Source organism: Dama dama, chromosome 21 (genome assembly GCF_033118175.1).
Source record: "Dama dama isolate Ldn47 chromosome 21, ASM3311817v1, whole genome shotgun sequence".
NCBI lineage: Eukaryota > Metazoa > Chordata > Mammalia > Artiodactyla > Cervidae > Dama > Dama dama.
In genome coordinates, this window is record NC_083701.1 from 61,980,692 (window position 1) to 62,124,870 (window position 144,179).

Genomic DNA, 144,179 nt, shown 5'->3' on the forward strand with positions numbered 1-144,179 from the left:
AAGTCATGCCCACATCCTAGCTGCAAGGGAGGCTGGAAGGTTCTGATTTTTAGTGGGAGGTGGATACTCATGCATGAGGTAGAGAATTCCCCAAACATTAAAAGGGAGTTCAGCAGCCAAAACAAATGACAAATGCTCACCACACCTTCCATATCTAATATAGGAAGAGAAAGTATGAATATGAAAGAATATTCATTATCATTTTCCAAAAAGGAAAACTGAAGGATGGGAATTGTGCAGGTTACCAATGCAATAAGATTCTGCTCAGTGAGAATTAGGAAAGTTTTAGGGGGAAGAGGAACCTTAAAGACTTTGGAGGCATGGGATAAATGGAGAAGAGGTAGGGAGGTTTTCCAGGCTGGGAAACCACCCAGAGGTCAAAATTAGCCACATGGGTGTAGGGGCAGGGAGGAGAAATTCCAACCTCCCGACCAAGCTAGCCTTCCCCAGGCTCAAGTTCTGACATGGGAAGACCCGTCTTATCCATCAGCAGTTGCAAATTCTTCAGCATCACCCAGAAGTCCTGTTTCTCATATATCATTTATCAATAACATCATGATATGGCTCAGTAGTAAAGAATCCACCCACCAATGCAGGAGATGTGGGTTTAATCCCGGGGTCAGGAAGATTCTCCTGGAGAGGAAAATAGCAAACCAGTATGCTTGCCTGAAGAATCCCATGGACAGAGGAGCCTGGCGGGCTGCAGTCCATGGGGTCACAAAGAGTTGGACACGACTGAGCATGCACACAGTCCACCTCAGGTTAATTATCACAAGAATGGCATCACCACTACGCTGACAATCATTGACTTTTAAGTGGAATGCTTAGTTGGTTACATTTAATGTAATTAATGTATTGATGTGATTATTTGTTATTTGCTTTTAGTTTGTTCCATCTAGTTTTTATTCTTCAGTTCCTTTGACCTCCTTTCTTTGGAGTTAATTTTTTACAATTATGTTTTTATCTATTGGCTTTTTAGCTATCCTTATTTGCATTCATTTGTTTTAAGTTGTCACTTTAGGGATTTTAATAAATATTCTTAACTTTCCATAATTTACTTAGAGTCAATATTGTACCACTTCAAAAAATATAAGAATTTTATAATTATATAGTTTCATTCATAGCCTTCATTTATAAGCTATTGTTGTCATATATATTATATCTACATATGTTGTATGTACTTTATGATATGTGCTCTACATTTTGTTCTGAACACTCATACTTTTAAGAGATATTAAGAGAAAAATAGACTCTTACACATACCCACATATTTAGCATTTCTAGTTTACTTCATTACTGATGACTTGCGTTTGATCTGATCTCATTTCCCTTCAGCATGAAACAACTTTCTTTAACATTTCTTGAAGTTCAGATCTGTTCATGATTAATTATTTTTTTTTTCATTTATATGAAAGTGTCCGTTTCACCTTCGTTTCTTGAAGTGTATTTTCTCTGAATATAGAATTCTTGGTTGAAGTGTGTCTTTGCTTTTTCCTTCTGGAACTTGATGAACATGGTTTGGGGCAAAGTTAATTATCACCGTTTTATAGATCTGAAGACTGAAGATGCCAAGACTGTAAACATAAGTCAGAAATTATGGCTCCAGGCCTCCTGTTCTCTGCTAATTCACTCAAATGTCATCTTCCTCTTGCCACCCATTACCCTACTTCTTCAATGAAATGAGCTCTTGCCTAAAAAGAGTTTATCATTTACATTTACTGGCCTGGGAGTTTCCCCTCACCCCAGACCTCTTGTTAAATAAGGACATCCTGTCATGAAGCTTTTTTGTCTTTTATTCCTGCTTGAAGGGCTATAACATTCCCATTGCCTGAGAGGAAAGACCCGTTCTCTCAAATGTTTTTCTTCTTGGCCACACACCCTAGTCTTGAGCTCACATTGTGAACCAACCACTTCTTCTAAGTGGTTAAGCTTATTATTAACAATGTTCTTCAGACTTTGTCTAAACCTTGGCTGGTGCAGCTGGAGGCAGCAAGGAGTGACTGCTGGTGTTGTCCACTCCTCAGGCCTCTGCATTAGGAGGCTTCTAGCAGCTGCTCTTCTCAGATTTTCCCCCTCCAGCGCCCCACATACCACAAATAGACTTTTAATAAAGCCACTGTGGTGGGTTCTCCTTAAAAAACAAACAAACAAACAAAACAAAAAAACTTCTGCCTCTTGCTGAAACTGTGAGAGAAGCTTGATTTTGAAAAGAGCTTAGTTTCATCTAGGTTATAAAGTTGCCCGAAGGCTGCATTGGGATGAACTTCTTAAACGTTTGAATTCAAATGCTTTTAGAAAGGACAGGCATCACCCATCTCTATTTTGTTTTGACTGGCTCCTTCAGCTGTCTAGATCTGTAACCCTTGTGTGTGCCCAGTCACTCAGTTGTGTGATCCCACGGACTGTAGCCTGCCAGGCTCCTCTGTCCATGGACTCCTCCAGGCAAGAATAGTGAAGTGAGTTGCCATTTCCTTCTCCATGGGAATCTTCCCAACCCAGGGATCAAACCTGAGCCTTCTGCATTGGCAGGCAGATTCTTTACCACTGCACCACCTAAGAAACCTTGTATCAAGTTCTATCTGGGAGCAACTAGCAGAGTACAAGGCATCTGGCATTTTGGCTCAACCACTGGCCCCTGAGTAAAGGGTCCAAAGCCCAGAGAGCATCAACAGTAGTAGGTTCACATCTGAATGTGACCATCAAAGGCGTGGAGACACACTTCCTAGGGTCCCAGTACCAGCCCACCCATTCTAGGTCCAACGGGAGCTGCTGGAAGCACAGACTCAGCGTCTAGGGGCCACCTAGAGTCCATGGCTGTGGCCCCCTCCTCCATCTTCAAAGTATATCACTCCAATCTCTGCCTCTGTGGTCAACCTGCCTTCTCCTCTGCTCAAGTCAAATCTCCCCTCTGTCTCCCTCTTGAAGGATACTTGTGATTACATTAAGGGCCACCCAGATGACCCAGCATAGCTCTCAAGATCCTTAATTTCATCACATCTGCAAAATCCCTTTTGCCATCTAAGGTAACATTCACAGGTTCTGGTGATTAGGATGCAGACATATCTTGGAGGACCCACTAACCTGGCAAATCCTCCTTGGCCCTCTGGGTTCAGACTTCCTCTTTTTCTTCTAAGAGACTTCCCCAATGCCTAAGTTGCATTCAGGGGTCAGGCTCCCTAGTGTAGCGCGTCGCACACCAGATTGTAATTGTCCTTTAGTCATTCTTCTGTCTCTCCTGCTTGAGGGCTAGGCTCTCACCCACCTTCTTCCCCTTGGCATCCCTATGCTCTAGCTCACAATGTGTGCTCAATATACATTTATAGGAGTGAAAGTGCCCCCTCTGACTGACAGCTAGAGGATGAGCAGTCCTGATGGAAGTGGGCACAGAGGTCCCTGGTCAAGGTGATAAAGGGGCCTGCAGAAAGCAGGGCCAGAGTGGGGTGTGCTGGCTGGACAGGCCACCTTATGCTCTGGAGGTGCCTCCCTTGTGTTTGGAGCTGAGAGCTCTGCATTAGGGGTACAACAGTCCACCAGCAGTACAGCCCTGGGCTCCTCAAGCCATGTGCACTCTTCACTGCAACTTTCCTGCTGCTCTGACCCCGGGAACAGGGCCCTTGGGAACAAATGCTTGGAGCGAACTTCACTGCTCCTCTGTGGTGGTCTGTGACTGGCTCTTTTAGTCACTGATTAGCTTTTCAGGGAAATATAATCATTAGGCAAATTCCATCCACCTATCAGGGAAGATATAAGCATAAGTAAACATTAACCTGGATACAAAGGTTTACAACCTACAGCTGCCCTTGGGCACATGGGCAGTGCCAGTTTTCCCTGGGTCCAGGTGACTGCTTGGTTGAAGGGTAACTGATGGTATCATGCTTTTAGTTTACTCCAACAGATACATGTTCCAAGGGAACATGACCCTTGGAATGCGAACTTACACATCACCAAGCTTTACCTATCGGCAACAAATACACATACCCCTCAAAGCTATGTTATGGCACAACTGCACATATGGCTAATTTAACTTTTGTTATTTATGTCAAAACTTATAAGCTAATAAAAATGTCTTTCAGATCAGGGATGCAAAGGAAAAGAAGTCTTGGTGAGTTAAGACTTTGTTACAGCAAGCATCCTGCACTTAACTCTTTTTTTTTTTTTAACAAAGTGGACCACTTTTTAAATCTTTATTGAATCTGTTACAGTGTTGCTTACATTTTGTTTTTTGGCTGCTGGAGGCATGTGGGATCTTAGCACCCTGACAGGGACTGAACCCACACCCCCTGTATTGGGAAGCAAAGTCTTCACCACTGGACCACCAGGGAAGTCCCCTGCACTTTACTCTTGTGGGCAGCAAGCTGGGGCTGTTGATTGGTGTGTGTTTTCTTCTGCTGTGTGGTTGAGGTCATGTGGGTGTGACTTTCTGCTTTGGATGGTTAAGGGTGGAAACAAGGTTGGGGAGTCTGGTCAACCCTCAAGAAGCATACAGCTTTTGGAGACCACAAATATCAGAATAGTGTAAGACCACCCCCTTCCATGGAGCCCACCAGGAAACCATCCTCAGCCCCTTAGGTGTCTGGGTGCTGGTGCCTAGAAATTCTGGAACACACAGTCAGAACATTGGTCCTCTTGTAAGCCTAAAATCCTCATTCCAGGATGACCCCTCCGCTGACTCTAGACAGTTCAGAGAATGTTCTTCCTTCTTCTGTCCCCAAGAAGCTGCTTTCCACCCTCAACTTTCCTCCACCCCTTCCCTCTGCTCCATCTTTAAATGACTCTATCATTCTGTTACGTCCTCCATTTGAAGTCCTGTGTTTGTTGGCATCCCAGGCAAGAGAGAAAGACAACCATGAGAGAGGGATCTTAGAATGAATCAGAGCTGTGTACTTGTCTCTGACACGTCACACAACCAGCATCAGTGATAAAATTGGGACTTCTTTTCTCTGTCACCAAACCTGAATTGACAGGCAGTTTAAGCTCATGATGAAGGGCATGGATTTTGGAATCAGAGATACCTGGGTTAGGACTTCAGTGGTTAAAAATTCACCAGCCAAGGCAGGGGAAACAGGTTCAATCCCTGGTCTGGGATGGTCCCACATGCCGCAGGGCAACAAAGCCCATGCGCTACAACTAGCGAGCCCACACTCCAGAGCCCACGAACTGCAGTTACAGAAGCCTGCACGCCTAGAGCCTGTACTCTGCAAGAGGAGCCACGGCAATGAGAAGCCTGTGCACCGCAACTAGAGAGTAGCTCCCACTTGTCACTTGCTGCATCTAGAGAAAGCCCACATGCAGCAACGAAGACCCAGCACAGTCAGAAATAAACGACAAAAATGTTAAAAGATATACCTGGGTTAGTGGTGGTTCTGCTATTTATAAGCTGTATGCTGTTATTTGCCTTACTACGCCTTAGTTTCCCAATCTGTAAAATGGAATAACAGTGATACCTACCTCACAGGGTCCTGATAAGAACTAAATGAGATTGTGCATGCGAAGGGCTTAACAATTCCTTGCATATGCAGCAAGTGATCAATGAACATTCAGTTCAGTTCAGTTGCTCAGTCGTGTCTGACTCTTTGTGACCCCGTGAATCGCAGCACGCCAGGCCTCCCTGTCCATCACCAACTCCTGGAGTTTACTCAAACTCATGTCCATTGAGTTGGTGATGCCATCCAACCATCTCATCCTCTGTCATCCCCATCTCCTGCCCTCAATCTTTCCCAGCATCAGGGTCTTTTCAAATGAGTCAGCCCTTCGCATCAGGTGGCCAATGTATTGGAGTTTCAGCTTCAACATCAGTCCTTCCAATAAACGCCCAGGACTGATCTCCTTTATTAGTTATTGTTATTATTGGCAGTTATAAGACTGTGGGTAACATAAGAGCCTCATATAGAAACCACGGTTTAGACAATGCAGGTAAATCAACTTCTGAGGCACCTTTATCCTAAATTCAGGGCAAATGGAGGTATGTATGATGAAATACCATGTATGGTGGGTGGAAAACCTCTCCAAGAGCACACTCAAGGTCAGGTCATGTAGGGTGGAATTCTGAATGTCTGCTCCCACAGACATTCTGTGGGATCTCTGCTGCCTGGATCTCTAAGCAAATGAGAAGAATCATATCTAGACTTCCCCACTGTTTTTGTTGAGAATCTGACCCAAAGAAATGTGTTTCAACAGAAACTGCCACAAGCAAGGGTTTGCGTCAGAGGAAGAAGGCTGAGCCACCCTCTAGGGAGGAGCCAGGCCATCCAGCCTTGTGTGACAGGTCAGAAAAAAGGAAGAAAATGATTCAGGGTTAGCTTTAACTCACAGCCTGATGAGGTCAAAAGCTGCTTCCCACAGGTATCAGGCCAGAATCTTGAACGAAAGAATTTCTCGGGGCTGAAGTAACCACAAACAGATCCAACTGGTTTTCGTGGCGGGTAATGTTTATTTAACATTACATCCAGATGTCTACGCCGTGAGACACAGACATTGGCACCAGAAAGTGTTTATCCAATTTTTTGTTGAACTCCAGACTGAGTTAGATACTGGGACAAATCAAACTGAAACCAAATTGCAGGCCCCACCCTTATGAGGAAGGGCTGGAACTGGTCCCAGGGTTCAGAAAAAAGCGGACAAGAAACCAAAAGACGGGAATCATATGAGCAAGAAGGACTTGCCCGGCATTCTCAGCTGTTTTCCTATTCCAGGAAAAAAACGCTAAGTCGTGGACATGGCAAAGTAATCAGGGGCTGTGTTAGGATCTGGTTTCCTAGGTGAGCCTGGGACAGTGAGAAAGCCCCCTCTCTGGAACCATGTGGCTCCTTCCCATCACCAGGCAGCTAATGAGACACTCTGCTTAGCAACCTCCCCGCGAGGTTGGGAAGTGAACGCTCCATGCCACCCCTCCCCCGCCCCCAAAACTGGCTTAACTGTGCTGAGTTCCTTTTTCTTGGTCTTTCTACTGAATTTATGCATCAACATCCTCTATTGGGGCGATGACTTCCTGTTCTGGCAAAGAAGTGGAAATGGTTTTAATGGTTGTTTTTTGTTTGTTTTTACCCTGATGTTGGCTACAAACTTGGGTTTGTATTTTTAGGTTTGACTTCAGGTAGCAGGAGAGAAAACAATGAGATCGGGCCAAGGGCTCCAGTAGAGAATCAGCTCAGGCCAACATTCACGTGACTTCTGGGGGATATTCCCAGTGCACTGTCCTAAGAAGGGAAATTTCCATAAGTGTCCTTCCTGTGGAAAAAAAAAAAAAGAAGAGGTATAGATACAGGATTTCAGATAAGAGCCTCCATCAGCTAACAATCTCCACAGAGTCCCACTTACATCTGGGGCTCAGAACAACGATAAAACGTTTCTCCACAAACACTGTGTTCGAAGCATCTGAAAAATCATTTACTTGTAGCTTACTATTAAAGAGCTCTACGACTGAGAGGCTGTTATCATTAAAATAGTCTATACATTTCATTCTTCCTTCAATGGAAACACGGTGAACAGATTGGGAAAGAGAAGACTCCACCTCACTCTATATCACTCCACTTCCCACCAACATGTAAACTATTCAGGCAAACTTTCTTTGGCAAACAGAGGTAAGTCTGAAAGAGCTGCAATAACTGGTGACAAAGTTTTCCCCCTGGCAAATTAAAGCAAATAATTTTGTTGTCAAATCTTTATCCCTGAAGTCACATGGCAATCTGGAGCAACTTGCCATCAGAGAAATTGCAAAAGTGGGTCCAAAGTGCTTGGAGTGAGGTTAGGAAACAGAATATTTGACTGAAAAAATAGGACAGAAAACTGAGTCTTTGTTTTCTGTGGAATGAGCACAGAGAGAATTTTCTAGATACTTGGTTTTTAAAGATTGCATTTGTGTGAATGGGGCATACCAGGGTATAAGACTAGAGTCATACGCTAGAAACAGGGAATCCTGCTGGGCTGTGTATGTTCTCAGGGTGCCTCCCGTGGGTCTCAAATAAATACTGTGAGACCCAGAGTGGAGACTGGATATTTGGGGTGACAATCATCTTGGAGTGTTTGTTCTCATACACAGACATTAGAGGGGGGCTGGAAACCTGTTGTCTACCAGATGCAGAGCCCTCAGTGGTTTGGGCTGCAGGCTCTGGTGTCAGCTGGACTGGGTTACAATCTGGGTACTGCCATCCACTAGCCAATATTTTTTGATGTTTCATTTTCTTTGTCTATCAGATAGAGATTATTATATGACTAATATCCACCAAGGGCCTTGAAGGATAAATGAGGTGACCCATGCATACACTTTAGCATGGCCTCAGCCACATACTAAAAGTGAATTTGACATGAGACTCTCCACAGCCTCCTGAAGGCCATGTACAAGGGGATGATGTCCTGGGAGGCCCATGTTTAATTCACATGGGCATTAAAGACCAGTTTCAAGCAGGCTTGAGAACAAAGATGTCAATTTGTGGAGTTGCCCCTTCATTTTTTTTAAGACAAGATGCTTTGTAGATAGTAGAGATTTGGGGGATCTGCCTAAAATAAAAATGTTTTCAGTTCAGTTCAGTTCAGTCACTCAGTCGTGTCTGACTCTTTGCGACCCCATGAATCGCAGCACACCAGGCCTCCCTGTCCATCACCAACTCCAGGAGTTTACTCAAACTCATGTCCATCGAGTTGGTGATGCCATCCAGCCATCTCATCCTCTGTCGTCCCCTTCTTCTCCTGCCCCCAATCCCTCCCAGCATCAGGGTCTTTTCCAATAAGTCAATTCTTTCGCATGAGGTGGCCAAAGTACTGGAGTTTGAGCTTTAGCATCAGTCCTTCCAATGAACACCCAGGGCTGATCTCCTTTAGGATGGACTGGTTGGATCTCCTTGCAGTCCAAGGGACTCTCAAGAGTCTTCTCTAACACCACAGTTCAAAAGCATCAATTTTTTGGCTCTCAGCTTTCTTCACAGTCCAACTCTCACATCCATACATGACCACTGGAAAACCCATAACCTTCACTAGATGGACCTTTGTTGGCAAAGTAATGTCTCTGCTTTTTAATATGTGGTCTAGGTTGGTCATAACTTTCCTTCCAAGGAGTAAGTGTCTTTTAATTTCATAGCTGCAATCACCATCTGCAGTGATTTTGGAGCCCAAAAAAATAAAGTCTGCCACTGTTTCCACTGTTTCCCCATCTATTTGCCATGAAGTGATGGGACCAGATGCCATGATCTTAGTTTTCTGAATGTTGAGCTTTAAGCCAACTTTTTCACTCTCCTCTTTCACTTTCATCAAGAGGCTTTTTAGTCCCTCTTCACTTTCTGCCATAAGGGTGGTGTCATCTGCATATCTGAGGTTATTGATATTTCTCCCAGCAATCTTGATTCCAGCTTGTGCTTCATTCAGCCCAGCATTTCTCATGATGTACTATGCATATAAGTTAAATAAGCAGGGTGACAATATACAGTCTTGATGTACTCCTTTTCCTATTTGGAACCAGTCTGCTGTTCCATGTTCAGTTCTAAGTGTTGCTTCCTGACCTGCATACAGGTTTCTCAAGAGGCAGGTCAGGTGGTCTGTTATGCCCATCTCTTTCAGAATTTTACACAGTTTATTGTGATCCACACAGTCAAAGGCTTTGGCCTAGTCAAGAAAGCAGAAATAGATGTTTTTCTGGAACTCTCTTGCTTTTTCAATGATCCAGTGGATGTTGGCAATTTGATCTCTGGTTCCTCTGCCTTTTCTAAAACCAGCTTGAACATCTGGAAGTTCACGGTTCACGTATTGCTGAAGCCTGGCTTGGAGAATTTTGAGCAATACTTTACTAGCTTGTGAGATGAGTGCAATTGTGTGGTAGTTTGAGCATTCTTTGGCATTGCCTTTCTTTGGGATTGGAATGAAAACTGACCTTTTCCAGTCCTGTGGCCACTGCTGAGTTTTTGCTGGCATATTGAGTGCACCACTTTCACAGCATCATCTTTCAGGATTTGAAATAGCTCAACTGGAATTCCATCACTTCCACTAGCTTTAAGTGTCAACAAATTTTTCTTAGGGGTGATACCAAAAATGTCATGAAGGGGTGATCCATTCTTCATCACTATATATTGGGTCTCCCCCACATGGCTATAGGCTTCTAGAATAGATGGGTAGAAATGTTTCTTATGTGTGAAACTCTCAAGACATGACAAATTTTCAAAGTCATATTATTTATTCTCACTACAGTATGTTTTAGACCATTGTCTGGCAGAAAGTTTGCAGTGTAAATAAATTCATTCACGTATTCATAATTTATTCAACCACAATGTGCTAAGCACCCCTTTGTGCATCAGGAACCACATTAATCCATCAGGGACCACTTCCCTGTCCTCATAGAGTTGACATTGTGTAAATACTTCTAATCAGAGGCAAGCAGAAATTACCTAAATTAATTGGATTGTTTCCTGGGCTAGTGGTGAATTAACAAAGCAAGAGGAACTCAAACGCTCTGTGAATGGAATGATGTCCAGGCATTGGGAAGGTGAATGTAAACTCCAAGGTGGCTTCCTTGAGGGAACCATCCTGGAGGAACATGTAGCCTCTCTCTCCAGGAGTCGCTTCAGTCATGGACCAACTCTTTGCGACCCCACGGACTGTAGCCCACCAGGCTCCTCTGTCCATGGGGATTCTCCAGGCAAGAATACAAGAGTGGGTTGCCATGTCCTTCTCCAGGGGATCTTCCCGACCCAGGGATTGAAGCCGGGTGTCTCCTGCATCTCCTGCATTGCAGGTAGGTTCATTTACTGCTGAGCCACGAGGACTTGAGTCTCTCTCTCCATCAATAGGCTAAGTTTTGAAAAGACTGAGGACAACTCACGTGGCCATGTGGGGTTTAGAGACCACTTCGTCCCCAGGGCATTTCCCAGAGAGTGGCTGTTTACTTGGCAATGTGTGAGGACAGGTCCAAAAGGAAAGTATGGGAGGCACAGATCTTATGGGCAGGAAAGAAATTTGCAGAGGGAAAGGTCTGAGGAGGGGACTCCCGTAGGCCTGGCTGAGACTCCTGTTACTTCTGCGGCTGGAGATCTCGGGGCCAGAGCATCTGCGAGGAGGAGGAGTAGACAGTAGTTGGCGGCCGAGTCCTTCGGGGTGCTCCACTCTAAGCCACAGAGGCTGGTTCCGGTCATCAAGCAGAAGGTGTTTACAAAAAGGAAATCAGCTAGCTCACGGAATTGGTGGGAGCCTGAAGAATCAATCTCATGGAACAGCCTCCAAATCTATACTACAGAAGTGCCCTGATAAAGAGTTGTGGCTGCTCTATCAAGAAGCAACCAACACTAGCAGGCAACTAATATCATTTCTATCCCCTTCTGAGAAAAAAAAAATCCCTTGACTATCCCCTTGCCAATGATATGATTTCCACCCAGAGCCTTTTTCCTTAAAGTCCTCATTTCCAAGGCAAATGTACTGTTTGGTGGAACTCAGTTCATATGCCTACACCCTAATTGCAGAGGAGTTTGGGAACTGATTTTCTTGGTTTCTTCCTAATGAAAGTAGGACTCATAAAGCTGGAATTTCCCCAAAGAGCCAAGGTGGGTTAAAAAGTTGCTGGACAGCCAGGAGACATTGCAATCGTCACTTGCAATAGACCCTTTCGCCAACCCAAGGCCAACACATGTCACCCACCAATGTTAAGCTCAATATCAACAAAGAAATTCTCTTCCTGACACAGTTCAGGGTGCCCAGATGGAAGCTCAAACAGCTCCTCTGCCTGAAATGGGTATAACCCAAACTCAAGCAGTAGTGGGGCCTCAAAAGTGAAGAACAAAAAGTAACAGGAGCCATCTCATCTTTTATTGGAGAAAACTGGCAAGCAGTGTTTATGGTGTGAAACCTTCAGGGGGCGTTTTGTGTGTGTGATTAAGGAACTATCAAGCACTCGCTGGGGACCTCTCCTTTCCACAGTCTCATGTCAGAGAGGAGTATCCAAGAATCCTCTCTCCTCTAGGCCTCCTATTTAGACCATTGTCTGGCAGAAAGTTTGCAGTGTAAATAAATTCATTCATGTATTCATCATTTATTCAACCATGATGTGCTAAGCACCCCTTTGTGCATCACGAACTGCATTAATCCATCAGAGAACACTTCCCTGTCCTCTTACAGTTGACATTGTGTCAATTGTCCAGAACATCACACATGTTATGACTCCAAGCTGGGAGCGCTGATGTTTCTGCGCCGGGCAGCTGTGAGCTGGAGTCAAGTTCCCTTTCGGGGCTCACAGTCTCCCAGTTTCTCTCTGCATCCACTTCCCCCTAAGTGACTCTCTGGAAAATGACCACAGTCAAGTGTGAGGGTCATTCATCCTTGTCTGTTTACCCTGGAGTCCTGGCCGCCCCGATGGTGCCTCGGGGTGGGGGTGTCCTGTGACCAGTTAGAGGAGGTTGCCCCACAGTTTCTCAGGAACCGGCAGCGGAACCGGAACTAGTATCCAGTTCTTCGCTCTCCCTTGATGGTGCCGCTTGTTCCAGGATATTTGCATTTAATAGAGGACAGAGACTGAAGCCAGAGGACCGGGTTTCCTCTTGTGGAACATCAGTCACCTTTGAGCCCCTGTGCTAAATATCACCGAGTAACAGCGCAGTGCTTCTCAGGAAACCAGCCGGAAGGGAAAGGTGGGAGGTGTGGGCAGTCCCGCGGCGTCCGCGCCTGGATGAACGCCCGATGCCCTCGGCTCCCAAGCCGCGAGGAGCATGGGGCTGGAGGAGGAAGGCAGTCCATCTGGAACTTCACTTCCCCGCGTCTCTCACCCCCTCGCGCTGAGGGAAACCCTGGTCTCCGTCCCCGCCAGCCAAGTTCAGATTCTGTAACCCTCTCAGCTGAGCAAAGCGCGTGCTGGAGGAGAATCCATGTGGTTTTTCAAGTTCCCTTCTGTCTAAAATCAGGGAGTTGCACATTATGGTCTGGGGAGCCCTCTGGGCCGGGCTGGCAACCCTGTGAGAAGGTGGCAGAGGCGGGGTCCCCGCGGAGGAGAAAGGTTCAGTCAGGGTTTAGACGTCCAGGTGCTGTGAGCTCATCTTCTAATCCGAACCTAGAACGGGAGCCATCAAGGCCCCGGTGCCAATAGCCCAGCTGTTCCGACGACAGCAAGAGTTCGTTCGTCACAACAGGAGGGGAGGTTCTCTGATTCTTGGGCTTGGGGACGTCTGTCTTCCTGCTCTCTGCCCTGCTCTCTGCTTGTTCAGTATTTTGAGCTAAAAGCAAGGCATGGGCCTGCTAATCAGCAGACTTTCTCACCGCATTTCCACACCTGTTGCCTCAGTCGGACTCCCCAGTCCCATTACTCAGCTGAAAAAAGTGCTGCAAATTTAATTTGAACTTGAGTTTTCCAAGAAGTGTCTTAATCTGAGTCTAAGACTAATGGCAGTCTATTAAGCATGTTATACATTATGCAGAAATGTATGGTGTTAGTCACTAAGTCGTGTCCGACTCTTTGCGACCCCATGGACTACAGTCCTCCAGACTCTTCTATCTGTGAGATTTCTCCCACCAAGAATACTGGAGTGAGTTGCCGTTTCCTTCCCCAGGGGAATCGTCCCAATCCAGGGATCAAACCCTGGGTCTGCCCACATGGTGGGCAGATTCTTTACCGTCTGAGCCAAATAACAGTATGTAAGCTGTGGCCCGCCTGGTAGTTTCAGAATAAAACCATGATGCATGAAAGCCTGTCAGCCCCGAGGAAGCCATTCTACTTGATTCGAGTCCTGTGCCTGTATTCCTTGACTGCCATAAAGAAGGTGGATGTCTGGACAACTCTGCTCACAGTGCTTCTCGCTCCCATCAGCGCATGATCCAGTTTCTTTTCCCTCTGAAATCTTGGGGGAAACTCTCTCCAATACTAGTCTGGGCACTTCTTTTTCCCCTACTCCTTTTGCTTTCTGCCCTACGGAAGCTTCTGGGAGCCTGTCTGGCAACACATTACCCTGGGAACCATGAGGGAGGGCAGGGCTCATTCAGTAGGGCAGTAGTTCTCACACTGGGATCAAAGCTAACGAAGCAGATAAAAGTTCATTCCCTGCTCATAGCGGCCACTTCCACCTACCCTCTCATTCTGCAAAATACTTTTTTCTAGATTTGTGGTAGCACCTCAGGTAAAGAACAGAAGGTGGGGTGACATCTGTGGGACAGAGAGAGAGGAAATACCAAGACCTAGGAAAGACAGTTGCTGTGAACTGGCGATGGACATTATCAGTGTGAAAGCAGGAGGAGAGGGGGGAGTCACGGTGATGCTGACTGGCCAAGGTCAGTCTGCGTATCAGTGACGCCGGGGCAGGCTCAGTAAATAACGACAACAGTGCTCGTCTCTACTGTGCGGCGTGTCTCAGGTACTTTACACAAGACGTTCCATTTATTCCTCCCAACGACTCTTCAAGGTAATAGCCCTCTGTTGTCAGGGCAAAACTTAAAGCTCAGAGAGATTAAACCATTAGGAAGTGGTGGAGTTGGGATTTGAACCTGGGTAGAATGACTCAGAGACCATGATTTAACTTCCACTCAGGCTTTACTGACAAAGGAAGGTTCCATCTGGGAGTGTGGAAAGAGGCTCAAACAAGGGCCCTGGCATGTGGGCAGGACTGATGTTTTCGGCATGAAGAAAGATAGGAGCTGGGGGAAATCCCACTCGTCACAAGACACGCTGTTTTAGGAAATGCTGCATCGGCATGATCTCAGCCCAGTCAACGGCTGCAACAAACAACCCAGGAGAGGAACGCCTGAACACAGAAGTTTACTTCCTGCTCACGCCAGCTCTCATCGGACAGGCCCAGTCAGGCAGCTCTCCTGGGCTTCTCCACACAGTGAGCTGGGGACCCGGGCCCCTGCCCCTTAGTGATGGAGGTGACAAGAGAGTGAGGGGACACACCAGCTACTTTACCAGAAAGCGCCTCATCCCTAGGGCTCATGTTCCACTGGCCAGAATCAACCACCTGGGTGGGTTAGGGGCTCAGAAACATAGTCCCTGGCTGGTCAGTTGCTTCTTAACAGAACTCTGCACTCTAGGAGGAAACCACAGCTCTTCAGGGGTCAACCAGCCATTCCATTCACAGGCACACTTGACAGAGTGGAGAGTGATATGATGGCCTAGTGAACGACACTGGTAAATGACGCTGGAATTTCGGCATTGTACGGGCTGCGCTGGAAGTGGGATGCTCCAGGGACTTTGATGGGGGCTTCTCTCAAGCAGCGGACTCTGGAGGCCAAACCCATTCTGGCAAGCATCTGAGGCTGTTGAATCCTGGCCAAGGCTCCCAGATTGGGGTGTGCCCTGGCATGTGGTCCAGTGTCCCTGAACTTGACCCCAGAAGGCAGCCTTACCAAATAATTGGTTTCTGAGAGCAAGACCACCCTTCTTGTGGATGTCAGTTACTTAGCCACTGTCAGTTGTGTCTGGTCACATAACTTACTGAGGGTTTTTGTTTTTTTTTTAAAGTTCCTATTGATGGGCCACTCTGGGAGTTCAGGCAAAAAAATATTGAATTCCAGGATCTAAATCTGCAGACTAAAGACATTCACAGAAAGAATTTGAATAAATGTGGCTGTCAGAAGGGAAAGGGGCCAGAAAAAAAAGGGGGAGCTAGATTCTAAGGAAAGAAAAACAACAACAAAACCCAAAACAAACAAGCAAAAAAACCCACCAGGTTGTTCTTAGAGTCATATTTCAATTCCAAATTTTTATGTCTTTTCCCCCCCAAATCATCATTAATTATGGATTGTGTGTCCCTTGGAAGTTTGTTAATATTATTAGTTTTGGGAAGACATTTCCTGCTTCTTTTCCATATGCGACTATTTATTTAAGCAGCTGGTTCTCATTTCTGAGTGTAATTTCAGTGGTCTTGCTACAAGACAATGGGCTGAAATGTCTCAAACGAAGCTTGAATAAATAAATTACTTTGATGTTTGTTTTTTAGGAGTGGTTGAATGCAGTATTGAATCCATTGGTACGAACCTGGCCCCTCTTTAGGAAAATGTCCCTAGATGGAAATAATAGTGGATTTGAAAATTTTGAGTTGCATATTTTCTGAAAGGCCAGCACTCTCTCTGTACATCTGACACTTAGTACTTGGAAAATGATCTGTAACTACTCTTCAAAATGCCCCTCAGAGGAAAACTGCAAAATTTCCCTTAGTTTCCAGATGAGGAAACAGGCTCTGGAAACACAGGCCTCTCTCCCAAGGTCATAGGGAGAGCGCCGACCTTGGAGATCCGAGTCCCAATTTCTCAGCCAATTTGTCACTCCGTTGATCCATTGCACCTTCGTGAAGCTGCTTTTTTTCCCCACCAAATAGCCAAAAAGAACATAGGGTGAATTCACAGAGACCTAGCTATGAGAACTTGTAGAGCCACTGTAGGAATTTCCACTTGAAATGAGTGCCTGAGTCAGTGTCATACACAGAAGCAGTCACATCAAAAAGGCTCTGTGAGAATTTGCTATATGACTAGGGAACTCTGTAATAACTTGGAGGGGTGGGAGGGAGATTCAAGAGAGAGGGGACACATGTACACCTATGGTTAATTCATGCTGATATATGGCAGAAATCAAGGTAATATTGTAAACCAATCTTCAATTAATTATATATATATACATATATATATATATATATTTTTAAGGCTCCATGAGGCAGTTTTTTCCTCTACTTGCGATCTCTTTATCTACCAGGCTCCCTCACCTGCCTCACTCTCCTCTGACCCACCTCCCCCTCCTCTAGGACATCTCCCTACAGTTCTTTCTCTCGGGTTGGCACTCCAGCATCCTTCTTCTCCAAGGCGACCCACTTCATCTCATGCACAAGCGCAGCTGGACAGGGCTCAGGCGGAGAGTGGGCGTGGGGGCCCCAGCGCTTCTAGACTCAAGAGGCCCAGGTGTGGGCGGAAGAAGGCTGGAACAGGCTGGGCTCCTCCAGCAGGTCAGTGGGGGTACGGCAGAGTCTAGCACGGCAGGAGGTCGTGACCTTGGCTACAAGGAAGGCGGAACTCTGAACCAGAGTTGGTGTCAGAGGCAGCCATAGAGCAGACCTCTCTGTGGAGTCAGGGAAAAGGGCACCCTGGACATGCAGTCAGAAATCCTGTCCTCAAATCCCGTCTCTGACAGTTGTCAGCTGTGTGACCCTGGACAAATAGCTTAACTTTTCTGAACCTCGATTTCCTCCTCGATAAAATGAAGGCTGCAACAAGATTAGCAAAGACTTACCTAGCTCTTAATATATCCCAGAGGTTGTTCTGAGCACTTTGTGTATATGAGTTCATTTAGTCTGACACCAGCACTCCAGACTGTGTACTATCATTATGCACAGTTGTACTGCACTAATGTACTCATTAGTACCACTGTATCATTGTGCAGTTATGGAAATGGAAACATAGAGCAATCGGCAACTTACCCAAGACATTGTGGCTTACGTGGCTGAACTGGAATTTGAACCCAAGTAGACTGACTCCATTATTTCCTAGAGTAGCTATGGGTTAATGTTTGTAAAGCTCCTGGTTCCATGGCTAGCACAAGGTATATAATTAGTAAAGATGTAGAAATAGGGACTTCCCTGGCAGTCCAGTGGTTATGACTCTGCACGTCCACTGCAGGGGCTGCAGTTTCCATCCTTCGTCAGGGAACTAAGATTCTGCAAGCTGAGAGGTGCTGCTAAAGAAGAAAAAAAAAAAAAAAGGATATAGAAATGAAAAAGGCTTAATGGGAGAGTGGGGGTAGTGGGGACGGGCAAGGATGAAAGTCAGGATAAGACCCTCAGAGAGAAGAGGTTGAATGGCTATGTGAAAAGCCAGGCTGGACAGAAAGACAAGCAAGCTGTGCTGACAGTCCACGTGGGGGCCTGCATTTGAACTAGGCCCAAGGTCTCAGCTTAGCTGTCACTTCTTCCAGGAAGCCTTCCTTGATCTTGCATGACTGAATTAGGGGCCCCTCTTCTCTAGTGTGGAGAAGGCAATGGCACCCCACTCCAGTACTCTTGCCTGGACAATCCCATGGACGGAGAAGCCTGGTGGGCTGCAGTCCATGGGGTCACTAAGAATCGGACACGACTAAGCAACTTCACTTTCACTTTTCACTTTCATGCATTGGAGAAGGAAATGGCAACCCACTCTAGTGTTCCTGCCTGGAGAATCCCAGGGACGGGGGAGCCTTGGTGGGCTGCCGTCTATGGGGTCGCACAGAGTCGGACACGACTGAAGCGACTTAGCAGCAGCAGCAGCTTCTCTAGTGTACCCTCTAGCATGGGAGCAAGGCTCCCCAACAGCGCTTGCCCCCTGCACTGTAATCACTCAAATTTGCTTCTTCTCCCCACTGTGGGCTCAGCAGTGACTTTGGCCTGCTCTCCTCTGTGGCCCCCAGGGGCCCAGCTCCCCACCTGACACATAGCAGGTCTCAAGAGCTCTGCTTGGGTAAATGAATGAATGAACAAATAGACACAAAGGGTCCCAGGGTGAGCAGACTGACAAAAACCTTCCTGCCTCTTGTCGAAGCATTTAGATTGTCAGAGCCCCGGGTCCCTCTGAGCAGCCCGCCCCAACTTCATTCCTGTCCCACCTGTGGCAGGGCTGTTAGCTGTTAGCAGCAGGCCCACATCAGGGCCTGAAGGAGGACCCTCTCACCCTTTATAGATCTCCAAGGCTTTCCGAAGGGAGTTGGTACAGTGTCTGGAGCAAGGGTACCACAGAAACGCTTCCCCAGCAGAGTGTGTAAGTAGCAGATTTTCTTACCGAGGCCTTATTCTCGACGAGGCAGGCGCTGGGGTCACTTGCCCCGGCTTCCAGCCTGGCCACCCCGGATCCTTCTTCCTCACAGACACAAGCTCTTCCTGCTCCATTCAGGCCTGGGGGTGGGGGGCTGTCTCAGGGGAGTATCCATGGGAACCTCTAGGGGAATTCCAAGTGCTACGGGGAGCGCCTGCCCTCTGAACTTGGCCTCTCTCACGGTTGCTCAAGAACCCTGGCAGGGATTGGGACACTCAGCACAGAATGCCTCGGTTTTTCTCTCCCCAGCACGGTCGCTCCAGCCAATCCCCAGGACTCAGAAATGCCTTATTGTGTGAGCTGGAAACCGGCAGGCCAGGCTGGAATCGGGTTTTGGCACCAACTGTAAAATCAATGTCTAATCACCTAACAGGCCCGAGGTCAGCTTGTACAGCTTTCTTCTGAAGTTTCCATCAGGCCAGGTTATTTCTACAAAGCCAGGCAGACAAAGCCATCGTCACCAGGGCACTGGAGACAGAGTCCCGGCTCGGCCCTTCCCAGCTGGGGAAAAGCTGGGTGTGGGACATGTCACTCTAACCTGTACTCTCTGCATCTCCTTTTCGGGATGCAAGGTTGAGCAGGAAACACAGGTCAAAGCACTTACAGTGCTGAGAGATCCAGGCGGCTCTCACTGGCACAGATAAGGGCTTCCTGCTAATCAGTTCTCTGGAAAACGCAGGCCAGGGAACGTTCCGGACAGCCCTCGGATAGCCCGCAATAACACAAGTTCTCTGTAAATGACACTGGTGTTGTGAGATAACGAGAAACAATATAGCCAGAGCTGACAAAGGCTGACAGCACAGGCTGGCTCCTGAGAGTGTAACCACCTCCATGTTTTCCCTTGGCTGAGATCGGCCAGCCTATGTGGACCGGCTGAGGGGACTGCGGCCTCGAGGGGTGAGCTAATGGGTCAGGACAGCGCCAAGACTCAGAGGCCAGCCCCAGGTCTTCTGGAGAGACTCGTGCAAGGCTGAAAGTGAAAGTGAAAGTCACTCAGTCGTGTCCGACTCTTTTGCGACCCCATGGGATTCTCTAATCGCTCAGTTGGTAAAGAATCCGCCAGCAATGCAGGAGACCCCGGTTCGATTTCTGGGTTGGGAAGATCTGCTGGAGAAGGGATAGGCTACCCACTCCAGTATTCTTGGGCTTCCCTTGTGGCTCAGCTGGTAAAGAATCCACCTGCAACGCAGGAGACCCGGGTTCAATCCCTGGGTTGGGAACATCCCCTGGAGAAGGGAAAGGCTACCCGCTCCCGTATTCTGGCCTGGAGAATTCCACGGACTGTATAGTCCATGGGGTCACAAAGAGTCGGACAAGGCTATGACCCGAGTAAACGGAGATGGCGGTACCTGCTCTACCTCTCAGGGCTGTCACGAGGTTTAAGCTAAGTGACAGAGCGTGTGACTGTGCTGGCTGTTAAATGCTGTTTCTCACTGCTAGCCCCCTAGGTCTCTGGGCTGCTGGGGCTGTGACTCTGCACACCCCCTTTCTCCCTTGCCAGTGGGCTCCCTGTTCATCCTGCCCTGCCGGTGAGCGGCAGTCCTGAAGCAAAGCAAGCAGGACACCTGGGATGTGGAAGTGGAAGACGGTACCGATACTGATCTGAGCTGTGGTTTCTGTACCCGCACACCCCACACCCAGTGCTCACAGAGGTTCAGACTACATGCTGTTTCTTACCGCCCCGGTTTACAAACACGTGCCTGGCTTCACTGATGGAGCACCACCCTTGTGAACATCCCTGGGTAGCTGTTTCTTTGTTTTGTTTGTTTTCTGTTTTATCTTTTTGGTGTGAATTCCCCGGGGGTAGTTATTTTAATGATTTCAGTTTCTTTTGTTTTCTCCAGTGACAATAGACCAGCTTGCTTTTAATCAACAAGGGAGCATTCAGAGCCTGAGCTGGGCTGCAGAAATTCCTGAAGGTGGTGGGACCGGGGAAGTCCTCGCTTCCTGTCTCTGGGGGAGGTGGGCCTGGGCTGAATGAAAAAGAGGACAAGATGACTCAAGTGGCCTGGATTCCGTGGCTGTCAGGGTCATCCACGCGCCCATAGGCATCCCACACCAGGCTGCCAGAGGAAAGAAAGCTGGCCAAAGACAGGAGCAGTCAGCAAGGACGGGCAAGGAAGAAGAAATCCAATCCTTGGAAAAGGAGCCCAAATTGCTAAGAAGGAAAAAGAATCACCTGGAATCCAGAGCCTGCCAAGAACAATCAAGGCAATCATGTGGGCATCATTGTCGCCAATTCCAAGGAAACCATGACTCAATCTGGTTTAAGGAAAATAAAATCTATAGTGTTTAATGGTTTTGTTCCCATAATAACACTAAAGGAACCAAGAACATCTTAGCTCTGCTTGGGGAAAAACATAAGCCACTCAAACGGAGGGATGTTTAAATACAAAGCTCTCTCTGATTCACCTCTGCCTCCCTTACCCCAGACCTACTGCTCTAACTGATATTGACATAAGAAATGCCAAATCATTAAGCTGTTGATATTATGTTCTGGGGCGTCTTGGTTACAACTCCCCCGTGATCTTTGTGTCTATATTTCATCTGAAGCCTAACCTGTGCTCTCAAATCCCACAGACATAAGCTTAGGGCCAGAGAACAGCACATACAGTTGATTTTTTTTTTTCCATGCAAGAAAATGATAGAACAAGCATAGTAGCTTTCAGAAAGATTCCTTATCTCACACTGTTTAACATGTGATTTAGAAATGCACTCTTTTTGTCAGTAGTATTGTGTTAGTTTGCTGGAGTTGCTGTAACAAAGCACCATAGCCAAGGTGGTTGAAATACCTAGATCAAGGTCTCAGAAGGTTGTTTTCTGCTGAGGCCGCTCCCCTTGCCTTGCAGGTGGCTGCCTTCTCCCTGTGTCTTCATGGGGCCTTTCCTCTGTGTGTCTACAATCTAATTTCCTCTCCTCATATTGGACTTGGGCCCACTCATATGACCTCCTCAAGTACCTCTTTAAAGACTCTTGTCTCCAAACAGTACATTCTCAGGTGCTGGGGGGTTAGGACTCCAGCATATGGATTTGGGGATAGGAGACACAAGTCTGTCCATACCATGTACCAGTGATGATAATTGCATTAATAGTTAACGTTGCTTGAACGGTTACTGTTTGGAGTTGTGCTGAACAGTCAACTTGAGTTTAATCCTGAAAACAGTTTCATATTATGGATGCCATCATTCTTCTCAGTTTACAGATGGGTGATGAAGGCTTTAGGAGTGACTTGTCCAAGGTTACATTCCTAAGAAGTATAGAATTGAAGTACAAACCATAATATAAAGGGAACCCAGGTCTGTCCAATGCCAAAGAGGCCCAAGCTTCAGAGGATCCTGAAATTATTTCCCTCTCAGGCAAATGAATAAAAACAACTTACTAACCCTTCGTTGTTATACATTGAAGAAATATCTTTTTTTTTTTTTTCTGGCTATGCAACATGTAGAACTTCCCTGACCAGGGATCAAACCCGTGCCCCCGTGTTGTAAGCACAGAGTCTTAACCCCTGGACCACTGGAAAGTCCCTAATGTGAAATATCTTTGAAAGAGAAATAATACCTCAGGCATTTCAAATTTTAAAGAAAGAATATAATGTATGCCATTATTGGATGAGAAAAAGTTTCTCAAATGAGAAGTTTTAAAAATTAAGCTAAAGAAGAAGAAAAGCAATGAATAATTAAACTTTATTTGTTGATGTTCTTGGCACTGGATTAGAAAATAAATGTTGATTATCCATTTTGGAGAAAACCCAGCTCTGAAGAACATACTTTGAACTACGAAAGTTGAATCTTACACAAAGACAGGAACAAGAGCTAAACTGAGTAGGTTAAAAAAAAAAATCTATGTTTATTTTTCTCCACTTTAATTATAAAATCATCTAGTTTTATTGATAGACTAGGACTTATCTAAAGATAAGTTTAATCTGGTTTTAAGTTTTATCTGGTTTAATTCTTTCACTCTCCTTACCTGTCTCAAGATTCCTATTTATGGTAATTTATTCAAACCCGTTTATCAATGATCCAGTGGGTCACTTTTAACATGTACCTATTTTACCTATTTCTTTGCTCTCTGCCCCTGTTATCTGATGCATTCTAGCTAGATATTGGCCAATTAATCTTAACAGGTAATAAAATGAATAACTATGATCTGAAATGATTCTTGAGCTGAATATTCTGAACATTCCAGATAAACCTAAATTGGGATGCAAAATGTTAGAGATACTCAGCAAATGTGGCTGGTATTTGAATTAACTAGTTAATGTCAGCCATAGTTCTATAATTAGCAGCAATGAATATGCAATTGTCATGGCAAAAAATGTTTACATCCAACATCTTCTGTATATGATTTTTCAAAGTTACTGTAAAAAACAAGATGGAAAGATTTAGTTTATGCCCTTAAAGAGTCAAGGCAATATTTTAAGATCAATGATATACCTTGTATATATTCTGATTAAAGATCCAAACTGGCATAAATTGGTATTACCTGCTAACCTTGAATTTATCCACAAGGAGAGAAATAGAGAAAAAAAAAACAAACAAACACAATTCTTAACTGAAACCATCAGTCTGATCTGAACATAAATCCACTTACTGCTCAGTTCCTAAATACATAATGCACAGTAGCTAATAAAAACATTTGATAGAAGGATTAAGTGACCAGAGTCAGTAGTGGCTACACCAAGACTTTAATTGCAACAAATGCTAATCAACAAACCCTCGGAGGAGAAGTAGTCCCTTTATAATAGAATCAATATTGCTTTTTAAAATCATAAATAGTGCAACATAGGGTCAATGTCAATATTAATTTTACCACAAAGATACACACACGCACACACAGGTTCACAATTTTATACAGCAAAAATATCATTCTGTTCCCAGTTTCTATTGGTAGGGAAAGTGGTATGTAGCAGTCGACTCTGTTTGCAGGAGTACCTAGCAAATGTATTGCACACCCCATCTTCACCCTCCAGCATGGGGATCCCCCTCCTCAAGCACATTCTAATCTCCAGAGCCTTTCACTCTTCCTTTAACTTCTCCCACTACACACAACAATTCCCAAACACTCATATTTTTCTCCACAATATTTGAGGTTACTATCTTGTCCTTGCTACACTATAAGCTCTTTGAAAGCAGGTGGAAACTGTTCTATTAACTTTCTATTTGCCTAGGACTAGTAGTCATTCCATAAATGTTTACTTAATAAATGAATAAATTAGTATCTTATCATATCCAGTCCCGCCAATCTGTTGTTGGAAGTATATGCCTTTATGTCAATATATGATTTCACATTTCTGGTGACAAAGTATATTTCAAAAATGCATCATCTTGTTGCTAGAATGATCACTGTATACATTCAGCTACTTTGCTGAATATTAAACTGTCCTATCAGAATAAGATGTAATTAAACTAAGATTAGATTTTTTTTCAATAATCCAGAGTGACTAACTCTCTGCAGTATCTAAAGAAATGGACTCAACAAACAAACATTCTTTTTAATTTTTCCAAGAAGAGAACTTTGGAGGATACTGAATAATTACTCCTGCATCTTGCTATGTGACTCAGATTTTAGAACAGAGTGAGAATAAGACTGTGATCTGGAAATCCCCCTAAATGGGTACTTGTGGTCCAGCCCATTGTGAAATTCTGTGGCATAGCATAGACCTATTGCTAGGCAACCTTGACTCTGGGACCACGATTCTCTGCCTCAGCAAAGCTGTGCTCCAGTTCAAGTAAACAACCCTGCAGCTTTAAGCAGGCAAAGAACTGTCAACACTATATTTTCACTCAACTCTGAAAACCTAGCATTTCCAAGCTTGGAGGGTACACAGTACTCTCTTGCTAAGAGGAATCTGCTACTTAAAATAAGAGGAGACATACTTAAAAGCTAGGAGGTCATAGACCATATGACTCTGAGAGCTAAACGTTCAGAAAACAGGGTCACCATTTTGTGCTTGAGTAGTTGTTTTGTTTTGTTTTTCTGTTAAACCCAAGTGAGAAATATTGAATGCAGGTGTTCATATTTGCATATGTACCTCCCATGTTGCAATTCTGTTTGCCAATGGCAATGGCTCTGTTGGGTTTTTTTTGTTAAGCAAGAGAACTATTTGCATTGACCAGGTCTGACTGGGATGCTCTGCTCAAATTGTCTGCTTTTAATGTAGAGTCTTACCTAGCACCTGGAATTCTAACCTTATGGCAGAACCTTCTGAGGGAAAGACAGTGAAGGGGGCAAAGTCAGACTCCTTTTATGCCCTCCTCTCTGTGTCACTATCTTGGGGGGGGGTGTAGATTTCGGATGTAACAATCCTTCAGATAGGGAGTTGTTATACCATTGGAGTTCCTTTGAACTGTTTTTGAGTAATTCTCCAAAAAATCAGGAAGCTCCCAGCCTTCTTATTCTTTTACACATGCACGTACACACACACACACACACACACACACACACACACACACACACATGCACACACCATATATATTTTCTACCTTTGATTCTGCATAACATTTTTTTGTAAAACAAGTCAGTACTCTGTGGCTCAGATAGTGTTAGGGTTCAGGGGAGTATTTTGAAGTAGGCACAGTGCTATGTGGTGATTTTAAAACATATTCACATATTCTTTGGCATGCCTCCCTTCAAAAAGTAAAACCTAATGCCTCTTCTCTTGTTCATGGGCCTGATTTAGTGACTTGCCTCACAGGAATAGAATGTGATAGAAATGAGGCTATGTGACTCCAGTTTAGGTCATAAAAACAATAGCTTCTGCCTGGAACACTCTTAAGACTGCTTTCTTTGGTGGAAGCTGGTTACTATGTTCTAAAGACACTTAAGTGGCTCTGTGGAAGGGGCCAGGAAGGGAGGAGCTGAGCCTCATGCTAATAGCCAGCATCAGCTTGCTAACTATGCAAGTGAGTTTTCTTGGAAATGAATCCTCCAGACTGCCAAACCTTCAGGTGATTACAATCCCAGCTGACATCTTCACTGCAACTTCGTCTAAGATTTTGAACCTGCAATGCCCAATCAAATTACTTTCATATTCCTGACCCATAGAAATTGTGTGAGTTGGTAATTGTTTGTTGATTCACGCCACTCAGTTTGGAGGTAATCTGTTACACAGCAAACAGATACACTGACACTCCTTTTCCCTATGCCCAGGACAAATAATACCAATTGATCATGCAACCCTTGCCCCCTTGAGCTTTGTAAGCCTTCAGGGGTTACATTTCACCAGGCAGCCACCAGCAGAAAAGATCAAATGTATTTGCCAACATGTGCTAGGGGACCAGCTAGAACTGGTTACCATTCAAGTCAACATTTTAGAAAGTACCCTTTTACTATTCATTGTAAATGAAGACTGACTTTAGCAGCCCTTCCATTGTGACTAGACACAGTTGCACGGTATTTACAACTGTGAACGGGTAAAAAGTATGACCTGTGGAGACATTTACCAAATTTAATTTGTTTCTGCTCTGTTTCCCATGGCCTTTTAAACTTACTCTACAAAAAGCTGATGTCATGCAGCAGTTCAAGGATTTGGTCAAAGTGGGTTTTGTGAATATAACCCAGGTCCCTGGGCCACCAGAGGGTAGAAGTAAAAATAAAATCACTCTCAAAAACGGAGCTGGGGAGGGATATCAGCAAATTGGTGGAGTGGGTAAGCTGCAAGCTCTTGTTCCCCCACAGAAACACCATAAACAAACAAAAAAAAAAGCTGAAACTGTCAGAACCAACTTTGTCAGAACTCCAGAAAACAGTCAGAGGCTTACAGCAACCAAATAACTGCTGAATCAAGAAAAAAGCAAATCAAAAAAAAAAAAAAAAAAAAAATGGAAAGTTTTGTGGCCTTTCCATTTGCTCTTACCCTACTCCCTCCCCAGGGAAGGCAGTTTTGGAGAGATAGCAGCTGTGTTCCCAGTGTAGGTTCCAGAAGCAGCAGAGCAGAACTTGTTCACACATTACCATACATGCCTGTTCTAACCTGTCTGGGGTTACCTGAAGGGGCTTGTCTCAGTTTTGCCTAACTCAGACCTCAGGCCAGAGAAGCAGTGGGCATTGCTTGAAAACGTTGTTAGGTGAACTAACAACCTGTGGATGTCTGGGGCTAAAGATTATGGCCCAGATATACAATAGATTACCTAAGTTCCAGGAGGAAAAGCTGGGGAAAATTCTTTAGGAAATTGGGACGTTCCCAAAGCATTTGAGTATACAGGCAAATTTAGAAAGCTATGCACAATCTCAAGGTAAGATCCATGCTCAGAAAAGACCTGAGAAGATCCTCAGTTCTCACCTTGGGCCAGTCCCTAGGCTCAGTATAAGCCTGACTAAGCTGGCAGGAGCAAGCAGAAAGTCAATCTGTGAAGACTGAGAGAGGTGCTTGCTTTTTGTGTTCTGCTTTATCACTTTTGGTGTTTTATTTTTGGTTTGCATTAACTTCTGGCATTTAAGGAAACTTTGTCAAACATTAGCTGAACACAGGGCTTCCCCAGCGGCTCAGTGGTGAAGAATCTGACTGCAATGTAGGAGAGGCAGAAAGATGCTGGTTAAATTCCTCAGTTGGGAAGATCCCCTGGAGGAGGAAATGACAACCCACTCCTGTATTCTTGCCTGGAGAATCCTACGGACAGAGGAGCCTGGCAGGCTACAGTCCATGGGGTCACAAAAAGTCAGACACGACTGAGCATGCGCACACACACGCAGATGAACATAAGCAAGTAAGAATAGTCACCACACATGTCAAGGAATATCCTTTGCAAAAAAATAGTTTGAAAAGTCAACAAACAGGCAATCATAGCCTTCAAAAACCAACAACAAAACCCAGCAAAGTTTGGGGAAGGTAAATATCCTGATTTTCAGAGTTATGACAACATAATATTCAAATACACAGTTTTCAACAATAAAAAAACCACAAAGCATGCCCCCCCCCAAAAAAAAATGCCCGGAAGACTTGGCAAACTTAAAGGACCAGATAAACGTGCAGAAACAATCCCTGAGGAAGCCCAGACATCAGACTTATGAGACAAAAACAACTGTCTTAAATATGCTCAAAGAACTAAAGGAAAATGTGCACATCTTCTTTTAATTAAGCATGCAAAAGGAAATCAGGAGAACAATGTATGAAAAAAATGAGACCGTTGTAAAAAGGAACCAAATACACATTCTGAAGCTGAAAAGTATAATGCCTATAATGAAAAATTCACAAGGTTTCAGTAATAGATTTGAAGATTCAGAAGGAAGGATCAGCAAACTTGAAGATAGGGTCATTAAAGGTACCCAGACTGAGGAGAAGAAAAAAGAAAAGGAAGAAAAATGAACAGAGCCTAAGGGACCTCTGGGACTATTAAGTGGCCCAACATATGCTTTATGGGAGTCTCAGAAAGAGGAGAGAGAGAGAGAGAAAGAGAGAAAGGAGTATAGAGAATATTTGTAGAGTAATAACCACAAACTTTCCAAATTTGATTAGAAATATGAATCCATGTACCTAAGAGGAAAAGGTAGCATGCTGAAAGCAACAGGAGAGAAGAGACTCACCATAGTCCAGGGATCCTTTATAAGATTAATTATTGATTTCTCATCAGAAACCATGGAGGCCAGAAGTTAATGGGATGATATATTTAAAGTGCTGGAAAAAAAACAACAACAAACCTGTCATTTGAGAATTCTATATACTGCAAAATTGCTCTTCAAAAATGAAATAAAAATTAAGATATCCTCAAATAAAAAGTAGAGTTATCAGTGTGATAAAATCCACAGTTAACAACAATATAGTCACTAATGAAAGATTGAAAGGACTGAAGGAGTTTCTCCCTAAGATCAAAAATAAGACAGGTTGGGCTACATTCACCACTGCTATTCAACATTGTACTGGCAGTTCTAGCCAGAGATACTAGGCAAAAAAAGAAAAAAAAAGTTATCAAAATTGGAAAGGAAGAGGTTAACTATCAGATTTGCAGATGACATTATTCTATGTAGAAAATCTCAAAGAATCCATAAGAAAGAAATTTACTAAAAGCTAAAGAAATTCTGCAAAGTTGCAGGGTACAAATCAAGACAAGGGTACAAATCAAGTGTCAGATCCTTACCTTACACCATAGACAAAAATTAACTCAAAGTGGAATAATGATCTATGCTTAGGAGCTAAAACTGTGAACTATTAGAAGACATTAGGGAAAATCTTCATGATTTAATGCCACTGAATTGTACACTGAAAAGTGGTTCAAATGGCAAATTTTATGTTATACATACAGCTGACCCTTGAACAACACAGGGGTGAAAGTTGCCACACCCCTGCACTGTTGAAAATCTTCAAATCTTTGTGTAATTTTATAGTTGGCCCTTTGAATCCACCATTCCACACCTGCAAATTCAACCAACCATGGATCATATAGTACTGTAATATGTATTAACTGAGAAAGCATTCTATTATGTAAGTGGACCCATGCAGTTCAAAGGGTCAACAGTATATGTTTTACTATGATTTTTTTTTTAAATGAACTGTAAAAGCATCTTGTTGAGATAAGGGAGTTCCCAGGTGACGTTAGTAGTAAAGAACCCACCTGCCAATGCAGGAGACTGTAAGAGACTTGGGTTCGATCCCTGGGTTGGGAAGATCCCCTGGAGGAGGGCATGGCAACCCACTCCAATATCCTTGCCTAGAGAATCCCATGGACAGAGGAGCCTGGCGGGCCACAGTCTATAGGGTCACATAGAGTCAGACACACCTGAAGAGACTTAGCGCACACACAGCTGAGATAGAGGAAGAGGATCTTTTGCTCTCCCTGAGTACATTCCCCTAAAGCATTGCCTTGGCAGCATTTGTTAAAGGGTAGCTGTTGAAAGGGCTTCTCTGGAGGCTCAGACGGTAAAGAATTTGCCTGCAATGCAGGAGACCTGGGTTCAATCCCTGGGTTGGGAAGATCTCCTGGAGGAGGGCATGGCAAAAAAAAAAAAAACTCCAGTATTCCTGTCTGGAGAATCCCAGGGACAGAGGAGCCTGGCAGGCTGCAGTCCATGGGGTCGAAAAGAGTTGGACGTGACTGAGCAACCAAGCGCAGCATAGCACAGCACAGCTGTTGAAAGCAATTGTTAAGGCCACAAGGAAGACACAGTAGAGGAAAGTAAGACAGATCTGTTTATCTACCAACCATCAGGGCCAGACCTCAGCCCCTCAAGACCACCCCCTCCCCAAGCACATGGCCGAGCTCCCAGGCTATATGCCTCAGGTGACCACTCAGTAACACTCTGAGGTCTTCAATAAATGTTTCCTAAATAGATCTAACATCCCTAGAAAACTGTCCCCGGTACAATGTGCCTAGTAATCCCCTCAGGTACGCATGGTTTCTGATTCTCTCCTACCCTCTCTCCCTCCAGTAAAGCCTGCCTTGTGGGTTACTGCAGCAAGACACCATCTCAGTTCTGGGTGCCCTGTTCTCCAGAGACACCCCGGGGGGCGGGGAAGGGGAAGTCCCCTTCTGTTCCCCTGTGGTACAGCAGGTTAAAAGCTTACAAACCAGGCTGCCTAACGCTCTCAAAGTCTAGCAGATTGTAGGAAATGGTTTTTTTTTTTTAGTTTTGTCACTCCCTCCCCTAGATCTCAGGCAAGAGTCCACAGGGATGAGGCAGGGGGGCCCTGGGTAAGAGGGAGTGGCCAGTCTATGTGACAGACACAGGGCTCTGCTTAGAAACCTCTCTGGGGACTTCTCTAGTGGTCCAGTGGTTAAGAATCTGCCTGCAAATGCAGGAGACACAGTTTTGATCCCTGGTCTGGGAAGATTCCACGTGTCACAGGGCAACTAAGCCCATACACTGAAACTGATGAGGCCCTACTCTAGAGCCTGTGCTCCACAACAAGAGAAGTCTGCACACCCCAACTAGTGAGTAGCCCCCACTTGTTGCAACTAGAGAAAGCCCACATTCAGCCATCAAGATCCAGCACAGCCAAAAATAAATAAATAAATAAAAATAAAACCAAAACTTTAAAAAGTTAAGCAAGAGAGAAAAAGAAACCTATTTTGACCTACTGCCCTTGCTCTAACTTGGGAACGTCAGTTCTCTTCCTTTAGAACAAATTTTCTCGCAGGAGTAACCTCATGCAAATAGAGCCCAAGTGGGCTGCCCTTCTGCATCCCCAGACTTGCTTGGACAGGCCTGCATCCTAGGGGGCGTCCACTTATTATTAACAGCTAGGTTCATGTTGACCTTCTCTGTGCCAGGCACAGTAGTAAAAACTTTAGACACGTAATCTCCTTACTTTTTTTTTTAAATTAAAAAGATGTCTGATTATGTTTTTAATATCTACATGTTTTGGAAAATGTGCAATGGACCAAAAATTATATATAAGATCATTAAAACTTGCCCTCAATTTTGTTGCTTATTATTTCATTTAATCCTCACAAAAATGCAATGAGGAAGATCTAATGTTTCTATTTTCCAGGCAAGGAAACCTAGGGCTCAAGGAGAGGTGAGAGTCCTGGCCGGAGGTCACACCTAGAAAATGGATTTGCACTGGGAGAGCCAGAGCTCCTCCTCACGGACTGCACTGCCTTCTCAACCTGGGTCTCCAGCTCCTAAGTCAGTACAGAGACTCCCTCATACTCAGAGGTTCCTCTCACAATATTCTCTACCTGGTCCATGCTGAAAAAAAGGAAAGGAACCCCGATCATTGCTAACCACAGAAGAAACTACTAACTGTCGACCTTGGGCAAGATGATTTCCTAAACTTTTTTCAGTTGCAAAATGATTACCCCCATAGTGTTAGCTAACACCTCCACAGTGTTCAGTTAGTTGCTCAGTTGTGTCCGACTCTTTGTGACCCCATGGACTGCAGCACGCCAGCCTTCCCCGTTCGTGCAACTCCCGGAGCTTGCTCAAATTCATGTCCATCGAGTTGGTAATGCCATCCAACCATCTCATCCTCTGTCGTCCCTTTCTCCTCCCACCTTCAATCTTTCCCAGAATCAGGGTCTTTTCCAATGAGTTATTTCTTTGCATCAGGTGGTCAAAGTATTGGAACTTCAGCCTCAGCGTCAGTCCTTCCAATGACTATTCAGGGTTGATTTCCTTTAGGATTGACTGGCTTGATCTCCTTGCAGTCCAGGGGACTCTCAAGAGTCTTATCCAACACCACAGTTCAAAAATATCAATTCTTCTGTGCTCAACTTTCTTTATGGTCCACCTCTCACATCCATATGACTCCTGGAAAAACTGTGGTAGTGGTGGTGGTTTGGTCACTAAGTCATGTCCAACTCTTGGGACTCCATGGACTGTAGCCCGCCAGGTTCCTCTGTCCATGGGATTCTCCAGGCAAGAATACTGGAGTAGGTTGCCATTTCCTTCTCCAGGGGATCTTCCCGACCCAGCAATTGAACCTGGGTCTCCTGCACTGCAGACAGATTCTTTACCAACTGAGCTATGGGGGAAGCCCTTTGACTAAATGGACCTTTGTCAGCAAAGGTTCATGTTATGTGATTACTATTTCTTTTCTAAGGTGAGAACATTTGCTATCTGCTCTTTTAGCAACTTTCAGGTATATGATATGGTTATTAACAAAGACTTCCTAATCTTAGCTGCAAGGGCTGGAATAGTCCAAGGACCATTAGAGATAACAGGCCTAAATGAAAGCTTGGTATTAATACTTTTCTTAGAAATTTTGATTGCACAAATAAATGAATGTCCCTTGCAGGACAAATGTTCCATGACAGTTCTACCTTTTGATGTTTGAACCGGAATTCTACCTGGATCACTGATACGAGGGTCAGGCTGAAACGGAAAACATCCTATCCACACAGTCAGACATCCTGAAAATTATAAGGGAACATCCCCGTCCCCGGTCATAGTCAAGGTAGGAGAAGTAGTTCCAAGAAGGGAAGTTATTTTGCTTCTCCTAAATTCTACAGTGTGCTATGTGTGTGTGAGCCTTCTGCTACCTGTCTCACCAGTTTCAGAGGTTTTTTTTTCAACTCTACTGCACTCAAGAGGTTTGGGATTTCTCTCTGAATCATAGGCATAAAGATCTGCCAGGAAGTCCCTGAGTTATCTTAGTGATAAATTCCTTCCCTAACTAATTTTAAATCTTCTCCAGGGGCTGGTTAGGGATTGTGTGACCAGCCCACAGAATGGAGTGCCAAGTTTCTTCTGCAGCTGAGACATCCTGGCTTCGGCCATATCTGGTCAAGGAATTCATATTAATAAATTCTCTAAAGTGGATCTTTCTTCCATGATGCTCAAAGTCACCTGAAAGCCTTCGAGAAGATGTTTTTCCACTTGAAAGTCACCCCTCAAAGTTGGCTTGGCTTTCCTTATGATGTCACCATAAGAGAAAAAACCCAGCTTCAGGTTGGGTCCACACCCGGCCCACTACTTCCGTAACAATGTGGCCGGCCTCTGACTCATCCTCAACTTGTGAATGATTCATGCACATGAGCCAGCTTGGTGCGTCCCTGCCACCGCCACCCCTGGAGCTCTCCCCAACAATTCCCTACCACATCCAGAGCTACCAGCACCCTGCCCCTCATCCTACTTTCTCCTCTCCACGCTTCTCAGGGTGTAGAGGAGCTAAATCTTGGAGATGACCTCCCCAGTCCTTCTCAGCAAGAGTCACTGATGCCAAAAGGCAGCAGGGGAAAGTTTCCAGAACAAGGGTTTTGCAATCAGGCAGGTCATGGGTGAAGTTTAAGTTCCTTCAGTTGTTGGTTGCATGGCCTTAGATTAGGTGTATCCATTGAGGTCTCTAGTCTTTGTTTTTCTCATCTGTAAAATGGGAAAATAACTGTACTAATTTCTTAGGAGGGGGTTGTAAAAATTGAATAACGTGAAGCATGGAAAGCATGCAGCACATAAAAAGTGCTTCATTAGAGATAGGCATTATTAGCATTATTAATACCCAGAGACTCAGCGCCACATGGAGGCACTGGCGGCCCAGCCCACTGTGAACAGCCCCAGGCTTGCACCCAGTGATCTGCTCCTACTGTCTCACACCTCATCCCACTTGCTCACTCTCTCCAGCAAGTTCCCGGAATCAGCCATCCTCCTGCCTGACTTGATGACATGGCACTGGTGCTTCCTTCTGTCTAAAACACTCTTCCTCTTCTTATCCTTTTCATTCCTTTTGCCTGGCTGACTTCTCACCACTTCTAGGAGAAGCCTTGCTGAGCTCCCCACAACCCCTCCCCACCCCAATCTGATTAGGTTCCCTCTTGACACTGTTAGATGCTGTATCTCTTCGGAACCCTGTCTATAATTATAATGATATCATTATGAATGGAACCATTGCTGTGTGTATACCCTGCCCCCCACATATAAGTTCCATAAGGGTAGGAGGGTGGGAATCATATTCATCATGGCATGCTCATCACCTAGGAAATGGCTTGACACATAGTGTGAATGAATGAGAGGAAGAATAGAAAGAAAGAGCGAGAGAGAAAGGAATAAGGTAGGGAGGGAGGGTAGGAGAGAGGGAAGGTAATTGTCTCCTGGCCACTCATGAACCATCTGAATCATACCATTCTAGGTCCTGGCCACACTGGCTCAGCCCACAAGGGATTCTATATCAACCTGCCTAGACAGCTTGAAGCCCTGTTTCTGGATCTTAGCCAGCATTGTGGAGCCTAACAAACAAACAACTGCTTCTAGACCCTTTTTTAGAGTATTAGATGCTGCTTTCAGACCCACCAGGCAGTGCCTAAGGTCGTGCAGGGCATCAATTTAACTCCTTGAAACATGCCTCAGCCACCTGCCTGACTTTGCATATTTCCCCATACCTGATCCTCACGTGGTCCTCCATCCCCTGGTCACCTAGCCATGGTGGCTGCCTGGACCTTGGCTAAGTTCCCACATACTAAAGATGTTAGATGCACCCCCAGCCCCATCCAGAGTGAAGCCCACGGTCGTCTCTCTTCCACTGCTGTGTGGCTGAAACCCCAGCAGGCCTCATGTTCTGGTTCTGAATTCTGGAGGAGCTGGGGCTTGGGTTAGCACTTCTAGGGCATTCAAGTAGCCTAACTCTCAGTGTAACATCCAGGTAGAATTTCTCACCAACTTCCCATGGAATATGGTAGAAATCTGACATATCTATGAATTTCTAAAACAACTCATTTGAAAAATATTAATTTTTCATGAAGCTTCTTACTTGCTCGGGGTTTCCCTACCACAATCATGTGAAAATAATCCATGTTACAACCCAACCCCAGCTCAGCATACACATGTTTCAGTCTTATTCCACCTAGGCTAATCTCCATGTCTAGCTCTGGGAAAATGCATGCTCAGAGCCAATCAACCAACCTAAACACCAGTCCGGCAACCTCAGTCCTTGGCATGGAATGGAGGATTGACTGCCTGCCCACCAGAACATAGGTCTCCTTACAGGTGGGAACAGGAGAAAGTCCAGGAGAGATACAGTTCAGGTTCAACTTAAAAGTGGGCTTCCTAGGTAACTCAGTTGGTAAAGAGTCTGCCTGCAACGTGGAAGACCCCAGTTGAATTCCTGCACAGGGAAGTTCCCCTGGGGAAGGGATAGGCTGCCCACTCCAGTATTTTTGGGCTTCCCTGATGGCACAGACGGTAAAGAATCCTCCCACAATATGGGAGACCTGGGTTCGAACCCTGAGTTGGAAGATCCCCTGGAAGAGGGTGTGGCAACTCATTCCAGTATTCTAGCCTGGAGAATCCTCATGGACAGAGGAGCCTGGCGAACTACAGTCCATGGGGGACTCAAAGAGAGACTAAGCATACACACTGCTTCAAATTAATGAGACTGGTTGAGGTATGTGCCTGGGGAATTGCAGGGGTCCCCAAACTTGCAGGGATCTAATGCCTGATGATCTGAGGTGGAGTTGATGTAATAATAATAATAGAAATAAAATGTGTGCATTTATTATAAGTGTAATGTGCTTGAATCATTCTGAAACTACCCTCCTTCCCTCAGCCCCTGGCCATGGAAAAATTGTCTTCCACATAACCAGTCCCTGGTGCCTAAAAAGGTGGTGGCCGTTGGGGAAATGGACCACTTTGCCAAATGGCCCTCCTTTCTGTCCCCCACCATGGGCCACCATCCCCCTCCCCCAGTCTTTGTTCACACTGATGCTCCTGAAGAGGATGACTTCTCCCTTCTCCACCTGGTTACACTCCACCTATCTTCTAGGTCCATCCTTGAAGCTTGCTGAGGCTTCTCCAGACTGTGCCCACCTGCCTTTCTGAACTCTTAGCACCCTTAGCACACATCCCTGTCTCAACTTGCTCGACAAATTGCTCCAGAGCCGTCTCACATACGTTTCTCCCGATCATATTTTAAACTCCTCGAGGGCAGGGCCATGTCTGGAGCTGCTCCACAGGGTGAGCTGCTGTTGATTCTCATAAGCCCTCGCTCCTTTCATGGACTTGGAGCTGAGGTCCTGGTCATCTCTGCCCCCCTCATTACCACACATTTTCTAGCTCTCTGACCTCACAGGAAATGGAGAGGGTGAAATGGGACCACCCAGAACACCGTGGTATCACGTATGTCAACCAGAGGTGTGGCTGTTTATATCCCCCAAAGGTTTCTGCTGTGAGTGGGAAACCACATGCTTTTCAGGAAGGAAGGACAGCCTATCAGTTCAATGAGCTCAGCTGCTGGGTTGTGTAGGGTGACAGGTACAGGGGCCATCAGAGAGGCTGAGAGAGGCCAGACGACTGTGTATAAGAGACACGGAGGGAGCTACCCACGTGAAGGAGTCTTCTACCGGAGGAGAGGCTGGAAAGAGGAGGGGGCTGGAGCAAGAGCCGGTGTGGCTACAAGTTTGAGGAGACAGACTGGGAGGACCTGCAGTTGGGGATCATAAAAAGAGAAGAAGCCAATGCAAGGGATAAAGCTGTGGGGGAAAGAAAGACTTGTCAAAGGACAATTTTAAAGATGGTCACGCTGTGTGGAATAGCATAGACACCCCCCCTCCCTTTTTACTTCAGTAAAAAATTGACCTCCCTCCTTGATGTTTTTAGAACCACACATGTGGCATTTGGGGCCCACTTTTTTCAATAAGACCGCAGAGGTTCTCCTGGTAGGAGTGGGTCAATGCAAAGATTTCCAGTGAAGCCCAGCATGGAGACAAATGGGAAACATGTTATTTTTTCTTTTCTTTTCTCTCTCTCTCTCTTTTTTTTTTTCTTCTTGAGAGTGTCAGAGTCATCCTTCACTGCTACAAAAACTAAAGGGAAATACAGTTTGTGAGAATAAAGAACAAAAAGTTACCCTGAGTCCCACCAGGTTAACACTATTTTTCCTTTTTTTTTTTTCCAAATCCTAATTGAGCCATCAAGAAATGCATTCTTAACCCAGGACCCAGGAATAACTCTGAGACAGAGGAGGGTCCCCAACTCCGGCAACCTTTGTTGTCCCTGTGGACAGCTGGTTGCTGATGGTGGCTGAATCAGCAGGAAGACCCCTTACGCCCAGCAGTTCTGAAGACCACTTGCCTGTCCCTTCTTGGGGAAGATGGAGGGCTGAGCAGGAAGCACTCCAGCCATCGGGGAGAGAACATTTGGCCCCAGCAGCCGCACCCCATGGGTGCAGAACACACTCACACGCATCATTTAATTCCAGAAACTGAACCAAGCCAAGAGCAACAGCTTGTGACTTGTGAGTGTCAAACACGCCAGAAAGTGGTCAGCGTGTCAGTGACAGATGGGAGGGGAGGTATTCCCTAGCAATGTAGCTGGGGAGGCTGAGGGCCTCCATTTTGAAACCTGTGGCTTTCCTCGGCCGAGGAGAGCTGGGCCACACCGGGCGGCCCTCGGGGAAGTCTGCGTCTTAGGCCTCTGAGCCTGCAGGTCAGGCATGGTTACTTTAAAAATAAACCCGGGTGACTGTTACCCTGGCTCAGCTCACGCATTTGAGGCCTTGGGCTCGAGACGTTTGGCCGCAGCTATGATTTGCATTCACCAAAAATAGTCATTTCAGCATCTGAGAGTGAGCTCAGCAAGGAAGAGCCAGGTCCCATTGCTGACTCCTCCCTGGCTGCTGTTTCTCTCTGTGGAACCAAACAGAGCATCTCAGTCCTCACTCTTCCCTCCCACTTCAGTCACACTTGCTCAGGCTTAGCTGTCTTCGCTTGACAAAAGTTTATTTTGAACTCTTTCATGCACCAGACGCTGTGAGACACTGAGGATTCAAAGGTGAACAAAATGGATGTGGCTCCTGTCCTCAAGGGCCCTAGAGTCTTATTGGGTGTGTACTGGTTTCCTGTGGTTGCTGTAACAAAGACCACGAACGTGCTGGCTTAAAACAATAGAAATTCATTGTCTCACATTTCTGGAGGCCGGAATTCCAAAGTCAAGGTGCTGGCAAGGCCAAGCTACTTCCAAGGTCTCTACTGAAGAATTCTGCCCCTCTTCTTCCGAGCTTCTAGGGTTTGCTGGCAACCCTTGGCGTTTTTGGTGTGTAGATGTCTACTTCCAAACTCTGCCTCTGTCTTCTCATGGCCTTCTCCCCATGGAGCTGCGTGTCTGTGTCTAAATGTCTTTCCTCATATAAGGACACCAGTCACACTGGACTTAGCACCCACCCTACACCAATATGACCTCATCTTGACTAATTACATCTGCAAAGACACTCTTTCCCAGTAAGGGTCACATTCTCAGGTTCCAGGTGGATATGAATTTGGGGGCGGGGAGGCAGACACTGTTGAATTTGATATAGGATATTGAATGGTAAACCAATAAACACACAAATGAAAAGATATGGGGGAGGATTATATGGCAAGTATTAAGGTGTTTTTTTGTATATTTCTATCTCCATCCTCCCTCTCACTGGTATACCTAGTCATTACATGGCAAAGCAGGAAGATCCTTGGATGCATGAAGCTTGCAGTCTGTTTTCCTCTCCCAGACGAGAACCCAGATAAGCCAGGGTCTGGAGAGAGGAGAGTGAGAAGACAGCATGGCAATAAGAAGCGGGGCAGTGGGGGAAAGGGATGGGGAGGGAGGTCTTCAGATGGAGAGGACAGCTGCCTTCTGTGGGAAGGACCAGGGGAGGGGGTGGCTGGGCTGTCCTTGGGGGCCAGTCCCCACATACAGACACACACACATAGACACACACAGACACACACACACAGCTCCCCACCTCGTCAAGCATCCCAGGCACTTGAGGGTCCCTTTCAACCAAGGGGATGAGACTTGGACACCTCTGTGGAGACGGAGCAATAGGAGGAGTTGAAGAGAACCCGCTGGAATTGCTGTCTGAGCTGAGGCCATTGGGACCACCGTCTGTGTAATTGCAGGCGGTGACGGGAACAGAACAGAATCACAGAGTGGGCTGCTTTCTGCTGAGGCCCAGAGAGCTGCTCTCTGAGACAGTGGCTGTCAGAATGGGACACAGACCGGGAGGAAGTTCACAGCACAGAGGCAGGGGTGGGGGCTTGTCTGGCAGAAGCAGAAACGAGCAAGGGAGAGAGACACTGAACGGAGTGAAGGGGGGGCCTGGGCTGGGGTCTCAGCCTGTTACTGTGGAAGTGGAAGCGTTAGTTGCTCCTTGTGTCCTACTCTGACTCTCTGTGACCCCATGACTGTAGCCCACCAGTCTCTTCTGTCCATGGAATTTATATTATATATATATATTAGGCCTGGGGGCTTCCCAGGTGGCACCAGTGGTAAAGAACCCACCTGTCAATGCAGGTAGACGTAAGAGACACAGGTTTGATCCCTATTCGGGTCGGGAAGATCCCTGGAGGAGGGCCTGGCAACCCACTCCAGTATTCTTGCCTGGAGAATCCCAAGGACAGAGGAGCCTGGTGGGCTACAGTCCACAGGGTTGCATTGAGTCAGACACAGCTGAAGCAACTTAGCAAGCACAACACACATACGAGGCCTGGCATAAAGGGAATGGTTGGCACTGGTACTGTTTGTTCCCAATTAGCCCTGGAGTGCCTGTCTGACTGACACAGCGAACAATCAGTTCCACTCTGGTGATTCAGGAATCTTGACATGAAGAGGAAAGCTATAGACTTTAGGAGTCACACGAGTGGTACTGACCACGCCTGGGTTGACAGCCTTCCCTCTGAGCCCCCAGTTATAAACTCATGGCCACTAGCACCACCCATTCCCTGGCCCATTTGTTCCCCTGTTCTTTGCCTGTCTCAGGCTGCCTCAGCCTCCTGATGAGGAGCCAGGGCCTAAAGCTCTGGTCCAAAAATGTTTTACTGTCAATTTGATATTTCTGTCTCCGTGAATGCCTCCTATTCTGCATTTAAAATGTGAAGACACTTATTCAGGCATCATCAATGTCTAGGCCTTCTTCTCAAGACCGAGTCCTTGAGACCAGCAGCAGCAGCATCACCAGAAATTTGTTAGAAATACAATTTCTCATCCCATCCCAGACCTAGTGAATGAGAGACTGTGAGCATGGGGTCCACCATCTGTTTTAACAAGGTGTCCAGGTGGTCCTGAGGAGCCGTAAGGCTTGAGAACCACTGCAGCGCTCTGCTAGGGCGTTGTTGCTGCTGCTGTTTAGTTGCCAAGTCTTGTCTGACTCTTTTTGCCACCCCATGGATTAGAGTCTCTCAGACTCCTCTCTGTCCGTGGGATTTCCCTGTCAATAATATTGGAGTGGGCTGCCGTTTCTTTCTCCAGGGAATCTTCCTGCCCCAGCAATTGAACCCACATCTCCTGCATTGGCAGGCAGATTCTTTACCACTGAACCACCAGGGAAGCCTGTGCTGGGCTTTGTACCAGAGGTCAGTGCAGGCTACCCCGACCAGGTAGATCACATGGCTCATTGGGAAGTCAGTTTACTAACCTAACTATTCTTCCTCCCCTCTGCGTGGTCGGTCACACAGGATATAAGGCTTATTAACTAATTAAACAAAAATATTGAATGCCTATTCTATGCCACAGAATGAGCCAAAAAGTGGAGTACAGTGGGGAACAAGTCACTTGGGGCCTGATAATCATGAAGCTAACAGAGAAGACTTTAAACTGATTATTACCAGTAAGTGATAACTTATAAGACTAGCAGAGTTTTGTCTTTTTTTTTTCTTTTCCAGAATCAGGGCTTCTCAAACTTTAATTTTCATGCAAGTTACCTGGGATCTCGTTAAAATGAAGATTCTGCTTTGATAGGTCTGCCGTGGAGCCTGAGAGTCTGCATTCCTTTATTTTTTATTTTTATTTTATTAGAGTTGATTAACAATACTGTGTTAGTTTCAGATGTACAGCGAAGTGACTCAGTTACACATGTACCTCTATCTATTTTTTTCTCAAACCCTTTTCCCATTTAGGTTATTGCAGAGTATTGAGCAGACTTCCCTGTGTTATACAGAAGGTCCTTGTTGGTCATCTATTTTAAATATAGCAGTGTGTACATGTCAGTCCCAAATTCCCAATCTGTCCATTCCCCCCACTCTTCCCCCCTGGTAACTATAAGTTTGTTCTCTAAATCTATGAGTCTGTTTCTGTTTTGTAGATAAGTTTGTTTGCTTCACTTTTGTTTTAATTCCACAATAAGTGATAGCATATGACATTTGTCCTTCTCTGTCTGACTTACTTCACTTAGTATGATAATCTCCAGGTCCATTCATGTTGCTAAAAATGGCATTATTTCATTCTTTCTAATGGCTGAGTAATATTCCACATCTTCTTTATCCATTCACCTGTTGATGGACATTTAGGTTGCTTCCATGTCTTGGCTATTAGAAGCAACATTGCAATGAACATTGGGGTGCATGTATTCTCTCAAACCATGTTTTTTTCCTTGATATATGCCCAGGAGTAAGACTGCTGGATCATATGGTAGCTCTGTTTTTAGTTTTTAAAGGAACCTCCATACTGTTCTCCATAGTGGCTGCACCAATTTACATTCCTGCCAACAGTGTAGGAGGGTTCCCTTTTTTCCACACCCTCTTCAGCATCTATTGTTTGTAGACCTTTTTTTTCTTTCTTTCCTTTGTTCGTAGACCTTTTGATAATGGCCCTTTTAACTGGTGTGAGGTGATATCTCATAGTTTTGATTTCCAGGGGATCTTCTCCACTAGAGATCGAACCCAGGTCTTCTGCATTGCAGGTAGACTCTCTGCCTACTGAGCCACCAGGCTCATTTTTACCTACAATAATGAGCAATGACGAGCATCTTTTCATATGCCTCTTGGCCATCTATATGTCTTCTTTAGAGAAATGTCTATTTGGGTCATCTGCTTATTTCTTGATTGGGTTGTTTACTTTTTCTTATATTGAACTGCATGAGCTGTTTGTAAATTCTGGAGATTAATCTCTTGTGGTCTGAAACATTCACAACAAGCTCTCGGATGAGTCTGAGGCTGCCTTCCTGAGGCCACACTTTGAGTAGCAAACCTCTTAAGGCAATTTCATATGTCACCACATTCTGGGGCTTCCCTGGTGGCTCAGCGGTAAAGAATCTGCCTTCAATGCAAAAGAAGCAGGTTCGACCCCTGGTTTGGGAATATCCCCTGGAGAAGGAAATGACCACCCACTCCACTATTCTTGCCTGGGAAATCCCATGGACAGAGGAGCCTGGAGGGCTTCAGTCCATGGGGTTGCAAAGAGTTGGACATGACTGAGCAACTAAACAGCAACCACCACCACAATCTAGCCCAGACCTTTTCTGATAGGAAAAAGTGGCAGGAATTATCGTCTTCATTTTCAAGTGAGAAAACCAAGGTCTTAAGACTTTCTTATATCAAGGACTTGAACCCCAGAACCCAGGAGCTCCTTGCACCTCTGCTGAGTTATCTCGAGTTGCTGGCAACCCAGACAAAGGAGGCAGGCCACTCTGTCATTAGCCTCCAGCTCTTGTTTTATCACAGAACTACAGAGTTCCCCCTGTTCCAGATCTGATGTGGGGGAGACAGTTGCTGGATTCTGCCTCCTGTCTGGGACTTTGATAAGAAAACAGATGTCAATTTGCGATACCGCCATTCAAAAGGAGCTCTTGGGTCAGCGCTGAATGATAAGGCAGGCACGGTCCCCGGTCCTGAAAGGGGAAGAATAGCACCGGTGCTTCGTAGGCCCTCTCACTCCCTCTGCTTTGAAAAAGAAAAGCCTCTCAATCTCTTTCCTACAGAGAAGGGAAAAATGGGGCGCAGGCTTTTCTTGGCTTGTTTCCAGTAGGGGCAGCTGGAATCTATTGGACGCATTCAAACAGGCCTCTTTCCCAAGATAGACTGGATAAGTGCTGCGTTTCCTTCGAGAACTCTATTTCCCCTCTCGGGCCTCCCCACTCCAGGCTGAGGGGGGATCCCCCCCAGATCTACCCTTTACCCCTAGCAACCAGGATCTGCTTCTTGCCTACACTAAACTCTCTCAAGGTCTGGAGAGGTGTGTGATTCCCAGATCTTAGGGACTCTTCCTTTCGGAGATTCCATCCAACACCATGTCGAACATAGAAGAAAACATCCACATCTCACATGTGCCATAGCTGGCCAGTTTGAACAAATTATTTAATATTTTGGCTGTAAAAAATATGATATGACTTTTGTAATTCTGCTTTTGCAATGCTTTCGCCTACAAGGAATACATCCAAATTATGACTGGCTGTGATTCTTCAACCATCATTATGCAAACTAGAAAACCTCTCAAAGTAAGAAAAGCAGGCCTTATTGTTTTTAAGCATCTTGAATTTTTTATGAATTCCAAATTTAACTATTCATGAAGCTTAGTGTGATATTTTTGCAGGCATTTAATCGAACCTCCATTAATTTCAATTTTGTAGTTTTCTTTTCTCCCTTTGGCGTTCCTTACAAGTTTTTAAAAGGGCCTTGAACACTTCTGTGGGCTCTTGAGAACACTTAATGGCTAAAGTAGCATCGAATGAGGGTGAGTGAGGCTGGTGAGACGTTCAGTGGATCCCCTTGAAGGAACCACTTATCAGCGCAGCAAACTTTTTTTTTTTTCCCCCAATTATTTTTATTAGTTGGAGGCTAATTATTTTACAATATTGTAGTGGTTTTTGCCATACATTGACATGAATCAGCCATGGATTTACATGTGTTCCCCATCCTGAACCCCCCCTCCCACCTCCCTCCCCATCCCATCCCTCTGCATCTTCCCAGTGCACCAGCCCCGAGCACTTGTCTCATGCATCCAACCTGGACTGGCGATCTGTTTCACACTTGATAATATACATGTTTCGATGCTGTTCTCTCAGATCATCCCACCCTCGCCTTCTCCCATAGAGTCCAAAAGTCTGTTCTATACATCTGTGTCTCTTTTTCTGTCTTGCATATAGGGTTATTGTTACCATCTTTCTAAATTCCATGTATATATGTTAGTATACTGTATTGGTGTTTATCTTTCTGGCTTACTTCACTCTGTATAATGGGGTCCAGTTTCATCCATCTCATTAGAACTGATTCAAATGTATTCTTTTTAATGGCTGAGTAATATTCCATGGTGTATATGTACCACAGCTTTCTTATCCATTCGTCTGCTGATGGGCATCTAGGTTGCTTCCATGTCCTGGCTATTATAAACAGTGCTGCGATGAACATTGGGGTGCATGTGTCTCTTTCAGATCTGGTTTCCTTGGTGTGTATGCCCAGGAGTGGGATTGCTGGGTCATATGGCAGTTCTATTTCCAGTTTTTTAAGGAATCTCCACACTGTTCTCCATAGTGGCTGTACTAGTTTGCATTCCCACCAACAGTGTAAGAAGGTTCCCTTTTCACAGCCACTTCACTTAGTTCCTGCATGTCCTTACCTCCAAGGATCCAGTTTCATGTAAAAATCTGGTTGCCATGGTGCTGGAGAATCTCAAACTGTATGGGAAGGACTAGGGGAAGTCATCTAGTCCAGTGGCTTTGTTCACATCAACTAAATTTTAATTACAGAAAGTGTGCTGAGCGGTGGGTAAGGGAAATATGGCTCAGTCTGGACTGAAAGGGGTCCCTGAGATGGGGTGGGATAGGGTGGTACTGGGGTGGGCACCTGGGAGTCAGGCAGCAGCTGTGTGAAGGTCCCATATGTTGAGTGTTAACATACACTGTGCTGTGGGCCAAGACATCAGATGGCTTTTCACTCCTGGCTCATCTTCTTTATCATGTGTGCATGCTCAGTCGTTCAGTCGTGTCTACCTCTTTGCGATCCCCCTGGACTATAGCCTAAGTCCAACCTAGGCTATGACCTAAGTTATAAGCTATGACCAACCTAGACAGCATATTAAAAAGCAGAGACATTACTTTGCTGACAAAGGTCCATTTAGTCAAAGCTATGGTTTTTCCAGTAGTCATGAATGGATGTGAGAGTTGGACTATAAAGAAAGCTGAGTGCCGAAGAATTGATGCTTTTGAACTGTGGTGTTAGAGAAGACTCTTTAGAGTCCCTTGGACTGCAAGGAAATCAAACCAGTCAATCCTAAAGGAAATCAGTCCTGAATATTCATTGGAATGATTAATGCTGAAGCTGAAACTCCAATACTTTGGCCACCTGATGTGAAGAACTGACTCATTGGAAAAGACCCTGATGCTGGGAAAGATTGAAGGCAGGAGGAGAAGGGGATGACAGAGGATGAGATGGTTGGATGGTATCACTCACTCAATGGACATGAGTTTGAGCAAGTTCCAGGAGTTGGTGATGGACAGGGAAGCCTGGCATGCTGCAGTCCATGGGGTTGCAGACACAACTGAGTGACTGAACTGAACTGAACCAAAAGGCTCCTCTGTCCATGGGATTCTCCAGGAAAGAATACTGGAGTGGGTTGCCATGTGCTCCTCCAGGGGATCTTCCCAACCTAGGGATCAAACCTGAGTCTCCCGTGCAAGGCCTGCATTAGCAGGCAGATTCTTTACCACTGAGCCACCTAGGAAGCCCTCTTTATCAGGTGACCCTGGACAAATAATTTCTCTTTTCTGCCTTGGTTTCATCTCTATAACAGGATAACAATTCTAATGCCTGCCTCTGAGCACTATTGTCAGGATTAAATGAGATATTACATGTAGAGCACTTGGCACAGTGCTTGGCAGATACCAGTGCTCAAATATTATTGTGCCCATATATGTGTGTGTTTATATTTATTGGATTCTATCAAAATAATATATATTTCATGATTATTTGTATTATATTTATATTATTTTTATTGTAGACAGGGTCCCTGTCAGTGTCTCTGCCCTTATGGAGCATGATATGACTCAGATCTTAAAATACGATTTTTTAATCAGATGGCTCCAGTGCATGTTAAGACCCTCAGACACCCACCACTCTCATCTGCTCACAGGTAAATCCAATCGCAATCACTGGCTGGACAAGGGTTTTCTAAGAGAACAGTTAAAGGATGAAAACAAAAGTCTGCGTTTGTCAGCCCCTCCACAAACCCCAAGCCAAGTGGTCTTGCTGTAGCCAAGGTAATGAGGCAGCAATGAAAACAAGCATTAACAGTCAGTGGTTCTCAGTACCGGGTGTCCGAGGCCTCCCTGAGGCCTCCAGTGGATCCTGGGATTGGAGTGGAAGGGAGGAGGTTTTTGAGGGTGGTCTTATGGGCCAGGCTTGGAAGAACCTAGCACTGCTTCCCTCCCACCCCATCCCTTCAGCCAGGCTCCAGCAAACACCACCTCTGGGTATGAGGGGGACTGAAAAACGTGTCAAGCCTGTAACCAAGAGGAAAACCAACCAGTCGCTGCCACCATGGATAATCTTAATGCAACAGTTAAGTTCAAAAACTGCTCTTCTGGAGCAAAAGGCAAAGAGAATTTTGAAGTTTCAAAAAGTGCAGAAAGAGAAAGAAGCACATGAGACCATATCTGATGGTGGAAGAAGAGCTCGTGGGTTATAGCACTATCACAGATGCCCATTCCACATCCCAGATAAAGTGTCACAGGTTCCAACACGCCCTTCAAAGTCCTACAGCGATGGTCCCGGCCTCCCCGCCCCCACCCAGCACACTCTGGCTTATGGTGTGCCGGCCTGTCTCCTCCATCAAACTATAGGCAAGGGTTTCAAAGTATCACCCCTGAATCCCGAGTGCCTGGTACGGTGCTTGGCACAGGGTAAACATGGCACTGGTGAACGTAGCTACATAGGAGATAGTTGGAGGAGAAGAAAATGAGAGACGGAGGAGCCAAATCCCTCTGGTTAAGGGCACAGATTCTGCCCCTCAGTAGGTGGGCACCCTTGAACAGGTTTCTTAACCCCTTGGTGCCTTATTTGTAAAATAGGGCTCATAATGGCAACTGCCTTGAAGACCTGTTGTGGGTATGAAGTGAGTACATATATCCAAATGTGCTTATAAGAGTGTCTGACTCATAGTTAAGTCCCGGGTAAATATTGTTGCTATTTTTGTTAGTAAGACAATAAGAAACCCCACAACTGAAGGGATGTGAGGGCAGAAATGAGCAATCACAACAAGGAACTTGTTTGCACACAGAACAGGGGGTGAGGAGGAGTCTGATGGAGACAGAAAAGTTTCCCCACGTACCATGGCTAGGAAACTTCAAAGCCAGTAAACATCAGAGGGTGACATTTAACTTTTTACAGAGTAAATGGAACATCGCCGTTCTAGCCCCAAGCTGGCTGGGGCAGGAAATGGGTCAGCCAGAGCTGAACGGTTGACACAGGTGACTCGAGGAGTCCCACGGTGTCAAATGGAGGCTGATGTTTTGAAAGGGGTATGAGGGGGTTGTGTGTGTGGGAGAGAAAGAGTGATACACCTGGGGTATCTGAGATCTACTAGATAATATCTGACACGGCAGGCAGCAGAGAAGTTTTATTGCATTACAATTTCCATAATTCAGAAGTTGTATTACAGAAGCTGCATGATAAGATTTCAAAGATTTGGAGGAGACTTGAAGATACAGTAGGGAAAAAACCCTGCATGGTAAGACTAGGAGGGAGATAATGCCATGACTTTCAGCTTAGTCATTCAAGGTTTAGGTTTATTTCTCACGAAAATGGAACACAGACCACTTCTGACAACACCAAGATGCGGTGTTTGATTTGTGGATTACCTGGACCCTGCTGACTCTTTCCATTCATTAACTCGCTCTCAGAAAATGATCAAGAGATGGAAAACATTATAAGATGCCAGCTAATCAAATCTGATAAAAATGAAGGGAATATTTTGAGCCCACCTTCAGAAGAGCCTGGGTGATTGGGTCATAGCCCAGGAGGACTCCAAGATCCCTCCTGTTGTTAAGACCCTACAATTCAAATCTGGGAGATGGAGCTGTGTTTCCTTTCAGGAGGAAAGTGGGAGCTGTGTTCCCCTGTGAGGAAAGTGGGAGCTGTGTTCCCTCTGTGAGGAAAGTGGGAGCTGTATTCCTCCCATGAGGAAAGTGGGAGCTGTGCTCTCTCCATGAAGAAAAGAGGGAGCTGTGTTCCCCCTGTGAGGAAAGTGGGAGCTGTGCTCTCTCCGTGAGGAAAGTGGGAGCTGTGTTCTCTCCATGAAGAAAAGAGGGAGCTGTGTCCCCCTCATGAGGAAAGTGGGAGCTGTGTTTCCCCCATGAGGAAAGAGGGAGCTGTGTCCCCCTCGTGAGGAAAGAGGGAGCTGTGTCCCCCTCATGAGGAAAGTGGGAGCCATGTTCCCCCTGTGAGGAAAGGGGGAGCTGTGTTCTCTCCGTGAGGAAAGTGGGAGCTGTGTTCCCCCATAAGGAAAGTGGGAGCTGTGTTTCCCCCATGAGGAAAGAGGGAGCTGTGTTTCCCCCATGAGGAAAGAGGGAGCTGTGTCCCCCTCGTGAGGAAAGAGGGAGCTGTGTCCCCCTCATGAGGAAAGTGGGAGCCATGTTCCCCCTGTGAGGAAAGGGGGAGCTGTGTTCTCTCCGTGAGGAAAGTGGGAGCTGTGTTCCCCCATAAGGAAAGTGGGAGCTGTGTTTCCCCCATGAGGAAAGAGGGAGCTGTGTTTCCCCCATGAGGAAAGAGGGAGCTGTGTCCCCCTCGTGAGGAAAGAGGGAGCTGTGTCCCCCTCATGAGGAAAGTGGGAGCCATGTTCCCCCTGTGAGGAAAGGGGGAGCTGTGTTCCCCCATGAGGAAGAGTGGGAGCTGTGTTCCCCCATGAGGAAGAGTGGGTACCAAGTACTTAGCTGGCTTCCTTGGAGGCAAGTCTGACCCTTTGTGAGGTGTGTGTGACCAGAGATGGAAGAATAGTCCACAATTCAAGAATGTTCCACCAGTTCTCTCCTACCTCCTGGCCAGTGCCTACAATTCTATAGTCAGATAATCAGTTCTTGTCTGAAAGCTTTAACTACCATTACAGTGCAAATTCCTGGGGATGACTTTTGGCCTCTTGTGATTGAGATTTACCTTAGAAATCGAGGGCTCTGGGGAGAGGAGCTGAGAATATGGGTGGGGGGTAAGTTGGAGACAGGAAAATAGGCACCTTGGAGAGGAGCGAAAGGGAAACCAGAATCGCCACAGTCCGTCCTCACATCTCTACTCTATTTAAATTCCTCCTCTCTACTGCCTGAAAATGAAATCCACACTTCCCAAAGTGGCCTTCAATCCCCTGCGAACTCCACCTCATTCTTTGCCACCTCCGGTTCACCTCTCTGAAGCTGCATTGGTCTATTTGCAGTTCCTTGAACACAGCAAGCTCTTCCCCATTCCCTTTCCGAGTGTTGTGCCCTTTGCCTGGAAAATTCTTCTGATTCCCTGAGACACGACTCGCTCCTCCCAGGTTTACCCTTTTTCTGCAAGGAGGGGGCATTTCCCCCACCAGAAGGGATCTTGCTGTCTTGGTAACCTGAGTACGCCGGCACCTGGCATCTGTGCAGTCACCACTCAAGTGGTTGTTGAATGAATAAACTTGTTTCACGGTTTTGTTGGGCAAGTCCCATAGCTTGGTTCCCGGTAGGATCGGGCTTGGTGAGTGGGTTGAGTTTCTATAAAAGTCTCCCTCCCAGGTTGCAATTTTGGTGAAACTGTCTTTGTGGGCACGAATGAATGTGTTCACCACTCTTGATTCACATCTCCAATACCCAGCTGAGGACAGGGGGGCTGTGCCCACAGAAGACAGCCTCATCCTACACTCACCTTTCATTTCCTCCAGCCACAGGAACACCGGGTGCCACCTCGTTGGAAACCCTAAAAAACGGGGCTCCTAAGGATAGTCAGGATCTCTGTGTTAAAGATGATCAAATATCCTTGAGTAATGCCTCTGTTGTTATGTTGAGAGTTCTATAGTTAGATTCCGAGCATTAAGAGTGAAATGAGATTAAGAAAGCTACCGAACTCACATGGAAAGTGATTTTCCTCGCCTGGCACCCGGAAGCACTTTCTGTGATGTGAACCCTGAAGGCATAAAACGGGGCTGCCATCCCAGGGTAGAGAAGCCAGTAACACTTAAGTGAGATGTGTGGTACCAGGTAGGACTGAGTCTCATTAAGAGAATCTACAATATGAAGGGTACTGTTCACCTTTTTTTTGCTACTCTGGGTACCAGAATTTTCATAGTTTAAAAAAATTTCATATATATATTTGTATATGCTGCTGCTAAGTCGCTTCAGTCGTGTCCGACTCTGTGCGACCCCACCAGGCTCTGCCATCCCTGGGATTCTCCAGGCAAGAACACTGGAGTGGGTTGCCATTTCCTTCTCCAATGCATGAAAGTGAAAAGAGAAAGTGAAGTCGCTCAGTCGCGTCTGACTCCTAGCAACCCCATGGACTGCAGCCCACCAGGCTCCTCCGTCCATGGGATTTTCCAGGCACAAGTACTGGAGTGGGGTGCCATTGCCTTCTCCATATTTGTATATAGCCACCATTAAATCCTATTCTTGTATTTATACGTATGTGGGTTTCCCTGGTGGCTCAGTGGTAAAGAATCTGCCTGCAACATAGGAGACCTGGATTCGATCCCTGGGTTGGGAAGATCCCCTGGAGAAGGAAATAGCTACCCACTCCAGTACTCTTGCCTGGGAAACCCCATGGGCAGAGGAGCCTGGGGGCTATAATCCATGGGGTCACAAAAGAATTGGACATGACTTAGTGAATAAACAACATATATGTACATATTTGTGTATGTATCTTATTTGTGTGTGAGTATATATGTATACATAAAATATATAAAAGGATTTACCAGTGGTTATTTCTGACAGGTGGGGAGTACAAGTACTTTTTAAAAAAAATCTGGCTGGATTTTCTGAAACTTCCTAAATGAACACAATTTACTTCTGGAAGAAGGAAAAAAGCAATAAAAATAATTTTCCAAAAAGAATATGCTCTCATTAAAGAGAAAAAATGAAAAATATAGTAGCATTACAAAGGAGGAAAAATTACTGAAATCTACTATTATTCATAATTTCAGGTTTGTTAAAATTATCTTTTTAAATAAGTAAGATATTTTGTCTTATTTAGCATAGTTATAAACACACTGTATGCAAAATGTTTTTGCCTTGCATTTTTAAATTTCATTATAATCACTTTTCCTGTTATTACTTAGTCTCAGTAATGTTATTTTAACTTGATAATAATGTTCTGACTATTGAGATATTACACTTTGTTTCTCATTAGGGGAGACCTACATTGTTTCCAAGACTTCATGGTTACAAGCTGCCCTTAGCATGCCATGCCATGGGATTTAGATTTCACTAAATCTATGCAATGGGAGGTCAATGACAGATTTTTTTTTCTTGTGTATATATGCTTTTTAAAAATTGAGGTATAGTTAATTTACAAAGTTATGTTAGTTTCAAGTATACAGCAAACTAATTCAGTTATAAATATACACACATATATATATATTCTTATTTGGAATATATTCTTTTCCATCATAGGTTATTACAGAATATTGAGTTTATTAATAGTTCCCTGTGCTATACAATAGGTCTTTGTTGTTTACCTATTTTATATGTAGTAGTGTGGGTATGTTAATCCAAAACCCCTAGTTTATCTCTCTTCCCCCAATCCCCACACTAGTTTTTAAGCAGATGAGTGACAATCCTGTCTCCATTTCAGAAAGATGCTCTGGCTGACTCACCTACAGGATAAGGCTAATGACAGGCAGAAGCCAGGACTGATGAAACCACCCTCACCTCCCATTTCACAGAAACCTAAGCCGACAGTTCCATTCTTTCCTGCACTTTACACAGGGTTGTAAAAATTTTGAGCACTATGGAAATTTTTAGGAATTCAACATTCCCATTTTACAGATGATCAAGAAACGCTCAGAGTTTGTGACTTCTCTAAGGTTGCATAAAGATCTAGTGGAAAGCTGTGACTAGAATGCAAGACTTCTAATTTTAGTCTCATGTCCTTCTCTACAGCAGACTATAGCAAATAAGATACGTTAAATGCCCTTTGGATATCTGGAACGGGGTGAAGTTGAAGAGGGGTTTATAATTACATAGAGAAAACAGGGCTCCTTGATGACAGTGGTGGCAATGTCAGTGATGGTGGTGACAATTCTTTACAAGGAACAAAATGCTTCCGCAACTGTGAGCTCATTGGCTCTTCAAAATAACTCAAATAATGGTGTCTGATTTACTTCCAAGCTGGGCATTGTGTGAGATATTTTATTATTATAAATATATAAGACATTATTTCATTCAGTTGACACCATAGCCCTGAGATTGGTATTGTTCATCCCATTTTATGAATGGGAAAACTGTGGCTAGGAGAAATGAATGAGAAAGCTGGAATTAGAACTCAGTTCTTCTAACTGTGAGTTTTATCAGGAATTTTTTTCCAGGATTAACCATTCAGACAATACTTTCCTCTGGCAGGTAATTTGATCAAACTATTGAAGGGCATGGCTGAAAATGAGGGAGGCAGGCCAGGCCAAGCCAGGCCTAACTGACCAGGCCAAATGCACGCCTATTGAGTATGGGCTGGCTACCGCTTCCAAAGATGACACCCTGTCCTCAGAATATGCAAGACAGAATATACAAAACAAAGAGCTTTATCCAAATCTGAGTTTTACACAGCACCTTATCCAAATCTGACTGACCATAGCTACAGATCACCAAATAGGCATTGAACTATTTTGTTATCAATAAGAATGCCACCTCCAAACTCAAAGGGCATACTGTATGGTGGGAACATGAGCTGCAAGGGGACAGAACTGTTTTTCAACAATGAAATCCTCTAAAAATTGATCACTTCTTACAGTCTCCTATAACAGCCTAAACCTAAACACTTGCTGCTACAGGCAACAGTTAGAGTCTGGGGTCAATGAAACTGCCCAATACAGGTACATTCTGGAAATGTGATAGCAAAATTCATTATTGGGTTATTTTAATGTGAAATTATTTGAAACAAGCTATATCTGGTTCAGGTACATAAAAGCAGCCCCAATGTTACCATTTATGATTGATTTCTGGGGAAAATGCAAGGCATCAAGAGAAGCAGTGTCACACTTGTCTTTATTTCCTGATACAAACAAAACACAAGTTTAATAGTCTGCCTCTACTGTGCTGGAGATGTTTACCCTTCTACAACTTAGGGAGATGGAAGGGGAAGTGTGATGACTGCCCAAAGCCCTGAAAGTGAGGAAATGTAGCTCCTTCTTTAAAAAAAAAAAAAAAAAAAAAATCTCATCTTTATTCGATGAAGGAGAAAACCAAGGATCACCTGGAGCACTTTTCTATAAAGGATTTCAATTCTGTCTTTATTACATATGAGTTTCTCCACGTCACAGCTTTTGCTAGCCATGTGGTAATGGGTTTTCTCTTCCCCAGCCCACTGCCAGATAGCAGCCAGAGCTCTCTACTCAAATGTCATCTTCCTAGTTCTCTATCTAAAATCACACGAAATCTCTAAAGTCAAAATCATTATCTAAAATCCCCTCAGTGCCCCCTATTCACCCTTCCTGCTTTTTAGCCTCTTTAACATTATTATTATTTAACACACTTTGTATTTTAATAGTCTATTTTGTGATTATTGTCTCCCCCATTAAAATGTAAACTCCATAAGAGAAGGGATTTTTGTCTTTTTTGTTTGTTTTCTTTTGTTTCCTCAAACAAGACAGTGTCTAGCACATAGTTGGCCCTCAATATATATCTGCTGAACAGATGAACGAAGGAATGAATCCATTTCTTCGACAAAGTTATTGACAAACTCCTAAGAGCTGTGATGATGAAACGATGAACAAAAATGTCTCTTATTCAGCCTCTGCCGTCTGCTAGAGCACTGGCTAAGTGCTTTTCATGTCTAAGGTAGAAAACCCAAAATGTTGTCTTGAAAAATGGCTGTAAGTTGTACCCCTTGCTGTACGGTGTGGGGGCAGAACCCCTCCTAGGGAGGGTTGAGGAAAGGAGTGGCACTTTGACGAAGGGGAAGGGAAAATGGGTTGAGGATACTCTTCATCCATGAGGCAAAATCACGATTATGATTTCTCTGGAGACTGTTTTTGGTCATTTTTGTGAAGAGATTTCCAGTTTTCCCTGACAAATGTTTGAGCTGAGCTGAATGCAGGGAACAGGGGGAATTCTAGACTTAAGAATGGAAGTAGATTGAGAAGAAACTCAGCTCTGAGGGAAGAGACCCCAGAATCAGGGCAGCCAGCTGCTTACCCGAGGCAAGAGACCGCCAGCGAGGGGGTCCTTCCAATGGGGCACGACAGATAAGGTTACAGTCATGCTTGAGATCTAAGTTCAAGTCACCCCAGCAATATCATCAGTCCTTCAGCAAATCTGTCGCACAAGACTATGTAATGAGTACATACTATATAGCCATTCTGGGTGTTAAGTGTTTATAGTATTGGTAAATAGCCTTCTCCTGAGCCTTCTCTCCCAGTTCCCACCACCATTGCCCTGAGCACTCTGGCTCCCAGCCCCAGGACTCTTTCACCTCCAGACACTAACGGACTCTGCTCAACGCAGCTGGGCTCCCTCAGGACTGACTGGCTATTCCCTGGGCCAGGGAAGCTGTTCAGTGTTTAGACTCTCATCCCTGCCTCCACACACACCAGCTCAGTTTTAGAGGTGAGTTAGGGAATAAAAGAGGGGACTGTGCTCACTCTTAGGTTGAAGCAGAGCAGAGAGTAGCAGCATGGAAAAGAGTGAGGGGACAGCCGCTGACAGAAAAGCAAAAGGCGCCATGGGGTAGGAAGGTGGGGGGTCGGGGGGGGGGGTAAGAGACACATAGCACCAGGGCATGCAACCTCCTTCAGAAATACCCAGAGGCCCCAGTTTCCTGTGGAACAAAGATTCTGGCTATTAAATTTGGGTATAAAAAAAAGGGTGCTCACGAAGATCTGGAAATGTGGGGATACTGAGATTATGTGTCAGACAAAACATAATAGTTTCAACTTCATGTCAAAGAATAGTTTGTGCCAGCAAAGAACAGGCTGAAGGAAAACAGCATAATCCATCCTGTATTTAATCAGGGGGTACGCATGGCCCTGGCAGGCTCCACCATGCCAGTTTCAAATGTGACACATTCCCTAGTCATGAGTTTCCTGAGGAGGAACACAGACACCTGCTGTTTGTTAGACTCTCTGCTCAGCTCCAGCAATCATCTTTTCTCTTAAGATCAGGAAAATTAATGGGAAAGTATGAGCAGAAATGCAGCTCAAAAAGCCCAGGTCTTTTTGATGTCTTCCCTGATGTCTCAGTGCTTAAGCTCTGGCCTGCAAATGCAGGGATGGGCTCGATCCCTGGTCCAGGAAGACCCCACATGCCCTGGGGGCAACTAAGCCCATGGACCACAACTGCTAAAGCCCACATGCCCTAGAGCCTGTGCCCCGCAACAAGAGAAGCCACCACAATGAGAGGCCTGGGCCCCACAATGAGGAGCAGCTCTCGCTCGCTGCAACTAGAGAAAGCTTGCATGCAGTAGTGAAGGCTTAGCGCAGCCAAAAATTAATTAATTAATTAATAAAAAAAATAAGAAGCCCAAGCAAATGTTTCAGGGTCATAGGGAGAAGATATTTTTCTCCTGTCTTCAGCACATCACAATTTACAAGCTTTTGGCCCTGGAGCTCTCTCTCCTCCCTTGTCCTCAACACTCGATCTTTCCTTTACTGCCCATACAAACATCTTCACCCTATTGCTGAGTCTTGCATCCCACTTGCTGACAACACAGTTGGCCCCATGCTGGGCACCGGGGACAGACTCTGCCCGGGGCTTGCAGAAGGCGCTCATATGGTCCCTATCTCATTGTAGAAAAGCCAGCTTTGCCCCAGGAAGCCAGAAAGTAAAAAATGGCAATTCACCCAGATAGCTAGCCCTCAAGAGAAAAAGCAATCAAAAAGCCTGTGAGGAAAGAGGGGGTGGTCCTTTTGTCCCCCTTGCCCTACATGATGAGAAACACTTTGAAGAAAACATCTTTGAGACCCAAGAGGTATGTCTACCATGTCTTACAGTATTCACTCTGAACATTCCAGAGAAAAATATCTTCTTTGATGCTTCTTGGACCTTCTTACGTACAACTCTCCTCTCACTCCACTCTGGCCACAGTGACCTCCCCATGGTTCCCGGGATCTGCCCAGAGCATTCCTACCCCAGGGCTCTGCACCTCCTGCGCGCTCTGTCTGGAACACTCTAGCTGGCTATGTGACACCCTCTCTCACTTTCCTCAGGTCCCCACTCAGATATCACCTTCTCAGGGACCCTCCAGGATGACTATATCACAAATACCATATGCCTCTAGTCACCCTCTTTACCCTTATCCAGCCTTGGTTTTCTTCTAGCACTTTCCCCACCAGACATATCTGACATTTGTTTAATTTCTGTCTCTCCCCATTAGCATGTGAGCTCTAGATATAAGGCATCTGTCTGTTTTGTTTGTGGCCGAGATTTCGGTACCCAGAAAAGAACTTGTCACAAAACAGACCCCCAGTAAGTACAGTTGAATGAACGACTGAATGTCCCCCCCCCCAACTCTTTTACCACCAAACAGTGTTTTATTACTAACTTTCCTCCAAGAAATATTAGAAATTCTTATTATATCACTGAAACCCTGTCTGAACATCTAAAGAGTAGAAACTAACTGATATGCCCTCACATGTTCTAATTCCAGCCATGGGAGCCTTAGGAGACCTTGTTTAGCTTTATCTGAGGTCAAAGCAAAATCTGCTTCAGTTTTTCTAGCCCCCAGCACCCAGAGGACAGGAGTGTCTGGGCTGGGAATTTCTACTTCACCCATTCAGTTATAGCACCTCTTCCCACTAAAGGGAAACACTGTGTGTATATACCCATCGATATCCCATTCAGACTGCACAAGTACTGGACTAAAGACTATCTCATTTGATCTTTCCATATCAAACACATATTTTTCAGGCACCTACTAGATGCCAGCAACATAGCCATAAACATCGCTGTGAAGCTTACATTGTATAAATTGGATGGTGATTGCTTGTTTTCTTGAGTTAAAAGTGACCTAGAAATCTAGAATCTTCAAAGACTTGAACCCATGCTAAAACATTTCATTCTCAAGGTTCTGGAAATGCATAGTGCTGGTGGTTACACAGCATAGTGAATGTACTGCATGCTACTGATTGTACACTTGAAAAGGGTTACATGTATTTTACCACAAAAAAATCCTTTTTTCATTCTCTTTCCAAGGATATGTCTTCAACATGTGTTTTGTGGTTCACGAACCTGTATTCCTTTTACCTAAATTTCTTTGATGGGGTAGAAAAGGAGTAACACAAAGGGTATTGGGCAGCTCACAGAATTCTCAGAAGGACTAAAGATGTTTCTAAGAGGAATCAGTCACAGCCATGCTGCAGAACTGTGCTGTCTGCATGGCCACCAGGCCCTGGTGCTCTGGTTTACAATGTTCTTACTTAGGCTGGAAACTTATTTTACTACAATTGCCACTGCCTTCAGCACCAGGAGCACTTGTGCATTAAAAACTTGATCTTTCAGCCACTGCCACTGCCAAAAATCCCCTTTACTATCTTTACCAGAAAATCAGTTCTAGGTGGCGCTGGCATTCCTACATTGCCTACTTTCAAAGAGAAGTTTCAGGCCAGTTTAGTGTCTGATTGGTGAAGATCAGGTCACATGCCTGTGCTTTAGCTGCAAGGGAGTCTGGGGAAATGGACTACTCTAGGAGTCAGGGCTCATGAGGCAGGACCTTCTCCAAACACTGGATGAGTTTTCAGTAAGTGCTGTGCATGCAGTCAGGAAACATGACGAGTGTTCCCTATGGATAGACTCCTATTTTGCACTTCTTGTTTCCTCTTAGCCACATTTTCCCCTCTCCAAAGCTTCACTTGTACTTTGCTTCTTCAGACCCCTGTAGGGAGACACTAGAATAGCCTGGAGCCTCACCCAAATGTTCTGTGTTCAGTCCACAAAGGGTCTTGGGCTGACTGTAGGCTAGAAGAGAATTAGAATATAGAGAGGCCTCTCTGCAGGCCAGACTCCCAAGGTGATTAGACTCCAGTCCAAGTTCAAAAATTTGGGACCAACTGTAGAATACAGTAGATACACAGAGGTAGAATGAACTAGATGACAATTCATACCCTGGAAAAATATTATCAACCTAACAGTTTATCATTAAGTAACTCTTAAATTATTCATTCATCAACTCAACAGTTCACATACACTTATTAAGCAACATCTTTGCTCAGTGGTCCAGGCCCTGGTATAGGTGCTGGGGATTCAGCAATTAACAACAGAGACAGAATTTACTACCCTTATGTACATTCTAGTGTGGGAAGACTGGCAATAGGGGAATAAAAATATAATGCATTAGATAGTGGTAAGTGCCAGGAAGGAAGACTAAGTAGGAAAGAGGGTATATTAGTCTGCTGGGTCCTACTGGGTGGCTTAGAAAAGAAAAATTTTTTTACTCACAGTCTGGAGACCAGATCTCCAAGATTAAGGTGTTGGCACATTAATTTCCTCTGAGGCTTCTCTCCTTGGCTTGTAGATGTCCCTCTTCCCCAGTGACTTTGTGTGGTCTCCCCTCTGAGTGCCTGTGTCCCAACCTCCACCTCTTTTTTAAAGATTGTTTTTAAGTGGACCATTTCTAAAATGTTTATTGAATTTGTTACAGCATTGCTTCTATTTTATGTTTTTTGGTTTTCTTGGCCATGAGGCCTGTAGGATCTTAGCTCCCCAACCAGGAATTGAATCTGCACCCCCTGAATTCAAAGGGAAAGTCTTAACCACTGCACCACCAGGGAAGTCCCTCCATTTCTTTTTTTTTTTTCATTTATTTTTATTAGTTGGAGGCTAATTACTTTACAATATTGTAGTGGTTTTTGTCATACGTTGGCATGAATCAGCCATGGATTTACATGTATTCCCCATCCCGATGCCCCCTCCCACCTCCCTCTCCACTCAATTCCTCTGGGTCTTCCCAGTGCACCAGGCCTGAGCACTTGTCTCACGCATCCAGCCTGGGCTGGTGATCTGTTTCACCCTAGATAATATACGTGTTTCAATGCTGTTCTCTCGAAACATCCCACCCTCGCCTTCTCCCACAGAGTCCAAAATAATAGCAAACGAAGCAACAGACAAAGGATTAATCTCAAAAATATACAAGCAACTCCAGCAGCTCAATTCCTCCATTTCTGATAAGGACATTAGTTATACTGGAGTAGGTTCCCACCCCAATAACCTTGTGTGTTCATGTGTGCTAAATTGCTTCAATAGTGTCCAACTCTGCGTGACCCTATGGATGGTAGCCTGCCAGGCTCCTTTGTCCATGGGAATTCTCCAAGCCAAAATACTGGAGGTGGTTGCCATGCTCTTCTCCAGGGAATCTTCCTAACCCAGGTATCGAACCCGAGTATTTTGCATCTCCTGCATTGGCAGGCAGCTTCTTGACCACTAGCACCACCTGAGAAGTGTCATATAATCTCATTTTACCTTAATTATCTCTTTAAAGGCTCTGCCTACAAATACAGCCACACTCCAAGGCACTGAGACTTAGGACTTCAACATATGAATTTGTAAGGGACACAGTTCAGCCTGTTACAGAGGGAGAATATTGGATGTTGCAATTCTATTTAATTTGTTTTAATAATGTTTATTTTAGAGTCTTTCTTCAAATCCTTATTATGAACATTTCTAAGCATAGTCAAAAGTAGAAAACACACTCACACAACACAATCATGTGTTAATCATCAGCCTCAGTAGTAATACCATTGTTGAATTTACTAAAATTAACATTAATTCCTCAATAGCACCTAATACCAGGCCATATTTAACTTTTTTCAACTACTGAAATTATTTTTTATAGTTGTTTGCTCAAAGAAGGATCCAAACAGTCCATTCACTGAGTGTGGTGATGACATCTCTTAAGTGTTCTTCAAATCTCTCTTAATTTAGAAGTCATTCCTGTGTATTTCTTTACAAGTGACTAATGTTGAAGAAACCAAATCAGCTTCTCTGGTATGTTTTACATCCTAGCTTTTACTGATATCTTTTTCATGATGCTGTTTAACATGTCTGTCTCCTCACTTTATTCTCTATAGCCTAGCAGTTAGAATTGGGGCTTCCCAGGGGCTCAGTGGTAAAGAATCCACCTGTCAACGCAGGAGATGTGGGTTCGATTCCTGGGTCAGGAAGATCACCTGGAGCAGGAAATGGCAACCCAGTCCAGTATTCTTGCCCGGGAAACCCCATGGACAGTGGAACCTGGCAGGCTACACAGTCCAAGAGGTCACAGATTTGGACATGACTTAGTGACTGAACAACAACAACAGAAGTTAGAATTAATGGCTGGACTTGACCCAAGTTCAACTTTATTGATGATCCTATTTACTTCATTTTATGGAAGAACTGATGCTGAAGCTCAAGCTCCAATACTTTGGCCATCTGATTCTAAGAGCTGACTCACTAGAAAAGACCCTGACGCTGAGAAAGATTGAAGGCAAAAGGAGAAAGGGGCAACAGAGGATGAGATAGTTAGATACCATCACCAACTCAATAGGCATGAATTTGAGCAAACTCCAGGAGATGGTGAAGGGCAGAGGAGCCTGGCATGCTGTAGTCCATGGGATCACAAAGAGCTGGACATGACTTTGCGACTGAACAGTAGCTCCTATCTGGAGGTTGCATTTTTAATAATGCCAAGATTGTTCAGTGACTTTGGTTGGTAATAGCCTGCATGCCCTATTGCAAAGCTCCTCATTAACTTCTACTTTAACCTCAATTAATGATCATCACTTGTTTCAGTTTTTCATTAGGGTCTGCAAAATGGTCATTTTCTGTGTCATTTCCTTCAATAATTCAATTCTTTTGTAATATCAACATAGAAGAACCTTCCTTCATCTATCTAAGCTGTTGGTTACTCTGGAATTTGGTTCATACTGAAAAGACAAGACAAACTCTGGGGCTATTCTGGAACATTCCATGAAATCAATATTTTCACTGATTTATATTTTGAATGCACTAAAGGAGCTTAATTTTGAAAAGATATCTACATCAAATCTTTGAAAAAATAAGCAGATAATTCATTAGTATTCCCCAAATGTCAACTTTGAAAAGTTGGGTGTACAGAATAGGTTTCCCATAAGTGAAGCAGAGTTTTCAAGCAAGAAGAAATACTGGAGAAATACTGACCAATATATCAATGGAATGACCAATAGACCAATGTCTAATATAGACATGAGACAAATGATAGCCAACACGTCCAAAAAAGTGACAACACAGTAGCACTAATTATATGGTAGGCACTGTGCTAAGTGCTCTGCACACATGAACAGGTTTAAGTCTCATCACAACCTTCTAAGCTAGATACTCTTAGTATCCTCCATTCCACAGATGAGGAAACTAAGGTAAAGAAGGTAAAGTTAGTTACCCAAGGTCACACAGCTAGTAACCAGAGGAGCCAGGAGTTAAACCCATGCAGTGCATATGCTGGTAACCACACTATACCACACAGCATAGTTGGCCAAAGCTGATGGTTATGGGTATGTGTAACTCCCAGAAAGTTAAACACAACTAACATTCTCTACTGTTCAGAGAGCAACTTCAAATCCATTCTAGTCTAATTATTTTTTAAAACACAAAAATCAGTAGAAAATATTTACTTTAATCAGTGAAGAACTCACTGTAATATGTTACAATGGTCATGAGAGACTGATGGAGACTGGTTTAAAGAAACTCAGGGAAGATCCCTACTCAGATCCCTGGAGTAGGAATGGCAACCCACTCCAGTGTTATTGCCTGGAAAATCCTATGAACAGAGGAACGTGGCAGGCTATTTAGTTCATGGGTTCACAACAGCCAGTCACGTCTAAGTACACATGCCCGTACGCACACAGGGAAATGGCTATTTCGGATGGTTCGTTGTTTTCAGTCACCCAGTCATGTCCGACTCTTCGTGACCCCATGGACTGCAGCATGCTAGGCGTCCCTGTCCCTCACCATCTCCTGAAGCTTGCCCAAGTTCAAGTCCATTGCATCGGTGATGCTTTCCAGTCATCTCATCCTCTGAAGCCCCTTCTCCTTCTGCCCTCGATCTTTCCCAGCATCAAGAACTTTTCCAATGAGTCAGCTGTTTGCACCAGATGACCAAAATACTGGAGTTTCAGCTTCAGCATAAGTCCTTCCAATGATGGTTGCTTATTACTAATAATAGCAATTATTCATATAAGGCTGGATGCTGATCTAAGCTCTTTAAACATGCCAACTCCCCTATCTATAAGGGCCTCCCCACTCCCCAATGAACCCCAGGCTAGATACCCATATACCTACACCCTTGAGAATGCCCCAGGAGATTCTGAGGGTCTGTCAGGAAAGCGGTGTTTATCCAGTTTCTTGAAGGACCTGTCAGCCAGCCCTGCCTGGTAGACATCAGTTCTGGAGTGAACAGTCTCAAGGACCCCTTGCCGAGTGAGGGGGCCTCCAAGAAGGAGAGAATGTCACCCCCCACCCCATGCAGCATGTCAACCCCCTCCCCGCCCAGGAGGGCACTCTTTGATTGATATTAGGAGGCTTCCAAACAGCCACGTGCACCCAGCTCCCTGCTCTGTGGCATTAATCAAAGAACACAAAATCCTGGTGACAAAGCTGACAGGCTTGCCTTATTCTGACTTGACACGTTCACGTCTTTGTCAACCTGTCTTTGTTTAGCAATCATCGGGGCTCCAACGTTCCTCTTAATACCGGTAAACATTCATCAGTGACTCAAACCAGGTATTGGTTGCTACCCAAACGGCCCCTTACGCAGGTTCTCTTGTGACCCCTGAGTCATCATCTCCACCTGAGGGGGGCCCCCCTTCTCCTGGCTTCTTGCCAGAGCTGCTCTTAGCCTGCGCTAATTGGCACACTCCACCCACATCTCCTCCGCTCTCCCGCCCACTCAGGCAGGCTGGGATTGAGAGGAAGACTTCAAGAGCTGTGAAAAATGAGCAAGGCTCGGGAAACAGGAGAAACTGCTAACTAGGAGCCCTTCACACCACTTTTAGGGCAGCCCCTATTATGAGAGCCATAAAGAAATAACAATTTATGCATTTAGAAGCAATCGGCCCTTTCATCTGGAGCGGCTGTTGAATGCAAAGCACACTCCATGGCGGAGGAGGCCGGGGCCCCAGCTCCCCGTGCACGCCTTGCTGCCGCCAAGAAAGAGCTGCCTTGCTGAGCCGCTGCTCATAAAGCAGCTGGAGGCGGAGTGATGGAGCAGAAAATCGCCTGGTGAAGGCGAGATTTCATTTTCCGCTTTTGTGTCTCACGTATGTTCTCTTCCAGGGGGCCTGCTCCGGTGCCCGGTTGCAGAAGGCAGGAAGGAATGCTGGCCGGAACCAGCCTCGGTGACAGCCTGACTGTGCGATAGACAAAGAGGAACAACCAAAGACGTTGATGGCGGCACTCGGTCACTGGGATCGTTGCCAGGGATGAGACTGGAGATTTGCTGTCCTCAGAAAAAGAAACCACCTTTATCAACATAGGGGCCACAGGAGGCCACTTCCATCCCCTCGGTGTGGTTGCTTCTGAACCAGTTAGGTTCTGACTGGTCCAGCGTGATTCAAGACCATGTTAGTGTAGTGTACGAATCGCCCATGAGCTTATTAGAAAGGTAGACAGTTGGGTCCCACCCAGAGCTACTGGGGAGCCTCGGTGCTAGAGTTCGTAGGGTCTCAAAGGGTCAGGCACAACCTAGCGACTGAAGAACAACAAACAGCTACTGACTCTTCTGTTTTTCCACAAGACCCCTTGCTGATGCTCCTACACACCCTGGCTGGGGGGACAACATGAGCTCTTTGTTGTGAGGGGCGAGAGGTGGGAGAGGATGCGAGAGAGCTGAGCTGTGATGCTCAGACACTTTCCTTTGCGGGTTGGCAAAGAGAAAGTGGCCTGTGAGTAACAAGGCAGCCCTTCCTGCCCGCGGGAAATTCGCTGAAGCCTGACTTTCAGCAGTGAGTCACTGTTACTCTCCTTCTAAGTTTTACCGGGTTCCTCTCCTCTCCAGCAAGGCGAAATACCAGAACGAATGACCCAAGTCCTTTATTCATGCAAAACTCTTTTGCCTGTTGGAAACCATGTTCCTAAAACTTTCATAAAGGCCCCAGATGCACCCAGGTGAGGAGGGTCCTGCCAGTTCAAGACCCTCACCACCAGCCACCCTCTTTCCAGGCACAGGCCTCATTCTGAGCCATCTGAGATTTAGTGGGCAGGTAGACCCGAACCACGGAGGAGGCCGCTGACAAACTTCCATAGATGGGCCCCCTTCCCCTTTCATTTTCCTCATGTAGCCCCCCCCCCCCCCCCCACCCAAAGGCCAGGAGCAAAGAATTATATTACAAAATTTACTTTAAAGGAAAACCTCCCAAGTACTTCTTTAATCTTGCAACTATTTCAGGAATGTCTGTGCTGTCAAGCTGTGAGGAATGTCTGCTTCAGCACCCATCCACATCCTTTTAAAAATCCACCTCTGATGTGGTGAATGTGAAAACTAGCATCTCTGAAGCAGAAGCGGGGCTTTCCTTCTTGTAATGAAAACCAGAGGAGCACACACGTTCTTCTCTCCTTACACAGAACAGGCTGCTGGCCTCGGTCCCTACCAGCCCTGCCCTGCCCTCCCTATTCTGCTTGCCTCAAACAGGCAGTCCGGATGGCAATGTTGATTCATTTGAGCAGAAGTGTACCAGAGTTGCATTTGTTTTTTAAAAAAAAAAAACATTGCTGACGAGAAAGGTATATGAACTTTATCTTTAAGCCAGCTGACCATACAGTACGTTTGATTATTTTCAAATATGGATTAGGTATGTGGGGCTTCCCCCGTGGTTCATGGTGAAGAATCTGCCTATAACGCAGGAGATGTGGGTTCGATCCCTAGGGTGGGAAGATCCCCTGGAGGAGGGTATGGCAACCCACTCCAGTACTGTTGCCTGGAGAATCCCCATGGACAGAGGAGCCTGGTGGGCTACAGTCCATGGGGTTGCAAAGAGTTGGACATGACTGAGGCAACATAGCATGCATGCAATAGGTATGTGACAGTAACTGGACACTAGTGTCCTAGCATGTGACACGGAGGACCCCACACTGTGCTATGTTCCCTCCGAAAGCCCAGCACAGTCCCTGCCACACTGTCAGCACTCAGGTAACGTTTGTGGCTGCAGAGGCAAAGGAGTGGGAGAAACAGAGCAGACACCGGGCATGTGATCCAGGGCTTGACCTGCCTCTCTCTGCGGGGCAACGTCATGCATCCAAAAGGCTGAATATCAAATATAAATCGAGGATGAAAATGGAACAGTAAAGATTTGGGGGAGAGTGAGCCATAATAACCATCAGTCCTCCTTGTCTGTAGAACTCCTCTGGAGTTGGGGGCCTGCCTTAGGCTGGGTTCCCTAGAATAGAGCATGAAACAGGGATTCTTGTGCACATGACTTACAGAGAGTGCTCCCTGGACAAGGGGAAGGAGGGGGGCAGGAAGGGGTAGGGGCGCAAGAGCTAGCAAGGATGTGGCCTCCCTGGAGAGAGCTCAGGGAGATCAGGTTATACCACCTTGAGGCAAGGGGCCATCAATACACACTGAGTCATGGACAGGGTGTGGAAGCGGGGGGTGGGGGGTGAGGAGGAGAGGGTGCACCAGCCCTAAAGGGGATCTGGGTGGGGCACCAACGGCATCCACTAATTCCCTTCAAGGTGAAGTCAGGCCCACCTGTCAGACCTCTGTAATAAATATACAAGTTGATCCTTGTGGCTACATGTATATATTTCAGTTCAGCTCAGTAGCTCAGTTGTGTCCGACTCTTTGCGACCCCATGGACTGCAGCTTGCCAGGCCTCCCTGTCCATCACCAACTCCTGGAGTTTACTCAAACCCATGTCCATTGAGTCGGTGATGCCATCCAACCATCTCATCCTCTGTTGTCCTCTTCTCCTCCCGCCTTCAATCTTTCCCAGCATCAGGGTCTTTTACAATGAGTCGGTTCTTCGCATCAGGTGGCCAAAGTATTGGAGTTTCAGCTTCAGCATCAGTCCTTCCAATGAATATTCAGGACTGATTTCCTTTAGGATGGACTGGTGGGATCTCCTTGCAGTCCAAGGGACTCTCAAGAGTCTTCTCCAACACCACAGTTCAAAAGTATCAATTCTTTGGAGCTCTGCCTTCTTTATGGTCCAACTCTCACATCCATACATGACTACTGGAAAAACCATAGCTTTGATGTACTAATAGTTTCTTTATTGTCTCTGCTCCCACACACTACAGTGTAAGCTCTATAAGGACAGGCATGTTTCTCTCTTTTGAATGACATCTCCCAAGAATGGGTTTCCCATGTGGCATTAGTACTAAAGAACCCACCTGCCAATGCAGGAGACTTAAGAGATGTGAGTTTGATCCTAGGATCAGGTAGGTCCCCTGGAGAAGGGCATGGTAACCCACTCCAGTATTTTTGCCCAGAGAATCCCATGGACAGAGGAGCCTGGCAGGCTACAACCTATACGGTCACAAAGAGTTGGACATGACTGAAGTGACTTCACACACACATCCCAAGAATAGGGCTTGACCTGTAGGAGGTACAGGGTGAATACATGGTAATGAAGGAATACTCTGAAGAGTGTACTCTGCTATTGCTCAGGGATTTTGCAGTGATTCTTTGAGTACAAAGCAATCAAATTCTGGCCTGCCTGAATAATCAAGAAACTATAACATATTAAGAGGGGATTTCAGTATATCTAAGAACCAACCACACAAGGTTCTGGTTAACAATGGGATTCTTGGTTCCTATCCCCAGAAATACAGACTCAGTGGTTCTGGAAGGGACCCAAGAATATGTACTTTAAAAATATATAACCATTGATTTTGTTGTAGGTGAGCTGAGGCACGTACTTTGAGAAACACTGATGGAGCCTGAAACAGTGGCTCAGATAGTTATAAATAGCTTCCCAGACCACCCAGCTGACGAGCCACAGAGCTAGGGTTAGACCTGGCTGTTCTCACTCTGAGTGCCACATGTTTTCCACTCACAGGCTCTCTTAATATATGTTTATAAGCTTTGCACGTACCTTGGTTACCATGGGAACACAAAAGCCTGATGAAATCCTACAACTATAGCTGGTTTTGAGGCTTCGGTTGACAGCTATCTTTAGAAAAACTCAGCTCCACAATTTATTGTGGCCTGCGTCGCCCTGAGTTCCTGTAGAGTCTTCTAAAATTGTAAATGTACTTTCGTGATGCGCTGATGCCATAATCCTTTGACAGGAGGGAGTATAGTGAGAGCCAGGATCCAGGGCCCTGCCTCAGACTGGTTTGGGGGTGGACTAAAAAGGCACAGGGAGGTCGTGTGGAGAAACTGGAGTGAAGCTATATGATTTAATGTGTGGCGAAGGGCTTCGAGGTGGCCATTAACTGATTCAGTGAATGAACGAATGAGGGCTGGTTTAAAGATATTTCGATGAAGAATATTTCATTTACCATAAACCCTCTGGTTGAGAGCATTGATCAGCCTTAGAAGGACTGTGTTTGGGGTAAAGGTTAGATCCTAAAGGGACAACAGTGGTTGATAAGCCACCTCCCAAGACCAAATCCCTAAAGCAAAAACTGTATTACCAGGTGTGGCACTTACCATGTGCCAGGGTTTAAGGTTTAAACATTATCTCACTTGATCCTCATAATAATGCTTCATGTGGATACTGTTATCCTCATTTTACAGATGAGAAAACAAATAGACTGCCTAAACTCACACATTTACAAAATATCTGAGATGAGACTTGACCCGGGCAATCGGGGCCGAGATCTACCCTTTTAACCAACCACTTCTGTCCAATGGATCTGAAATAGAATAACAGGCAGAACTCCTGTCTTCAGGAGCATTGCCCTAAGGGTTGATGAACCGTTGTTAAGACACTGAACTGCTTGCACGGTCGGAAGGCAGGAGGGGGATGGTTGAGGAGGGAGGGCTAGGCTGGGGATAGGAGAAGGAAGCCCTGAAAATAAACCTGGGAGAACAGAAATACCCAAGGGTGGATTTCAAGTCGCTGATTCTGCAAAGGTAGGACCTGAATTCTCCTCCTCTCCTCTTTGACATAAACCGAAAGTTTACCGTGCTCATTAGTGCATTATTGGCCTATGGATTCTTTTCTGGGGGAGAAGCTCAGAGAAGAGAAAGAGAAGTGCTCTGACCTTTCACAGAGGAGGGAAGGCACGGGGTAGAGGACAGCAGTTTCCCTTGACCGCGGTGGGGCAAGTGGTGCTCCCACCCTGTCCAGGATACACCCAAGCAAGGGACCCACGGAGAGGAGAGCAGTCGCGGGGAGGGGCCCTCCGTGGGGGGAGGGAGGCTGCACAAGGGATCCTGTTGCCTTGGCAATAGAGGCTGCGGAGAGAAAAGAGAGTGAGAGAATGGATGGGGGAGGCCTGAAACAGAGCTGGCGAGGAGAGCTGGGTGGGGGGGACAAACCTCAAATCCGAGAAGAACATTATTTTCATGTATTACTAGTTTGCCCCCAGGTAGAGAGGCCCTGTGAAGGAATTTTGTCAGAATTTATCCTAAATGGAGTCAGGCTAGAGATTTTCAAGGCAAAGAGGCAGGGCGAAGTGGGTCCAAGTCACGTGATTGCGGAGCTGCACCCCAGCCCCCCACTCTCCTTTCTTCCTCCTTCCCCTCCCCCTCCTCTTCCCCCCCCCCCGTCCCCTCCCTCCTCCCCCCCCTCACCGCCCCCATTCTCTAGTTTGGCCAATTTTTGCCTCCCTCGTCTATGATGCTCAGCTAAGCTGTGATGAACGCAAATGAGAGAAAGGTATGAAAAATGGTCACTAGGCTTAAACTCGGAAGGTATTTATACCTGGAACAAAGTGACTTTTGTTAGCCCTGAAGAATTTCTAAAGTGGGATGTGGGTGAATGGGATTGGGAGGAGCAGTGGTAGTGAACAGGGATGGGAATGATGTGTAAGACTGCTTTATCTTCCCCTGGACTCTCTGTGCATCCCCTCAACCACCGCCCCCCCCCACCCCACCCAACATACCTCCTCCTCACATAGGCCCCAAAAATACAGTGGGGACAATACTTGGGAAAAGGGTGCCTGAGCCAGGTGTGAAGGGGTGGAGGCAGCAGGTGAAGGAGGTGCTTCCAGAATAAGGCATTGTGCTTGTTAAAGCCAAGGGAGGAGGAGGCCACTGCTGCAGATACAGAAAGCTGTATCTGCATCCAGGGTAACCCTACCAACTCCTGGGGATGGGAGCCCTTGCCCAGTACATCAGTGTAGCTGATGTTAATATCTGCTAATGTGCCAGAAGCAGCTTATCCCTTGGAAGACTGGCTGGAGGTAGCCTAGACTCTCTCACCTCCCCATAGCCTCTTCGAGCCTAGAGATGTTCAAATTCCAATGTTACTGTGGCCTCTTGGGTACCTGCAGGCTAAGGAGGGCCCAGGATATTTGCTGATATTCAGCAAATCTCTGAAATGTTTTTGCCTTATTATTTTAAATTCAAACCATGTTCGCTGATTTTTTTAGTCTGTGCCTCCCTGATACCTGAGTGGAAACACAGCTTGGCGGAGTCGCCTCACTGCCCCTCTAGCGTTTGGGGGTCTGACCCCTCTGCTCCTGGAGCCTCCACGGCCCTCACGCTCACCATGGGTCAGTGCCTTCCCCCCTCTGCCCTTTAACGGCAAGCAGGCAACTACAGATCTATACAACGGTTATACTTTTGGCATACATAATACAGTTTTGTTTTCTTTTTTGATTCTGTTTTTTTCAACTTCTCAGTTTATTTTTGAAGAGTGAGATTGATTTTTTTTTTTTTCCATGCAGCATGACAGTGAGGCTCTGGGAAGGTTTTGGGTCTGGGACGTCATCCATAACCAACACGAAGGTGTTTATCAAACTTGATGGTGAGTTTTGGCCGTGGAAGGGTGAGACCTAGGAGAGGAGAAGAGCCCTTCTGATTCCAAGAGAAGCCAAAAGTATTCAGGAATAGGGGCTGGGCTGGAGAGTCTCTGGAGGACAAGAATAGTCAGAAAGGAGAGGGCCCCTGGCTCCCAGCAACTCCCATAGAGGGGACACAGGGTGTGAAGGGAGGGGAACATGAGGAGGGCACAGCAGCGCTCGCAAAACACGTTGCTAACTGACCTTCCCAGCCCTCTCATGCCTCTGTGTCTCATGACCTCTGGCGTCTGTAGGTGCCTGGGTTCTGCTTCCTTGCCTGATTTCTCCCCTTCTATAGTGTGGCTGCCTTACGTATAAGTGAGGAGCCAGCGTCAGCGGTTCCAGGGGAAACGGCTAGGACAGGGCAGAGCTGACAAGCAGCAAGTACACACCTGTCTGGAGTCCCAGTTGTTAGACAGCTTGGTCATCAGCTCCTGTCAGAGCGGCGACCCTTGAATGACCCTCAGTGGGGAGATGCTGGCACTGGGAGAGGCCAGCTGAGGGACTCGCTCACTCAGTCACCCCCAAACTGTCTGCAGGACCACCCTCAGCATCCACATTGTTTCTTTTATTTTTTTTTAATTAATTTTATTTCCTCTTTTATTTTTGGCTGCACTGGGTCTTTGTTGCTGCTCAGGCTTTCTGTAGTTGCAGTGGGTGGGTTTCTCATTGTCATGGCTTCTCTGGCTGCAGTGGGTGGGTTTCTCATTGTCGTGGCTTCTCTAGTTGCAGTGGGTGGGTTTCTCATTGTCATGGCTTCTCTAGCTGCAGTGGGTGGGTTTCTCATTGTCGTGGCTTCTCTAGCCGCAGAGCACGTGCTCTAGGGTGCACGGGCTCAGTCCTTGTAGCACCTGGGCTTAATTGGCCCCACAGCATGTGGAAGCTTCCCAGACCAGGGATCGAAGTTGTGTCCCCTGCATTTGCCAGGTACATTCTTAACCACTGGACCACCAGGGAAGTCCCCAAATTATTTCAATTGTTATCTTATTTTTCTCCTTCTTCCCTCCTCTCCCCCTTCCTTGCCTAAACTGTTGAATACAAAGTAAGCCACATGTGTTTTTGATGTGTCTCAACTGCGTTTCCCCTTGACCTTTATTCCTGTGTGTCTGGTTCTGGGCTTTCCTGATGGTTGCTAATCCTTGACTCAGCTCAGACGTCTGTCTTCTTGCCTCTCCACCCACATCAGCCCTGTTAACACCAACATGTGACACCTGTTTTGGAAAAGTGTTGGTAGCAGCATCCTCAGATGTTATTTGTAACATCTAGGCCCAGCCAGGGACTCCTGTCACCCATTCACCAAAATAACAGACTGTGAACACTGTTTCACCATCCATCACTAATACATTTTAGTTACAAGTAGGACTGCCAGATTTAGCAAATAAAAATGCAGGCCGTCCAGTTAAATGTCAATTTCAGAAAAACAATAAATAATTTTTTAGTATAAGTAAAATGCAGAATTTGGAACATGCTCATAAACTTGAGATTGCCTTTTGTTTATTTTAATTTCAAGTTTAAGTGGATGTCCTATGTTTTATCTGGCATTCCCAGTTGTAAGTCATGCAACACCAATAATAGCAGTCTGGAACTTACTGACTTAGCAAACTGAGGCATCTGAGGGCTGGGCTGGCTTCAGCACAGCCTGATTGAGAGCAGGGGGTGTGCCTAAATGATGTCCCCCAAAACATGACTTGCTCTTTCTCCACCATCCAGGTCAGCCTCCCCCAGGTTGGCTACATTCTCGGATAAGAGTTTTTTGACTTTATGGTGACAAGATAGCTGTGGTTTTCAGGACTCATATTCTTAAGATTCAGAGATGGAAAAAAGAGAAAAGTTGTTTTTTCAAAAGCTTTTAAGAATCATTCCAATTAGATCAGCCTAGATCACATGTCCACTACTAACTCAATCTTTGTGGCCAAGGAAATGAAATACACGGACTGGCCAGGGCCAAGGCCAGTTGCTGGCCTCAGAAATGGAGTGGCACATCTACCTAGACCCATGGACCAAAGGAGGGCTATGGAGGGCAGGGGGGAGATCCAAGAACTGCTGCTAAAGAAGGAGAGGTGGATAGGGGGAAGGCAAACAGTGCATACTCTGTACAGACTTGAAATTAGAGTGTGCACTGGGCTATATTCGAGTTCTGCAGAGCTTACAAAGGCCTGGAGAGAGAGAAGGTAAAGGCAAGACTAGGACAGTGTTGGTGGGGGGGGGGGGGCAGTCTCCCACTTTCAAACAGCAGTGCCGTCAAACTGTTGTCATCAACTTCTTCCTAGAGTTGAGCAGCTTCACTCTCTGGCCCCTCATCCCAATTGCTCCCCAGTTTGCCATATTGGAGGAAAAATGCAAGACTGTCTAAGAAAGTTACAGACTGAATGTTTGCATCCTCTCTAAATGCATATGTAGAAACCTGACCCCCTTGTGGCTGTATTGGAGATGAGCCCTAAGGAAGTAGTTAAAGTTAAATGAGATCATAAGGGTGGGGCCCTAATCTCATAGGATTAGTGTCCTTTTAAGAAGAGCTGCCCCCCACCCACACCCATCCCTTCCACCCATACACAGCAAGAGGGCAACTGTCTAAAGCCAGGAAGGGAGCTCTCCTGAGAAACCAAATTTTCTGATACCTTGATCACAGAATTCTAGTCTTTTTTTCTTTTTTAATGTTTGTGATCACTTTTAAAAATTTGTATTTATTTATTTATTTTAATTGGAGGACAGTTACTTCACAATATTGTGATGGTTTTTGCCACACATCAACATGAATTGGCCATATGCATACACGTGTCACCTCCCTCCTGAACCCCTGAATCGGCCATATGCATACACGTGTCACCTCCCTCCTGAACCCCTGAATCGGCCATATGCATACACGTGTCACCTCCCTCCTGAACCCCTGAATCGGCCATATGCATACACGTGTCACCTCCCTCCTGAACCCCTGAATCGGCCATATGCATACACATGTCACCTCCCTCCTGAACCCCTGAATCGGCCATATGCATACACGTGTCACCTCCCTCCTGAACCCCTGAATCGGCCATATGCATACACGTGTCACCTCCCTCCTGAACCCCTGAATCGGCCATATGCATACACGTGTCACCTCCCTCCTGAACCCCTGAATCGGCCATATGCATACACGTGTCACCTCCCTCCTGAACCCCTGAATCGGCCATATGCATACACGTGTCACCTCCCTCCTGAACCCCTGAATCGGCCATATGCATACACGTGTCACCTCCCTCCTGAACCCCTGAATCGGCCATATGCATACACGTGTCACCTCCCTCCTGAACCCCTGAATCGGCCATATGCATACACGTGTCACCTCCCTCCTGAACCCCTGAATCGGCCATATGCATACACGTGTCACCTCCCTCCTGAACCCCTGAATCGGCCATATGCATACACGTGTCACCTCCCTCCTGAACCCCTGAATTGGCCATATGCATACACATGTCACCTCCCTCCTGAACCACCCTCCCACCCTCGTCTCCACCCAAACATTGTCACAAAGCGCCAGCTTTGGGTTTCCTGCATCATACATCAAACTCCACTGGCTATTTTTACATATGGTAATGTATATGTTTCAGTGCCAATTCTCACAAATTTTACTTATTTTTTTGGCTGCACTGGGCCTTCGTTGATACATGCGGGCTTTCTCTAGTTGTGGCAAGAGTTCTCATTATGGTGGTTTCTCCTGTTGCAGAGCATGGACTCGAGAACTCAGTAGTTGCCGCTCATGGACTCTAGAGTGTGGGCTTGGTAGTTGTGGTATACGAGCTTAGTTGCTCCATGGTATGTGGGACCTTCCTGGACCATGGATTGAACCCATGCATTAGCAGACATATTCTTAACCCCTGGATCACCAGGGAAGTCCAAGTCTTTTCTTACAACTATGAGAAAATATCTACTGTGTAGGCTACTCAGCCAGTGGTACTTTGTAACGGCAGCCTAAGTAGGCTAATACAAAGTGTGGCTAAATCTCAGAGGTGCAACTTCACTATCACACAACATTACAGGTGCAAAAGGCTTTCAGGATGTCTAATGATCTGGAGAGACCTGATCTACCAGATAGCTTTTCTGTGTATCTGTTTGCAAGAACAAATGCCTTGGACTGCTGTAAGGCCCTCAAGCAGCTCATATTCTGCTGAGGAAAAACAGACACATAAATAGATCATTGTAAAATAAAGTGGTTAGTGTACTGACCAGGCTTTCCATAGCATATCATGACTATACAATGCATATTCATGAAAAATGGCTCATTTTGAAAATGTTGTTTTCATTGAAGGAAACTTAGTACAGAGTGTATTATATAGTTGAATATATGCCAGCTATGACCCACTAATGTAAATGACAAAGATGCTTTTAAAATGAATGGAATTTGCAAATGTTAATGTATTCCACATATTTTAAATGGTAATATGACTTTACCACAAATTCCTCAAGGCAATCAAAAGAAATGTGATATTTAATGAGAAAAGACTTGAACTTAGTCACTAAAAGAGAAGTTATTATGTAACATAACGTTCAAATTCACAGAAAATAATTTTTTTCAAATAGATGTGACTTATTTAAATTGTTTAGTAAGTCTTTTTGGACTTAGCAATCAGTCCAATACCTAAAACAGAAAACATTTGTGAGTGAATGAATGAACAAATGAATGAAAGAAAGGATGAGAACATTGGGGTTCAAATCTTGGCTTTGTCACAAAGAAACCAATTTCCTTAGGTAAGTCAATTAACCTCCCTGGGAATTTATTTCTTAATCAGTAAAATTGGAGGGTAGAATTTACTGGGGAGTGGAGTGAAAGTCGCTCAGTCATGTCTGACTCTTTGCAACCCCATGGACTATACAGTCCATGGAATTCTCCAGGCCAGAATACTGGAGTGGGTAGCCTTTCCCTTCTCCAGGGAATCTTCCCAACCCAGGGATTGAACTCAGGCCTCCTACATCGCAGGTGGTTTCTTTACCAGCTGAGCCACAGGGGAAACCCATTTATTGGGTATTTCAGTCTTTAGCCACATCACCTTTTGTTCAAATGGAGTATTATTTGGAAGATGGCGCTAAGTGGAAGTGCGTGTGTGTATGTGTGTTGTTTGTCAGGGTATCTTCTTGGCTCCTTCTCATGTTCCCCTCCCCTGGTGATCCCTCCTCCAAAGAGTAGAGCCTGAGAGCTACTGGTCTGGAGGATCCCTGAAGTCATTTTCAACCTGACTGTGGATGATCCTATTACTGCAAACCATGTGGTCACAGAATACTAGTTGAGGAGGTGTCAGAGAAAACTTAAGTTCATCTATGGAGAGAGAAGGAGAAAAAATGGGACATTTTGAACTGATCGAAGTTGGTAGCCTGTCTGAGAAGCCATGAACAATAGACAGAGCAGCTTTTTACTCCGAGTCCCTTTTAGGTTAGGTTCTTACAAGGAAAAGATATAAATTAGTCCCAGAGTCAGGCCTTTGAGAAGAATTCAAGGGGCAATTTCCCCAGCACAGTGAAGTGGCTTTTCTCAGCTTCTCTGTTTAATGCTCTCAGCCAAAACATCGCCGAGGAGTACTCCAGGCTTGAGAAAGTCACACTATTAATACTAACACAGCCCGCCCTGCTGATAACAGATGTGGTTATAATGGGAGCTGAGTGAACAAAAACACATTTCCCCAACTCCAAGCCTCAAGCACATTTTCCATCCCCTGTAACAGACTGGAGCACGGGCTCAGAGCAGATGCGTTTCCTCGCTCTTTTGTGGGCATTGCTTCATGCCCTCATTGGAGAAGGAGAAGCTGAGGTCTCTACTGGCAGAGTCTACAGGAGGTGGCCGGCCTGTTGAGGCTCCTTCTCCCTTGTTTATGGAAACTGCTTCAAGGCTGGTGCTGTGAAGGCCTTTTTGTTTATACAGATCATTCCGAGATAACACATTTCTCAGAGAAAGTCTCCAAAAAGCTGAGCACTGCTGAACTGAGCCTTCTTCACAGTCTTATGACTTATGCCTTGGCCAAAACCACCTCCATAACATTCAGCCATGAGCTTCATCCTGTGATACTGAAAGACCACATACCATCTGGAAATAGCCTTGAGGACCTCGTGCAGTAAGAGACCGAACCCCCCAATTTTACCCAAAGCCAAGCCACCTTGATCACTTTGTCAACCCTGCAAGTTTTTCTGGAGAAGAGAAATGAAGACATGAGAACTGTATGCTATGTCGGTGGCAGAGGGCCGATCTGAGCTTCTGGCTTCTAATCTTGCACTTAATAAATTAGTCCAGACACTTCTTTGTACAAATTTACTTCTTGTAGACTATAGGGAGAAACCATTGTCAACAGCATGCATTTTATAGACAAGTTCCAAGCCACATAGCATTTAATTTTTTGCAACACAGCCCTCTGTGCTGAAAGGTTAGCTGTGGCTCTCTGAATAGCTTTCATCTGAGTGTCTGGCAGGAAGGAATCTGATTTTCCAATGGATCAGTATTAGCTAAAATGTTTGTCATTATATATCCCCTGGAGTTCTCTACGCTTTGTTGGGTCAGCTCTTGTCCTTTCTGGCAATAGCCTGAAATCACTGTCAGGGATCTTGGGTTACACCACAACTGTGAAGTCACCCCGGAAAGCTCTTGTTTAGACTGAAATTAAAGTCCTTGACTGGATACTTAAGCTTTCCCTTCCCTTTGTCCAAACTCCCAAGGATGGAGCACCCCAGCTAGTGTCACCCCACATTTGTATTATGTCTACCAAAGATGAGTTTTAGTCACCCAGAACAGCATCCTTTAAATATTGTGTAGTCTGGCTACAAGGCAATGTCTACAGTATGATCCATATTTGGTTATAATATATGTGCTAAGACTGGAAGGAAATTCCCCAATCAATAACTGTCTTTCTCAGATGGTAAAAATCTATATGTTTTCTTCCTTCACCCTCATATTTTCCAAAATGTCTACAAAAAATAGGTATTACTCTTATTGTAGGGGAAAAAAGTGTGTGTTTGTGTGTGTGTGAGAGAGAGTTATATAGCTATAATGCCATAACCAATATAGAGTTTGCTCTCCAAAGAGCTCAAGCTCTGAAACCTAGACTGTTTATTGAATTCCTAGAAAACATTCTTTGTCTCTATTTTTCAGGTGTGTGCATGTGTGCGAAGCTGCTTCAGTAGTGTCCGACTCTTTGCAACTTTATGAACAGTAGCGTGCCATGCTTCTCTGTCCATAGGATTCTCCAGGCAAGAATACTGGAGTCGGTTTCCATGCCCTCCTCCAAGGGATCTTCCCCACCCTTCCCAACACTATCTCCTGCGGCTCCTGACTGGCAGGCAGATTCTTTACTACTGAGCCACGGGGGAAGCCCATCTTTCAGGTACTCAAGAAAAAACTGAATCAGCCTACTATGTGAGGAAAATATTCTGCTCAGTCATGTCTGACTCTTTGCGACACTATGGACTACAGCCCGCCAGGCTCCTCTGTGCATGGGATTTCCCAGGCAAGAATACTGGGATTTTCCTCCAGGGGATCATCCCAACCCAGGGGTCAAACCCAAATCTCTTGCATCTCCTGCATTGGCAAGCAGATTCTTTACCACATACCATCTGGGAAGCCCAATTAGCCTACTGTGCTTAGTTGATCATTCGCGTCCAACTCTTTGTGACCCCATCGACTATAGCCCTCCAGACTCCTCTGTCCATGGGGATTCTCCAGGCAAGAATCCTGGAGTGGGTTGCCATGCCCTCCTCCAGGGGATCTTCCCAACCCGGGGATCAGATCCAGGTCTCCTGCATTGCAGGCGGATTCTTTACCATCTGAACCACCAGTGAACCCCACCAGCCTGCTACTTTCCTTCAATTGTAGAGACAACTTAGGAAACATTGATAAAAATTTCAGCACTCCCACTAATTAGGATGAAGCCAGCAGAAAATGACAGGAGCCCAAATCAATAACTTAATCTTTAAACATTTTATTTGGATACATGCTTATGCTTAATTGATTACAGAACATACTTATTATCAAAGGGATGACCACAGCGGGCACTTTGATCTATTTCTCTTCTTCTAGTGAGCTGATGCAGAAAGTTGCTCAGGCCTATGACTCTGAAGTGCAGGGTCTGGGTGGTTTCTTTTCCATTTGTCCAGATAGAACCTTGAATGTCTCAGCACCTCAGGGGCACGGGGAAAGGGCTGCCTGATTTTGTCTTCCAGCCTAGTCCTCTGACTCAGAGGAGAAACCAATTGTATAAAGCTGTCCAAATAACTCTGATATGCCTAGATTCTGGTTGTATCAAGATGGTTTTGAGGCAAAACATGAACAAATAATAAAAACACAGCATTCAGAATACATTGATGATTATAAGCTAAGACTACAGCCAAGAGTATAGCAGACGGAAAACCTGGGGAATCTTTCACATGACACTTCAGGGTTCCTCCAGTCTTAGAGTTCTTAAGAGTGCTGGCGTCTGGAACCAGCCAGTGTGGACTTGAACCTGTTTCTGCATTTACTTGCCATATGACAGTGAAAAAAAAAAAATTGCTAGAGCTTTCTGAGTCTCAGGGACCTGACCCTATCTTCCTCCCTCATAGGCTTCTTAAGAGAATGTCTTGAGAGAAGGTCAGAAGCCTTTAAGCCCAGCAAGCAGCGCAGTGAGCACTCCTGGGGAGTCTGCGGCATGACCACTAGGCTCCCTGCCCCCCCGGCACACCCCCAACCCCACAAGCAGCTCTGTCCTTCCAGCTTCCTCCTCGTGGAGGCATCTCCAGTCCCCAGAGATGAGAACTTGGAAGTGAAGAGGGAGGCTCTGATGTCTCAACATGACTGTCCAAGCCTCCCTCAGGGTTAGCTGAGGATGAAGAGGACACAACTCTGCTTCCCCAACTGTGCTTGGCCTGGGTGGGAGAGAGAGGCAGAGGCACATGGGAATACTACAGTTTTGAACAAGACTCAGCTACTGTGGGTTCAAGAATGGACACTAAACACCAGCCTGGCTTTTGTCTCTGTGGCAGACTTTCAAAACAGGTGATACCCCCCACTGAGTGGTATGGCAAATGCCAGCATGGATGTTAATAATACCAGCTTAGCTCTTTTTCTAACTGGACTCCTTCCACCTGGACTCCACACACACTACCACCTCATTTGTTCAGGTATATAGGGAGCAGAATTGATCATTTTGTGTTTCTTCTAAACATTGGACACTGGGTAAGACACCATCACAGTGGCTCCTGGAATTCATACAACCATCCTGTGAGGTCTATAGGTATAATATTGTCACCCTGACCCTACAGAGAATGACACTCAGGTTGCTGATGGGAAGAAACTTGTCCCAGTTCACACAGCTCGTGGTGTCTGAGGTGAGACTGAAGGTTCATCTCACTAGCAACAAGCAACTACTTTCCCAAGACTTACACAGTAGCTTGAATGAGCCAGAATAGTGCCAAGAACTGGGAAGCCCTCTAAAAGGCAGCTAAAGTACACAGCATGGACTCTATGTACTAAAAAGAGTATATTTTATTCATAAGCAATGAGATCTCCCAGGGCCTTGCTCAGAGGATTTTGTTTTCTGCAAGTAGCAGGAGAGGGAATGAGTTTCCTCTGCAATGTAAGTAAATCTCACTGGCTCCCAGTGATGTCTCCCAATGAGGACAGTTTAGTCCAGACATGCCTGTTGGACCACCCAGAACCTATTTTGTGTTGGTCTCCCCGATGCCACACCCCACCATGTTAATCAAGAGTTAGGATCAAGGGACTTCTCTGGTGATCCAGTGGTTAAGAACCTGCCTTCCAAAGTAAGAGATGTGGGTTGGATCCCTGGTCAGGAAACTAAGATTCCACATGCCATGGAGTAACCAAGCCTGAGCCGCAACTACTGAGCCTGAACGCTCTGAAGCCCAGGTATGACAACTCGAGAGTCCAACTAGAGTCTGTGCACCACAAGGAAAGATCTGTATGAGGCAATGAAGCTCCCACGGGCTGTAGCAAAGACCTGATGCAGTCAAATACATAAATAAATAAGAGAGTTAGGATCAGATCCTAGTTTTTGAGCTCTAATCCTAAGGATACAAAAGAAAAGGCTTGTCTTCATTCCCAAGTCTAAAAATGAAGAAATAGATTAGTGAACTCAGATGTTCTGATGATGAGGTCTCACTGAAATTTACACTTGACTGGAGAATCCCTTGGTAAGTGAAGTCTACTTAATCACTTACCAGAAAGATGTTCTTTAAAACAATCACAAGTGTGATTTAAAGGAAAAAAATGTTTTATTTTATTCTCCATTCCTAAAATAATTTATGGCAATTCATCTGGGGCATGAGATCAGTCACACAAGAAGGTTTTTTTTTTTTAATTTAGATCTATGTTTATTTTACCTTTACTTTCAAAGGGCTCTGTGTTGCTCTCGCTCAGCTCTGATTTATTGACTAACAATAAGACATGTTTATTAAGAGTTCAGCTGGATCCTGCAAAGGAAATACCTTTTAAAGTGTTTTGAAGCAATGGAGTCATTGCCTATAATACCCATTAAGGCATTTCAGAGAAGATGAATTCGAGCACTCAGAACCGCCAGTCCCATTGTAATGGTGACGAGTAAAGCCACCATCCAACTTGAAAAGTCAACAGTGAATTAGAATAGTCACCACAATACAACCTAGAAAACCAAGACTTGACTGGTTAAGAAGCAGGGGTGAGAGTCAGCCTTTTAAGATGTCTTCATATGAGTGTAAATAGAAAGAAAAAAAAAAGTTTTCAAGCCAAGGGCTTATTGGGTAAGTTTGAACAATTTCAGCAGCTAGCAAAGGAACTTTGTTAGACTCGAAATTGGCATTAATTAGATTTTTCTATTAGATCCACTCTCTTTTCCATGCTACACTCAACATCTCAAGATGCTTAGACATTAACCGGTTGTTATGAGGACTGCAAATTTGCTATTATTTTATAGGCTTGTGGGGTTATTTTTTACAATAAAATTTTAGAAGTTTATAGTTGCCTGATAAAGATTCAGACTTGCCAAAATTTCGGCATGCCTTGTTTCAGCCCCCTCCCCAGAGTAGATCTTTATGAGGATAATTTGCTATAATGACGTTTTGTGAGGGAGGAAGTTTTCATGAGACATAATTTTGGAAACAGGCCGGGATACTCAGATGTGCTGTCTTTGAAATCCTAAATCCTTTCCTATCTTAACGCCACTTGATTCTAATAGCTATTAAATAACCCTGGAAGAAGTGCCAGAGTTTTGTTCAGTAATTCATAAATCATACACACAAATGCCAAATTCCTTAAACAAAAGTTAGGATGGAAGGGCAGGCACAGAAACACACACACAATGTGGAACACGGTGTCGGCAGAGCAGATTTTTCTGAAATCCCTCTTTGTGAGCAGAGTTGAGGGGCTGTGAAAGGGAAGCCCATTTTTTTCTATAACAATGGTATTCTCTGCCCATAAAGATGTTTCTAGCAGGAATGAATCTGAATGCATCCATCCACACACTCCAATTTTATATCTTTTATGACTAAAAAATTTATTTTTGCAGGATGACTGCCTAAACTAGACATGGAGGAGGGGAAGGGGAAGGAAATGAGCAGTCTGAAGCCCCAGAACAGGAAAATGCATCCTCTTGACCTTGGCCGTGTGACAAGATACACACCGGCCAGAATGACCACTTGTTCTTGGTGCTCCTGTTCCGGCCAAGAGACTCTGTGACATGTTAGTGGGTTTATAGATACTGTGAGAGAAAAGTCATGGTCCCTAAGTCAGCATCTGCTTTTTGTATCCTGAAAGGGCCTAAAAATTTGCATTTTGTAGTCACTTGGGCAGAAGTGAAGATTCAGTTCAGTTCAGTTCAGTCGCTCAGTCGTGTCCTACTCTTTGTGGCCCCGTGAATAGCAGCACGCCAGGCCTCCCTGTCCATCACAAACTCCCAGAGTCTACTCAAACTCATGCCTATGGAGTCGGTGATCCCATCCAGCCATCTCATCCTCTGTCGTCCCCTTCTCCTCCTGCCCCCAATCCCTCCCAGCATCAGGGTCTTTTCCGATGAGTCAACTCTTCGCATGAGGTGGCCAAAGTAATGGAGTTTCAGCTTCAGCATCAGTCCTTCCAATGAACACCAGGACTGATCTCCTTTAGGATGGACTGGTTGGATCTCCTTGCAGTCCAAGGGACTCTCAAGAGTCTTCTCCAACACCACAGTTCAAAAGCATCAATTTTTCGGCGCTCAGCTTTCTTCACAGTCCAACTCTCACCTCCATACATGACCACTGGAAAAACCATAGCCTTGACCAGACGGACCTTTGTTGGCAAAGTAATGTCTCTGCTTTTTAATATGCTATCTAGGTTGGTCATAACTTTCCTTTCAAGGAGTAAGCGTCTTTTAATTTCATGGCTGCAGTCACCATCTGCAGTGATTTTGGAGCCCAAAAAAATAAAGTCTGACACTGTTTCCACTGTCTCCCCATCTATTTCCCATGAGGTGATGGGACCAGATGCCCATCATCTGTGAAGATTGGGGGGGGGGGGGGGGGGCGGAGTGTTAGAAAAAGTGTTAGAAAAGCACTAGTGTAACTGGTTGAGAGCACAAGTCTCAGGCCAGACAGCACAGGTTCGAGTTCTGACTGCCACTTAGGGCTGCCAGCGTTGGGCAAGCTTCTTTAGCCTCTTTGTGCTTTTGTTTCCTCAACTGTAAAATGGAGGATCACACACATATCATGTATATATACACATAAACACATGTACACATGCATATACACCTTATCTATGTGTGTGTGTGTGTGTGTGTGTGTGTGTGAGGTGCAATGCAGGAGACATAAGAAATGCAGGTTTGGTCCTTAGATTGGGAAGATCGCCTGGAGCAGGGCATGGCAATCCACTCCAGTGTTCTTGCCTGCAGAACCCCCATGGACAGAGGAGAACAACTACCCATTCCAGTATTCTGGCCTGGAGAATTCCATGGACAGAAGACCCTGGCAGGCTATGGTCCATGGGGCCGCAAAGAGTTGGATGCAACTGAGTGACTTTCACTTTATTTAATCTTCCTGTGCCATGCTTACTTGCTCAGTTGACTTTATTTAATCTCTATAGCACACTTAAAAGGTAGGTAATATTATTTCCATTTTATAGATAAAGACATTGAGGTTCAGAAAATCACTCAGGTGTGTACAAAGGTATGAGGCCTACCTAGAAAGCATCAGATCCAGGTGTGTCTGCTCCAGCGTTGTATCGGACACCATTGGTGACCCCAGCTCACTTCAGCAGCTTTTTGATAAACACCTACATTATAGTCTAGATTATTACTTTGGTAATCAATTTCATAGATTAGAAAATTACTTCTCTGTCCATCATCATTTGCCTAACTTATTAAAATTAATAGGCCGCATTGGAAAATACATTTGACACCTGGAACCGAGTCACTCTGGGCCTTGGAAGAAAGCCCCATGAGCCATGGGTTTCAATGCCGTCGGAAGGGAAGAGAGCAGTTGCCGCTTTCTTCCCCTCTGCACCAGAAAGGAAGGGCCAACAAATGCACAGCTGCCTCTCAACAAAGTGATGAAGCCCAGGGCAGCCTGCCTTCCTGACCTGGGAGCCTCTGCTTTCTCCTTTGCCAGGAAGTCATTCTCAGATGGGCTATCCTTTGGGGGCCCCAAAGCACTCAGGGATTTGGGAACAGGGCTCTCCTCACCAGGAACACTCAGGCAGGAAGTCAGCCTTCCACACAGGCTGCCCTGCTCGGCTTCCTAGTTCTACAAGAGGGAGAGGGAAGAAAATGCAACGGAAGAACACTAATCAGGAAGAAAGAAAAACAACAGCAGCACAGCAAGTGACCGTGTTGAAATAGCACAGTGATTTGAGTGTATGAGAGATGTTGTCATCTTGGTTGACATTTATCGGCCAAGTGTTGACAAAGTCATTTGGAAACTTCTCTAGGGTTCTTCTGCTAAGACACAGGGGCTGGGGGTGGGAGAAGAGGGCGAGGGGTAAGAGAAGAGCCCAGAGAGGTAACACCTAGAAGACCAGCAGGCTGGATGCTATGACACCACCATCACAGAGAGGCTTGCAAGGGCTTAGTCTCTGCAGGGCATGTGGGCTGGGCATGGCCAGAGAAAAGCATAGCTCACTGGGACATCCAGAGATGGGCTTGTGACCTAATTAAAGTTACAGACTAAAGCTTTACTGTACCTTGCGTGTGTGCATGCTTAGTCGCTCAGTCGTGTCTGACTCTTCGCAATCCCATGGACTGTAGCCCACCAGGCTTCTCTGTCCATGGAGTGCTCCAGGCAAGAATACTGAAGTGGGTAGCCATTCCCTTTTCCAGATAGTGGAATACTATTCAACCTTAAAAAGGAAGGAAATTCTGCAATATACTACCACATGGATGAAGCTTATGGACGATATACGAACTGAAATTAGGGGAAAATGTCAAGTTATTATTTATTATTATTTAATGGGCATAGAAAAGATGGAAAGAGTTACGGGGCTGGATGGTGGTAATGGTTTCATAGCAATGTGAATGTGCTCAATACCACTGAACCATTCATTAAAAATGGTTAAATGATTAGGATGGTAAATTTCATGCTGTGTGTATTTTACCACAGTTTAAAAACAACAATCAATTTTTAAAACTCAATTGACTGTAAATATGAGTATTTATTTCTGGACTCCCAGTCCTATTCCAATGATGTGTATGTCTATGGTGGTAAGCCAATACCACACTCTCTTGAATTTTGTGGCTTTGTAGTAAGCTTTGAAGTTGGAAGGCATGAATCATCCAACTTTGTTTTTCTTTTCCAAGGTTGTTTTGACTATTCTGTGTCCCTTGAATTTCCATACGGATTTTAGGATCAGCTTATCAGTATCTGTAATATGGCAGCTGGGATTATGAATAGGGATTACATTGAATCTCCCAATTCCCTATATCTGAATTTTAGATTATATCTACAGTGATCAGTTTGGGAGTATTAGAAACATATTTTCAAGTTGATAAACTAAAAAGATTAGCCACTCCCCATCCCCCACCCCCTGTCACCCTCACCCTCCAACTCCTGCTCTGCCTCAAGCTCTATCATTTGAAGTTGCTTGGCTTTGGGACTCTCTGAGCCCAATTCTTACATGTACTAGCAAAGGAAAATAGTGCCTACCTCAGAGGTTGCCAAATAATTAAGTCAGGAAATCTACGTGAAAGCACTGTGAGGACTACAAAATACTGTGAAGACTAGAGGTGTGATTAAATCTATTTTCATGCTTATTAACTGAAAAGTAGATTAAAACTTACACATTGAAAACAAATACTTGTTGTCCCTTCCAAGCTGGTCATCTTGAGAGATTATGCATTTATTATAACACTACATTGCTTGAAGTAGTTCTTTCAGTAACTCTTTTACATTTCTCCTTTATTAATTAAATAAATCATTAATTAAACACAAATATTTTAAAGCCAAGTAATACATATAACTTACATTTTTAAGGAAAAAATTTGTATATCAAAATACATCTGTATTGATATACTTGTTTAGAAAACAAGAAACTCAGGGATTAAAAAATAGAAACTAGAAATAACTATACAATTTTTGTCTTCTAATACAAATGGTTTCTTGATCTACCCAGTCTCAGTGAGTTCAGGTTATTATAATTTCACATTAGCTGCTCATACTTAAAATCCCGTTAAAGTCAAAGACTTCATTACAATATGCATCACATTACTTTGCAAATCCTCAGTGATAGCAAATCATTGCAAACTACTGTTTTGGAAAGCAAATTTTATTTCTTGAAATGATCAGAAGTCACTGGGAGTCAAGTCTGATGGCTTCATGAAGAAAGTGATCAGTCTGGGTATTTTCAGGACTGAAGTGTTACTACCAACTAATCATTTTTTCCCTGAATTAATACTTCAAAATTTGTGTGCTTAAATGACAGTTGTCCTACAAAGAAGTCCCTGGCCTGGGCATGATAAACAGATTGAGAAAATAATAAGGATGTCATTCCCCAGCTATGATTGAGAAGCATGTCAGTTGCTTCCCCTCCTTCCTCACCCCTTACCCATTCCCTGGAACGTGGTTTTTCAACGTTGCCACTGTTGACTTTGGGTCAGGTAATGCTTTGTTGTTTGGGCTGCTTCCTGTGCATTGTAGGATGTTTAGCAGCATCCCCGGCTACCACTAGATGCCAATCACAACCCCCTGGTCATGACCATCAAAAAGGCCTACAGACAATGCCAAAGGGACTGTGGCAGGCAAAATCACCCCTGGCTGAGAATCACTACCCTTGAGTATATCCTAGAGGTTTGGACTTCCATTGCTCCAAGGGATAGATTTTAAATATCTACAGTCTAGACCAAGAACCTCAAATGCAAATGCTTCCAGGAGCAGGCAGGTCATTTATATTGCTGAGATAGACCAGATGTTAAAAAAAAGATGTCCCCACAAAATTGGGCAGAAACCAACACAATTCTATAAAGCAATTATCCTTTGATTAAAAAATAAATAAATTTTTAAAAATGATGCACATACTAGTAAAAGAAATATTTCACTTTCCTCTTCACTGTAAGATAAGAAATAGGTCAAGTGTGATGAGTAGGCCACTGAATGGTCAGCCCCAGTGTTGTGAAGCAATAGGGACTGGTCAAGTTAGTGAGCTGGAGAGTCCATGTCCAGTCTAGACAGAGGCTGTAGCCAAGCATTGTCATGTCATGGCCTAATGTTGTAGGGCTTTCAATTTGGGGGGGAAAGTCAGAAATTAATGTTTGTGTTTGTTTATAAAAATCTCTCAATTTTTCATGCATTGCTAATTAAGTCAAAGTGTTTAAAAACTTGTACTTGGATTATTGTGCCTGAACTCTGGCCTGAGATTTGCTTCCCTGGTTGGAGGCACAGAACTGGACTGACTTGAGGGAAGGAGATGGAAGCTGTGAGAGAAGGGAGGCGGTCTGGCTCCCGGAAGCACTTGACCCCAAGGAACTAGGTTCTGGAAAAACAGGGTCAAGCCCCTCCCACTTTGAGTAGCCCCTCAAAGGTAGTAATAGAATCCCTGCCAAGGCTGTCTGCACGTGTGTGGGCACCAAAGTATTGAGGCCCAGAGAGGTTAAATGACTTCTAGAGTTACTAGATTCCTGATTTTTCAGCCCACTACTTTTTCTACCACAATGTTCAACATCACAAAATATGTACTAGTCTACCTTGTGTATGTGTTAATACAGTCATTGTTTATTATGTTTATTATTACAGTTATCATCCTCTCAGAAGTGGGCCTTTTAAAAGCATGTTTAAAAATTGAGATATGAAAAAAAATTGAGATATGTATATTCATACATACAATTCATCATTTTAAAGTGTATGCGTCTGTGGTTTTTAGTATATTCACTGTGTTGGACAGCTACCACCATTTTCTAATTCCAGAACATTTCTATCACCCCAAAAGGAAACCCTGTATCTATTAGCAATTACTCCTCATTCTCATTTCCTTCAGTCCCTGGCAAACAATAATCTACTTTCTATCTCTATGGATTTGCCTGCTCTGGACATCTGATGTAAATGGAATCATATGATACATGACCTTTTGTGTCTGGCTTCTGTCACTTAAATATGGTGTTTTCAAGGTTTATTCATGTGTCAGTCCTTCATTCCTTCTTATTTTATGGGTTTTCTGTAGTGGATTCTAGATTGAAAGAAGAGTAAGGGTCTTTCCCTCTGAAGATTGTTTTCCTGGAGGTAGAACTTAGGTGTATCTGATCTGGGGAACACGCAGTCCTTTTCCAGCAGGCAATTTCATTGCACGCAACCCGCCACGTGGACTTAATTTTCTCCCTCTTTGTACATACTCTTTGCCCCATCACAGGAAGCTTGCTTTCAAATTCAGCTAGGATATTGTGACCGCCTTGTCCACTCTTTAGCAATAATGTAACGCAGGGGTGCAATCAGGCAAATGTTGCCCTGTAATTAATTCCCTTGCTGAAATATAATAAGATGTCACAGAGGAAAATTCTGCTAGACATTCTGCTAAATGTAGCTGAACATAGCCCAGGGCTACTGAGTCCATTCTTCTCAGGCACAGTTCACCTAGCAGAGTGCTCTGCCAAATACATAGCTTGGAAGCAGATTTATTTAAACTACAGCTATTAAGTACAATTCATTCATTGCCTTGTTTCGGAGCTTGGGTTGGATTGGGGGCGGGGTGAGGTGCGGTGGAGAGGCTGGGCTTCCATTTGATTTTTTTCAGCAGGAATTTGTTATGCTTTCCTTGTGTGGTAAAATATCCCCCAAAGACAGTTCTTTAAGTGGGAAAGCAGGAGTACCATGGAATCCTTTCTAAGTTGACTTGTTATTTTTCATAGTATGAAAGGGTAATTTGGCTTTATTTTCTAACATTCAAATCTCTTTTAACAGGTTATATTGATCACTCAGATTTTTGGATTTTGTAATTTTCTTTTTTATATTCATTACTTTCTAGAAATTCCTTTACTAGCCGATTTTCAAAGTTATTTCTTGGAGTAGGTGAAATGTTTCAGAAACCAGGAAGTCTTTCCTCAGCCAAGTTCATGGATAATTTGATGTGTTTTCTTAGGGAATTTAGGAAAGATTTTATTCAGAGTATTTGAATATTTGAGATAGGGAAGAAGGAGATGAGCTGGAGGCGAGTCACTACTTGATGGCAGGACACAGTGGGAAAGTCCAGCATTATTTTTCTCTAAAACATGAAGTCCTACTCATGTGTCTCACGTGAACTGAGAAAGGCATGTTGTGTAGAATTATTTTTTCTTCAGGAACTCATTGCTAGAGGATCAAGAAGGCATGAACACTACAAGCCCATCCACTTTCATGGTGCCTGTTGTTTGGTTGACCCAGCATGTCCTCTTGCCCACCTCCAGTCATGACATGGTCACTCTCTCAGCCTCTGCAGCTAGGAAACGGCTTCCCAGGTTGCTCTATTGGTAAAGGACCGATCTGCCAGCGCAAGAGACGCAACAGACGCTGGTTCTGTCCTCGGTCAGGAAGGCCCCCTGGAGGAGGGCACAGCAACCCACTCCAGTATTCTTGACTGGAGAATCCCATGGACAGAGGAACCTTGCGGGCTACCATCCGTGGGGTCACACAGAGTCGGACACAACTAAAGCGACTTAGCACACAGCAGGCATGCACACATCTAGGAAAGGCCATGTGACACAGTTACATGAAGAAAGCATTTGCTTTCTTGGTAAAAGAGGAAAATGTTGTCACTGTGACCCACTTCTCCTTTTCTTCTTTCCTTGAAAGTTGTGTAATGCCTGGAGCTATAGCAGCCTTATCGTCGTGTGATGATAAGGAAAGACTGAGAGAACTGCAGAGGTATTAGCATGTATCACTGAGCTGAGCTGATGAATCAACATCATTAACTGCCTCCTTCTACCCTTTGGGTGTTTGGAGAAATATAAGCCCTGTTTGTTGAAATTACTTCTAGTCAGATTTTTTGCTGCTTGAATGCACTGATCACTGATACAAACAATTTATGGAAAGAACTTTATTATCTACTCTTCTTTACTAATATTTACTCTAGCATTTCTTCCTGAATATCCATCCTCTCTCTCTTTTTCTCTCTCCTGAGGATTTCAGAAGTAAAGTCGGTTTTCATTGTCCCCACAGTTTCTTCTCATGGAAAGATAGGTTTAAGTTTTCATTTTTTTGCATGTGGTGGAGAGAGATGTACAAAATCCATTTTGAAAGAAGTATATTTGTGGGTAGTTCTATTTTCAAAATCTAATGTGTATTGCTGCATTTTAGATAAGCATGTTTCCTGGGGCAGTTGCAACCCACACATGACAGAACCAGTTGATGTAGAAGCAGAAAGGGAAACTGTGACTGGTCTGGAAGCACAGAGCTGTCTGAACAGGGGCCTGGTTTGCACATGAAGACAATACTTTCAGAAACCCATAACCTTAAGCAACCTCAAATGCTAAAAGCAAAGTGTGAAGTAACCAGAGGTGAAAAAAAAAAGAAAAATGGAGCCTTATTATTGAACTTTGCTACAGTACTATACCTTTAATTTTTTAAAGAAATTTACATTTCTTAGAATAAAAAAAATCTCTATTTTTAATCATTTTCAAATGAATGCCTTGAATACGTGCATCTGGTCTGTTTAAGAATGTCTGAGTGGCTGACATATTGTTTTGTCTGTCAAGGATATTGTCCATTGTATCACGTAGTTTCCTGTTTATGAGGGCCCTTGGGGAATTTTTTCTGTCTGATCATAGAACTGAGAATATTTATAGCTGAGCAATAGGTTTATTTTTATCTCACGAATTGTAGTTGATTTAATTGTCAATGGGCTGCTGATTTTTGTTTTATTGGATGCTTAAAAAAAAAGTTATCTAAAATTCACATAAGTCTCATAACACTAGTTCCCATTTTTTTTAAAAAAATTGTTAATTAGGTCAGGTTTTGATACAAAGGGCAAGAATGACTCTGGCTAGTCATGTACCCAGCACCTCCACTTCATGTTTCCCATTGACTCAGAACATGCAGCGTTAACTAACATTGCATGAATTTGATTCATCACTACCACCAACTTTAAGAATTTTTTACTGTAATGATAATGAACAAAGGTTAGTGGGCATTTAAATGAACAGTTCCAAATATATATAATTGCTTTAGCATCATGATTGAAGTTTATTTTTCATTCAGGTCAAGTCCAGAATGAATACTCCTGAATAACATATAGCTCTCTTCCAGCCCATACCCCTTGCACCTCATGGCTCTGCCCACTTTAATGTATTGCTTCCAAGACTGCCCTGCTGCTCAGCGTCAACCCTGCAGAAAAAGAAAGATCCTGGATGATGAAGCCTGGGAAGGTTTTATGGGGCACGCTACTCATATTTCATTGGCCAAAAGTCAGCCCCATGGCTACACGTAACTGCAGGAGAGCTGTGAAACCAAGTCTGGCTCTGTGCCCAGGATAAAGGGAAAGCAGGTGAGGTGAGGACCCAGCTGGTCCCTGCCACAGTGAAACATAATGAAGTAAAAGATACAGAGAGTTCTATAACCTGAAGAGGGATGGAAAATTCAATTAAATCTAATCACTTGGTGAAAAGATAGGCTACACCCCAAGGGGGACTGTAGAATTCTATGTACCCAAATCATGTGTTAAAAAATGAAAGAGGCTGTGATAAAAATAGGGTAAGGGTGAATTTGAAAGACACTCTGGGACACATGGCACACTCCCCATCTGGTGACACAGTAGGCAGAACCAATCCAACTATGACAAGCAGCTCAGTGTGTGAACCCCTCTGCTCTGGTAGAATCATCCTGGGAAAAATATCCTAGTCTTATATATTTTACTGAGTCTTATATATTTTACTGAGATGGCATGGCAGTTCTCAATAACTCCAACCTGCCTGAAATGCCTTTCTGCTCACCTTGGCTGGTTAAAGTGACTTTACTTCCATGAAAAAGATGTAGAAAAAGTGTGCAGATGGTGAAGGCAATCAAACTTGTATTATTACTTTCGTGTTAAATTTTAGGAGTAAGTTTTCTAACCAATATGATCATCAGTTTGTGTGTGTTATTTAAGGAGTTTGAAATGTTTAAGAGAATTTAACAAATTAACCTTATGATTTTGTTTTTAAATGATAAGCTTGTATCAATTTGTGATTTTCATTTGAAATAATTGAATATGTTCATAGTGTTTGAATGTTTAAGAGAATCCAATTTACAACCAGTATAAGTTAGTTTTATTAGATTTGTAAGAGTTAATTGATATGTAGAAAGATTTTACTTGCTAGGTCTCATAAGTGTTGCCCCGTCAGGCATTTGAAATATTTCAGATAATCGAATATATTAAATTTGTAAGGGTAGTTGAAAAAAAATTTAGGAAATTTATTTACATGTATAAATGTGACCAACTGAGGAAATTCAATTTTTTTAAAAATATATAAGTTAATTGAACACTAATCAAACAACAAAAAAGCAATGGTTCACATTTTTACATAAGTCACTGTATTTACAAATAGAATTTATAAGTTAGATTTACAGGTTAAGTTTGAAGACTTAGGTAAAATAAAATTTTCAACTTTAATAAACTGAATGTTAGAGTAGATATTAGTAGTTCCTTTTACTCACAAATTTCTCACATTTAAATAGGTAACTGACAGGAGTAAAGAAGAGGAAAACGAGAGAGCAGTAGTCATTTAATAAAAAGCAAGACCAACAACATTTTAATTTGTTTCTTTTAAAGAAAGATGTCTAAAGTAGTCAGATTGATGGAAGCAGAGAGGAGAATAGTGGTTGCCAGGGACTGGGGGAAAGGGAAAGGGGAGTTGCATTTCCAACTGATATGAAGTCTCAGTCATGCAAGAATAAGTTCCCGGGCTTCCCTGCTGACTCCGTGATAAAGAATCCACCTGCCAGTGCAGGACACACTGGTTCGATCCCTGGTCGGGGAGGATCCCACATACCATGGAGCAGCTAAGTGCATGGGCCACAACTACTGAGCCTGTGCTCTAGAGCCACTGAGCCACAACTTCTGAGCCCACGTGCAGCAACTACTGAGGCCCGAGCACCCTAGAGCCCGTGCTTTGCAACAAGTGAGGCTGCTGCAGTGAGAAGCCCATGCGCCGCAACTAGAGGGAAAAAAAGCCCACACAGCAAGGCAGACCCAGCACAGTCAAAAATAAATAAATAAATTTTTTTTTAAATGAGTAAGTTCTAGACACATATATAGCACAACACTATGCCTGTAGTTAGCAATACTGTTTTGTGCTCTTTGGTCAAGAGGGTAGATCTTAATTAAGTGTTCTTACCACAGTAAGAAAAAAGAAAGAATGATTTGCTTAAACTTCAGTATTTTTTCAATTATTTCTCTGGTTGGTACAATGATTCATTTCTTCATGGCTATAGTTAATATATGTTTACCATCATAAATCTACTTTTAAAGCATTTAAACATAGGAATGCTACTTTTCTGGGATTCTTAACATTCCCATTGGAAAACCAATTCTGTTTAAACCACAGAGCCCATTATATTACTTAAGGATGTAGGAAAGGGCATAGAACGAGGGAGGAAAGCACAAAACACCTTTGACACCTTTTCCCCAAGTGCCTTTCGAGGCACTTGGGGGTCTTTCCAGGTGACGCAGTGGTAAAGAATCCGTCTGCCAGTTCAGGGTTCGATCCCTGGGTCAGGAAGATCCCCTGGAGAAGGAAATGGCAATCTGTTCCAGTATTCTTGCGTGGAGAATTCCATGGACAGAGAAGCCTGGTGGGCTACAGTCCATGGGGTCGCAGAGTCAGACACGACTGAGCACACACACCCCCAAGTACGAGGTGCGACAGCAATATCTCAGAGGAAACTCGGGCTGGATCAGTACGGGGAAGCTTTTCATGGATCCGGGAGGCCAGCCCAGGCGTTGTTTTCAGGTAGTGGGCACTCGAGCACCGTGTGTTCGTTGCAAGCAGCAGAGCCCTGGGAAGGGTCTTCAGGCGTCAGTGGCTGAGGTGGAAAGCAGAAGGGAGAGGTGCTCGGGGAGGGACTACAATGCAAAGTGAACCAAGGGAGTCGACTGCTGGAGCGCAGAGCCGGAGGAACGTAGGATGGCAATTACTCAGAGCTGTGTTTCTGAGTGAGGACAGAGTTTCCATGAGACTCACATTGTTGGTTTACAGTTCACTGAATTTAACAATGTAATGATAATGGATTTACTTCCCTTTTGAAAACAACTCCGAGAGAGAGTTAACGTCAGGGTCATGAAGACCTGGAAGAACCAATGCTCTCATTGCTTTAGATAGCCTTGGCCCTGGAGTCAAACCCAAGAGTGAAGGGATTATTATGTCTCAAGGTTAATCAGCATTAAGATAATAGTCTAGGATGGAATCTTCACTTTGAACATTCTTTTCATTAAGATCTAGAGAATAATTTTCTGCTATTATGTAGTTACAACCTCTTAGCCATGCTTTTCAGAAACATGATCATTTTTATGACACTATGGCAGAGAAAACCAGAGAAGCCCCTGTATCCAATTTTTTAAAAATCTCCTTCAGGAACAGAACCCCTGGTTTTTCAGCTGGAGATATGGGTACTTAGACAACACACCTATGTTTCCCAGCTTCCCTGGCTAGATGTGGCCCTGTGACTAAGTTCTGATGGATGAGATGGGGGCAGAGGTACCCTGTGGCAGCACCTGGAAGTTTTCCTTACAAAGACACCCAGTATCTGCTCTTTGTGTTCTTTTCTCCAGTCCCTCTGCCAGGACCCATCCTGGACCATGAGGAGGTTGACCACTCTTGGGGATGACAGGGTGGGTGGCTAAGGAGTGCCTGGGGCCTTGAGGACTTTGAAGAGCCTTTCACACTAGCCCTGGATGGCCGAACTGGACTGTCACCTGAGACAAAAATAATCTCCTATTTTGTGTCAACCCCTCTTTGGGGGGTTTTCTGTTACTTGCAGTCAAACTAATCATCAGTAAAATGAAAACTAATCATCAGTAAAAAATTTAAATTCTGTTCTAGTATCTCTCACTCACCCTGTTATAAATTATCTTCATTTTCTCTCCTCATTCATTTCATTGTCTTCACAATTTGTCAAAGACTTTCTTTTCCAAAAACCACACTGTTTCCTAAAATAGCTTTCTCCATCATTCTTGATATACTTCTTTGATGGTGTCTCGTCTGATTAAAACATATTTGGTGGTTGAACATCTCCAGAAGTTCATAGTCTCATGACTTAAAATACTCTGATAGAGATTTTTGCAGTTGAAAATTTATAGCTTATATCAGATTTACTTCCTAATTACATTCTTCTACCCAGCCAAACCAACAGTCCTTTACCTCATCTATTCTGTAGCTCAGGAAGAAGAGTTATGTCGACATATTCAGGTCAGACTACTCTGCTTATGGTCTTGGGTATTGAAAGTGGTCATTCCCTGATTTCCTGCTCACATAAATTTCCCAAAACTCACTTTCTCTTTTTGTGAACACAGACCTCCAATCCGTTCCCCTAATCTGTTTTTCCTTGTCTTCTGTTCCTAAAGGCCATTGACAGCTGTCATTCAACTTGCACTGAATCACAGTGCTCCCAGGTCTCCTCATTTCCAAAGTTTTCTTCAATTCAGCAGACCTTTATTGATGCATTGTCTCATGCCAAGCCCTACACTAGGCTGTGGGGATATAAAGAAGATTAAAGCATAGTTTCTGCTCTTGACAGGAAAGGTGTTTAGCTTCCTCCTTTCTTGTTGTGTACTTAACACTCCCTCAGTCATTGGTCCACATGGATAGAGCCAGGTTTTTCAGGGGTGGGGGCTACACCAGGTGACCCTACTGTTCAAGCTGACAAAAGACATTCAGATGAACATCTATCAGGGGAAAGAGTGGGGCTCTCTCACTCCTCTTTCTTTACTTCAATAATTTTGTGTCAGATAGGCCTAATTTGACTTTTCTTATATGCTACAGGAGAGATTTCAGAAAGAAGGTACTTGCTTGTTGCTTTGAAACAAAATGAAACTTGGATCTAGGGCACTTGAACCAATGGATTGACTCCTATTGTTTCACCCTGACAGAATTATTCAGGTATCTTGCACGGTAACCTGGTATGTAAAAGAAGGTCCACCATCAAGAATAAAAGAGTGATGGAATAGGGTGTACCAGTAGTCCCAGGGAAATCTAAGTTGAGAGGATGGGGTAGAAGCTATGAAAATAAAGATCCATGAAAGGCTGTATTTCCGTTCCCCTTCCCCCACCCCTCCTGGGCTTTACTCCTTATCTTTGATCTGGAGGAAGTATCTGTAGCTCTTCTCAGGGAAGGAGGAAGTCCATCAAGGCATCAGTGTTACAATTTCTCTAGCTAGGCCATCTCCACATGTGGTCCCCTCTTCACAGGTGGCACTCCTAAAGGTATCATCTTCTGGTTAATCTCTGCAGTTAGCACCCGCTAGGTCTATATGTCCTCCCTGTGAACCTAATTTGGGACTTTATTACACTTTTTAAGTGTCTCTCTTCTTTCCTATTCTGAGTTCCATTACAAAGTCTTCCTGTATGCACTTAGCCTTGGGTGGCACAGTGCCTGATCCTAGGATTCCCCCATCAGCCGCTAAGCATGTGGGTGGGGGTGAGGGAATCCAGGACAGTCCCCTGAAAGGAGAACAGACAGGAAAGGGTGAAAGTCAGGGAAAATCCTCCTGGAGACTTTTGAGATTTCTTGAAGTTTTTTTCACCTCCCCAGTGGTTGTCTTTGTGTAGGTGTGTATATGTATGGTTGTGACTATTTCCACTATGCAGTGAAAGTGTTAGTGGCTCAGTCGTGTCCGGCTCTTTGTGACTCCATGGACTATGTAGCCTCTGTCCATGGAATTCTCCAGGCAAGACTACTGGAATGGATAGCCATTCCCTTTTCCAGGGAATCTTTCTGACCCAGGGATCGAACCCAGTCTCCCACATCGCAGGTAGATTCTTTACTGCCTGAGCCACCAGGGTGGTGGCCTTTAAAAATAAAAATGACATTGTATGCCTGTCTCTGAAACAGCAGAGGGTGAAACTGAGGGGTGGGATTCATCCCTCGACACTATTCTTAAAGTCAGTCTAAGCCAAAACAGGGGCTCTCAGTGAAGAGTCATCAGAACCCTAGGAAGAAGAGGGAAGCACGAGGCATCCCTGGGACTTGCACTATCAATAAGAATGAGAGGGCTGAGAAAGGACCCTGCTTGGGACTGAAAAGAGAGGGTTTTCACCAAAAGAGAAGCCCAGCTCCCCGGTACTTCTGTGGCATTATAGCAAGACTTTGACATTTCTGCACATTTGTAGAGTACATGAATGAGAGTCCAGGTACTCTAAAACAAGACTTTGGGGCTCTCTCCTGGAAGCACTGCTGGGTTTCAAATCAGAAGGCTAGGATTCAAGTCTTGGCTCCTGAGACACCTAGCTGTGTGATCGTGAGTCTGCTTTTATATTTTCTGGCTTCTTGGTTTCTTCCTCTGTGAGGGGTAATAATAACTGCCTGCCTCCTACCCAGTCAACAGGTATCTGTAGCATACAATTACACTCCAGGTACCAAGCTAGATGCCCGGAGTAAGCAGCCTCTCATAGCTTATGCTCTACTTTGAAACTGGATGTGAAATTGAATTGAATGAGATATTGTCCCAGTGGAAAACCTCCAGGACTTATGGGCACATTCACCAGGGCGCCTAACCTAGGCCTGGAGGTCGGGGGTGGGGGGCAGGGTCTTCCTTGGGCAAGCAGTTTGAGCTGAAATGCAAAGGATGAATAGCAGTCAGACAGATGGACCTGGAAGGTGAGACCTGGTCACAGGAAAGAAATAGCGGTGAGAAGGTTCAGGGAGGGAGAATGTTACCTGTTGGACCAAGAAGAGGGCAGAGAAACCGGGAGTGCAGAACTACATGGGGAAGATGGAAGAGATGGTGCTTAGCCTCATGGGCTGTAATAGATGGATTCTAAGGGAGACAAAATGATAATGAAGTGCTAACATTTCTTGAGTCGGATATCCTGGTCATCACCTTATATGTATCAGCTTATTATTCCCCCAGCAGCCCCAAGGTCACTATTAAATGGTGCAGCCAGAATTCAAACTCAAACTCCTGGCCCCTTCCCACTATAATGTGCCTATATAAAAGCTCTGCAGACTCCAAGGCAGTATGCCAACGTCACATATGGAGAGTTTAGACCCAGAAGGATTCATTTCTCCCTAATCTCTTTTGGATAATTCTATTTTTGAGGAAGGTGTCTCCCAAGGCCACAGAGAATGTAGGGGGGAAAAAAATGAAATCAGCTTCTGTTTAAAGAAACTTCTTTTAAAGGAACAAATGACTCTTGGTCAGGCTGTTTCTCTCTGGTCAACATCCTGGCAGGAAACTTCCAAGCACAAGAGACTTGAGAAGGAAGGAGTGTTTTCTTTGCCTCTAATTTGACTTCCTGTTTTGCTTTCCAAAATTTGCATAGATTTTCTTAAATGCTCTTAGGAAAAAGTGGGTTGTTTTTTGATCGTTTCCATGAGATGAGATTTTTGTTGGTAGAGATCAGCCATAGGAATTGCATGGGACTAGCCAGCTTGCGTTGCCTGGATGTAAACTCTGCCAGCTCCTCTCTGAAGGCTATTCTGTGCCCCTCCACCTGTTCACTTGGAAATACTCCTACCTCTGTGCTCTCACTCGGGCCCCACATCTTCCTGAGGCACGTGGTCAAGCTTATTTGTTCATATGCCTGTTGTTCTACCAACTGTCAGCTCCTTGGAGGCAGGAACTCTCTGACTCATCTGTCCATCCCAGTGCTTACCTCGTGCGTGGCACATAGCAGCCACGTCATAGATGCTTATGGAGTGAAAGAGCAAACAATGACTGCTTGACAGGTCGCAGCCTTGACGTAGTGCCTACTCTGACAAGTGCTATGCCCATGGGCTGCATGCATCGTCTCATTAAAGTCCTACAAGCCTGCTGCGCGATTTCTCTTACTCCCCACCTTTCAGATAAGGCAAACCGGGGCTCAGGAAGCTAACAGTGGTGCCAGGAGTCCAGCTCAGGTGTTCTTTCCCGTCACATCTCTTTGCCTCCTCCCCTAAAGTGCCAGATGGAGGAAGTCAGCAGCTCAGAGCATTTGCTGATCCTAGCTAGCACTGGCGAGTGTTTAGAAGCTGTCTCTTATTTTGCTTTGAGCAAACTCCAGCAGGATGAAGTCATGGAGACAATAACTGCCTTGATTTTCTGCGATCTCTCCTAGGTGAGGCAGCGTGGAGTCAGGGGAGGAAAGAGGCTGCAGGTCCACCGGGCCAGGGTTCGAATCCTGACTCTGTCACTGCCTGTGTGACTCTGGCAAGGTGTTCAACAGCTCTGCGTCTCTTACAGAGGGACAACCACACCTCCTGCCTGGGAGCGAAAAGTCCATCAGAAGTTTCAAGTAGAGGGGTCAGCGCCCTATGAGTGCTGTGTGTATATGGTAGCTGCTTTAATGTGAAGATGCGGAGAGCACTGATGTCACCGCATCGGTGGCCCTGGCTGACCCCGTCCTCTGGCTTTAGCAGACACAGGGCATCAGGTCGGCTCAGTCCCTCTGCCTGCAACACCCTCGCCCTCACTCACTCAGATGGCTTGCTCCGTCACGAGACATCTTCCCTTACCTCCTTTAACCCAGCTGCGTGGTTTGGTTGATGTTTGCTTATTTGGTGATTGAATAGTTGTTGGTTGACTTGGTTGACTGATAAGAGGGGGATCTTGGAATCTTAACATAAGCCAGGGGCTGACAAATTAGAATCTGTAGGACAAATTTATCCCTCCCTCTGTTTTCGGGTACTAAATAACAGAGGTTTTTACATTTTTAAATGGTTGAAAGCATTTTTTAAGAGAATACCATTTGGGGACTTCCCTGGGGATCCAGTGGTTAAGACTCCACACTTCCAGTACAAGAGGTGTGGGTTCAATCCCTGGGCAGGGAACTAAGATCCCACATGGCACATGGCACGGCCAAAAGAAATTTTTAAAAAGAGAAAAAAAAGATTAAAAGAATACCATTGTATTAAAATCACATAAAGTTCAAACTTCAGTGTCCATTAAGTTTTATTGGACACAGCCATGCTCCTTTGCTTACATTTTGTCTACAGCTGTTTTCTTGTTACAACAGCAGAGGTGAGTAGTTGCAACAAAGACTATATGTACCCTAAAACCTAAAATATTCCTATCTGGCCCTTCGCAAAAAAAATAAAGAAAAGTTTACCCATCTCTGGTATAAGCAAACAGCAGCAGAAATACCCTACCAGAAGAATACCCCAGCAGAAATACCTCTTCCCCTTCCCTGTCTCCACCCTATCCCCCATACAGCCTCAGGTCAGAAATCCTTTTCCATTAACAAACTGCAAATACTCCCTGAGAACTTTACAGAGTGAACACCATTCTTCACACTTTGATTTTGCTGGACAGAATCACACCTGAGCTCAGTGCAGAGGAGAGAAAAAGAAGGTAGATGTAAATAAGGAAGAGAAATAGAAAAAGAAAGGAAAGTGGGGGTGGTGAGAAGGGTAAGCAAATTTATAAAGAAATATGTTCCAAACAAGAAAATCCATAAAAAGCCAGGGAAAGAGAAAGGGTTAGCAGATATGTGTAAATTCCCCTACCTTCTCTGCAATTGACACAATCCTATCATCTCTTCTTCAACAGGTTTTGGCAAGATGGCAGCAAGAGGCAATAACATCAATTAGAGAAAATGATTAATTTAGAAACTGTTGTTGACGTAATCTGGCATTTATTCAACTAAGGAACTGACCAGCTGACAAAGACAAACTCAAAACTCCTAGTAAAATTTTGCTGTTGCAGCAAATGAGCTAAGGAGTCAGGTGTCTCTACCAGAAGTCACTGAATCCCACAAAGAAATAGTAGCAACTTCAGCAGTAAAACCTTAATGTTAAAAAATTATAATAATCAACAAGAAAACCCTATAAGGAATAATAAGACAAGGATATTATTTTTTAAAATAGAAATTAAAAAGTCTACACATTCACTTGATTAACATAATTCTTATTTTATTGATAGAAAGAAAAACCCCAGTGATGGTAACACAAAAGAAGATCTGGTTTCATCCCTGGAGCCTATGTAACTCATGGCAAGATTTCTAGACATAGACATGTGCATGCATGCATGCTAAGTCGCTTCAGTCATGTCCAAATCTTTGCAACCCTATGAACTGTAGCCCATCAGGCTCCTCTGTCAATGGGACTCTCCAGGCAAGAATACTGGAGTGGGTTGCCGTGTCCTTCTCCAGAGGATCTTCCCAACCCAGAAATTGAACCCATGTCTCTTAAATCTACCTACAGTGACAGGTAGGTTCTTTACCACTAGCGCCACATGGAAAGCCCAGGCATACACATAGGGATTGTTAGAAAACAGAATAAGTATAGCAAGGCATTTCTCCTTTTTAAGACAAAGACCAGAGATGAAGACCCTAAAAGCACAAGTGTTTGCCAAAGTCAAGTCCCAATGGGCTTTGTGTTTTTCCAAGAATGCACTTGATACAGAGGAGAGATTTAATCTAAATAGAATTCACTGAGGGATGTGGAAAGCTAAAAAATCTCATTTTCTCACCTTCAAGGAACTTGCTAGTAACAAAAGAAGATAAAAACAAGAAAGTAGAAAAGCAAAGCAGTACAAGTAAGAAGATACACGTACTCCAGCGTTTCCTGCAGCACTATTTACCATAGCCAGGACATGGGAGCAAGCAAAATGTCCGTCAACAGATGAATGGATAAAGAAAGAGTGGTACATATATCCAGTAGAATATTCAGTTCAGTTCAGTTCAGTTGCTCAGTCGTGTCTGACTCTTTGCGACCCCATGAATCGCAGCACACCAGGCCTCCCTGTCCATCACCAATTCCTGGAGTTTACTCAAACTCATGCCCATTGAGTTGATGATGCCATCCAGCCATCTCATCCTCTGTCGTCCCTTTCTCCTCCTGCCCCTAATCCCTCCCAGCATCAGGGTCTTTTCCAATGATTCAACTCTTCGCATGAGGTGGCCAAAGTAATGGAGTTTCAGCTTCAGCATCAGTCCTTCCATTGAACACCCAGGACTGATCTCCTTTAGGATGGACTGGTTGGATCTCCTTGCAGTCCAAGGGACTCTCAAGAGTCTTCTCCAACACCACAGTTCAAAAGCATCAATTTTTCGGCACTCAGCTTTCTTCACAGTCCAACTCTCACATCCATACATGACCACTGGAAAACCCATAGCCTTGACCAGACGGACTTTTGTTGGCAAAGTAATGTCTCTGCTTTTTAATATGCTATCTAGGTTGGTCATAACTTTCCTTCCAAGGAGTAAGAGTCTTTTAATTTCATGGCTGCAATCATTATTCAGCCATAAAAAAGAATGGAATAATACCATTTGCAGCAACATGACAGACCTAGAAATTGTCATGCTGAGTGAAGTAACTCAGACAAAGAAAAACAAATATCATAGGATATCACTTATATGTGGAATATAAAAAAAAATGGTACAAATGAACTTATCTACAAAACAGAAATAGAGGTGTAGAAAACAAAATTATGGTTACCAGGGAGTAAGCAGGGAAGGAGGGATAAATTGGAAGCTTGGGGTTGACATATACTTATTACTGTATATAAAATAGATAACTTATAAGCACCGACTGCATAGTACAGGGAACACCGCTCAATACTCTGTAATGGCCCATACGGGAAAAGAATCAGAGTATATATATATAAACTAATTCACTTTGCAGTATATCTGAAACTAACACAGCATTGTAAATCAACTGTACCTCAATAAAAATTATTTTTAAAAAAGGCAGTACAAGCAAAAAGATGAGTACACTGCTTACAACATTGTCCATGCCCTGATTCATTCAGTATTTGCTTGTGTTCGGGCTCTCCCAATCCGGGGGTCTTTCATCTCCCATTTAGAAGCATTTGCTCACAAGTTTATGCAGAAACTGTAAAAGGCACCCCAGTGGTTGATTTCTACCAATTAGATAGCAAAAGGGGGAAGAGGAAAATTAAACCCTTTCTAATCAGCACTTTTCCAAACTGCCAAGGTCACAAAAAAAACAAGCTAGTCGGAGAAACTGTCACAGCCATGAAAAGCTTAAGAAGCCACGACAACTAAATGTATCACCGTGTCATGGATGAGGTCCTGGAACGGAAATAGGATATTGGGTAAAAACAAAAGAAATTCAATTAAAGTATGAACTTTGATTAATAGCGTATTAATATTGATTGATGGTGACAAATCTATCACAGTAACAGAAGATGCTAATACAGAAGAAAACTGTGTGCAGGGTCTATGGGGACTCTGTGCGCCGGCTTCACAACTTTTCTGTGAATCTAAAACTGATCTAAAAAGTAAAGTTCATTTTCCCAAAGAAGGAATTATTCATTCAGTGAACATTTAGAAAATGACTCTGAGTCAGGCACTCTGCCATGCATCTCACTTGAAGCCTGGAATTCTGGTGAATTTGCATCCTCCAAACTTTCCAATTGTCTCATCGCAGGAAAGGTTAAAGGAGTCATCTGTCCCCTTGACCTTGCAATAACCAATGTCAGTGTTTTACAAAAGACAGTTAATTCACTGTGAGATTTAATGGGTGCTGCAGAGGGGAGGGTAAAAGGGGTAGTCTTTGGTTCAACAAATTTCAGAAAAATTGTTGTTTAGTCACTAAGTCGAATCTGACTCTTGTGAGACCCCATGAACTGTAGCCTGCCAGGCTCCTCCATCCATGGGATTTTCCAGGCAAGAGTACCGGAGTGGGTTACCATTTCCTTCTCCTAGATATCTTCCTGACCCAGGTATTGAACCTTTGTCTCCTTCATTGGCAGGCCAATTCTTTACTACTGAGCTATGTTGGAAGCCCTCAGAAAAATTAGATTAAAGCAAATAAATACATTTGTTTATAGAACCTCTCAGAGCCTTTATTTTGCTTATGCATATTGTAACTATCCAAAAAAAATCTATATAATGCAGCATGTCCCCAACTTATTTGACTGTGAAACTTTCTTATTGCAGAACCCTTTTGGGGACTAACTTCCTCCAGATCATGCTTTGGAAAACACTGTGCAACCTAAAAAGAAGACTAAAATAGCTGAAATCTGCTAAAAGAAAGGCTTGGTACAGTGAATTTAAAACAAACACAATGAAAATGATCTCATTAGTCATTACTGATTTTTAACTGGTTGCCTCAGGGATCTCAAGAGCCAAAAATTTTGCCAAACTAATTGCTGAAAATTTTTCGTTTTATGCTCAAGGCCTTAAACAAGAGCCTAATGGACTGTGTATCTTGTTAAATGTAACTGCATGAGCAAACTATTAACATTAGACTCAGTTGATGTCCTCCATGGCTAAACAAAAGGCATTTGTAACTCAATTCTTTGAAAAGCTACACAAATTTGAGTGGGCAATGAATATTTAGTTGAGATGAGCCAATGCCGAAATGAATAAATCCTCCCTGTTTTGGGGAACAAAGACAATTCCGTCACAAATAGCTACAGACACTCTAACATACCTTGGACAGCTAGAATCTTAAGAACTCATATATGGAAATTGTACATTCTATTCCTTGAGACATGCAACTTTCTGAATCTAAATTACATTTTAATTTAATCAGTTTGGGCAGTTGTATCTCTTCTGCAGAGATTAAAATAATAATAGGCTCAGACCTGGCAGAGTTTTCTTGCAAATTGGTTTCAAAATATAACAGATGACAGGCAATAAGACTTGAATCTTGACAACATGGGCTTTGTTATGGGATACAGATGTAGCATTTTTACCAACCTCTGACTGCTTTTAGCACAGTCCTTGAAGAATTGGAAAAATCTTGCTTGAGATGCATAAAAGTGGCAGAAAAGTAATTGTTAAGGAAACAGAAAAACTGTGGTAGTAGAATAAAGTAAGGCATCAGAATTCAGCACAAAGGGTGTGAAAGAGATGGAGGGTGAAAGAGATCAATTTGAATCCTAGGTCCATCCCGTTGAAGCTGAGTTATCTTGGGCAAGTGAATTTTGGAACTGCAGCTTCCTTATCAGAAAAACGGGAACAATAATGTCACCTTTGCACAGTTTTTGTAAATAACAGAGATAGTGTCTGCAAAGTAACTTTTACAGTCCTCAACACCTCCTATACCCTTGGTAAATGTTAATTCTAATAAGAAAGTGCTGGCTTAATCTTAAACAGCAGAGGCTTTAGCAAGGATTCAAGTGAGTACTGCAGCACCACCACAGAATAACTGGAAACCACATTTATAAGAAGCATAGGAGGGAAAAATGTTTTAGGCCAGCTAAAAATGAGTGCTGTGTGGAAAGAACAGCTTGATTTGCATCAGCAGAGGCTTTTTGGAAGGCAGGCAAGACATAAACTTTTAGCCCTTTGGCATATCTGAACTCAATTACAGTGGTTCTGCTTAAGTCAGGTTTGTCAAATGGGCTTCTCTGTACATCTCACTTCAAAACCTTCTAAAACCAGTACCTTCCTAGACTCAAACAAGAAAACTATTGGAGCCTCAAAAATGAGACAATGAAAGGGAAGCAAGAAAATGTTTACATATTCAAATCAGCAAAGCATTATCCTTTTCTTGGCTAACAGGGAAGCTTCTTCACAGCACCACTGAGATGACTCCCTCCTTCCCTGATGGCAAAGCTTATGCTTAAAGCTGCCCAAATGTAAAGACAATGATGAATAGCAGTTCCTGCAGATATAGCACCAAAGGAGAGAAAGGGTGAATTTTATGGTACATGAATTATGGTATTGAATTGTATCTCAATAAAGATGTTACTAAAAAAATATGTAGTAGTTTAAAAAAAGTAGTAGATCTGCCACAATTAAGTAAAACAGTTTTTCAATAACCATTTATATATATTGAGTGCTTATTAAGGACCAGAATTTTTCTAAGTATTATCCATGTATTAATTCATCTGACCCTTGTAATTACCCTGTAAGGTAAGCACTCTTAGCCCCCACAGATAAACTGTGGCTCGCTTCATATCACACAGTAGTAAATGGAAGCATTGGGATCCGATCTCAGGCCATCTGAATCCAGAGCCCTATTTCTTAACCAACTCACCACTTATGATCTTAACCACGATACATACTATGCCATGCTGCTTTCTTGAATACATGGAGTCCATTACTAGAACACAATTGTTTGGAATCCAATTCAAATACTACTATATATTCTAACAAAGAACTGCGGTGTAAGAGGAAGTTAACATTTAACTCCATATAGTTGTATATTTGGCAGAACTAAATAATATAATCAAGAATAATCAGCCTACAGTCAAAGCCTGGTTTGACAAAATATGAGAGGTTATAAAACAGAGCAAGTCATTACAGACGAAAACCCCTTCCTGCCCAGGCTGATAGATGTTTGTCATTCTGCCGTATGCCCGGTTAAATTTTTATCAGGAAGAAAAATGATGCAATTAGGGAAGATGATAAATTATACATCCTGTAAACATTTAGTAGCCTAAACAAAGTGATTTGGCATCAAGATAAAATAGAAATATCTTCAATAACCACTTTGATGTGTAACTGCCGTTAGAATTTCATCATATGACCAAAAGAAAAAAGGACCTTTTTTTTGGGGTTTCTATTTAGTTAGTTAGCTAATTTAGTGGGGAAAATTGAAGTCTAAAGGAGAAATGAAGGAAGATTTCAATAGCATTTATTTTTTGTCTTCACAAAATTAAAGGCTTATCATCTGTTAAATGGGACATAAAAGAATAAGGTAGTAACAGTTCATGCTTTATAGTAATGGTGACATTTCTTTGCTCTTTTGTTTTGAGATTAAGTTCAAGCATCCTGCTTGACTAACAGTCACACAGCTAATGTTTCGTGCCTTATAGGCTGCATGAAGTATAGTCTTTTCAGAGATTGATGGTGCTAAAAGTTTCCTACATACAAGGACATATTATCACTTTCATCCTGTGCCAAGGTTTCATAGGCTACTAGGACAGCAGCATGGAGTAAAAACTACATCAGAACAGGCTAGCTGGCTTGGAGGTATACCTGGATTAGAATTCACATTACAAACAAGAGCAGTATGCCGGTGAACTTCTCTCAAGGACATGGAAAAGAAGAAAATATGGCAACAAGCTACTTACTGATTGAGCTTCTTCCGTTGCTTTCTTCCAAATCTCTCTTATCCAAAACCCCAGGCTTCATCTCCAGCAAGATGCATTTCTGATGGCTTCTGACATCTGTTCTACCCTTCACCACCTCTGAGCATTAGTCCAAGCTGCCCAGATCCATGGAAAACTCGTCTTCTTTCTACTAAACCCCATTTCCCCATCACCACCGTCAACACACACACACACATGCACATTCTGTGCTTTTTCTTCTTTATCTCGCCACTGAACTCAGTTAATTCCAAGGATTTATCCTTAGCTATCTTTCTCATTCGTTTGATAATTTTGTTCAACCAAAATCCACTCATTTAGAACAAAAACTATGTGCCAAATATTTCAAAAGCAACCTTTAAATGACATTTCTTCTAAGCAGTTTTGCAACTACCATGGTGAACGTGCACACTTATATGATAACTCTGTCACACTCTCTGTCCTGGAACTAGATAGATAGAGGCTTGCTGGATATTTGTATCCTCAAGCCCTCTGCACGACTGGTAATAAATTCGAGTTAACCTAAGAAAAGACCAGTGCTGCCAAGAGCAGCTATTCTAGCTACACATCACAGCAAGAGAAAGTAAATGCACTTTGTCTCACATTTCGGAGCCATGCTGATCCAGCCGACTTTTGACTCATCCTCTTCACCCAAACAAACATGGAACATTTATCCCCAACACACAACCACATACCCCACTCAACTTCAGCCAAAAAGAGGAACACTGAAGTCCAGAAGGCTAGTTCGTTGTTTAATGTACTTCTCGTTAACTGTGAATTAAAATGACGTCTTAGAACATAGAGACAAGGAAACAGGTTTTGAGTCCCAGATCTGCCACAAATCAGCTGTGACACCCTGGGCTAGCCACAGCTTTTTGGATCTAATGTCCTCATCTTTAAGACGAAAATGCTTTCAGAGGCTTCTTGAGAGCATGAAATAAGGGGCCGCTATAAGAAAGTGCTTTGAAAATGACAGAAGTCTCCAGAAATGTTGACGAACCTCTTACTGCCATTCAAAAAACCCACAGCAAAAAAAACCTGATTCCACATTGATGACTCAGACCTTTAGTCCTTGCCGATCGGCACTAGAATTATTTAAAATGGAACTTTGCAAAAGACAATCAAAGCTGACCTTCATCGCAGTCACTCCTGCCTCAACCCCACTGCAATCGGCCTTCCTTTCTCACGCAGCTGTACCCTGCCAAGGCCGCCATGAAATTAACTGGCCAAGTCTGAGAACTTTTTCCCTTGCCCATCTACTGGTCACTTAATGCTTTCGATCAATTTTTCTTTCTCTACCTCAGAGACACAACCACAGGGTGCTTTTCCTTGGACTTCTCAGATTCACCTTCTCAAGTCTTGGTCTGCATTTTTTTTCTCCTTCCACCTCGAGCCTGTGGCAGCCTTCCATGTCTGATGGCCATTCACCTCGTAACCTGCCCACTCTCACCACACATCCTCACCCACCGTCATGGCTTCAGTGACCACTCTCTAAGCAAGTGACCCCCATTCATAGCGTCAGTCCTGATGGCCTTCTGGATGCTTCTGGATCCATGCCTGCTGGATGCTTCCACATGGATGGCCTACCAACCCCTTGACCTTGTCACGTCTAAACCAGAACTTACTCGTTCTCCCCCATACTGACTCTTCTTTCTGCTTTCTCTCTCCCTTATCCCTCATGTGGAGTTTTAATCCCTTGACTCTGGCAGTTCTTTCCAAATACCTTGGGCGTGTCCTAGTTGCTTCCTGGGCAGAGTTCCACATCTGTCTTGTCCTCAGAGTGGGCTGTCCTTATTGATAAAAGGGGGAAGTACACTTTTGATTTGTGACCTGGTGTAATTACTTACTGGCTTTTAAAATTTCTGATAAAAAAATCTTCTAGGTGACAAATTTCCACTAAGTATGTTTTTATCCATTGTCTTAGGTGCTAGATTTGAATTTATTATGATGACTGGGAGTAAAAAGAGAGACTAAAATATTATATAATATGTGGTTTTCATATCAGCAGATTGGGGACAATAATGGTTTTCCCCCAGGTATTCATGGCAAAGGTTTTCCAGTTTTGTAAACTTTTGTGCTGTGCTGTGATGTGCTTAGTCGCTTGGTTGTGTTTGACTCTTTGTGACCCCATGTACTATAGCCCACCAGGCTCCTCTGTCCATGGAGAGTCTCCAGGCCAGAATACTAGAGTGGGTTGGCATGCTCTCCTCCAGGGGATCTTCCCAACCCAGGAATCAAACCCAGGTTTCCCGCATTGCAGACAGGCTCTTTACCATCTGAGTCACCAGGGAAGCCCTTGTAAACTTCTACTCAATCCAAATTGACGCCTACTTCCAAGTGGGGCTCCAGCGTCCAGGTCTTACAGATGGGGTCTCTTTTACTCCTAGGTGTCTAGGTACCCAGTATCCCCCATTAAATTCATACCTGGCTGCCTACCTCAGTGTCCCTGCCTAGTGAACACACCAACCCCAGCAAAGCATTTCTTTTTTTCTACCATATGCAACCCACGCATCTGCTCTGTTGTATTTCTGGAACACCTTCCAGGTATCCCTGCTGCCATCAAACCTCTGCCTTCTGCCCCAGAGAGAAGGAACATGCCTGTAGTTCTATTCAAGAACCAGAACTTCAGATGCCCCCAGAGAATGTATGAGGATTTGATAGGGTCACTTTGAATCTGTCCTTTGATGCTATCCATATTTTAACATTTGCCCCCCATTTTGTAACCCTAAAAGGTAAATCATACAACTTTCAACCCCTCTTGATTACTAAACAGTGTGTCTGGTACAGAAGGCAATCCATCTCTCTGGTCCTCCTCCCAGACACCTGTTCCTTAGGAGGCCACACCATTCTTCATGAGAAGTCCAGGCCACGCCTTCCCATTCGACCTGATTTGGGGTAAGGCTTCTTCTCACAGCCATGTTATTTGGTCCTGTGCACCCTGTTTCACTTCTCTTGAAGGAGAAATTTTGGCCCACAGACCAGCTACTGCTTCCTTCTCTCACTCCAGCTGCTTCCTCTCTTCCCCCAGAGGATCTCTCCAAGCTTAATGAATAAATTCAGCCCCAAGACATTTGCCCCTCTTTTTTAGAGGCTTTCATTACAGCTGCCTTTCACCTGAACTTTCACAACAACAACAAAATGCCATGATACTCCAATTCATTTGCCCCCAGGAACTCTCTCCAGCAAACTGACGCTGTTGAATTAACTGAAGATGCCTGTCTCTCTAATGTGTATTCTTGGACTATTGGTCTATCACTGTCAACTCCTTTGTGCTAGATTTTTATTCAGAATTGTAAACATAGCTGCTGAAATATCAACAGCAACATTGAGATATAGTTTATCTGCCAACAACAAAAGAGGCTCATAGGGAAGAAGGACAGGCAATCAGGAAAAGGAAAAGTCCCTGGATAGACTTGCTTCCACCTGGAGAATCGCCTGAGTTAGAACAGACAATCACAAGCGGGTTAACTGGGGCACCAGCGGGATGGATCTCCTTTCATACTAATTCACAAAGGTGTTTATGCCCCAGTTACCAGGGGAAACATTTATTTATTTCTTTGGGCTTTGAGGTCTATGACCTGGTTTTCAGTTTACCTTTTCTACCTGGTCTATAGCCTCCATATTCAAAAGGTTGGGGCAATTCCATTTTATTCAAGGCAAGGAATGATCTTTCAGGACTACTCCTAGATGAGAGTCAGGAGTGGTGGGAAGAGTTCTGCTTTTTCCTCTCTCATCTCCCCACTCTTCCCCACACATCCCTGGGGTCCTCCTGATTGAAGTCGAATTCTTCTATCAGTTCTTCACCCTTGGGCATGGTCAGACAGGTTTTACACTATGTTAAAATAGAAACATCATGAGAAGAGATACACATTAAATCTTATTAACTAGTCATTTGCATCTTGATTGTTAAAAATTTGATTGTATTTTTTTTTTCTTTCCCACAGAGCAAGTTTTAAGAAAAAAGAGCAAATGGATCATGAACACTGAGGAAGAACAAGTGTCATGGAAGAATCTAGAGTCCAAGTGCCTACATCACAATCTAGCCAAAAGCCGGATCACAGGGATTCCTTTTTTCCAGTTCTGCCACGTCCCCTTGGTCCCATTTGGTCCCCAAAGGGCAAACAGCTCACTGCTCTCATCATGATATAAGACATGGGAGGAAGAAAAAATAAGTGGATTGCAAGTGGGGAGCCAAAAAAAGATCAAGTCAGAGGTTTGGGCTGAGGTGCAATTCCTTAAGTGCAACCTTATTTTCTTATTAGTCAATAATCTGGTGCAAGTTCATGTTTTCAACCAGTTTTTGTTGTCAGAGTTACAGAAACCAAGTGATATACAACAAAGACACAATGATTCTTGGAGTGAGAAGGGAAAGGAGGAAGTAACCCAGTGGCCATCATCTTGGGACATTGAGTTTGATTTTTGATTAAAACTTGGCACAGAGATTTCTGAAATGTGAATGGAAAAATAGCCATTTCAAGACTGCAGGCAGTTTTCAGCCTTATGAACAAGGAGATCTACAGGAGCCAATCAGGGCTGGCTATATAATGTGTAGGGCCCAGTGCAAACCAAAAGTGCAGGACCATTGTTCATTAATTTGTAAAAATTCCAAAATGGTGACAGCAGAGCATTAAAACAAGCACTCCTTCTAAGTACGGGCCCCGTGGAATCACACAGGGCTGTTTAATTATTCAAACGTGGAGTGCAGAACCTCTTCTCACATGGAAATGGTTGTGGCATGATTCCAAGGAGCTAAACTGCTCTCTGTAAGAATACGACTTTCATAAAAGCAGCAAGCTGGACTGTTTGACTTATCACCACATCCGTGAATACGGAGTAGGTGCTCACTAAATATTTGTTGTGGGGAAAAATGAGCAAACGAACATAAAATAATTTGTATGCAACAAGTAGCTGCCTCATTACAGATTTGTGTCTACTTTCAAATTTACTCTGCAAGAAACTGACCCATAAGTGCAAGTAAACCATCACCCATGCTTATGGATATTCTTTAGGAAACATTTACTCGAGAAAAACAAGGTGCTGTTCGCATTAAAGGGTTTGAGGATAATCTGAGCATGGGTGGGTCCCTGGAGTTGAGAGTGTAGCCCCAGTTGGGAGCAGGCTCTTCTTATCACGCCTGAAAGAGCCTTTCTTTCACCTCAACCATTAGAAGCATCAGAAGTGGGTCTTGGGACATTGGTACAGGACCAGGCTTAAGACGATGGGCACTGCAGTCAGACTAGCTTCCTAATTACCTTATTGGGCAAGTTACTTAATCTTTCTGTACCTCAGCTTTCTAGTGTCTAAAATGGAGGGATAGTAGACTGTCCTCTTCACAGGTCTGCTTAAAGTATCAAAGGAGTGTTATGTGTCAAGCCCTTAGAACAGTGCCTGGAACATGGTGAGTGCTGTCTAGGTATTTGCTGCTTGCTATAACCCTCTTTGGAAGGACACCATCGCCTATGGCAATAGTGAGGCCCCTTCACTTTGGGAAGGTCATGTACCGACTGCTATATTTAAAATGGATAACCAACAAAAACCTATTGTATAGCACATGGAACTCTGCTCAATGTTATGTGCTAGCCTGGATGGGGGCTTGGGGGGAATAGAGGAGAAGGGATAAATGTATATGTGTGACTGGGTCCCTTCATTGTGTATTGTTCACCTGAAACTATCACAACGTTGTTAATCGGCCATACCCCAATACAAAATGTTTTTGGTATTAAAAAAAATTAAAATTAAAAAAAAAATAGTGAGGCCCCTTCAAGGACCTTCCCAGACAGTAAACACTGATGAGGGGAGCAGGAACAGAAGAGAAGCAACAAGCTGGCTGTTGCCAACTGGCAAGTGTGTGAACACTTCCACCCCCCTCCCCCTACCTTAATGAATTGCCCTAGATTGCCAGAGGAGGAGGGTTCTTTACTTGGTGGGGTCTTGGGGTGAGGGGATATCACAGGGGTTGACAGACTACAGGCATAGGAACTTCAGGTCCCAATGCTGTGATGGGACTTGTATGTTTTTTATTAAAGGCAGAGTTGTACAATGGGGTCACCCCATCTTGATGAGCATAAGCAAGGGTTCTGGAGTCAGACTGAATTCAAGTCCTGGTCTACAATAGGGGTCAAAGCTAATCTGATGGTGTGATTAGAACCCAGCCCTGAGTCATTATCCTTTCAAAAGCCCAACGTTGAACTGTGCATTCTAAATCCTCCTAATTTTCCCCAGAAGACCAAGTCTGTGTTTGAATAACCAGAAAAGTCTTCCCCATTTCTTGAGGCTGAGAAGTCTCAAGATGGACTTTACTCCCAATTCATCCTCTTTCCAGGAGCCCTGGTTCAGTATATAACCATTTTTTAAAATTATTTATTTTTTTGTGTTTGGCTGCGCTGGGTCTTCGCTGCTGTGCGGGCTTTTCTCTAGTTGAAGCAAGTGGGGTCTACTCTCTAGTCGTGATGGCTTCTCACCGTGGCGGCTTCTCGTGCTGTGGAGCCTGGACTCTAGGGCGTGTGGGCTGGAAGTTGTGGCACGTGGCTTCAGTAGTCGCAGCTCCCAGGCTCCAGAGCACAGGCTCAGTGGTTGTGGCACAAGGGCACGTGGGATCTTCCCAGACCAGGGAATGGATCTGTGTCTCCTGCATTGACAGGCATATTCTCTACCACTGAGCCACCAGGGAAACCCAGCACATAACCTTAACACTCATACCCTGAACACAGCTAACCAATGTAGTTACTATTTTAATTTGCAGGAGAAAATAAAAAAACTTGGAAGAAAATGTCATTTAATTAAAAAATAACAAAGTCTATGGATTTTACAGAAATTTTTGCAGCTATTCAAGAGCAGGAAGACTGAATGCTGAAAGCTGGGACCGGTCTTACTCTCCTAAGAGAATTAAGATCCTAGGATGAAAACAAAATAAATGATGGTTCTTAGATGGAAGTGTTAAATTATCTCTCTACCATTTCAAAATAAGGAGAAAGCAGATAAAATATCTTCTATGTGTAATTTACATATAGCTACAAAGTGTAATGAAAGCATTAGTAAGAAATGTGAAATTTTTGGATTAGGAGAGGAGAAATGATTTAAAATCTTCAGTTACCACCAATTATGTGTATTTTTCTTGCATGTATTCTCCTGTGATCTAGAACAGTCTTGTCAAGAATGCTTCCCAAGACTGGGAATTTCTGTTCCTGGAAGTATGGAAGGCTGAGGGCTGGATTGAGTGAGGACGCAGGCATTTTAGTTTGCTCTCTAGCACCAATCACCTGGACTGCCTGGAATACGCTTCTTTTCATTCTCCAGGTGGGAAACTACTACACGTCTTTCAGTACTCAGCTCAAAGGCTGCCTCCTCTGGGAAGCCTTCAAGGAAAGACGCCCAGGGAAAGCCTCTGAGTTCTCATACACTTCGTTTATATCTCTTTTATAGTATTTTTGCTGTTTCATAATTTTGGTTTTCATACATGGTTTTCTGACTAAAGTATAACTTTCTTGAAGGCAAGGGGACCTGATATCTTTATTTCTCGGGCACCTAGCACAGTATTTGACTGAATAAATGATTAAATTGAATGAAGGAGCTATGTCATCATAGGCAACTAGGTACTTTTTGGTACTGCATTTTCTTCATCTGTAAAAGAAAGGCATTTGTCTTTTTTCTCAAATTCCCATTCAATTCAAATACTCCTTGAATGTAAAATATTTAGTTACAGATGTTCCATCCAGGCCTTTCCTAAGGGTAGGGCAGATAGACTCACCTCTGTGATCTGCCATCTCCCCTTTGTACCCTTTCCACGCATCTGATTCCCCTGCACATCCCAGATATTACTCCTTTTCTACAGACCCTTGCACGTAGCTGCTTATCAATAGTGTCAAGGTTAAGAGCATAGATCCTGGAGACAGACTGAGAAGTCAAAATGAAAGTCACTCAGTCATGCCCAACTCTTTGCGACCCCATAGACTATATAGTCCGTGGAATTATCCAGGCCAGAATACTGGAGTGGGTAGCCTTTCCCTTCTCCAGGAGAATCATCCCAACCCAGGGATTGAACCCAGGTCTCCCGCATTGCAGGCAGGTTCTTTACCAGCTGAGCAACAAGACAGCCTGTCTGAGCTCAAATACTGGCTCTAGCTGCTTATTAACTATATGACCTTGGGAATGTTATTTAACCTCTCAGTCTCCTAATTTTAAAATAGAGATGATGGTGACGATAGTGATGATAATAATAAATGACATCTACCTCACAGGGTGTCTAGGACAGCTTCTGATCAATCAGAATGGATGCCAGCCTTAAAATACCAGCACAGCTATCCTGGCCATGGGACTTCACCCCAGCCGGAGTCTGTCATGGCTGTTGACTTGTTTTAGAGAATGGTGGCGGGTGGCGGGGGGGGGGGGGGGTGGGTGAAGCTTTTAGTAAAAGATACTACTGTTGATATTTTCAGTAAGGCAGAGGGGGAGGCATGATTCAAGTCAAGTCCAGGTCCTAGAACCCTAACCCCAAGACAGGTTTCCAAGCACTGTTAATTTCACAGGCAATAAATAATGAGACCAGGCTGTTCTTTCTGGTTTGTGAGCAGAATATACGTCTATTTTTTGTTACAAAATAATATTAGGTGATTTCTCAAGAGCTATGTTTCTCTGATCATATCTGCAACTTAAGAAATTGTTATTTTTAATAAAACATACTTAATAATAGAGTAATCCTTCTTTATATTTTTTCCTACAAATTATTTCTAAAGATTCTCATAAGCCTGTGAGGTGTGTAGAAAAGTTATTATCTGTTCCATTAAAATAGAGATCACTAAAAAAATAAATAGAGATCACTAATCTATTGCATATAAGAGTGTTAAACATGTAAGAGTTTTGGCAATTCTTTGGAAGCTTACATGGACATTGATGAAATAGTAATATTCTCTGGAAAGGTAAGACAGTAACTCAGATTTTCTCCATCAATTTCCTGGAATTTAATTGTAAATCTTGGATGATTTTAGAGTCTAATAACTTATATTAAATGGATCCATAGCTTAGAAATTGCTGCTGTCACAAATAATCTATTACTTCACTTACTCCAAGAATATGAGTTAAGTGACTTTTTAAATTCATAGAGCAAAGTAGAAATAGACATGCCAAGTTCATAGATTAGATATAAAATGATATAGCAGCATCCCTTTGAAATACAAAGCTATTAGGAGCTCCGTAGACCATCTCTCCTATATGGAAATGAATACAGTGCTCGGTCACAAATTAGAATTCCACTTAACAGAATACATGGTGCAGAATGAATAATCTTTACTCAAGCGGTTGACAATTATACTCTCAATCCTCTCTCACTGTTCATTGTATTACTACAGACTTGACTTTTCAGGGAATGGTTGACAACAGTTAAAACTAATACCTTAAAAATTTGAGTTTGGGTACAGATAGAGATCTATGGAATAGATATTAATATATAATAGCTGGATCTTCTCTCTTGTATTCTAGCTAAGTGTTTATTTGCTGGTAATCTTATTTGATAACTCCAGAGAAACAGAATTGTATCAACTCATCACTGAATGCAATTCTTGTGATGCTTTTTCATTCCTGAGAGCAAATGAGGTAAGCAAGCTTTTTTTACTGAACAGATTGATGGAATAACATTTTGGAAAAATTATAGGGAGTAAACAGATGGGAAATGGGGGAAAAGTCACATGGGTAAGAAAAGCCATGAGTTTTCACCACAAAACTATAATATATAAAGGACAGTTCTTTGGGGAACTCCATAGGTCACTTGATTCAACAACAGTGATGCATTTTCGTTCCAGCAAAGGTTCCAAACTTCAGGAGTACAGGGAGTTTTATGACATATGGCTCTCGGTACCAGCTGTGACAGAGAAAAAAGGGCTGTTGACAGAATAAGTCTGACTAAGATAATGAGATCCTTAGCTGGCTGCATCTAATAGCCTCACAGGAAATTCTAAGGTGGAAGTCAGCCAACAAGCCCATCTTCATTTGCCCTTCCCTTTGAGTTGGCACAAACAGTAGACACTTACTTATTTCTCTGAAAAATTAATTCCTTTAAAAATGTTTAATGGGAGCATTTCACATGATAGTCCAGCCTGTATTTCAAATTAGGTAAAAGCTTTAAAATAACTCCTTATCTTGCTGGCTTACTACCTCCCCTGCTTATCCTCATTATCTCATGCACAGCATTATGTCATGACAACGAAAGGTGGAGGGAACATTCAAGAACGGAAACCATTCGTGACGGGAGTGCAGGAGAGAAATGCCCCACAGGGAACTCTGAGTTCACACAGAGAATGATGGTTAAGTGGCTAGGATCAGGCCACAGATGGTCTCATCAGGAGTGCCAGGGATTGAATCGTTGTGCTCTCTCCAAATCCACGAATTGAATTCCCAACCCCTAACATGATGGAGGTGGAGCCTTTGGGAGATAATCAGGCCACTGTAGTTTGAGTCTCCATAAATAGGATCAGTGCCCTTACAAAAGAAGCCAAGAAAACACTCTTGCCACTTCCTCTATGTGAGGTTACAGGGAAAAGGCAGCCCTTAATGAGACAGTTGGGCTTCCCAGGTGATGCAGTGGTAAAGAATCCACCCACCAAAGCAGGAGATGCAAGAGCTGGATCCCTGGGTCAGGAAGATCCCCTGGAGGAGGGCATGGCAACCCACTCCAATATTCTTGCCTGGAGAATTCCTTGGACAGAGGAGCCTGGCAGGCTACAGTCCCTGCAGTCACGAAGAGTCGGACATGACCGAGATATTAAAAAATGAGACAATGAGCTCTTGGAAGTGAAAGCGTTAGTCGCTTAGTCTTTTCCGACTCTTTGCGACCCCGTGGACTGTGGCCCGCCAGGTTCCTCTGTCCATGGGATTTCCCAGGCAAGAATACTGGAGTGGGTAGCCTTTCCCTTCTCCAGGAGATCTTCCCGACCTAGGAATTGAGCCCAGGTCTCCCGCATTGCAGGCAGATTCTTTACCGTCTGAGCCACTTACCAGACACCAAAGCTGCCAGTGCTGTGATCTTAGACTTCCCACACTCCAATTTGATGAGAAATGTTTGTTGGTCAAAAGCCAACCAGTTTATGGTATTTTTGTTATAACAGTCCAAACAGACTAAGGGAATTTGGCATAATCAGTTTTGTGCTTTAAAAAAGTCACCCTGATGACAATGTGGAGGACAGACTAGAAGGAAAAGACAGTGGACTTTGTGATATTACATGGAAGAGTCAGGAGATAGGCTGAGGGGATAGGGGTACACGCTGAGAAACTGAACTAAGACAATGCCTCTGAGGATAGAAAGGGGGAAATAGATTCAAGACTAGTCCTCAGATCTTGCTCTTTCTCTCTCTGAAGTCAATATCTCTACCAGGTTAGTCAAATGTCTCAATCATGTCCTTTAGAGAATTTTCCTTTCCTCCAGCCCAGGAACCAGTCCAGGATCACCTATTGTATTTGGTTACTGTCTCTTTAGTCTCCTTTAATCTTGGAAACATTTATCAGCTTTTCATTATCTTTTGTAACACTGGCATTTTTTAAAAGGTCCATACTTTTATGGACGGTTCCTTGGTTTTGGTTTGTCTGATGTTTGCTCGTGATTAGATTCAAGCCATGCATTTCCAGCTGGAATAGCACGAGTGCAATGTCGTGGCCTTCACAGAGTCACATCTGGAGGCCACATGACGTCCGCCTGCTCCTCACTGGTTGTATCTCTCTTGATCACCCTGTCAGGGTGTCGTCCGGTTACTCCATTGTACAGTTACTACCTCCCTTTGTGACCAATAAGCAATCTGCAGGGAAATACTTTATGAGCATATAAATGCTCTGTTCTGCACCAAATGTCCCTCCCTGGATTTAGATCCTCTGATTATTCTTGTCCTGATCTATTTTCACCATGTTGGTTGCCAAATGGTCATTTTTTCTAAAACCTCCTTTTTTAAACTAGACATAGTGCTGCCTGAAATCTATATATATGAATATGAAATATATATATATGATATATAGCTGTGGTTTTGTGACTAAATTCTCGTAGAACTGTTCTGTGGGACTTCCAGAAGTCTCCTTAAAGCACAGGTGTCAGGGGTGGGGGGATGGCAGGTGCTGGTCTTCCTCCGTTGTCCTTCCTGATGCCTGTAACACAAACATGAAAGCTGGAGGCCTGTCAGTCAGCTTAAACCACCTTGTGTCTTGCAAATAAAATCCTCAAACAGAGGATGCCAGAGCAGAATGAAATTTGGGTCCCAGTTGATACCATGAAGCTTCCAACTAGCCCTGGACTGGCTATGTCCAAACACCTGTCTTATTTAAGCCACTATTTGGGAGGATCTCTGTTAGAGATGAGCAAAGGTTTCTAGCTAGATATATACCTCGTAGTTGACTCTTTCAGAAATATGAGCTTTAAGTTTAGATGACCTTTCTGTGAAGCTTGCTAGAAAAGGAACAGAAGCAGGTTATAACTAACACCAAGACAATACATTGAGACTAGAGATAAGCCGCCTGGCTCACTTCAGTTCTCCAGCAGTTAGTTAGTGGATGCTGGCACATAGTATATAGTGGATAAATATTAACTGAATGCAAACTACACAGAAAAAGTCCCTTCCCTAAGAAACCTCACAATCAGGTAAATAAGCAAATAAATAGGGTAGGAAGCATGGTGAAGGAGCTGTTTGTTTTTTAAGGTATGATTTTTTTGTTCAGGTTTATTGTATTAGGTATACAGCTCTCTGTGTTTTGACAAATATATACCGTCATGTATCAACCAACATAGAGAATTTCCATCACCTTAAAAAGTCATCTTGTGTCCCCTCTCCCTACCCCTAGTCCTTAGGAACCGCTGATCTGATTACTGTCCCACTAGATCCAACCAGTCAATCTTAAAGGAAATCAGTCCTGAATATTCATTGGAAGGACTGATGCTGAAGTTGAAACTCCAATACTTTGACCACCTGATGTGAAGAACCAACTCACTGGAAAAGAAAGACTCTGATGCTGGGAAAGATTGAAGGCAGGAGAAGGGGATGACAGAGGATGAGATGGTTTGATGGCATCCCCAATGCAATGGACATGAGTTTCAGCAAGCTCCGGGAGTTGATGATGGACAGGGAAGCCTGGCGTGCTGCAGTCCATGGGGTTGCAAAGAGTCGGATTTGACTGAGTGACTGAACGGAACTGAACTTTGACTTTATCAGCATATCGAGTAAATCAGGATCCTTTCCTGTCTGGCTTCTTGATTTAGTGTGATGCCTCTGAGAGTCATCTATATTGTTGCATGCTTAGTAGTTCACTCCTTTTTATTCCTTTTATTGGTCCATTGTAAGAATATACCACAATTTGTCCCATCTATTTCTTAGTTGATGAATATTGGATTGCTTCCAGTTTGAGGCAATTATAAATTAAAATGCTGTAAATATTTGCATACAAATGGCTACAGCAATTTACAACCCTATTGAAAGTGCATGAAGATTCCTTTTTTCCCTAATTCTCACCAACGCTTGTTTGCTGTCATTTTGATAATAGTCACTCTGACAGGTATGAGGTAATATCTAATTGTGGTTTTGATTGGTATTTCCCTGGTGATTAGTGCTGTTGAGCACCTTTTCATGTACCTGTTGACCATTTGTATGTCTTCTTTGGGAAGATGTCTTTTCAGCCCCCATCCATATTTTAATTGAATTGTTTGTGTTTTAATTTGTTTGCTTTACTATTGAATTGTATGAGTTCTTTCTATATTTTGGGAATTAATCTCTTAATCAGATACATGATTTGCAAGTATTTTCTCCCATTCACTAAGTTACCTCTTCGTTTTGCTGATTGTTTCTTTTGCTGTGTGGGAGCTTTTTAGTTTAATATAGTCCCATTTGTTAATTTTTGCTTCTGTTGTTTGTGCAAATTTTGGTGTCACATTTAAAAGCTTTTTGCTATGATCGTTATCAAGCAGTTATTTCTCTATGCTTTCTTCTAGGAGTTTTATGATTGGAGGCTTTGTGTTTAAGTCTTTAATCCACCTTGAGTTAATGTTTGTGAGTAATATAAGATACAATTCAATTTCATCCTTCTGAATGTGGTTGTCCTATTTTCCCAACACCATTTATTGAAGAGACTATCTTTTCCCCGTTGAATATTCCTGGCTCTCTTGTCAAATGTTAGTTGATCATATGTGTACAGGTTTATTTCTGGGCTCTCGGTTCTGTTCTATTGATCTATGAGTCTACTTTTCTGCCAGGACTGCCGTGATTACTGTTGGTTTGCAGTATAGTTTGAAATCAAGAAGTGTAAAATTCCTCCAGCTGTGTTCTTCTTCCTCAGGACTACTTTGGTCTATTAAGAGTCTTCTATGGTTCCATACAAATTTTAGTATTGTTTTTAATATTTTTGTGGGAAATGCCATTGGAATTTTGTTAGAGGTTGCATTAAATCTATGGATGGCTTTGGTTAGTGTGAACATTTTTACAATATTAATTCTTCTAATCCATGGACATGAGGTACTCTCCCAATTATTTGTGTCTTTTTCCATTTCTTTCATCAAATCGATAGTCTTCCATGTACAGATCTCATCTTTTTGGTTAAATTTATTCCTAAGTATTTTATTGTTTTCGATACAACTGTATATGGAATTGTTTATTTATTTTTCAGAGAGTTTATTGTTAGTGTAGTATAGAAATGCACCTGATTTCTCTGTGTAAATTTTGTATCCTGAAACTTTACTGAATTCATTCATTAGGTCTAATAGATTTTTTTGTTTTTTTGGTGGAGTCTTTAGGGTTTTCTATATATAAGATTATATCATCTACAAACAAAGACAGTTTTACTTTTTCCTTTCCAATTTAGATGCCTTTTACTTATTTTCTTTGCCTGCTTGTTCTGGTCAAGACTTCTAGTACTATGTTGAATAGAAGTGATGAGAGTGGGCACCTGTCTTCTTTCTACCTGATGAAAAAGGAAAAACTTTCCATCTTTCACTGCTGAGTACAGTGTTAACTGAGGGCTTGTGATATATGGTCTTTTATTATGTTTTGGTATGTTCTCATTCTGCCCACTTTGTTGAGTTTTTATCAGAAATGGTTATTGAATTTTGTCAAATGCTTTTCCTTCATCTATTGACAAGATTCTATGATTTTTATCTTCTATTTTGTTAATGTGGTATATTTCATTGACTGATTTGTGAATATTGAACTATCTTTGCATCCCTGAAATAAATCTAACTTGATCACAGTGTATGATCCTTTTAATTATTATTGAATTTGGTTTGTTAATATTTTGTTGAGGATTTTTCATCTGTGTTCATAAGGTATATATGATTTTGTATAAGGCCTATAATTTTCCTTTTTGTCTTCCTTAGTTTTAGTGTCTTTATCTGGTTTTGTCATTCTATCGGACTTGTAGGATGATTTTGCAAGTGTTTCTACCTTTTGGAATAGTTTGAGAAGCATAGGTATTAACTTGCCTTTAAGTATTTTGTGGCATTCACCTGTGAATTTAGTTGATCTGGACTTCACTTTGTTGGGAGTGTTTTAATTGTGTATTCAATTTCATTAGTAGTGATCGATCTGTTCAGATTTTCTATTCATATTTATTCCTGATTTAGCATTGGAAGATTCTATGTTTCCAGGAATTCATTCATTTATTCTAGATTGTCCAGTTTGTTAGTGTACAAATATTTGTAATAGTTTCTTATCATTTGTATCTCTGTGGTGTCAGTTGTAACTTCTCTTTCATTTCTGATTTTACTTATTTGGACGCTCTCTTTTTCCTTGTGAGTTTGACTAAAGACTTCCATTGTGTTTATCTTATCAAAGAACCAGCTATTAGTTTCATTGATCTTTTCTATTGTTATTTTAGTCTCAATTTCATTTATTTCCACTCTGATCTTTGTTATTTCCTTCCTTCTACTAACTTTGCACTTTGTTTGTTCTTTTTCCACTTCCTTTAGCTATAAGGTTAGATTGCTTATTTGAAATTTTTCTTGTTTCCTGAGGTCAGCCTGTATTGCTATAAACATCTCTCTTAAAACTGTTTTTGCTACACCAATAGGTTTTAGAATATTGTATTTCCATTTAATATGTCTCAAGGTATTTTTCATGCCCTGTTTAACTCATTTGTTGGCCTACCATTTGTTTACTAGCATGTTGTTTAATCTCCATGTGTTTGTATCTTCCCAGTTTTCTTCTTGTGATTGACTTCTAATTTCAGACTGTAGTGGTCAAAAAAGATGCTTGATATGACTTCAATTCTTCTTAAATTTATTAAGACTTATTTTGTGATCTAACATGTGATCTGTCCTGATGAATATTCCACGTGTACTTGAAGAAAATGTGCGTTCTGCTGTTTGGAGGTGGAATATTATATATATATATATCTATTAATGTCGTCTGATCTAAGGTGTCACATAAGGCCAATGTTTCCTTTTTGATTTTCTGTCTGGATGAACTATTCATTGATGTAAGTAAAGTGTTAAAGTCCTCTACCATTATTGCACTACATCAATTTCTCCCTTTAATATTTGGTTGTTCCTATATAGGGTACATTGATGCTTATAAGCATTATATCCACTTGTTGGATTGATCCCTCTATCATTACGCAATGCCCTTCTGGTTTTTTTTTGTTGTTGTTGTTACGGACTTTATTTTAAAGTCTATTTTGTCTGATATAGGTATTGCTACCCCAGCTTTCTTTTAGTTCCTATTTGCTTGAAATATTGTTTTCCATCCCTCCACATTCAGTCTGTTTGTCTCTAGATCTGAAGTGAGTCTCTTTTAGGTAGCAAATATATGAGACATGTTTTGTTTTATTTTGTTTAATCTATTCAGCCACCCTATTTATGTCTCCTGATTGGAGCATTTTTTCTATTTACATTTAAAGTAATTATTGATAGGTGTGTACTTATTGCCATTTTGTTAATTGTTTTCTGGTTGCCTTTGTAGTTCTTCCTGCCCCTTTCTTCTTCTGTTCTTGTCTTCCCCCGTGATTTGATGACTTCCTTTAGTGTTATGTTTGGATTCTTTCCTTTTGTGTGTGTGTGTCTATCTATCATAGTTTCTTGGTTTGTGGTTACCATAAGGTTCATATTTAACAATCTGTGTATATAGCAGTCTATTTTAATTGGATGGTCACTTAAGTTCAAGCACATTCTAAAAGCAGTACACGTTTACTCCCTTCATTTTATGTTTTTTGACATCATATTTTACATATTTTTATTTCATGTAACAGTTATTTTCGATATATATGATCTTACTACTTTTATATTTTAACCTTTATACTGGCTTTACAGGTGGTTGGTAAATCCACTACCTTTACTATTCATTTGCCTTTACCAATGAGATTTTTTTTCTTTCATAATTTTCTTGTATCTATTTGTGGCCTTTTCTTTTTCGTTTAAGGAAGTGTCTTTAAAATTTTCTGTAAGGCCAGTTTAGTGATGATTAATTCCTTCAGCTTTTGCTTGTCAGGGAAACTCTTTATCTTTCCTTCAATCCTGAACAATAACCTTGCTGGGTAGAGTTGTAAGTTTTTTCCTTTCAGTGCTTTCAATATATCATACCAGTTCCTTCTGGCCTGTAAAGTTTCTGCTGAGAAATCAGCTTATAACCTTATGGGGGTTCTCTTGTATGTAAATAGATGTTTTGCTTCTGCAGATTTTAAGATTCTCTATGTCTAATGTTTTAATTATAATGTGTCTTGGTGTGGGTTTCTTTGGGTTCATCTTTTTTGAGACTGTTTCTATGACTTAGAATGTCTCTCCTTTACCAGGCTAGAGAAGTTTTCATCCATTATTTACTCAAATAGAGTTTCCGTCCCTTTCTTTCTCCTACTTCTAGATGAGAATATTAATATGCTTGATGTTGTCCCAAGGGTCCCTTAAATTATCCTCCTTTTTAAAATTCTTCTTTCTTTTTCCTGTTCCAATTAGGTGATTCCCACTACCCTGTCTTATACATCTCTGATCCATTCTTTTCCATCCTCTAGCATGTTGTTGACTCTTTCTTGTGTATTTTTCAGTTCAGTTACTGCCTTCTTCAAGTCTAATTTCTTGTTCAAGTCTTCAAGTCTTCAAGTCTGTCTCTTTGTTGAAGTTCTGAGTTCATCCATTCTTCTCTTGAGTTTGATGAGCATTTTTATGGCTATTAATTTGATATCTTTATCTGATAAATTTATCTGAAATCTTTATCTGCTTATCTTTGTTTCATTTAGTTATTTTTCTGGGGTTTTATCTCGTTCTTTCTCTTTGGAAGATAGTTCTTTGTTTCCTAATTTTGCCTAACTCTCTGCATTTTTTTTTTCTATTTATCATGTATATCATCTATATCTCCCAGACTGGGAAGAGTTGGCCTTATGTAGAAGGCATCCTGTGGAGACCCCTGGTGCATGCCCCCGTGTAGGCTGTGTGAGCTTTCTGTTGTGTTTGGGCCACAGCTGCTAGCCTGCAGGTGCACCGGTGGGTGGGCTGGCCCCCAGTGACTGCCTGTGAGGCCCAGCCACGACTTTTGTGAGCGTGCTGGTGTACAGGGCTGAGGCAGGAGACACTCTGGGAGGTTGCCAGTCTCAGCCAGGGCCACCCACCAGGTGAAGTGGGGCTCACCTCCCAGGGTGGGGGCCACTTTGGAGGGGCACTGATGCCAGCTAGGGATGCCCATCAGGAGAGGCAGGGCGAGAGTCATGTCAGAGGGGTCAGCAGGGTGGCAGGGTGGGCAGGAGAGGTCCTCAGGGGAACACTGGGATGGGATGCATAGCATTAGCCAGGTTGGTTAAGAGTGACTGAAATGGTGCCTGCCAAACCAGCTAGGTGGAAGGAAACTTTAAAAAAAGGAGCAGCACCTGCCAGAGCTTCTACCCTCCAGAGAGAGTTCCAGCAGATCCCTATCCTCTGGCACCTTCCTTAATATTAACCAGTGGATCGTCTCATGTGACACAGATGCTTTTCAAGCTATTGCCTCTGTCCTGGGACTTGAAGCAGGTGAGTTTGTGTGTGAGCCCTTCAAGAGGTAGAGTCTCAGTTTCACCCAGCCCTTCAACTCTCCCAGATGTAAGCCCCACTGGTTTTCAAAGCCAGGCATTAGGTGGCTCATATTCTTGCTGTAGGTTCCCTGGGCTGGGGAGTCCAGTGTGGTGCTCAAAGTTCTCACTCCTCAGGGTGGACCTCCATAGTTGTGATAGCATTCCCATTTGGGGGTTGCCACACTAGGAGTATGGGTTCTAACTAGGCTGCATCTCTGCCCCTCCTACCCATCTCATGGTGGCTTTTTCTTTATATTTTTTGTTGTGGAAAATCTGTTCGGCTTACTCCCGGTCATTCTTAAAAAAAGTTGCTCCATATATAGTTGTAGTTTTGGTGTGTCCGTGGGAGGAGGTGAACTCAGGATCTTCCTACTCTGCATTTTGATCTGAACTCAAGAAATAAACCAGAAGAGAGGAAATTTGAACATATTTGGAGAAGGGGGGAGGTTGTAAGTTATGCAATATAGCTAGATTGCAAAAAAGGTAGAAGGAGATTGGGAAAGGAGTTTATGAAGACAAAAATGAATTCCTTCTCCCTCTAAAACAGAAAAGAAAGAAACTAAAACAAAATTTATTGGTTTGTGGGGTTTTTGGTTAGTTTAATTTTTAAATTTTTGCTTATTTATTTTATATTGGAGTATATTTGATGTACAATGTTATATTAGTTTCAGTTATACAACAAAGTGATTTAATTATACATGTACATATATCTATTCTTTTTCAAATTCTTTTCCCCTATAGATTATTACAGAGTATTAAGTAGAGTTCCCTGGTCTGTACAGTAGGTCTTTGTTGATTATCTATCTATTTTGTATATAATAATGTATATATGTTAATCCCAGCTCCCTAATTTATCTCCCCTACCTCTCCCCTTTGCTAACCATAAGTTTGTTTTATAAGTCTGTAAATCTATTTCTGTTTTGTAAATAGGTTCATTTGCATATTTTTTATATTACATATATAAATGATATCATATGATACTTATCTTTCTTGGTCTTACTTCACTTAGTATGATAATCTCTAGGTCCATCCATATTGCTGCAGATGGCATTATTTCATTCTTTTTATGGCACAGTAATATTACATTCTTTACCCATTCCTCTGTTGATGAACATTTCGGTTGCTTTCATGTCTTAGTTATTGTAAATAGAGCTGCAATGAACTTTGGGATACATGTATCTTTCTGAAGTATGGTTTTCTCTGGATATATGCCCAAGAGTGGGATTGCTGGGTCATATGACAGTTCTATTTTTAGTTTTTTAAGGAACTTCCATACTGTTCTTCATAGTAGTTGTACTGATTTACATTCCCACCAACAATATAGAAAGATTCCCTTTTCTCCACACCCTCTCCAGAATAATTTATTGTTTGTAGACTTTTAGATGATGGCCATTCTAAGCGGTGTGAAGTAATACTTCATTATAGTTTTATTTACATTTCTCTAATAACTATTGAACATATTTTCATGTGCTTTTGGACCATATGTATGTCTTCTTTGGAGAAATGTCTAGTTAGATCATCTGACCATTTTTTGATTGGGTACTTTGTTTTTCTGATATTGAGCTACATTAGTCATTTGTATATTTTGGAGATTAATTCCTTGTCAATTACTTCATTTGCAATATTTTCTACCATTCTTTGGATTGTCTTATTATTTTGTTTATGACTTCCTTTGCTGTGCAAAATCTTTTAAGTTTTGTCAGGAATATTAAGAAACAATTGTGAACAAGCAACAAAATTTTATATGAACCATTTTCTCTTGAATATCTTGACACCAGAGCAGGAAAAAAAAGAATTAAAACAAAATTTGTATTTGAGGTGATAAGAAGTTATATGGTCTCATACTTCTGGCCTCCTCTTGCCCTCAAAAGGGACAGAAGATTATCTGATGAAAGGAAGAAGACAGGGCTGTAAAAATAAGTTGGAAAAGAATAGATCTGGAATAGATGGTGGATCTGGAATAGAGGAGAATGGGAAAGAGAAGTAACTAGTAACAAATGAAAGACAAGCTAAATGGTGTTGGGGCCCAAGTGATCTGGAAACCTTGAAATTGCACTGTTTCAACTGCACAGTTGGGCAACTTTCCTTACTTGTATTGCTGAAATCAACAGTGTACAAACAATGAAGGCCAACACAAGGAGGGACTTGGCAGTGTAAAAAGGGTGAATTCACTGAGAAATGAATGAAAAGTTTAAACAGAAAAGGAGTCCATGAGGGACTGATGGATTAGGGCAAGAAAAAAAGCCTGCAGGAACTAGTGGTCTAGATGAGGTTGGTGCTTTTTGTTTATGGGATCAAACTACATATTCTGTATAGTTGTTAGGATATATTTGGTTGCAAGTAAAATCTACCCCCTCAAATGACTTTCAATAACAGGACATAACAAGAAATCTAGAGCTAGGAAAGTCTGGGAGTAGTTAAATAAATGATACAACAATATCAGAAATCTGGGTCAATGTCTCTCTGCTCTTGTCTCTGTTACTCTCACAAACTGTAAAATGGCTACCAGAAGTCCCAACATGTCTTTTCATGGTGGAATTCAATGGTAAGAAGGAAGAAAAGAGTTTACCCTCATGTGTCTCTCTCTTAACATGAAGGAAAATCTTTCCTAGAATTCCTCTTCCCCCTAGATTCTCCTCAGTTCCCACTGGCCAGGACTGAGTCACATGCACATACCATAATGCATGTGTATGGTGGGCTAGAAAGCAAAGAGCAGGGTTCCCAGTCTCTATAATAGGTGACAGCTTTGCCAGCATGGCTGAAGGGCTACCAAGTAGTCCACCAGAAATGTCTGTCCTGTCATGTTTTAGAAAGGACCTTAGTGTAACAAAAACCTGCAGCCAGAAAAGGACTTCAGATATAGTTTCTAGCCTTCAAGAGATCTATATAGCTTAGTGTATATATGTATATATACATATATATATATATATATATATATATATGTATATACCTTAGAAATATACCTTAGATCTATATACCTTAATCATCTAACGTGGATACAACTTCAACCACCTTTCAGTGGTTTCTGGGAGAAAATTTTTACCAAACAATGAATAAGGAAATTCTCTGCTCTACAGAAGCTTACCATCTAGAGGGAAAATAGAAACTCATAATCACAATCTATAGCATATAATAGGACTTAAAGATGGTACATGATAGAGGCAGTGAAGAAGGCACCTAATTTCAGCTTGATGTGCTAATTGGAGGATTTAGGGTTTGAGTAGAACCTTGACTGATGATTAGAATTTCACCCAGGAGAAGGACCTTCTAGACAAAGAAAAGAGAAAACAGAAAAAGCTAAGATTCAGATGTTAGAAAGTATAGGACTGATTCTTGAAACATCTCATTTTTCTGGTGGTGGTAGGATAGCATTCTAGAAGCCAGAGTGTGAGATGATAGGCTTCAGAGAGGGTTGAAGCCTCACTGAAAACAGCAGAGAAGACAGACTTTTTTCTGTAAACAATAGGGAGCTATCACAGGTTCTTAAGAGACAAGTGATTAATATAAGTGTTTTATAAGGATGTGACTAGAGGCCATGTATAGAGGGAAGAGATTAGTGATGGGGATTACTTAGAAGTTTGCCATGGTTGTAGCTAAAATGTATGGGCAATGGCAATAGCAAAGGAAGGAACAGAATGAATTCAAGATGCATTTCAGAGGGTGGTGAAGGAAAAGTGTCCTGAAAATTTTATTACCATAGGATTCCTGTCTTCGTAAAACACTACTCCTAAACCAGTCTTGGGAGATCTAAGCCGTGGTGTGATTGCTGCTGCTGTGGGTTTCCCCCAACACCAGATGGAGTAGCCTTCTGCTAACTATGGAAATAGTGAAGAGTGGTCTATGAGAATCCGAAGTTATTATTCTTTAAACTATCCATCAAACAAAAACTCACTACAATTAAGTACCCAAATGACAGTCACTGCACTAGTGCTTCAAGTATTTTTCCTAGAGATCTTTACATCAATGCAGTAAGGAATAATTTCCCCATTTATCAGGTGTGGAAAATGAATCCCACTGAAGGGAAAATACTTGGCTGGGGTCACTCAGGATTTCCCCAAGTTCAAGGCAAGTGCTAAGTACCCTGATGGAGATGATGACCAAAATGCATAAAATCCTTTGAACCTTTACTAAAACATTCACCTTCTCAGGATAGCTAAATTTCTACTGTATTTTCCCTTTATCTAAAAAAAGATACTTCTACCTAACCTCTTGTTTTTCTCATTAATATACATCTGAATATGTTGCAAATATTTCTGAAACAATACTTTCCACATTAGGCCTTCCATGTACTTGACTTTCCTGACTTCAATTCACAGTCATATATTGGCTGATGCTTCTAAGTTTCCTCCATGTGCTGAAGTTGGATCCTTTGTGTTCCAGCTAAATGATCATTTGAGGTTGACAAGGGAAGTGGGCTGGTAGACCACAGTCTGCCTTACACTGTTTGGACAAATTTAACAGTTCATTGTATTTTACTTTTATTTTACTAAAAGAGTATAAAATATAGATAAAAGTATTGATGATAGGAATAAGAAGCATTAAGTCTTATAAACTTAATATAGTTATGACAGAAAGGAGCAAATCTTCATTCTCCTCCAATGCTTTTTAGATTTCAACTGATTAATTTTTATCAAGTTGTGATGGAAAAATGCAAAATTGAGAATATGAGTAAAATGCTAGAGCCATATTATCAAAGATTATATCCACACACACAGAGAGAGAAATAAAATCCTCCCTTCAAATATATAATTCTACTAATTTGCATTCACACAGTTTAATTCATATTTTCACAAACTCATATATGAAAAGGGGACTATCTACTTCTCTTTGTATTCACAGTTCTCAAATCTTGTGGTCTTCTTTAAATAACTTTTCTCATTTCTTCCTAACACCCACCTTGATCCTTTAACTTTTAACAGAAGTCTAGCGCTGCTGTTCCTCTGTTTGTGTCTGACTTTTCCTCTCTGTTCTAACTGCAACTCTCACGCTTTCATTTTTTTTCTATCAGTTGCACTTGTTTTCCTTTCCCCTAAAATGTTCCTAAATGTCTCAGTGATTTTTCTTCCTAAAGTGATCCTAAGTGCCTTTAAGCAAAGAGAATAGGAATAAAGTCAACATAAAGAAGTAAGAATTAGAAATAGAAATAACTTACGTGTTGGCAGTTTCTTAATATTTTTTTCCATGTGGATTATTTCTTATTTGTGCTCTTTAGACCATAACTACTAGAATTCCTCTGCCTCGCAGTCTTGAGAATCTTGTTATAAACACTGAATGTTGTATTAACCAATAAAATTTAGTGAACAGTTCACACAGAGGACCTAAATTCCAATCTAATATCTGCCTTTGGATAATAATTAACACCACAAGATCTTGCTCATTTTAGACTTAGTAGAAGGAAAAGCAAATCTAAATTCATGAAAAATCTGAATCACAGACCATTTTTAAAAGCTAAATTGCTGGGACTTCCCTGGTTGTCCAGCAGTTGGGAATCCGCCTGCCAATGCAAGGGATATGAGTTCCATCCTCGGCCTGAGAAGATTCCACATGTCCTGGGGCCACTAAGTGGCCACTAGCCCATATGCAACAACTACTGAACCCAAACTCTAGAGCCCGTGCTCAACAAGAGAAGCCACCACAATGAGAAGCCCGTGCACCACAAGGAAAAGTAGCCCCACTCGCCGCAACTAGAGAAAACCTTCATGCAGCAAGGAAGACCCAGTGCAGCCAAAAGAAAAAAAAAGCTAAAGTGTTGCATTATTTTCCTATATCTATTCTCCGGAGAAGGGAATGGCAACCAACTCTAGTATTGTTGCCTGGGAAATCCCATCAACAGAGGAGCCTGGAAGGCTACACAGTCCAAGGGGTTGCAAAGAGTCAGACGTGACTTAGGGACTAAACAATTTGGACTGCTAAGTTCAACTTGAACTGCTAAGTAACTTGAACTGCTAAGCAAGGTTTGCTAAGTTTTGCCTACCCTAATAATTGAATAACACTTTGGGTAGTTAGTAGGATCAGTTTAAATATAAGGACTTCCCTGGTGGTCCAGTGGTTAAGAATCTGCCTGTCAATGCATGGGACATGGGTTCGATCCCTAGTCTGGGAAGATCCTACATGCCACAGGGCAGCTAAGCCCCTGTGCCACAACTGCTGAGTCTACGCTCTGAAACTCATAAAGTCCGCATGCCTAGAGCCTGTCCTCTGCAACAAGAGAAGCCACCACAATGAGAAGCCCAAGCACTGTGACAAAAGGTAGCCCTGCCTCATTGCAACTAGAGAAAGCCCTTGAGCGGCAACAAGCTCAGCCAAAAAAAAAAAGAAAGTAAATGTAAGTAGCAAAAGGATATATCTCCTTAAAAACCTTTCTACTTTTAAGTAAGCTAGCATCCTAACCACACAGTCACAGTCTCACTTGGGACTAATTTTTTCTTGAGATAGCATTAAGAGTTATTCCTGCCAAGAATGGTTTCATTAGAGATTTACATTTTATTTTCATCTCAAGAATTAGGGTTACATCTCTGACAAAATTAAAAAGATTTAGAAAGGGATTCACTGAATGAAATAGCATATGTGATTTCAACTGTGAGGGACAGGGTCAAACATTGTCATAGGCGGTATTAATCTTCAGTCTATTGCTTTCCATTTACCATAAGTAATTAGGTGGTACTTTGTTATGTCATCAAGTTCATGGGCCTTAATTAGAAAAACAAATCTGCATTATACGGAGAATTTGTGGATTCTGAGACACTTAGATATAGCACTTGGTGGTGGCTTAGTCGCTAAGTCGTGTCCAACTCTTGCAACCCCACCAGGCTCCTCTGTCCGTGGGATTTCCCAGGCAAGAATATTAGAACGGGTTGCCATTTCCTCTCCAGGGGATCTTCCCGCCCTAGGGATCAAACTTGGGTCTCCTGCATTGCAGGCAGATTCTTTACCAACTGAGCCACCAGGGAAGCCCAGATATAGCACTTAACTGATGCCAACTCCCTCCCCCCAAATTCTTAGGGAGAAAATAAAGGAAGAGCAAAGTGCCATTCAAAACCCACAAGATTTGGAGTAAAATGACCAGTCCGTATCTGGAGCACATAGTACTGTGATTTTGGACAAGTCCTCTAACCTCCCTGAGCCTGTTTTCCAGTTGCAAAATGATACTACCAACCTCAGAATGTTATTTTGAGTGTTAAGTTCAGTCATGCATAAGAAAATGTTTGAAACCTGTTTCGTAGCATTTCAAATGCTAGACTAAAACTGGAGGAATGTTTAATTTGCATTTGATTGTTTTTAAAATGAAATTGTTCTCATCTTGGTCTAAGAGAAAAATTTCCTGCAACACTTGGCATCTTTTGAAAAACTAATAATAAACTCTTCCACCCATGACTGACTCACAATCATTTCATACTTCTGTGAAAAGAAAGGACACATGGTTTCAAAAGTAGTGATTTTAGTCAAATTGTCAAATCATCCCTACTTTTGGGTCAGAAAAACATCTCCATGTGGATGCAGTGTGGAGTTTAAAGTGGTTTTTCACTGAAACATCAACAATAATTTTAGCTATGTTGTTAAAAGTTAAATTTTCATTATGTTTGGTTTAGCATGAACTAAAGTTTTACAAAGAGTACTAGGATCATAACAGATGACAGGAAAGCACTGAAGGAAAGAACTGCCTTTAATGTACTTTGTATTTATAAATGCAGGAAAACCAAGATAGCGACTCTTGACTAGGCTAGATCATCTAAATCCAGATGGTGATAGGTAATGTCATCATCAATAACTAATTTGTTTATTATTCACAGGACTCTAAGCACTGAATGGAAAATAACAAAGAAGGAGAAATGTAAATATGTAATAACACATCACCTATCAGAGTTGTGAAATATAGAAATTGTGCTCAGACTGAAATGCCAGTCACTTTCCCCTGCCAAAGTCTCCTCAGCCTGTTGCCTGCAAATTAGAAAAGCCTTCCGTGAAGAGAAGCCATCCTGCCCTGCTCTCTGACCACTTAATTTGGCCAGGGACAGATTCTTGGCCCAAAGTGAGTCAATCATATTTTCAGAGATGGAAAGGCTGAATTGGAGGGTGCTGGCACTAAAGACTCGAGGTCATGAAGAGTTGTTGCCAAAATCGACAGCATGGCAGCCCAAAGCCAGTGTTATGAAGGAAAAGAAACTAAACACTTCAGAGAGAAGCAGAATCACTCATCTGCAGAGAGGAAGACAGAACAGCCGTGAAACAAGGACAAAGAGACGTTAGGGAACCAAGCAGCTAGAAGGAGGGGAGAATGAGAGAGAGAGATCTCTGACCATGCTTCCTTCAGCTGGGTTCTGAATAATGTCTTAAAATAAATCTCCTTTCTTTTCTTGTGCTGTCTCCAGTGTGTTTTGGTTTCTGAGAATCAAGGGATACTTTACTAAGCCTTCACTGATTGGACTAGAGCCCAAAGTCAAAAGATAAACAAGAAAGGCATTTGAACAGTCAAATTACATTTCCAAAATACTATGGACTAAAGCTCACAAGACACTAAGAGTCTTTGATTGCTTATTTAATTTCTTATAGCAGCTTTATTAAGATAATTTGCTTACTATAACACTCGCCCTTCTTTAATTGTCTGTTTACTTTAAATTTCTTTTAATCCCACCAATCCAAATCTCACGTCCAAGTCTACCAGTAGCCTTAAAAACCAAGAGAGAATGGCCAGTAGAAGCAAGCAGGCTAAGGCAATAAAAAGTGACAGTTGACAGCATAACAGCAAAGGAGGAAATAGAAAAACTATAAATAGGAGAACAATAATTCCAAAGAAGAAAAAAAAAAAATAAAAAGAGCAATCTGGGGCGTGTAGCGTGTTTTCGTCAGGCCCTTCTAGTTCCGAGGAACAGCTCAAGTTACATCTAATCTTAGGGGAAGGAGTTGTAAGGAATGAAGAAAACAAGAATCTCAACCCCACAGGGCCTCGTGGGAACTACCAAAGGCCAAATCACCAAGCCTTTGGAAGAACAGGCGCTGAGCGGAGCCAGACCTCAGGAAGACTGGAACCAGGACTCCATGGAGAATCCAAGGTTACCCCAGGACTTCTGCACCGGAGTTCGCACATCGTCACCTCTGTGATCAATTACCTACGGCCTCAGTTCTCCCCTCTGGCTGCGCTTGGCAGTGGCTCACAGCTTCTCTGCTTCGCCCCAACCCATTTCCTCAACCCCTGTTTTGGAATTTGTAAACTGCCAGCTCTTGACCTGTGGCAACCTGCAGACTCAGTCCGTTTGGCCAGCGTGGAGGCTTCACGTTTAGAATTCAAAGGTCCTAGGGTGGGGCATGAACTAGGCAGTCACCCAAATCTTTTCTAGCCCTGCTACCTTCGCCACGCCCTCTCCCCTCATTTGCATAGCCCGTTCCCCTCCTGCTGAAGGTGTCGGAGTCAGTGACTTCTGCTCTCCAACTCGTTTCTATCTCACAGCTTAGCATCACATTTGCTTCCTCGGAACTTTGGTTTATTCTACCCAATCGGCTCCCTCTGTACAACTTTTTAGCTCCCACTGCTGGCCAGTAATTCCCAGCTCAAATCCCCCGGAGGTAGAGATCTGAACCACAATCCAGTTTTTGCTAAACTTTTCCCATCGGTTCATTTTGAGATGCTGGCCAGCCTAGAGCATGGCTGCTTCAGGACAGGAGTTGAGTCCCTTTCATCAGCGGCGGCTGAAGAGTTGCAAGGCCTGCAGAGAACAGAGCACAGCTGTCTGGGGCTGACCCCTCAGCAGGGTCCGTGAGCAGGTACCTGTATCGGGGCTGAGGGAGAAGTGGCTGCAGTAATTGTCCAGCCCCGTGGGTCTGAGTGACCTAACTCTGGAAACCTCAAAAGCCTGAGAGAATCAGGTTGCATCCGGCTTCCTTAGATGGAGTCTAGGACCCTCACATGGAGTCTTTAGTAGCAGTAGTAGCCGCTCAGTCATGTCTGACTCTTTGCGACCCTACGGACTGTAGTCTGCCAGGTTCCTGTGTACATGGGATTCTCCAGGCAAGAATACTGGAATGGGTTGCCATTTCCTTCTCCAGAGGATCTTCCTGACCCAAGAATTGAACCCAGTTCTCCTGCATTGCAGGTATATTCTTTACCATCTGAGCTACAAGGAAGTCCTGTAGCTTGGAGTCTTTAAGAAAAGGTTAAATTGTTTTCAGTGTCCTCTAGCTAAGGAATCAAGTGATGTGTATAATACATTTTGGAAGCATTTCCATGGAAAATCATGAAAGTAAAAATAATGGAAGGTATTTAATGTGTATTAAGATATTTGAGAAACCTTGGATGGTTTAAAAAAGAGAAGGAAAAAAACCCTCATTTTTCACTGAAATAAGAATTAGTCCCACAAAGTTAAGAACAAAAGCTTTGGAAAGTTTTCTAATCCTGGCTCTACCATTTCCCAGCTAGCAAATTCTTTAGTAATTCAGTTCCTCAGTTGCCTCATCTCTAAAATGAGAGTAATAAAAGTACCTGCCTTGTACAGCTGTGAGATTAAACAAAATAATCCAAATAAAACCTTTAGAGTGGGTACCTGGTGCATAGTTGGTGTTCAAAATTAATTAGTTACTGCTGCTGTTGTTTTGTTACTATCATATAAATAAGAGCAGTATGTACTAATACTTTAGTAGGATTTTTATAATGGTTGAGATTTTCCTCTTTGTACATATGTATTCTATTTGACATTTTGTTCTAGCTCTGTCACACGAATTATGTATTGTATTTCCACACGAAACAAACTGCTTCAACTGACTTGCTATACTCTATAACAACAGTGTTTTTTGGGGCAGGGACGGGGGAGGGTGGTTCTGAGCCTATTTTAACCCTGTTGCTGGTCTGCTATTCAGACCAGCACTATTAGCTTATCTTGGTGCCTAGACTGAAAGGCAACCCAGGCAAGGCACCCTTCAGAGCAGGTTCCAGTCAGACAGCTGTCAATGTGAAAATAAACACCTTTGAAAAACAACAAAGGCTAGCGCTGATGCCAAAGGATTTATCTAAAGTCAGTCTCTTTGGAGTCTCTGGCCGGTTCTAGGATGACTTCCTGCCTGGAAATAAGACAGGAAAGTGCTGGAATGGGTGCACGCCAAAAGGACTGAGGCCTGAAAGAAGTAGAACTCAACACAACCATTAGAATCAGCAAGTAAGCTTTAGAAAAGAAATCAATGCTAGTCCCACCTTAGACCAATTAAATTCTAATCCTCAGGGTTGGGGGAGGGGATGGAAGAGGGAAAGCAGGCATATTTTTTTTTTTTTTTGCTTATTTATTTTTGGCTGCACTGGAATTTATTTATTCCTTGCTCTATGCAGGCTTTCTCTAGTTGCAGTGAGCGGGGGCTACTGTTCGTTGTGGGGCGTGGGTTTCTCATTGCAGTGGCTTCTTTTGTTGCAGAACATGCCCTCTAGAGCACTCAGAGTTCAGTAGTTGTGGTGCAGGGCTTAGTCGTTCCACGGCTTGAGGAATCTTCCCAGACCAGGGATTGAACCCATGTCCCCTGCATTGGCAGGGGGACTCTTACCCACTGTACCACCAGGGAAGTCCTACTCAGCCATATTTTTAAAGCTCCTCAAATGCTTCTAAAGTGTAGCCAGGGTGGGAACCCAACTAGTTCAATTCAGCTCAATCACTCAGTTGTGTCCGACTCTTTGCAACCCCGTGGACTGCAGCACGCTAGGCTTCCCTGTCCATCAGCAACTCCTGGAGCTTACTCAAACTCATGTCCATCAAGTTGGTGATGCCATCCAACCATCTTATCCTTGGACGTGACTAGGACTTCTTCTAATTGGCTTCTGCCATTGGGCAGGCCCTCCTCAGAAGACAGCCTTCTGGGCAAGAACAGAGGAAAGGAGAAAAGAAGACATTGCCCAAGGACCTGCTCATCATTGCAGCCTCCTCAGCAGCTGGCCGGGCCTTCACCCTCTGCTGGGCACTGTGTGGGAACAAGGGAAAGAAGGCAAGAAGGTTGCGGTTAGCACGGACTGGCTTCACAAGGCTTTCAACACAGCTGGGAAGTCAATATTAACACTCAAGAAACGGTCGAGGGACTTCCCTGGTAGTCCAGTGGCTAAGACTCCATGCTTCCAATTCAGGGGGCATGGGTTTGATCCCTGATTGGGGAATTAGATCCTACATGCTGCAACTAAGAGTTCACAATTAAAGATCCCTCATGGCACAACAAAGATCGAAGATCCATGTGCCACAGCTGAGACACCGTGCCGCCAATGAAAGAAAGAGTCACAGAACTGCAAGGCATTGAATGCTTTGTGGCTGTGATTGAAGGGAGACGCTCTGAGAGTTCAGCCAGGGTTGAGGGGAAGGTCAACGTGGAGGAGAAAAAAACCTCCTGAGAATGAATAAGACCTGGGCATAAAGGGAGCCTGGGGAAGGCAGTTAGAAGACCAGGGAACAGAAGGAACAGAGTCAAAGAAAGGGCATGGGGTGACAGGAACAGTGACGAGACCACTGTGTGGAGGGTGCAGGATATCCTGGGGAGTAGTAGGAAATACACTTGGATGACTCAAGCAGAGTGACGCCAAATTATGGAGCGCTGGTGTACCAGGCTGAGTAATTTAAATGTTATGCAATAGCAATGCGGTCCCAACAGGAATGGGGTCTTCAGTAATGATAGGCAATGTTTTTGAGTAATCAGACAGAATATTGGAGGAGACCAGAGATAGCAAGACTAAGTAATATTGATGGTTGTAGTAATCCTAATGTGGGAAATTAAAAATAAAAAAACAAAAACTGAAGGCCTATTGGTCATAATAGAAACAGATGAAGAGTAAATCCTAGAAATAGCTTTACATTCCTTTTGTGTGTGCTTATTTTGACCTTTGTCAGATTATATAATACATGCACATTATACAATTTGAGAAATCACAGAAAAGTAAAAAGAAAAAATGCATAATCTCTCTAAACACAAGTAACTACTTCTCTGGCATTTGTTTTCAGTTTTTCATATACTTTTATGTGGTTGTGATCTCACTGTCTAAGCAGTTTTGTATCCCATCTTTAATGTAATATGTGTGAGAATTTACTACATCATTAATAGCTTTAAACTTTTATTATTGTAGCTGTGTTGCCTCTGTTAATATGGATGTACTGTGATTTATCTGTAGGGCAATAGATTTCAATTTTTTTTTTCAATTCTTCCCCTGTTAAAAAAGTGCTGTGTAGAAGTATATCTCTGTGTATTAATCTGTCCATCCTGGTGGTTAGATCCATATGACAAATTCCTAGAAGACATTAATGAATAAAAAAATTTTTTTACTTGCTGAGAATTTGCTTTTCCAAGTATTGAACTAATTTGCACTCCTGCCAACAGAGTAGAACAATGCTATTTTTTTATTCTAATTATCTTTCCTAATTTGCTAGAGTAAAAAAAATGAAATCTAACTTGTATTTTTTAATTTGTGAAGTTGAACTTTTTATGTGCCTATTAACTGCTTATATGAATGGTTTGTCCCTTCTCTTTTCGCATTTAGAAATAATAAGAAGGAACAAGTTTTATAATTAGCAAAATAACTGAGGATGAAAAAGAGAGAAGATTCAATGTTCTTGGTCAAATATAAATATAAGAAAGCAAATAAATAAATAAACAAAATGAAAGATTAGATAACAAACTAGAAAAAAAATGCAACACATGGCAGAAAACAGTCTGCTTTCAAAAAATACAAAGAGCTTATACCAATCAATAGGGCAACAGTCTAACAGAAAAATGGGCAAGGACATGACAAATGGTCCTAGAAAAGGAAATACAAGTGGATTTTAAACACAAACTGATACCCAGCTTTCCTGACAATAAAATATGCAAGTTAGAATGAAAATGAGATCGCATTTTCACTTAGATTTGCAAAGACCAAAATGTTTAATAAACAGACTTTGTCATGGAGGATATTAGACAACAGGCACTCTTCCACTGTTAATATACTGCTAATTTATGTGATCATTTGGGGGGATAATTGGACAATAGATTTCAATGTGGAAAAGAGACATGTCCTTTGACCCAACAATTCCATTTTTGGAATTTATCCTACAGATGATTCACAATATGCCTGAAATAATATAAAACCCAAATCATCATTGCAAATTTGGTTATAGGAGCATAATATTGGAAACAATCTAAGATATGTTAGTAGGACATTATTTTAGTAATACATGATGTATCTGTACAGTTGAATATTATGCATCCATTAAAAAAAACAATGTGCCTTTGTGGGTACTGATATAGCATTTCTCCAGGATATATTGTTGAAAAAAAAGTAAGATGCAAAGACTACCACTCTGTAAAAGGGGTGAGGAGCATAGGTATTCATTTGCTTGTATGTGCAAATGAGGGAACTGAGAGAGGCCGAGAATTTTCCCTTTATCCTTTTGTTCCTTTTGAACTGTATGTTCTATATCTACAATGGGAAAATGTGACTGTTAAGAGGATGATGGTGGCTTTCGTACATTGTGTAAAATCAAGGTTCAAAAGGGCAGCTGCTTGGATTCTCTCCAGGTTGTGATCTGGATAAAGCTGTACTGTTAGTCTCCTTGGACGGTAAGCCCAAGTTCATAGTGGCTGTCAAAGTTGACTTCCCTGTTGAATCACCACCATCTAGCTCAGATGGTAGATGCTTTGTAAACGTGTCTTAGATGACTAAAAGATTCTAAAGAATAGAAAACTGAAGCAGCCATAGAGAGAATCAGAGAGATCCACGTGAAAAAAAGACTCAGAGACAAAAGCATTTATTAGTGTAAAGAAGGTAACTTGCAAACATGTTGCAAGAGAATCAGACTTCAGAAGGAGTGGCCCAGAGCCAGCCTGCCTCTTCCATACCAGTGCGGCTGTCTATAGCAGGGTCAAAGCTATGGAGAGAAAGCTAGAGGGGTGGGCGGGGCCAGACTGCCATGGGTCCTAGACACTGCTCAGTGGAGGGAGAAGAATGAATGAGAGAAGTCGGAAAGAAACCGAAAGCCCAGATGTGTTGTTCAGACTACTTTGGCTTCAAGAAACAGAGATCTAAACCAAAGCGGGAATTTATTGGCTTGTGTAACTGGAAAGCCCAGAGATTTGACAATATCATCAGGATATTCTTTCTCTTTCTCTGCTTTCCCCCCTACATTTCTGTGCTGGCTTCATTCTCTTGTAGACTCTTGACACATGCTGGCTTCTGACAGCTCCAATTTTATAATTAACAAGTAAGTAGCCCCAGTAGTTCCTAAGAGTTCTAGTAAAAATCTTAGAAATGATATTTATTGGACAACTTGAATCACTCACCCATCCCTGAAATAATCCTGTTCAAAATACTAGTAGACCAGGCAAGTGTCATATGATCACCCCTAAGGAGATCAAACCAGTCAATCCTAAAGGAAGTCAGTCCTGAATGTTCATTGGAAGGACTGATCCTGAAGCTGAAACTCCAATACTTTGGCCACCTGATGCGGAGAACTGACTCATTGGAAAAGACCCTGATGCTGGGAAAGATTGAAGGCAGGAGGAGCAGGGGATGACAGAGGATGAGAGGGTTGAATGGCATCACCGACTCGATGGACATGAGTTTGTGCAAGCTCCGGGAGTTGATGGTGGACAGGGAAGCCTGGTGTCCTGCAGTCCATGGGGTTGCAAAGAGTCGGACATGACTGAGTGACTGAACTAAACTGAACTAAAGGGCTAACACCCCTCTAATCTTATGAACTAAGAGTGAGGGAGGGGTAAGTCCTCCAAAGAAATCAGGATGCTGTTTCCAAATACAAAGATGCTAAATAAGTAAATCAATAATAGCACTCCATTCTTCAGTTCAGTTCAGTTGCTCAGTCGTGTCCGACTCTGTGATCCCATGGACTGCAGCATGCCAGACTTCCCTGTCCTTCACTAACTCCCGGAGCTTGCTCAAACTCATGTCAATCGCGTTGGTGATGGACATCCAACCATCTCATCCTCTGTTGTCCCCTTCTCCTCCTGCCTTCAATCTTTCCCAGCATCAGGATCTTTTCCAAGGAGTCAGTTCTTTGCATCAGGTGGCCATTCCACTCTAGGCAAAAACAAAAGATCAAATGAATATTGTTCCATTCTTTAGAAATAAAAATTGTAAAAAATCTTTGGAGAGAGGGAAAAATCAAGATCCCAGATATGGTGGGGGAAATTATGGGAGGAAACTCTGGAAGAAATGGGAAGGGATAGTGTTCAGATGGAAGTATTCATGGTAGAGAATTAATTATGGATCCCAAGGGCTGGGAAGGATCATGGAGGCTGCCCAAAGCAGCTCCCTTACTTCTCTTCTGGGAGCTTCTACACATAAATTAGGATCCCTTACAAGACCATTCGAACTCTACTTGAACATACTCATAATGGATAGTTCATGATTTTGGAAAGGATTTAATTTTGTTTTCATCAGATTTGATTTTTTTAAATGTCTGCTTTTCTTTGAGCTAAAATTTAATTTTCAGTTTGCCCTCTGGATTAATGAATCTCAAGTCTACTCTTTTCATTGGAGAGTCCTTTAATCATTGGGAGACACATTCCTACCCCAGTCTTTTCTCTTTCAGCCAAGCACAACCAGTTCTTTTGACCACATATCAGGCAACATGGTTTCCAGCTTTTTCTACAGCCTAATTGTCTTTCACTGGATTCATGATGATTTACATGTGTCTCTCTTTATCTTTATTGCCTCTCTTTATCTGGACAATATACTTTGTTAATACAATTTAAGATTTCATTGGCTTTTTTTTTTCTCAACACTCTTCAAACTCACCCATTTTGAGCTTGTTACAAATGAAATCCCTAGGTCTTTTTTCTCATGAATGGTAGCCAAGTTAGGCCTTTTGTAACTATGCAAGCAGTATTTTTTTTTTAAGCCAGAAGAATGGCGCTTCCTAATTTTTTCTTTTCAATCTCTTGTTGTTTCTTTCAGACTCCATCCTGTTATTTCCCTGCCAAAATGCAACACTTTATAACCAGATAGTATGAGGCCTATAGATCTTGCTGCAATAGAAGAACCCTCTGGCGTTCCATTTACCCAACTGGTCTTTTGGCTTCTTCATGGGTCAGCTCTCATGCTTGATTCCTAAATAACCTGGCTTTTATTCTTTGCTGATGCTCTGGTCATATGTTACATTATTAATAAGTGGGCAGCCTTTCTAACTCATAGCTTGTGTGTGTGTGTGTGTGTGTGTGTGTGTGTGTGATCAGATGATGAGCTTTGACCTGTGTTTCAGGTCAGTCACTGTCAGCTTTGCACCGGCTGTTCTAGATGAGCAGACACTGGTTCCAGTAAGCTGACCCCCCGTCCCACATGGCCAGTGAAACAGTAGCAGCTAGGTCAGCTCCAGAAGGATTTATAATTAGTCACATCTGGCCTGTGCTTTAAAGCAGAATTCTCAGAGCCCTAACTAACCATCACCCGAGAGCCAAACTGTCTAAGGAGCCTTTGACCCCAGTCCCTGATTCCTAGATGCCCCCCGGCCCCGCCCTAATCCTTACTGGAAATAAAGCCCTCCTGATTCCCTTTTGAATCCCTCAGCTGGTTCATAGAAGACTCTTTTCAAGGAGAAATACATCTGCTCCAGAATTTGGAAAGGCCTCCTTGATCTAATATTTGCACACCACTTGTTGTCTTAAGATGGTAATATCTAGAAACTTTCTCCTATACATCACCCCAGGCGCCCCGGAATAGACCCTTTGCATACAGACACTCCAAAGTGATCTAACATTCACCTTCTCCCTAGGACTTGAAGATTTTGACTGCTGACCTCTCCCAGATGGAGGCGAGCTCATTTGCTTTAATTCACCACCACTGCTCTCTCACTCAGCTGGTAAAGAATCTGCCTACAAAAAAAAAAAAAAAAAAAAGAATCTGCCTACAATGCGGGAGACCTGGGTTCAATCCCTGGGTTGGGAAGATCCCCTGAAGAAGAGAAAGGCTACCCACTCCAGTATTTTTGCCTGGAGAATTCCATGGACTGTATAGTACTGAGCACCTTTCACACTTCACCGCTCTCTTAGCCCCAACTCCGCCCTCCCAACAGCTTGAGCCTGCTTCTGCACCAGGAGATGTTAAGTACTTGAGCCTCTTGGAAAGTGCCAAGTATGATGTGACACTGAGGGTGTGGTCACAAATGGAGTTTCCTCTCTGACCCAAAGAAGAGAAGGCGGGTACCTTGTGTCAGGACTAGATACCAGCTGCCCTTTCATCCTGTCTCTTGTAATGTATGCATTCGAGACCCAATGCAGTCACCCTTAAAGAAGAAGGTCTGAGGTCTCAGACTCTCACTACAATGTAGGACCCACACCTCAGACATTTGAAGGGCCTACCTCTTCGCCGGGATTAATTTCTGTTTTCCCACAGGTCTCTATAATAGCTCATTGTCAGATTGTATCGACAGCAATAAAGAGAAGATATATTTGTGCTTCTGGCTCACATATTCTGTGTCCCTGAAGAAGAAATGCTGGCTTGAAGAGCAATAGTAAAGCAAAACCATCAGTGATGCTCTCATCATCTTTCTAAACTTGTTTTGTGTGATGCCTTTTTCGTATTATTTTTAAAAGGGGAACCAGATGTTTTCCTAAGGGGAAGTTTTTAACACCTTCTTTCTGAAAAATAAGGCCCTGGAATTGAGGGACCATACACTCAGGATTTTCCAGGTTATGACCACAATAAAGTAGTAATGGATGACATCATCTATAGGAGGGAGGTTTTCATGAATCAATGCAGTAAATAGTGTATAAGAAGTAATTACTGAATCTAACAGGAAATTTTCTAATTCCTAGATACTGAAACAATCTTCCTTACCAATCCAAAATTAGTAGATCACAAAATTAAAATATTTTTTTCTTTAGATTTGCTAGCCAGTCTAAGATTAAAAACTA

The 144,179-nt window shown here is 43.3% G+C and overlaps 1 long non-coding RNA gene across 1 annotated transcript; it reads right to left on the bottom strand.

Moving 5' to 3' along the window:
- Window positions 1-6,160: 6,160 nt before the first annotated feature.
- LOC133042757 (uncharacterized) lies at window positions 6,161-107,213 on the bottom strand. The gene is made up of 3 exons (XR_009689574.1): window positions 106,332-107,213; window positions 28,243-28,333; window positions 6,161-7,227 (listed from the first exon to the last, which is right to left on the bottom strand). It is a non-coding gene; the product is annotated as an uncharacterized LOC133042757 (long non-coding RNA).
- Between the last annotated feature and the right edge of the window lie 36,966 nt (window positions 107,214-144,179).